Source organism: Natator depressus, chromosome 1 (assembly GCF_965152275.1).
Source record: "Natator depressus isolate rNatDep1 chromosome 1, rNatDep2.hap1, whole genome shotgun sequence".
Lineage (NCBI taxonomy): Eukaryota > Metazoa > Chordata > Testudines > Cheloniidae > Natator > Natator depressus.
The window spans coordinates 254,785,629-254,923,987 of NC_134234.1; the positions used below are offsets into that span (position 1 = coordinate 254,785,629).

Below are 138,359 nucleotides of genomic sequence, written 5' to 3' on the forward strand. Positions count from 1 at the left end.
TGATGGAAATAGTCATGGCCCTCTCTGCTCACTGTAGAAAAATACAGACTCTGCCCCCTTTATTCTGCTATCATGTTATCTTCTTTCCTCCAAGAAGGAGTCCTTTGGGTTAACTTTTAACAGAACAGGAGTTCACTTAACCAAAGATAAACTACAATGAGATTTTTTTATTAATTTCTTTCTGTGTATTACATTACTGAATGCACCATTAACTCCAGTTAGCCCCTGTTAATAGACACTATGAACATACACATGCTGCTTGTGTACTAAGCCAGGGAGACATCAGATATCCGTAGGGGTTGAACCTGCAACTTCCAGGATCCAAAACACAGGCCTTTACTGCTTGAGCTAGTGAAGAACTCCTTTAGCTATGTGTAAGTAGTAGGCTGTTATACTTGTTGGGGCCAGGCACTAATAGGAGAACATGAACCCACATGCCAATCCAGTGGATTACACTTCTATGGAGGCAGTGTGGCCTAGTGGATAGAGCATTGAACTAGAAATCAGGAGACCTGGGTTGTTTTCAGCTCTCTCATGGTCTGCTCGGGGTCCTTGAGCAAGTTACTTCACCTCCCAGTGCCTCAGTTTCTCCATCCGTAAACAGGAGATAATGATACTTGTTCCTTTGTAAAGTGCTTTGAGGTCTATTGCTAAAAAGTGCTAGATAAGAGCTAGGTATTATTATCATGGAATGCACACAACTGTTAAAACGTACAGCTCAGAATGAAAACAGTCTCAGCTTTTGCCATACCGTCGATAGTCATACAGTGTCTTCCCCATACTCGTATCAATGATCCCCTAATTTATATATGCACAATTCTTTAATCTTTGCAGCAGAATTCTGGAGGAAGGTCGCCTGTGAATATGTAACTTGACAAGGCTATAGCTGTTGACTGCCAGAGCTGCACTCCACCCTGCAAACCACCCATGTTGACTGCGTGCTTGGCTGTTTCCACTTTTATGGTGGCTTCCCCTTTTCCAGTAAGGTACAATAACGGAAGTTTAAAAGACAACACCCCCCCCCCCCCCCGCCTCCTTCACCACTCGTGGTACGCAAACCTTCAAAGCCTGATTGGATGACAGACCCTTCCAGTCTCCAGTTCGATCACAACACTGCTTAGGAGTGGTCTCAGTGACTGGTTGCTTTGAGTGTTCAGTCTTGGAATGTGTCTTCCATTTAAAGGGGTACAGCCTAATTTGCCCCCCCGCAACAAAGGGAGGTTGGTTGATCTGTTTAAGAAAAAGTGCTCCAAACCATGATGTACTGGGAGAGTCTAGATTCTCTGGTGCACAGCTCCTCTTCTCTCCCATAGCACCCTCCCTCAGGGCTAAGGCAGATAGAGCTGTAGTCAGGTTCTCCGGGGGGTTCTTAGGAGCTGAGCTTGAAGTAGGCTTCAACTGTAGAGAAGGCAAACAGAGGGTATATCAGAGCAGGGAGCTAGGCCAGCCTCAGTTCTCTCTCTTATGAGGCTGGTGGGCGGGCGCAGGAGGAGAGAAGTGAACACCATCCTGGCACTTACTTGCATACTCCTGGGGGGTCATGGGCTGTTCAATGACCTGACTAAAGGCCGCGATCCAGTCCTGCTGGTCACTCTCGGTCTCGCAGGTGAAGAGATATTCCCGGTCGGGGGTGACGATGGTGAGGCCGTACTGCCAGGAGAAGCTACCCTGAGCCCCTGCTGGCAGCCCTTGCTTGACACTGTATCCATGCTCCCTATTGCCCACGAACACCTCGCCTTTAGCAAATGCATCCTGCACAGCAAGAGGGAAAGACAGATCTGTCATGGGGAGGGATTTGCAGGCATCTAAACAGTCATGGTCCCAGCAGCGCCTGAGCTAGGGGAGTTTGTGAGACGGGGCAGAGCGGATGAGTGCAGAAGGTCTAAGTTGGGGCGGGGGGTGACAACAAACGGGATAAAGGGAACTGGAGGTTCAGAACACCAGGGGAGTTATATTCAGAGGAAGCAACTAAGAAGGGATGGGATCTGGGAAGGGGGCGCTGAGCAATGATCTCTGGAATAAGAGACCAAAGAATATGGAGGGAGGAACTGGAGGCTCTGGAAGGGCATTAAGGGGGGATTACGCAGAGGATGGCTGGATAAGAAGGGTCTCCTGTCCCCCTTTCTGCTATCTTGAGATAGCGTCACTTCCACCATGTCGCTATTTTAACCCTGTTCCCATTGCTTGCAGGACTGATGCAAGCACGGGGGCTTGGAATGACTGGGTGGGTGGGGAGAGATGTGTGTGGAATGGGGAGACCAAGCATCTGTTGATGGACATTTGGGGAGTTGTGTCTCACCTCCACCTCACTAGGGAAAGGAACCCTTTGGCTGTTCCTTGCCCCAGAGCACAGCACAATAGAGCTGGATGCAATCCAAGTTCTGACTTACCAATGGATCCTTGAAGTACATGAGTCTGCGGTGATCCAGTGTGAACCAGCGCTTCTTGAAGGCCTCTCTCTGCTGTGGAGATGAAGAGGGGACATTTGTAGGAGGAGAGTGCCCTCTGCGGGGGAGAGAGGGGAATTGCTACTGCATTTCATTTAAATCTGGGGCTGCATCTAGACACACAAACTGGGCTCAAAATCCCTGCCCTGGAGGGAGCCCAATTCTGCTGAGGTGAGAAGGGGATTCAGTACCCATGTTCTTTCAATCCTGTGAGTGTCTTCACCAACATACAGACTTCTCACTCAAAGTGCCCCTGAGCTCAGGTGACAGGGAAGTTCAGTCTCCAAGGTCCACATGCACACATGTACACACACTTAATAAACCCACTCTTGTGGGATGAGTGAGGAATTCAGCCTCCATGTTCATCTAATTTTGCATCTCCTCATTGCCACCCTCACTGCTCCCCGATGAGACCCCAGCTGTGCCCTAGCTGAGGCACAGAGCAGCATTGCCGTGGATCTTAGAGAAGTCTGGGGATATGAAGACAAACATGAGGATGCTGAAATGAACCCAGGCAGGTCAGGAACCCTAGTTTCTCTGTGGCAACTCCCCCTCTGTTAGATTTCTTGTGCCATCCCATCTTACCCTGGGGCCAGTCTTCTCCATGTATCCCTCCTTCAGGAATTTCTGCATTAGTCGGCTTTTGATCTACATAAAAGGAGAATGGTATATCCCAGCACATCTTTCACTTTAGCTGGTTCTTCTTGTTCACTCCCTCCCTCTCAGCCTGCCCTCAGCGCTCCAACTCCTCTCTTCTCTATCCTTCTCTAAATTCCATCTGCTAATGTCACCTTCCCTGCTTTGTCAGGGGAGAGGGCTATCTCCGTGGGATATGTCAGAGAGCAGCTCTTCTCTGCCCATCTCAGGCCCCTCTAACCGCACCACTGTTAGGATGCCAGAGCCTGCACCCTGAGCCAGAGCCCTTACCTCCCCCCTGCACTCCAATCTTCTACCCTAGCCCTGAGTCCTCTCCTGCACCCCAAACCCCTCATCCCTGGCCCCATATAGAGCCTGCATCCCCAGCCAGAGCCCTCACCACCCTCACACGCTCCAACCCCCTGCCCCAGCTCTGAGCCCCCTCCCACACTCTGAACTCCTTGGCCCCACTCCCACCACACATCACTTCCGTATTGGTGCACATAGCAAAATTAATTCCGCACATGGATGTAAAAAATTTGAGGGAACATTAGCCAAGCCACAGTAGTGACTCCTTCCCCAGAGGACTCAGAGAACAGAGAAGTTCCTCTATCTGGGTGGCTTTAGATACCAGCAGGAGGGCTGGTTATTACTCTCAGGTGATTTCTTACCTCATTGTCACTGGCCACGGGAAATGCCACCTTCAGGTAATGAACCTGCACTGCGCGTATGGCATTGAACCAGTCCACTATCTCCTGCGGAGGGAAGCAGGACAGAGAACTTCAGAGTGACCAGTGCCGAACCACCCAACCCACCCCTCCAGACAGCTCCCTGGGAATATGTATGAGCTCCTTCTGTGGCCCACACTCTTACAGCATTCCTCGGTTTCCTCCCAAAAGCCTATATACCAGTCTCTACAGTGGCTCCTAAATTATACCCTTGAACAGTGGTTCTCAAACTTTTGTACTGGTGACCGCTTTCACACAGCAAGCCTCTGAGTGTGACTCCCCTTATAAATTAAAAACACTTTTTTATATATTTAACACCATTATAAATGCTGGAGGCAAAGCGGGGTTTGGGGTGGAGGCTGAAGCTTGCAACCCCCCATGTAATAACCTCGTGACCTCCTGAGGAGTCCCGACCCCCAGTTTGAGAACCCCTGCCCAAGAACAACTCATCCCCAAGCCAGTCCTCCAGCCCCTTTCCCTCCAGTGACACACACACACACATGCAGCATTCCCACAACATTTAATACAGTGATTCTGCCAGCATTTTCCTACACCATTCACTCCAGCACTTGCTACTGCTAAAGGCTGGGATTGCTGTCTGGGGCTAGGACAGCCCCCTGTACCTTTCCATCCTTGTGGTAAAGGAAGATATTGCGGGTCTTGTTGTCCTTGAGGTAGCTGATCTGCAGGCCATTGGGGTTCCCGATCTTCACTGGCTGGAATGTGGCATTGATGGTGTCAATTTTAATATTTATTTTGGGCTCTTTTGCCTGAGAAAGGAAATGGAATTGGTGAGATCTGGCCCTAAAGATGCAGATGGGATAGAAATCATTGGCTAGAGACTGAGGGGCACTGACAAGGCAAGCAGAGAGGAGTCCTCAGGGCAGAGAGAGTGGAAAGGCTTTCCTAGCACCAGCAGAGGGAGTATGTCTGTGGTTTGGGTGCATTGACTGTGAAGGGGAGAAGAGTAATGTCTCCATGGCACGAGGTAGGGGCTCTCTCCCCAGGTTGGGCTGTGCTGGCAGCACCAAGGGAGAATCCCTCTGGGAATGTAGAGAATGGAAATTATCTCCCTTTTACCAGTAAGGGGCACTGTGTCCCAGCGTGGGGGACTCTGAAGGTGCAAGGGGAGTCCTCCGGACTGTGTAGGGAGAATATAAATGACTCCCTGGCACCAGCAGGGGACACTCTCCCCAGGTTGGGGTGCACTGAGAGGCAGGAGCTGCCCCCTAAGCAGACCATACTCACATCCGGTTTGGAGAAGTACTTGAGACACCCATCTCTCTCAGACAAGAGAAACTTGCGGAGTAAGAACTGCCCGTTATCCCGGCCCCGTTTCCAAAGGATCCCTTCCTTCAGTCCTAGGAACAGAGAGGCCAGTCTGAGAAGGTACCCTATTGGCCACAGTGGGCACTAGAGAGCTGCAATCAGCCAGTGTTTGCAGACTGTGTGTGTGGTGGAATGCCATGCAGAGTATCTCCAGTGGAAAGCTCTGTCTGAGGGATGGGGCCCTGTGCCAGGCTCTCTTGTGCCTGGCTACAGAGGGGAGAGGGAGAGAAAGTGTGAGGGGAAGGATGGGGGACAAGGACTTTAACCTCTCCATGGGTAGTGCTCCTCGGTTTGTCTCCCAGCTCCCTGGCAGACACCTCGCAATGGAGCACATGTTCACCAGCATTCCCCTCACTCCTCCTTGCCTACTGGGAGCCTGCCTAGCTGCGAGTGACGGGGTGTGTGAGAGAGCTCGCTCTCCGCATGTATGCCTCAACCTCCCAGCCCAACACACATAGGCACTTGGCACTGACCCAGAGCTCTGCCTGCTTCGTTCTGCATGCCCTTGGGTGCAGGAGTTTGCTTTGCTGCATGGACAGGAGAACTTCAAATATGACCACTGTGGTCGTTGGGAGTGGGGTGGAGGAAGACACTGGGGCCCTGGCCAGACCAGCACTGTGAACTCCATCACATTGGTGCCCCATCAGTGCCATCTGGGACACTAGTGCTGTGAGCTTCCTTGTGGCAGTGCCCAGCCAAGATGCCAGCACCATGAGCTTCCTCAAAATAATGCCCTGTAAGTACAACCCAGAATGTGAGCTCCTTCACAGTAGCACTGACAGGGCCAGCGGAGATGTCAGTGCTGTGAGCTTTCTCATGACAGTGCCCTGTCAACACACAGCCAGAGCTTGGGCAGTATAAATGTGAGGGATAAATCCATGCCGTGCTCTTACCGTCGGAATACGGCAGATGTCTCCCTTGCTCGGTGAATTCCTTGCGCTCGTACTTGGCCCGTATCCACTGCTCCCTCAGGACTCTGTGGGGTGACAAAATGTGGGGCTTAGTGACAGACTGAAGGATCCCAGAAGTGACCACTCTCTCTTAAATAATCACTCTTACTGGCAGTCGGCGTGAGTCGGCTGGTAATAGTAAATGGGGATGTGAGTCTCGTACGTGGATTTAGCCACCACATTCCCATGCTGCTCCAGGAACTGCAAAATAAGACAAGAGAGTCAGCGCCTTCCCTTTGATGCAAATTGCACTGTGGGCCTTTCCCACCCCCCACATGCAGGGTGTAGCCATCTAAGCAGATCCCCTTCCCCATCCACTGAAATGTCCCTGGATGAGTGACTACACAAGGGTTGGTGTCTATCAAGTCTCAGAGGCCTTGTCTGAGTTAGAGACTTACATCGATTGTACTGAACCCAATGTAATTATCCCCAAAGTGGTTAACGTGGGGGCAGTGCACACGCACTTGGCGTGTGTACATTTGTTTAGTGCTCTTGAGGTTCCATCCCATGTATTGTGGCAGCAGCAAAGCCTTTTGGGAACATATCCCAGAGTTGCCAGCTCCTTTCCAAAGAGTGGTGCTATACGGATGATTTTGTATGGCTGTCTGGAAGACCTGGTGAATGCCCAGGGGAACAGTGGGCGGAGAAGTGAAGCGCCCATAGATCCCAATTGATCCAGCACTATTTGGAAGCTTTTCCCAGAGCCTTCCAAGGTGGAGGTGGAAGGGGTGCCATGCTTAGACTATTGAGTCCTGCATAAGACCTAGGGCCTGGTCTCCATGGTGTTTACTGGTGGGGAATCAGCTGTATGCAGCCAAGGGGACCCTGGGTCTTGGCAGGGTATGTTTCAAGCAGACTTCCACCCTAGTCATAAAAAAACATGACGTAGGAATAATGCAGAGCCAGTGGTGAGCTGGAGCCAGTTCGCAACGGTTCGCTAGAACTGGTTGTTAAATTTAGAAGCCCTTTTAGAACCGGTTGTTCCACGAGGGACAACCGGTTCTAAAAGGGCTTCTAAATTTAACCAGCCAAAACTGGCGTCTTAGGCGCCGACTCCATGGGTGCTCCAGCCCTGGAGCACCCAAGGGGAAAATTTGGTGGGTGCAGAGCACCCACCAGCAGCTCTCCGCCCCAGCCCCAGCCCACCTCCGCTCCACCTCCGCCTCCTCCCCTGAATGTGCTGCCCTGCCCTGCTTCTCCGCTCCTGCAGGCTTCCCGCAAATCAGCTGTTCGCACGGGAAGCCGGGGCAGGCTGAGAAGCAGGCGGTGGCTTCCCGCTCAGGCCCAGGGAGGCGGAGGTAAGCTGGGGCGGGGGAGCGCGAGGAGGGCCGCCCGCGCCGCAGCAGGTAACCCGGGGGGGGGGGCGCACAGGGAAACCGCTCCCCGCCCCAGCTCACCTTTGCCACCCTCAGCCTGAGCGGGAAGCCGCCGCCTGCTTCTCAGCCTGCCCCGGCTTCCCGCCGAACAGCTGATTTGCGGGAAGCCGGGGCGGGGGGAGGGGGCAGAGAAGCAGAGCTGGGCAGCGCGTTCAGCGGAGGAGGCGGAGCAGAGGTGAGCTGGGGTCGGGTGCGGGGTGGGGAGCTGCTGGTGGGTGCTCAGCACCCACCAAATTTTCCCCGTGGGTGCTCCAGCCCCGGAGCACCCAGGGAGTCAGCACCTAAGGTGCCACTTTTGATGTGATCAGTGGGGGAACGGCTCCTCCCCCTGCTCCCTCCCAGCTATGCTCCCCCACCCCTAGGAGCCAGAGGGACCTGCCGGATGCTTCGGTAAGTACCTCCGGGACTCCCCACCTCGCCCCCCGGCAGGTGCCTCTGGCTTTTAAGGGTGGGCACCCACTATGGTGGGCCACGAGACCTTCCTGCCCGGTTCTGGGGGCAGTTAGGGGACAGGGGAGGGGGTTGGATGGGGCAGGGGTCCTGGGGGTGGGCATCAAGGAATGTGGGAGGGTTGGATGGGGCAGGAGTCCCAGGGGGCGGGGGTGGGCAACGACCCCCTCATGGCGTGAGGAGGGAACCCGTTGTTAAGATTTTGGCAGCTCATCACTGTTCAGTGCCATTGCTTTCACTCTGCCCACCAAAGGGTAAGTGCATCGTCCATCAAGTTGCGGGAGGGATGGGTTGGGGCGAATCATCTCCACTGGGGTATTAAAACCCTACTACTAGCAAAGAGGCTAGTTATGAAATCAAAATGAATGTCCAACAGCATGACTCAAAAGGCCTGATCACGTAGTTTCACTTTCACAGGACCCAAGAAATTGAGTGTTATGAACAAAGAACCCCGACTTGAGTTGCACTGCAGCAGGGATGCAGATAGGAAGACTCTCACCTGCACCTGGGCCTCATCCCAGTGGTCCATCCTCAAGGATTTAACTTTGCTAATGTTAGGGATACTGCGGTGGATCCCTGAGCAGCTCACGCAGATAAAGACACCCAAAGTATAAGATGCCCAGTCAGGATCTGAGGGTAAATAAAAAGGGGATCAGTAGCAGGTACTCAAGGGAGATATGCCATGACTGAGAAATGTGCTGTCAAGACTCCCAGGGAAATAGATGCAGAGGGCTGTATAACCTCAATGTCATGTGAGCTGAGTTAGTCACCTGCTGGGGAATAGATACCAGCTAATAAAATACATCACTATCATTCCATCCTTCCTGCTGCTCCAAGCTGTAGGATATTGATCTTATATCTATATTGTGCCTTTTATTTTGAAGGATCCCAAAAAACTTTACAGACTCTCTCTTTTTCTCTCGCTCTCTCTGAGAATCATTCACCCAATACAGAAATGCAGCCACCTCTGGGGTGGAATATGGCAGCTATTTAACAATGCACAGCAATACACATCACTGTTCAACACAGGAAGTGAAGAACAACACTGAATCCAGTTGAAACAAGTAGGAATTTAGGAAAGTAAAATGTGATTAATTACCAAAATTGAATTTGGGGCTTAGACCCTCATTTTGCTGAAAGTGCCATGGGGACTTTTAACGTTCCTCCAGGATTAGGACCTTGGATTTCTATTCCTTTCAAAAGATGGCACTTCCAGTAGAAAAATATCTCCATGGCAGGACATTGGTTCAGTGCTGACTCCGAGGAGAGGATGGCTTTCTGAATCACTCACCACTTTTTGCAGCATCTGCAATTTCTTCAGAAACTTCTCTGTCAAATCCTGACTGGGCCTGACCCCAAGTAATTACTCAACTCTGACATGACAGCAGCCCAAGGTGATGTGGTTGCACATCTTTCTGCACTTCAAGCAGTGGGATGACCCTGTTCTTCCTCCACTGCGCACAGTAGGATCTCTTCGACCCAGGTACCATCTCCACACACAAGAAAACAAATCCCTACACCTAGTGTCCAGCTAGGCCAATGACTCTCCCACCATACCTTCCCCATCCATGGAGGAGAAACTCCTCCAAACAGCCCATATCAAACCACCACAACCTGACACACTGCTCCCCCCGCCCCCAGGCTAGACAGTTTCTGACACCTACTCCTCAGCTTCCTCCCCAAAGCTGGCTACTCTGGCTGCCCCTCCCGTGGAACTCTCTCCCCAACATCAAGCCCCACTTTGGACCCATCTCTGCTAACTGTCCCCTTCTCTCCGCTGCAGCCTCTTCCCCCACCCACGTTACTGAGACCCCAGAGACTCACCTGGCTTCCCACAGTCTGCGCACAAGGCATTCTCAGCTCTCCTCCACACCTCCTTTAGGGCTTTCATATTCTTGTCACCCTTTTCAGCCATTGTCTCCAATAGCTGCCCTTGGGCAGGGCAGGGCAGGGCCAGGAAGGCAGCTACCTGTGATCTCTACCTGTGATCAAGCCCACTGGCTCACCCAAGGGAGAAGGGGCTTGGGGCAGGGGATCAGTAGCGTTAATAAAATCGGAGAGCAAACCCTATTGGATTGACAGAGCACAGCAGAGGGAAAGAGACAGAGGTGTGTGCAAGCTGAGGAGGAGGAGAAGGCCGATAGTGTGGGCGTGAAGGGAAGTGCAGCAATTAACCACAGAACTGGTTTTTCCGCATTTCTGCTGGTAAAAGGACAAGCCCCAGGAAAAAAACCCAAGCAGCAGGCAAGTTGCTAAAAGCAACACAGTCATGGCTCAGAGGCGACACCCAGTGTCAGGAGTAGGACTAATGGCCACCAGGCTGCCCCATAATTAATAATGTGCTAGGTGTTCATCAGAAGATCTCAAAGCACTTTATAAGCATTCCTGAAGCCTCGCAAGCTCCCTGTAAAGTACAGATGAGGAAATTAAGTGGCTTGCCTGAGGTCACACAACAAGTCAGTGGCAATGGTGGGAGTCCTAATGCCCACTCCCTTGCTGTTACCACTAGACCACACTGTCTACATAGTGATTGGATATTTCAGGGGGCGCTGCAGCTTGTGTCTTGAGGCACACTGACATGGCTGAAAACAACCACAGCACCCACCCTGTAACTAACAGAACAGCCTGTGTCCTGCTCCCACCAACATGGACTAAACTGCCGCTCCTTTAAAGGAAGTCTGGAGATTTGTCATATGGAAGAGAAGCAGTAAGAACGTGTGACTTGATCTGCAGCTGTGAGTGAGGGGGAGACAGCTAGTTCATGTGACCCGATCTCTGTGGGGACAGAAGAGAGGGATGCGGGACTTGACTGCCAGAGGGGGTCATAAGATATCATATTATACACATCTGGGGCCCTGCACACCAGCAGCCGCTTTTAAACACCACAGTAGAAAATGACCTTCAGCCTGAGCTGGAGGCAGGGAGATTGTGAGAAAGTCCCACCCCTGCCTGAACCTGATTGGGAGGGAGAGGCTCCAATCAGGAACCTGGAATCTTGAAGTCAAAAGGTTCCACAAGGTTCTGTGGCAGTTGAGGTTTGGCAGTTGGCCTTTAGCCCCACCCCCAGCCTGAGGAAGCTGACTGGAGTAGAGGCGAGAGTGACAGAAGATTTCAGCCAATGGGGCTTTGGGTCGGGAAAACGAGTGCTGTGGGGAATGGAGTTCCTGGGATGATTGCCCTGCGGGTCCCCACTATAGAGGTGCCTTGGGCTTAGGTGCTAGAACTAGGGATGGGAGGTGCTGCGTCTGCTGCACCCCCAGGTTTGAAGTGCTTTCCATCCTATCCAGGGTTTACAGTTTGGTTCAATGGCTCTCAGCACACCCCCCCACTCTACAAATTGTTCCGGCGCCCCTGCTGGGGCACATACGCGCAGCACGTTCTGGAGGGCCGTGTCTGCTGGGGCTGCGTATGCACCCTGCCTGTTCCTCATGCCCCCCGCCCCCCTGCCCCTGAGAGCGTAAAAGGAGGTGCTGATCCAACAACCACCCCGTTCCTTCAAACCACTGTAGGCACCGAGTCGGCACTGACAGGGCACGCCGCTTCCCTTTTGATCCTCGCTTCTCCCCTTGGGAGAATTTGCTCTTTTTCTGTAAGCAGCTGCTCGTTTTAAATAGAGTTAGAGATAGAGTCTGTGTTAGATTCCTGATCCACTGGGCACTTAGCATCCTCCTTAGCCTCCATCAAGCGTTCCCAGTGCTGACGTGCACACCCTTTCAATGGTCTAAGCCAAGACAACTGACTTCAACCCTGTCTTTTGTTCGGTAGTTCAACGTCCATCACAGATACCACATGAGATCCCTCTTCCATTAAGGAAAAGAGCATGTCCTGGCTGGGGCCCAATTTGTAAATCCTTTAGTACCCAGACTGTCAAGCCCTAGTTACCTGCCTCAATTACATCTTTTACAGAGAATCATAAAGGCAACATCCTCAAGGGCAGAAATACTAGAGAAAGCCACACTGAGATCTCCGTCTCACATGGCTGAATCAGGATGCAGGATCAGTGATTCCCCAATGGGCAAGGACACACACCCCCAGTCTCCAAGCCCCTGGAATCCATGCCAAGGATATTGTGAAATCATCCTTTCAGAGACAATCAACCTGACTGTCCTCTTCTCCAAAGCCAAGTGTCATGGGCAATAAGGAATCAGCTCCTTCTACAAGCACTACCTCTACTTCTGTGTCCAGCAGTTGTAGCAGGCCCACAGACTGCTTCCCATTACAGTATCAGGGTTCTCCCTCACTGGTGAAGACAAAAATGTAAAGAAGCCCCAGGCATATTCCTCTTTCCATTTTACTCTAGCCATACGTCAGCCATGTCCTTGGCGCAGAGCAGCCCATCCCTCCTCAGTGCCAAGTGCTGCAGCCTCTTCTACCTTGGCTACTTCAGCATCAGGACCTTCTGCATCGACTGTTGCGTCTGTGTCTTCCTGGGACCTTTCAGCACTGAGGAGGTCCACACCTCCCTTCAGCTTGGCCCTTACTACTACTTCCTCAGCACAAAATAAAGAAGCCTCCACTTGCCCCTTTCTGTTGTCCCTGACATGCTATCTATGTGCAGCAGGTTTTTGAGCCAGAGCACCCCAGAGTTAACCTCGTTGTTGTCAGGAACAGGACCACGGTCCATCCTTGGATCTCTCAGTTCCAGCATCTTCATTTTGGTGAGGCTCCTTTTACCTCTTGGATGCCTCCTGCTTCCTGGGTTCCTCCTGGCGTATCACCTCCATAGCCTTATGGCTCATGTGGGTTCCATTGCCTGTACCTGAAAGGGGTTGAACATCCAAGAAGGCAGAAAAGAGGCCAGGATGGTTACACTTTCTTTTCCTGTGAGAGCTCCAAAGCATCTCCCTCAGCAATTCTGCCTTGAAGAATGGGAGGGTGAAAAGACTCGTGTGTATCCTGCCACAGGACCTCCTCATCCCTTCTATTCATCCCCAGATGACACTGTGGTTCCTCCAGCAACTTCTCCTAATGACTACAAAAATCGTTATGGGGAGAACTGCTGAAATGCTAGACCTGGAGCTGGCAGCTGAGCAGAGAAAGTCTCAGTTTTGAGCCACATATTACAGGCCCTAGTAGGGTAGCTATTCCTGTAAATGAAGGCGTTCTGGAACCCTGAAAGGATCTGTGGCTCACACCAACTTCCCTTCCTGCAAAAGAGCTGACTGAAGATACCAAGTTCCCTGAGGTTTGAATGCTTTTGCAACCACCCAGCCCGCAAGAAAAAAACAATAATCTGATTCTCCTTGTTCAACACCTAGGGAGAGAAATCCAAAGAGGTTAAATCTTCTGTGGGAAAAGGCATACTCCTCAGCCTCCCTCCAGATGAGGATATCCAGCTACCAGGCAGTGTTAGCTAAATACTGCTTCCTCACCTGCATGGGAACTAGGAGTGCAGGGGGTGCTCCAGCACCCCCAGGTTTTACACAGAGCTCTGCTCCCAGCCCCACATGCAGGCTCCCAGCCCCGTGCCTGGGGCTCCACTGCCAGCCCTGCGCCCAGGGTCCCGGCACCGCGCCCAGGGTCCTGGCTGCTAGCCGTGTGCCTGCCCCAAGCTGTTATCCTCCAGGAGGTCCCCCCTCCCAGAGACCCAGCCCTGCTCCCAGCCCCAGCTCAGGGGGCAGGGGCACAGACAGGGGTAAGGGGGCTGGCTTTCAGGACCCCCACTATTAAAACTGTTCCAGTGCCACTGCTCACGTGGGATAAACTGTCTCACCAGGATCAGCTTCCTGAGGCTGTTAAGAAGGAAACTAAGTCAGGGATAGCAGAGGGTCATCAAGTGACAAAACATGCCTTCTAAGCAGCTTTTGATGCAGGTGATAGCAGCTAGAGCAGTGGCCATACCTGTGATGATGCATTGATATTCCTTGGTCCAGTCTTTAGGTTTGCCTGAGAGGTCCAAAGAACCATTGAGTACCTCCCTTTTGAGGGGCCCTGTAGGATAAGTATAAAATTAAAGAACTAAAGTTAACTTAAGTTTGGTTAAGAAAATACATATGTGTTGTAAAGAAAGGCCATGACGAGCAAGTAGAAGGAAGGCTTTGGAAATAATGAGTTATAAGGCCAAAAAGAATAAAGTAGGGAGGATGTCTGGTTCAAAGAATAATTAATAAGATAAGGGAAATTTTCTAAAAAGAAGGCCTCTGATCAATAGGGGTAACTGCAGATGGCTTTAAATCACATAGAGAATCTGTCTTACAGTGAGCCGACATGGCCCTTCCCCAACCCACACACCAGTGTTAAAGCCTATGTGAACCCAGGTGCAATGGGAAGACTGTTCCACACCAAGAAGGAGGGGAGGAAAGGCCTTGGGAAGAAAGGAGATTGTAAATCTTATCTGGATTAAGAGTGGAAAGAAGGGTGAACTGTCTCCAATTGTTTTTTAGCTGAAGTCAGTAATTGGCAGTGACATCACTTGTTTGTTAAAAGGTATAAAAAGTAAACTCTTAAGGGGTTCATTGCTAATACCTGCCTGACCATGTTGGAGCTGACTGATATGAGTCTCAGTACCCCTCGGTTTAGCCCAGTTGTAAGTATCTTGATCAAATGCTTCTAAATGTTTTGTTACTGTTTGGATGTAGTAAATTGCGTATTAGTTAGGCTTTTTAGGCATGTTTAGAGCAATTGTATAAGTACCATTTGGCTTTTTGATTCGATAAAAGAATTAATGGTTAAATTAGTGTTTGGTGATTTCCCATATCAACATTAATAATTTCAAATATTATTAATAATTCCAACAGGCCTACTCTGTTTAGCAACAAAACTAATGATTCCCTGCATTCTCTATTAAAGATTCAAGAGCAATGCTGAGGTCTCTAGAACGGTTATCCTCCATCTGCAAAGAAGTGAACTCCTTAGTTTAGATTTCAGTCTCCATGGTTACACAGGTAACACACTAACAAAAGGCCTTTGCACAAGTCCAGAGAGTTACTTATGAGATAGACACATTTTCACAGAGATCAGCATCTGCAACTGCTAACTGGATGACCATGTCATCTGCTGCAAGGTCTTATATCTGACAGTCCAGTCAAGAATCTTGGACCAGCCTTCTCTGTGGAAACTGTTCCCCTCCTCCTGCTCCTTTGGCAACTGTCTTTCTTATTTCCTTGTTGCATGGAGTAGTATTGCCTCAGATCAATTGTTCTTAAAAATCATTTCAAAGGGAAACTTTACCCAATTTCACTCCATGCTGCCTGTATCCCTTTTCCACATCCCTTTCAGGGATCCCTAGCATAAGATAGTGCCAAAGGAAGAAATGTTATCCCTTCTCCACTTGGGTACTGTAGAGAGGTTCACTCAGCATTAGAGCTGGGTGGAGAAATGTAATTCTGTTTCATGGAGGATGTTAATATTTCAAAATGTGGTTTAATTCCAAATTCAAAATTCTCCATGAAAAGGAATGGAGCCCCATCTCTGGAGCAGTGTCCTTTAAGTGCTGCCCAGAGCCGAGGACCCCGGAAGCCTGGGGTTCCCAGCAGCCCATCAGGTGGGCTACTGAGGAGCCAGACAGGCAAGGTGGGAGGAAAACAACTGACAGGCAGGGTTCCATGGGAACTTCAATGAAATTGCACCATCTCTGCAAAATATTTTGAATTGGCAAATTTGGAACTTTTCCCACCAGCTCAACAGTGGAAATAAAATAACAGTGGAAATAAAATAACAAAATAACAGTACAGTGGAAATAAAATAACAAAAATAAGCAATGGAAATGTTTAAAGCACTGTACAGGTATTAACTTAATAACACCTACCATTTCCTAATGCCCTCTACCAGTTGCCTGCAAGAGAATCCACATAGGCAATGCCTGAAGAAAAAGTTATTTACCACAGTAACTGTAGTGATCCACATTCTTCTCTAGTATTTCAGTTTTGTGATAGATTCTTGAAACAGTAGAAGGGAATGACAATATGGGCCCTCCAGAAAGTCATAAGCTTGTGCCTGCAAGGAGCCTGCATTTCACCTACAAGTGGGATCCCTGCAGGCAAATCATCTCAAACAATAACCGTTATGGTAAGTAACCATTTTGTAAGTTGTGCCCTTCTGTAAAGAGTGGGCACACCACTCCCGAGCTATGAGAGGGAAGAGTGGATGCGCTACTTCCAGGACCTCTGATAGTATGGTGATGAGCACTGTATAAGCTAGATAAGGCCACGTCTACACTACAAAATTATCTCAACCTAACTTATGTCAGTATACAGCCCCCACAGTTATTAAATCGCTTGTGTGTGCACACTTGGCTCCTTGTGTCGGTGGTGTGTGTCCTCTCCAGGAGTGCTTGTATCGATTGTATTGTCAGTGTGGGGCATTGTAGAATGGCTCCCGAAAGCCAGTAACGGTCAATGTAAGCAATGCAGTGTCTACACCGACATTGCGTTGACCTACTTACATCGACTGACTCTACACTGCTCGGGAAGGTGGTGTTACTAAATTGGCGTAGAGAGGCACTAATGTAAGTGGGCGCCAAATAAGTGGAGACATTCCACAGGCAGGTCAATGCAAGGCAGCTTAGTAACCGTGTCTTTTAGACTAGGCCTAAATAAATACGATAGAGAGGGGAAGATAATGGAGCTAGTCCAGATATGCTCCCTTAAGTGCAGTTGCTAGACAAATGCATTCACACTCTTGGTGCCCTGCAGTGCATTAGTCCAGCAACTACATTGAGGGGAACATCTCCAGGCTAGTAAAGAACATGCCCTCAGTCCCCAGTGGCAACACCTTCGATGAGTTAAAAGAACAGAGATAAAGGGCCACTTTCATCCCTCATGTACACCCAGTGCCATTTTATTCAGTGGGGTTATATGGTTGTAACTGAGGGCAGAATTTGACCTACTAAGAAGAGAACAGGTAATTGACAGGAGGTGGGTACAGAAAAGCTGCAAACTGAAGAAGAATAAAGTTCAGATCAGGAAACTAGAGGAGAGGCAGCAAGGCTGTGAATTCATTCTGACTGTATTCCCTTGGTTGTTAGTAGATAAGGTGTCAGTGCCTCAGAGAAGGACCCCCACAGAACAGCCAACCTAAGCATTCAAAAATCACAAGTCAGTCTCTCCGCCTCTGCTCCACCCCAACCTAGGCTCCCAGGATTGGGAACTTCCAGCTATTGTTATTACTAATGTACAGAGACTGTTCTGGGAATGGCCTTAGGCATTGAGGGGTGGGAGAAAGGGGAGATGTGCCCCACGAGAGCAGGGACACAGCGTAGGCGGGTATGAAACTCCCGGAGGAGCTCAGCCCTGCCCAAACCTGAGCCAGGGTGTAAAGGGTGAGCGAACTAGGGCTTGCGTTGTGCATACTGTCGGTCACACTTGTTGAAGCTGAGGGCCACCTGGCCAAGGCCTCTCCCACGCCCCAGCCCGAATCCTTCCCGGATGGGGCGTAGGGAAGGGACATCCCTTCACCCCCGGCCTGCCAGCTCAGGCTGTATCGCTCCCCTCCCCGGCCAGCGGAGCAACGGAGCCGATCTGCTGGGGGCGGTGCGGAGACGCAGCGGGCGAGCCGCCGAGCGGAAGGGGCCGGGCGGAGCTTGTCCCGGCCGCGCTGGGAGGAGCCCGGCGGGCGGCTGTTTCCCGGAAGGAGCAGCGCTGCCGGGCCGGGGCCGGGGCCGGGGCCGGGGATGGGCCGCAAGAAGAAGGGGGGTAGTGGCGCGAGGCTCCGGCGGGCGGTGATCTTCGATGAGGACAGTCGGCGGTGAGTGAGCGAGCGGGGCTCCGAGCCGCGCTCCATGGGCCGCAGCTGCCTGGTGTCACGAGGGTCCGACGGCAGAGACGCCGCCGGCGTCCCCACGTGTGTGAGAGGGGCAGCTTCAGAGTCGCCTCCTCACGTGTGCGTGTCAGGGGAAAAGGCAGCTGGACCCCCACTTCTTCCAGAGGTGCCTCCCCACTCCCCAAGTGTGGGTGGGGGGGAGTAGCTGGACTGCACCCCAGGTGCCTTCCACCACGTGGGAAGCAGACACACACTCACACCCACAACAGGGATGTTTCTTCTCTCCCTGTCCCTTTCTTTGAATGCTGAGTGAGGAGGGCCTCTTGAACTGGTAGGAAAAAGGTGGGCTGTGGGCCTCAGCTTTGGGAACGCTTTATGCTGGTCCTCCTCCTCCTCCTCTACTCTGTGGAGAGCTGCAGGCCACGCCAGATTGCTGGTTTTCTTCCTCTCATTCCCCACCCCTCTCTCTGGGGGCGGGAGGGGCTTCTGCAAGGGTCAGGGCTTCTCTTCTGTGCAGGATGGCTGTAACCTGCCCCGTGTACACTGCAGGGAGTTCCTGACTGGGTTCCACAAGCGGAAAGTGGAGAGGCGGAAAGTGGCCGTGGAGGAGATCAAGCGAAAATTGAAAGAGGAGCAAAGGAAGATGAAAGAGGAGGTACTTTCCCCTAGGTGATCTATGTGGTTAGCTGGTTAGAGGTGTTTAGTTCATGGTAGTATGTTGTGGCAAGGGGCCATACAGTAGTTGTGGAATAGCTGGAGTGTTTCAGGGCATGGGTAAGGTGGATTGGCAAGACAGGGTGCTGAGAGGGGAAGAAGGACTGGAATAGCTGGAGGTTCTGCAGCATTTGGATGGAGCAGCAGAGCTGCATGGTAGCTCCAGGACTATAATAATGGGATGCATTAGTAGGGTAGAATTGATGTGCACTGGCACAGCTGTGTATGGAGGAAGATTACACCACCTGTTCTCACACTGGCTCTAGCCAGTGCTGTATATGCAGGACAACTTGACACTCGAAATTTATTTTGCAGCCCAGTTGTGGAGGAAGGGTGGGGGCATGCTTTGGGCAAGGGTTGGAGATTGTGCCATGGGTGACAGCTGGTAAGACTGGACTTGACTGGTTTCTTTTTTAGCGGCACAAGGAGTACCTGAAAATGCTGACAGAGAGAGAAGAGGCCCTAGGTGAGTGTTGTCTCCTGTGGTGGATCTGTACCCTATAATGACCAACAACTCAGTTGATGTGGAAAAAACCCCAAAATGGCTGGGTGCTGAAGCTACAAGGAGGGGTTTTTAACTGAGGGCCAACCTGATGCCTTAAAGTTTTATCCCCTGCTGTTAGGAGACACGTGTCCAATCTCTCCTTCATTGGTGTGGTATGAGTTGGGAGTGAAGCAGAGGCAGCCCACTTAACCCAGCGATGATTTTATTGCCCCCTGTGTCTGACTGAGAAGCAGTGTTGATGGGCTATAGAGAGGAATCCCTCAGCCACCATCTTTCCAGGCAGAGATTGTATATGGTGGGGGTGGGAGGTGTAGAAAGCAGCAATTGGGAGGTGATCTGTAAGGCTTTGCCAAGATGTGAGATCCCCTGTATAGAGAGAGAGAATGTTTGTTCTGATTGACTCCACTCTCTGCCTCTGTGGCTTCAGAGTGCCGGCTTCTCAGTCCCGTAATGCTTGATGCAGCAATTGAGGCATCTACCCATATAGAGTAGGAACTGGTCAGGGTGAGTTTGGCCTGGGAAGCCCATTTGCTTTGTGTTTGTGTTGTTCACACCTTTCCTGCATGGTGTGTTTTGTTGACTCTGCAGATGAGGCTGATGAGTTGGAACATTTGGTGACATCCCGAACAGAATCTGTGAGCATTGATCACCCAAACCACACTGTAACAGTGACTACCGTCAGTGACCTGGACCTCTCAGGAGCACGCCAGCTAGGACTCGGCTCTTCTGAGGTATGACTCTCTGCTGTGTCTCTGTCCAGTCCCCATTGTCTCAGCCTCAAAAATCTCCAAAGCTGGTTGGATGGGACCAACATTCCCTAAATATGACAGTCCTTTGAGTCTACTGGGGCCCCCAGTAGGAGGAAGGATGGGAAAGGAGACTAGCAACTTTTACACTCTTCATCAGTTGGCATTGTTGGTTCTTGAGAGGGTGGTAAACTTTCATGAAAGGCAGCTTCATACCCAAAATTAAGTTCTCATATTCCATAGAAACTTAGTGTTGGTGAAAGGTGGTGAATTGATAGTCCTGGTGGCTGCTGTATCCCCAGAGCAGGTATGACATGATTGGCAAGTGTACAGACTTTCCTACATGGCCTGACCACTTGGCTTGAGTCCTGTCTTGAAGAGATCATCTCTATGGTGAGAGGGAATTTGTCTCCATGACCCACTTAGTCCTTGGTCTCTCTGCTGAGACTGCAAATGAGGAATCCAGTTAGTTCCAGCTGTGGTGGCTTTTTGATGTATGGAAACCCCAGAACTGAACTGAGACCTCAAACTCATTTCCCAAGGGCCTTCAGGCAGTAATTGGTTGGAAACGCCTTGTTTTTTCCCTATTGTTACTCATACCTTCTTGTTAACTGTTGGAAATGGGCCATCCTGATTATCACTACACAAGTTTTTTTTTTCTTCTGCTGATAATAGCCAACCTTAATTAATTAGTCTTGTTACAGTTGGTATGGCAACACCCATTTTTTCACATTCTCTGTGTATATATATCTTCCTACTGTATTTTCCACTGCATGCATCCAGTGAAGTGGGTTTTAGCCCACGAAAGCTTATGCTCAAATAAATTTGTTAGTCTCTAAGGTGCCACAAGTACTCCTCGTTCTTCTTGTGATCACTGTGATCCTATGGATTTGAACTAGTAACATAGACACAAAAGGTTCCCTGTGTGATCCCTGGGGATCTGTAGGATTCCCTCTACATCTGCCCATCCAGAAATCCACCCTGATGTCTTTCAAAAATGAAACCCTCTGATTCATCATGAAACTCAATTCTGTGTCCCTTTAGACCTTAATTACAAGTTGGGTCTTGGAATGGAACAGAATAGTGGTCCCCTGTTGGTCTGTGGAGCCCTTCCTTATGGTTTACTGAGACATTGGGAACCAGGCAGTGGAGGATTTGAAGAGTTGGAGAAACAGGTGGTCTATGGGAGGATCTTTCTTTCACAAAGTTGTTGTCAGAATGAGAAAGCTGTGGAACCACCTAACGCTGCTCAGACTGACATGTTGTGTTTTGTTAGGGAGGAGGTAGTGGATCAGAAGAAAAGGAGATGTCGAGTGGATTCACAAGTACGTTGCCCAAGAAGTCTGGAGATCCCTTCCTGTCCCAGAGGTGGGTATAAAACTACTCGTCTCTCTCCTCCCACCCCCAACAATTGTGTAGCATTCTACCACCCTCTAACTTAGATATCTGGAGTATTCATGTGGGGAGACAACATAGGGTTTTGATGTCCATCCTGGGCTTGCTGTGGTGTTTTGTTAAGCTGATGCCATGCTCATCAGCTACCAGCAGAGGGCACCTGCAGAACACAAGCATAGATGGGCCATGGTGCTCCAAAGCTGGGTTTGAGGGGTGTTTTGCACTGATGGGTAATGAGTGTTCAGTAATGTTAATCCCTGTTGGTAGCAGCAGAAGGGTGTTGGTGCAGTCTGGGTGGAGTCCCACCCCCTCCTCAACAGATTTGCAAAAGGAGATGGTTTGCCAATCAGGTGACTTTAAAGCTTAAAACTGTGGCATTCTCAACATTTTCTAGTGTCCAGGATTCAAAGCTGCTTTGGTGGCCTTATGGGGCGGTATTTAATGCTAAAGTGTCTGGGCTATGCTCCATTTTCAAAGGGATTAAAACTTTACTCAGCATACTTAGACTGCAAGTTCTTTGGCACAGGGGTCATCTTTTTGTTCTGTTTGTACAGGCCAAGCATAATGGGGTCCTGATCCATGATTGGGGCTCCTAGGTGCTAGTGCAATACAAATATTAATAGCACGGTGCCATGCATCACCACAAGCAGGCAAACTGCCTTTGTGGCAGAGGCTGTAATCCCCTTCTGTTTAGGCACCCCTCCATCCCAGCTAGGTCTCAGGGCTTGTCTACACTGTAGTGCTTAGAGAAGATGCTACCTATGCCAATGGGAGAGCTTAATCCACCTCCCTGACAGGTGGTAGCGATATCAACGGGAGAAGCTCTCCCATCAACATAGTGCTGTCTACACAGGGAGTTAGTTATATCAACCTAAATCTGTAATGTAGACCAAGCCGCAGACTTTCTCTCTCTCTTTCCTCTACAGGATCTCTTCACTCACTGCCTCACTGCATGCACGCAGCCGGAAGAAGCCCAAGGGAAAGCAGCTCAGACGTGGTCAGGACTCTCACAAGAAAACCCAGAAACCTAGTGCTGGACGAACCAGCAAGTCCCAGCGCCGGAAACTGACTGGCAAAAGAGGGCGCAACCAAGACTAATAGACAAACTGAAGTGGAAATTATCTGCAAGGCCAGGCTCTGCATTTGGCAACAGTCTCTGCCTGATGTGAATGCCCAGTTTGTTGTGGATGGGACCTTGTTTGGATTCTTGTTCGACAAGCTGTACAGCCAAGCCCATCTATTTCTTCTCCTGGTTGGGGCCAGTAAATGCTGGGCCAATCATTTTTCACTGTAATTGCATGCAGTGGAAGGTCTGTTCCAGTCTCTGTTGGGGGGCTGAGAATCAAGCCTGGACCTGCCTTTTCTGCATAGGTCCCCCATTCCCTGGAATTTCCTCTTCCCGTGGGAGCAGAGGAAAGCTAGTTTCTTCCCTTACAGAAATGGAAGAGTTGGGTTTGGAGTGAATGACATCCAGAGGGTTTACAAGAGGAGGGAGGGCTCCACTTCCACCCATGCTCTACTGCATTGACTGTGCATCCCTCCTTGCTCAAGAAAGCTGGCACCACTCTGAGTGTCTCATGCTCTTTGTACAAAGCCACATGCCTGTATACAGGTAACCAGGGTGAGATTGGTAACTTCCCTGGTGTAAATCTTTATAAATATCACTTTGTAAGAGCGCAAATGTGTGTGCACTTTATTGCAGGTGGAATAGATAGTAGACTAAGCCCAGTTCCAGCTGGGAGGAGAAGGATGAGGAAGGCCTTGAATTCTCCAGCACCTAGCTCCTCAGGGAGGGGAACGCATTTGGAGATGTTTTAGTGGCAGTACTGAGATAGGCATGGCAGGAGCAAATTGCTCCATTGGTCACTGAAGGTTGCTATACTACATCTGACAGTGTGACAGTTTAGAAGAGTAAGAAATCCAGTGCACTGGCCCAGCTGTGCTGTTGTGCCCATGGTGATGGCAGAGATCTCCCCAGGCCTTTGCAGTGGTCGACCTCTGACCTCTTGAATGTTTGTGCCAGAAGGGAACTGTTTGTTCTCCCATGGCTTGACTAGAAGATTTTTGGCTAGTCCAGGGGTTCTCAAACTGGGGGTTGGCACCCTTCAGGGAGTCACAAGGTTCCTACATGGGGGGGTCGTGAGCTGTCAGCCTCCACTCCAAATCCCGCTTTGCCTCCAGCATTTATAATGGTGTTAAATATACTAAATATATATATAATATATATATATTTTTATTAAATATATTAAATATAAATATATTTTTAATTTGTAAGGGGGGTCGCACTCAGAGGCTTCCTGTGTGAAAGGGGTCACCAGTACAAAGTTTGAGAACCACTGGGCTAGTTTATGCTGCAAGGGCTTTGCTGTATAGCTGTATCAACAGAGCCCCCTAGTGGAGACTCCGCATATAGCTGCAAACGTCTAATTTCACCATGTAGTTAAACCACCTCTCTACATGACCTAAACTGTACGACTGAAGGACTCTAAGATATGTCTACATAGGGGGGGGTTGCTGGCATAGCTCTGTTGGTCAGGGATGTGCTATTTTTTCACACCCCTAAGCAACATAGCTAAGCTGGCAAACTTTGTAGCATAGGCCCATCCTGTGTCTATAGGAGTTGGTGACCCCTGATTATGGAATTTGGAGAGCACCCACTAAAAGAAAATTAAAAGGGGAGGGAGCTGCCCAGAAAGATCATTTTGACCTGGCAAAATGTTCTCTCTGCCCCATGACTGCTCTTCACCCAAAGTTCTTATCCATCCCTCCAAGAAAGCAGCACCATGACTCTAGCTCTGCAAGCCCTCTGGGCATTGAAATGACTATCACCCTTAAGATAAGTTCTATATGGTGACTTTAATGTACCAAATCATTTCTTCCCCATTCCACCCCTGAAAAAATTCTGCCAGAGTGAAGGAGAAAAGGGCTAAATGTGGGGGTAGTGTCACCATTTCTTTTCTAGCTGCCATGCTAGAAAATTAACCTCTCTGTGGCAGGATCTATGAAACCTCACTAGGTGATCCTGTGCTGGAAGAGTTCTGATCTGCATAAAAAGCCTGTGTGGGGAAGAAGCACTTGAGTTGTTTTACAGTTTTCTCCTCTTCACAACAGAATTGTAGTCTGATGGAGACAAGGTAAGTTAAACAAAGGGGGAGGTGTGTTCCATTCGTGTGCTATATGGAACACACAGGAGTGGGAGAGCAGAAGTGTGGCTTTATGGTTAAAGGTCTGGTCTAGGAATCATGCAGAGTGAGCTTAATTCTAGCTCAGTCACAGACTCCCTGGGTGACTGACGAGACACTTAACCTCTGTCTCACTTCCCCATGGGTAAAAAGAGGGTGATAATCCTTCCTTTCCTCTCACCCATTGTCTGGCTTGTCTGTTTAGATTGTAAACGCTTTAGAGTGGGGATTGTTTGCACTGGGTTTGTACGGTGTCTGCCACACTGGAGACCTGATCTCAATAAGGGCTTCTAGATGCCACTCTAGTACAAATAAATAACGAGGAGCTGCCAGTCCCAGAGGCAGTCTAAAGACAGAAGTGTAGTTGTAAAACACTAGGTGATAAAACCTATTGCAGTGCAGGTAATAACTTTGGAGAATAACTAATGGCACTTCTGTAAAAACTAGAACAAGATAAACAGGGCACACATTAAATGGATTAAAAGCTGCCTAACTGATAGGTCTCAAAATGGAATTGTAAATGAGGAATCATCATCAAGCAGGTGTGTTTCTAGTGGTGTCCTCTAAGAATCAGTTTTTGGCCCTATACTTTTTAATATTTTTATCAGTGACCTGGAAGGAAACATAAAATTGTCACTGATAAAGTTTGCAGATGATGCAAAAATTGGAGGAGTGGTAAATAATGAGGACAGGTCACTGAGATACAGCCATCTGGATCATGTCGTAAACTGGGCCCAAGCAAACAATATGTGTTTTAATGTGGCTAAATGTATTCATCCTAGGGACAAAGTGTAGGCCATACCTACGGAAGAAGGGACTCAAAAAGATTTGGGGTTCGTGGTGGATAATCAGCTGAACAGGAGCTCCCACTGTGGCAGTGTTGCTAAAAGTGCTAATGTGATCATTGGATGCATGAACAGGGGAATCTTGGGTAGGATTAGAGAGGTTACTTTACCTCTGTTTGGCACTGGCAGGACTGCTGCTTGAAATACTGTTAATGAGTTCTGGTGTCTGCTAGTCCAGAAGGACACTTATAAATTGGAGAGGGTTCAAAGAGGAGCCATGAGAATGATTAAAGGATTAGAAAACATACTTTATAATTATACTCAAGCAGCTCAATCTACTTTGCTTAACAAAGAGAAAGTTATGGGGTGATTTGATTACAGTCTGTAAGTACCTACAGGGGGAACAAATATTTAATAACGGGCTGTTTAATCTAGTGGAAGAATGTATAGCACAAGCCAGTGGTTGGAAGTTGAAACTACACAAATTCCGACTGGAATTAAGGTGTAAATTATTACCAAGGGGGTGTGTGGATTCTCCATCAATGACAATTTTAAAATCAAGATTGGATGTTGTTCTACAAGATCTGCTGTAGGAATTATTTTGGGGCAGTTCTCTGGCCTGCATTATACAAAAGGTCAGATTAGATTATCGCAATGGCCCCTTTTGGCCTTGGAATCTATATAGGTGGGAGTGGTAGCCACTCAAGTTTCATAAAATGAGCTTTCATTTTAACACAACTGAATTTGTAGGCCCTAAAGTTGTGAAGAAAATCTTAAAAGCATGAATGAAGTGCAAACTGGTCTCAGTGTTTTCTTCCTGAGTCTGCAGCCAGCCTGAAACAATAGGTCTGAGAGCTGTGAACTACCCCACTTGTCTCAATAGGATGTTTACACTGAACCCAACAATGGCCATTTAAGTGTAAAAGTTGACTATTTCATGACCAATCATTTCAGTAGTAACACCCCACTCCTGTGTTTATTTAATATCTCTAAAATGCCTTCCCAAAAATTGCCCAAAACTCCAGCTCTCGCTACTGACAATTTCTTTGCTACAGTTTTGTGTTGTCCACAGAAAAATCCATGGTATGTGGAAACAATGTAAATGTGGGGATTCAATGTATTTATAGAGCTGACTGTTAAAATCACTAGTACAGGTGTACTATACGAAATGTTACTCATTTTCATATTTAATTCATTAAACACCACCCCTATTTTGTAATGTAAATTGTCACTGCATGGTCCCCAGTCTGTTGCATCAGTCATACAAAATCCAGGGACCTTGGAGCAGGATTTGGAATCAGACTGCCCAAGAGTAAATAGGTCAGGTCTTGGGTGTGAGTGGTTAAGGACGGCCAAGTGCCAAGTACTGGCCATATGTATCATGCAGGCATCATTTGTCTGTAACTAAATTTTTCCAGAGGTTAGTCAGAGCCTCCCTCAAGTGTAGGAGTATTGGTTTTCTTTCAGTCATTTATAAATACATTTCAGCTCTTAAGGAGAAAATGCCTTCAAAATCTAACACCACCTGTAGAAATTAACATGCCAGTCTAGCTCCTCATCTAAAGAGGAAATGTGATCATCCTTCCCCTTATTCACATGCATGCAAACTGATGTTCATGTGTGCATTTGCATACATGGTTATATATACATATGCATGCATGTTAGCTATACATGAGGGTGCAAGCATGCACCCAGGTTATGCACTCTTGTGCACACAGGCTTATACATGTGGACACACATGCAGTGGACTTTTGCATCTCTTCTGCTACGCTTGGGTTTATTTACATCCACACTTATGCACAGGTTTGCAGATGGGCCGGCAAGATTTTCACACTTGCATGCTGTTGTGGAGGGAGAATTCTGTTGAGAGGATATGCAGAAACTTGCATTGCCACTGCTCTGCAGTGACTTACCTCAAGCACATCACGTTGTTTTATGTCCTACTCTTGGCTTAGATTAAAACCAGGCTGAGGGGAAAAAAGAGGGGAGGTGGGGGCCAGCTGAACCAATGAAATACAGGAGACAAGGGCCCCCTGAATCTGGAGACTTGATGAATTGAAAAGGGAGGCAGTTTTAAATAAGAAGGAAAATGGACCTCTGCATTGCTTTGTCACTTTCCCATCCAGCCTGATCGTTAGCCGAGCTGGAAACCGGACTCCCCATATTGCAAAGCGAGGGGGGGCAGCCAAAACAACCCACCAAGAATCACGCGATGCCCAGTGTTGCTGCAGCGTGGGTTACAAAACCCGGGCACAGAACAGAAGTCAACTCCTTCCCACCCCAAGTTATAACAGCAGCGAAGTGGAGGGGGGTTGCACCCCCAAATCTTCCCTCCCCCGCCCTTTTGCAGGGAGCCACTAAGGGAGCCGTATCCAAATGAGCTGCCTCCCGGCAGCCAAACAAAAAGGGGCTTCTGGGCGTGGCCTTCCTCTACTTCCCAGGGAAAGTTTACATGCTTTGTTTTTTAAAAAAAGGCAGCGGCCGATGAGCTGGAGCCGGGCCTGAGCTGGTGCAAGGTAAGTGAAGTGCCGAGGGGGTGTGGGCAGGGGAAGGTTGGGTTGGACTAGATCCCACTCCTATAGGGTGAGTGTGTTACGCCGTTATGAAGTGATTGTTTCTATTTTCTGCATGAATAATCACAGCCCTTATCTTGAGCTATTTTTGCTAGTGATCTGCAAGTGCTTCACAAAGGGTGGGTATCACCCCCCATTTACAGATGGGCAGCCTCAGGCCCAGAGAGATGATTCGTCCCAATCAGCAAAACTCCAGGAAAAAAAAAAAAGTGTTACCCATGGCCTGGAACTGGGAGTGAATGCAAGTGCTTTTCTCTTATTGCCCTTCCAAACAAACCCTCTCTGCATGGCAATTCTAAAGACAAGGCAGGGTGATTAAACAAGCTGAAAAACATGTCGCGCGAGTTTGGGGAGTCAGCCTGTGGGGCCAAGAAGTGGCTATTGTGTGTGATTTACCTGGCACCTGCAGTGAATTAGTGCAACAGTTACCCTAAGAAAACCAGGTTTCAGAGTAACAGCCGTGTTAGTCTGTATTCATAAAAAGAAAAAAGAAAAGGAGTACTTGTGGCACCTTAGAGACTAACCAGTTTATTTGAGCATGAGCTTTCGTGAGCTACAGCTCACTTCATCGGATGCATCCGATGAAGTGAGCTGTAGCTCACGAAAGCTCATGCTCAAATAAACTGGTTAGTCTCTAAGGTGCCACAAGTACTCCTTTTCTTTTTTCTTCCTAAGAAAACCATGTCTGATTTTAGTTTGGGTGCTTGGGAGAGAAAATTAAACCTCTGGTCAGCAGCACTGCTCTAAGTTCTGATGATGAGCGGAGAAGCTGCATGATAGCCCCAGGGATCTTCCTCAGCTGGCTGTCTTTGACAGACAGTTTTTGCAGATTTCAGAGTAACAGCTGTGTTAGTCTGTATTCGCAAAAAGAAAAGGAGTACTTGTGGCACCTTAGAGACTAACCAATTTATTTGAGCATAAGCTTTCGTGAGCTACAGCTCACTTCATTGGATGCAGTTTTTGCAGAGTGGCAACTGGGTAAGCTGCTCTACAGGAAGAGAGAGTACCCCTGAAGGGGAGGATATATGGCAGCTCTAGTATCCCAGCCCATGCTGAGCTAGGCGGCCTTTGGGAGTAAGGCTCCTAGGATCAGCTTTGGAATTGCACTTTTGGTGCATTGTAGCTAGTAAATATCCCACTGATCTGAATAGATTAGCTCAGGGAAAGGCTAAGCAGGTTTCTAAAGCTCCTAAAGCACTTGCAATAGTCCTTACGAGCACATGATCACTAAGATCCCTCTTTTGTCTTCTGCAGGAGCCCCAGATCAGGACATCTGCTGGAAGGTATTAATATATTCCATCCCTTTTAAAGAAGACTCAAATCAGGTCAGTCTGCCAGGAATCACTGAGGTGGTGATGTAGTTTTCCCTCCTAAAAGAGCTCCAGATAAGAACATTCCCTGCCTGCCAACACTGGCATTATTGATGGTATTTCTCCTTCTAAGGAACCCAAGATCAAAACATTCCCTACTGGGGCCGTGAACACCAGGCTGTTAATAAAGTTCCTCCTTCTAAATGAGCCCCAGACCTGAATACTTAAGTATTGAAGTGTCTTGTCTCTTGAGCCTTTATTGCTTCTTTTCTTTGCAGTTCCCTCCCTAAGGCAGCACACCTGAGGAAACGTCTTTCCCCTGGCATGGGCTATGTCAGACTTTGTAGAGCATGCCCCTTGTGAGAACTTTGAGGCCAATGTGTTTGCCAAGAGCCGATGCCAGAATTGTTTTCGGGCAGTTGGTGCTCACCACCAGCCCAGCAACCAGGTGAGCTTTTCATGTGACCTGGAGGGCTATGAATATTTCATGAGAGGCTCCATTGTTTTGGGCTGTGACTGCCTGAGTTGAGTGGATGCAAATTCTCAACACTGCCGCCCAATGAGGCTTTTTGGATTTCACTGGGGGGGGGGGGGGCTGCAATTTCCTCTGTGCACAGAATCCATCATTTAATTACTCCCTAGTGCTCTGATGAATTCTGAGCCCTGATCAAAGAGGGGACTAGTGCTGTACTACCCGGGAGGGAGGGCTGGAAGTTAGGATTGAGATGCATTCATTGGCTGTTCTGTGTGGGAAGTCTCAGGGCTGGAATAGCAAGGGGGGGTGGCAGGTCAGGACTGAGAGGCATCGGTGAATAGTGAGTATGGGGGAAAGGTGGGACTGGAATAGCAGAGCCGATACAGATCAGGATGGAGTTGTAGGCTTAAAGCTATACGTGTGTAATAGTGGGGGGTGCTGCCGTATGTTTAAAATTTTCCTTTTGAGGAAAGCCATTGGTGCAGGATGGGGAAAGGATACAGAGCCTTTCACCTTGTCACTGCTTGAAGCAGCCCGAGTTAGTAGAGACTGAAGGTCTGATGGCCTCTGGCACCCACATCACAACTGACCCTGATTGGTCCCCTTGCTGATAGTCTCAGCAGAGAAGCCAAGGTCTGAACAGACCATGGAGACCAAACTCTCCTTCATCCCCAGGGCAGGGCGAGGTGCATTAGTGAGGACTGGTGCCAGTGAGGCTCACACTGCAGCTGTCCCTGCTATACATGTCTGAGGGACAGAAGATTTTGGTCTCCCAGGCTGTTGATCAGACACATTTCATCAGTGCCAAACTCACTTAAGAAATGCACTGTGGGCCAGGTGTGTCACCTGTCGGCTCCCTGCCCTGCTGCTAGTGGGAGAGTGTGATGCCCCATCCCAGCGTGGGGTGCCAGCTGGTTTCATGTTCACAGAGGGCTTCGTGTTGTTCATTGTTCTCTGGGAGTGATCAGCCCAGGATTATGAAATAGTAATGAGGCTCCTATGCTCTCTGGCTCTGGGCCTCTAGAGTTACCGCTCCCTTGCCTGTGATCTGCTCAGAGTTGTCTCCTCTGAGCGAATCCCAGCGAGGGCGACACAATGGAGGGAAAGCTGCGCTGACAGCCAGGCTGCTAGGAACCTTCCCCCTCGCTGCTCCTATGCTGGGAAGGTAACTGGGCTTGGGAGAAGGGGGAGGCCAGCACCCTGGGGAAATGCCAGAGCCCTTATAGAGCCGGAGAGGGAGGGGCTTTGGCTCCAGTCCTCCCTTCGGACTACACCTTCCTCCCCCTGGAAAGCCTTTGCCCTGCACTATGACACATGGAGCCTTGGCAAAAATCCTCCAGAGGCTGGGGAATGCAGGTGAACAGCTCCCACCAGTTGGGGCATCAGTTCTCGTGTGATGGGCAGTGTCTGACCTCCTGAGCAAAGCCAGACTCTGGCATTTCCCACTTGTTTGGTGAGCCTGGCAGGTGACAGCTGTAACAGAGGGCACTTATCTGATCAAGCTAAGTCCTGGGGCTCTCCTGGGAAGGTTCCCCCTTCCTCCCCTTAACTTGACACCCCAGATATCCCTCTCCTCCACCATGTCCTTCAAGTGTTTGCTTGGATTCAGTGCCCCATCCCTCTTTTCCCTCACTCGATCTCTGACTTGGGGTGACTGCAGCCCTGGGAGATGAAGGTAACTGCTCCAGCATCCAACAGGGCCTTGCTAGGCCTCTCTCTGGACTGCTGAGGAAGGAGAAGAATAGCTTGAATGTGAGAGATCACGGAACAGTGAGGGGATCCAGCAGTCCTGGAGGCAGGCTGGTGTTAGGGAGATGCCCTGAGAGACAGGGTAGGAAAGAAAGGAAGGAGGATGAGACTGATAAGAAAGGCAACCTCCCCACTAGCCCTTGGAACGGTGGAGTCACCAGTACCTCCCCTTGCTCCCTGCAGGTGCCAGAGGAACATACTGTGGAGGCCCCACACAGTGGTGCCACCAGTGGGCCAGACCCAGGTGGACTTTGGGACCCCCTGTGCATCTTAGCTCCCCAGTGTGAGTTGTATGTGTGTGCGGGCTTCGACGAGGGGACTGAGGGGTGAGTATTGCACCGTGGGAGGGGAAGCACTTCGCTGACAGGGATCCCTGCTAGGTAAATAATATGGGGAGGGGAGGGGTAGATGTTATCCCATGATAGGAGAAGGTAGGTAGGTGTCTTACCATTGATCCCTGCTTGTCGTGCAAGGGGCAGATGGGGCAAACTCTGAAAACCCACCGTCACCAGTGGCACTAGCCAGGCTCCTCACTGGCAGGCTCAGTAGAGGCCAAGGGCTGAATGGGCCATGGAGACTGGACTCCCCTCTTCCTCAGCCTCTCCAGAGCCGGTCTGAGGCCCACTGGCAGAGTGCGACATGTGGGGAGCCCTCACTGGCACTGTCCAGCCTGGCCCGCTCTGGGGATTGAGGAGTTGGGTCTCTAGGGCTGTTTAATCTGGGCCGTTCCGGCAGAGCCGCACTCACGCAGCTTTCCATGCCTGCCCGCGGTAACATATTCAGCTGTACAGTCACCACCAGCTGTTTGTGTTTCCCTGTCTCACAGCTGGCAGGAGAGCTTGGTGTACACCCAACTCAGCAGCCGAGCCCAGGACAAGCACAGAGAAACCAGCACCAGTACTGATATCTGCACCGACACCGGTACCGGAACCAGCGCCACACTCTCTGGGGTGAGATGGGGTCGTCTTGTCTTTTGGATTGGGCTGTTTAATTCCCCTTATGCCTTAACCCCTCAGACCACTTTCCCTGGGCTCCTGAGATGAGCAGAACCCAAAAGATAAAGGGTAAATAGGCCCGTATTGAGATATTCTGGGGAACTGCAGAGTGCTGGGTAATTGGGTGTAGGGAGGGATAGATGTTGATGTCATAGGCACAATCCCAAGGGACCTTTAATACCCACAAAGTAAACTCCCCTAAAGAGCACATCAGCTAATGCTGGGAGTCCACATTTATTCTAAGTGCTCAGACCATTCCCCACAGCACCCCCTATTGGCTAAGGCTGAGACAGGAATAACTGATTGTTCCCCCAAGCCAGTATTGCTACATCATTCCCTATCATGCTTGCTGAAGATAGAGGTTGGCCGTGGAGTAACGATGCACTCGCAATAGCTAGCATGTCTGTACTACTCCCTGCAGTGCCTCCTACTGGAAGAGCCTGGGACTGAAGTGGCTGTGAGCTCCACACAGCACATGTAGCTGCATCATTCCCCATAGCACCTCCAGCCAGAAGAGTCTGGGACAGTAGCTTTCTGCATCCTTTGTACCGACGTGGTCTGTTTCATTCCTCAGGACTGTGAAATGACCAGGCTGCTGGACAGCATTTTGGGATTGGACAAACAAGACATGATGAACTACGCTGGCCAGAGGAAAGAGGTGCAGATTGGAGCCCTGCAGTCAGACAGACCCAGGTGGGGTCAGACCATATCCTGTGGATCCTGGAGGAGAACAGAGTCCCAGAGCTTCACGAAAGAAATCTCCCCTTGGAAAGCAGGTTTGGTTTTCTCCTGCCATAGACCATAGTTCAGGGTATAGGTGGCTCGTTCTCCATGTGGGGTTGGTTTTGGAGTCTCTGGATCAAGGCTCTATTTAGATTGTAACCTCTTTGGGGCAGGGATTGTCTCTTACTCTGTACAATGCCTGGCAGAATGGGGTCCAGTCTCAGCTGGTCCTTAGGCACTACTGTATTAAACGTGATAAATAGTAATAATAGAGCCCAGGGTCTGTGCAGTTTTGCTCCAGTGTCCCTGTGCTTCTCAGCCTCGCCTGCAGTTCTCAACCCAATGTCTGTGCAGTTCTGGTTTTGAAGTCTTTGTGGTTCTTGGTGTCCAAGTGCTCCTAGCCTGGCACCTGCAGTTCTGAACGCAGTGTCTGCAGGGTACTAGGTCTTGTCCATGTTGTTCTGGATTGTCTCTGGCTCTTATCTCAATATCCACTTTGTATCAGATCTGACCCACTGCTGGTTTTGGCCACGCTGCTCCTGTGTGAGGGAGGGGATGTATCTGCCTCTTGGAGATTCCCTAACCTCAATCTTCTGTTTCCCTCCCAGAATCCAGTCCTGTGAGGCAGAGCGCTGGAGATGGCTGGGGAAAGCATCAGATGGAGAGCGGTTATTTTTCTCTGGAACGCCGGAAATCTGACCCCACCTGGGTCTCCTCCCCGCCACGAGCCAGCCACAGCGCTTTGCCCATGCTCCGTGACCCGATAAGGACTGGCAGGCGTCTCACTTCCTCCGTCAGCTCATTGGACTCTGACCTACCTGGGTACACGAGGGGCGGTGGCGAGGAGCGACATGGCCTGGTGCGGCAGGAATACACGGTGTTGGCTGATCTGCCCAAGCCCAAGCGGATCAGTCACAGGGAGGCATTTGACCAGGAACGCAGCAGCTCCCGCACTCGGAGCCCAGGCCAGGCAGAGGTGGAGCGGATCTTTGGATACGAGCGCAGGTGAAACATGGAGCGGGGGTGTGTGTGTGTGTGTTGTGTGTGTTTTTAACAACAGGTGAGCTGTCCCAGGGTTGGTATCACCGAAAGCCTGATTTTTGGAGGTACGTGAGCGCCCACTGCTCTGCTGAGTGCCTGCAAGTCAGCCCCTCCCGTTGGTGCTCACATTGAGTTTAAACATGGCTCTCTAACTCAGTTTAAAGACTAGTGTAGACGGGGCTGGAGGCAGGGCCTCCATCCCTCTGTGTGGGGCCTCCTGGGAACTTCCAAATCTGAGTGTTAAAGTTATAGTGTCCATAGCTGGCGGGGTGAGGATGTGGGGAGAGGAAATGGAGGGAAGAGCAAGTCTAAGGTGTTAGAGTTTAGATGGGGAGGAGAGATGACGGTGGATACAGAGCACGAGTGGAAGTAAAAACAGAGTCGGCAGTCTCGTGGTTGGGGTGGGAAATAGGAGGGGTAGATGGGGTGTGGAAAGCTTTATTGGGGTGCAGAACATGAGGGGGAAAGGAGTCATGAGGGGGAGTGGAGAGCATGCCTAGGGATCATTGGGAAGATAGGGAGTGTATTGGGTCTGAGGAGATGTGGGTAATTGAGGAGTGCAGAGCATGTGGGGGATGGTTGATGTAGAAGAGAGCTCAGAATGGGAGGCAGACATGGGCACAGACAGAGCAGTTCATGTTAGACTCTGATGAAGCTGGGAACCCAAACTCAGAAATATGGTATCACACTCTCTGTCCTACTGTGGCTTGTGAAGGCTAGGGCTGGTGAGGACTCTTGAAGCCCAGACAGAAGAGCACCTGTGATTGTCTTTGTGTGTGGTTGTTAGGAAGTCTGAGACGCTGGAGGCGTTCCAGGCCCTGGAGGAGGGCCTCCTGGACCGGCTAGATGGCAAGACCCCACTGCTGGCCAAAGAAGGCCGATTAGGCAGGAGGCAGTCCAGCCCCAGCCTGTACAGAGAGGTGAGTTGCTGGACTCATCATCAGCCCCTTCCTTAGCCAGATAGCAGTAGACACAGCCCAGCCCTGGCTTCCTTTCAGCAAACATCTTCTCAAGCTGTGTCTTGTCCCCATCACCTTTTCTGTTCTCTCTCTGTGCCACACAACTCTGTCTTCTTCTCTTAGTATCACCTCCACTCCTCCCTTTCCACTTGATTCCCAGATCCTTCTCTCTCCCCATCCCCTTTCTCTGTGTGTGCCCCACTTCTGCCCCTATTGCAAAATTAGACCACTGCTCCTTCACTGGTTGGGTGAGAGGGGCCACTTCTTTACGCATGGGAGAGGCTGCTCTGCTTGTGTGCAGATGCATGTGCACTCCACTGCCCCCTATTGGAGCATAAGACATGTTGATGTTTGAAAATTCTCTCTGCGGGCGGAGCTAAGTGCTGCAGGTAGGTCTGTGCATTACTGCCCCCTACTGTAATACAAAAACAACGAGGACTCCGGTGGCACCTTTAAGACTAACAGATTTATTTGGGCATAAGCTTTCATGTGTAAAAAACCTACTTCTTCAGATGCATGGAGTGACAATTACAGATACAGGCATAAATATATATTGGCACATGAAGAGAAGGGAGTTACCTTACAAGTGGAGAACCAATGATGAAGCCCAATTCAGTCAGGGTGGGAGGGATAGCTCAGTGGTTTGAGCATTGGCCTGCTAAACCCAGGGTTGTGAGTTTGATCCTTGAGGGGGCCATTTAGGGATCTGAGGCAGAAATTGGGGCTTGGTCCTGCTTCAAGCAGGGGGTTGGACTAGATGACCTCCCGAGGTCCCTTCCAATCCTAACCTTCTATGATCTATGATCAGGGTGGATGTGGTCCACTCCCAGTAATTGAGGAGGAGGTGTCAATACCAATAGAGGGAAAATTGCTTTTGTAGTGAGCCAGCCACTCCCAGTCCCTATTCAAGCCCAAATTGATGGTGGTAAGTTTGCAAATGAATTGTAGCTCTGCAGTTTCTCTTTGAAGTCTGTTTTTTGAAGTTTTTTTTTCTTGAAGAATGGCTACTTTTAAATCTGGTATTGAATGTCCAGGGAGATTGAAGTGTTCTCCTACTGGCTTTTGTATGTTACCATTCCTGATGTCTGATTTGTGTCCATGTATCCTTTTACGTAGCAAAAAGTATAATACAATACTGTAATACAATGTACTGTAATACAATGGCCCTGCTGACGTACAGTAGTGCCCCTTCCTTTGTAGGCCATCAGTAACAAGATCCAAGGGCTGGAAGTTGAAGGTAGACAAATTCAGACTGGAAATAGCATGTAAATTTTTAACAGTGAAGGTAATTAAGCACTGGGATAATTTGCCATGGGCTGTGGTGGATTCTCCATCACTGGCAATTTTAAAATCAAGATTGGATGTTTTTCTACATGATCTGCTCTAGTTCATACAGGAATCCTTTGGGGAAGAACTGTGGCCCATGTTGTGCAGGAGGTCAGACTAGGTTATTATATAGTGGTTCCTTATAACCTTGGAATCTATGAACCGAATGGTCTCCATGTGCTAATTGCCTCTTTCTCCGAATGTGCATGAGGGATGTGGACAAGCTCGTTAGAGAACTCACTCCTTTATCCATCCTCTGATCTCATCCCTAGGGGAACAAGAGGCTCCTACAGCAGCTGGAGCAGCCCGACAGAGGCCGAGGAGAAGCCCTGCGCTCAGTGAGCCCGGCTTGGCGATCAGAGAGAGACTGGAGGAGCCGAGTGGAATCCATGTGCCACATGAGTACAGATAAGTGCCTGGACAGAGAAAGGGTGCCTCTTCAGCCCTCAAATCCTGAAAAACACACAGACAGTAACTGGAAAAACCAGAGGGATTCCCTGCACCCCACAAACTCCGGGAAGAGCTCAGATAACAGTTGGATTGGCCGAGGGGGGCACCTGTGCTTCGTGAGTCCTGGGAAGCACACAGAGAGCAAATGGAAGAGCCCAAGAGAGACCCACCCTGTGAGTCCAGTGACGAGGACTGAGAGAAAGTGGAAAGGTGCAAAAGAGCCCCTGCACCCTATGAGTGCTGGAAAACACATGAGTGAACGACAGAGCCTAGAGAAGAAACGCCACCCTGTGAGTCCGGGGAAATGCACAGAGCATGATCAGAAGGGCCACGGCAAATCACTGCGCCCCGTGAGTCCAGCCGGGAAGCCAGAGAGAGACTGGAGGAGCCAGGCAGAGACCCTGCGTCCCAGGAGTCCAGCCAGGAAGCCGGAGAGGGACTGGAGGAGCCGGGCAGAGACCCTGCCCCCCAGGAGCCCAGCCAGGAAGCCAGAGAGGGACTGGAGGAGCCAGGAAGAGGCTCTGTACTCCAGGAGTCAAACTCAAAGATCAGAAAACAACTGGAAGACCCAAGAGGAGTGTTTGTGCCACATGAATCCAATGCAACAGCTAGAAAGGGACTGGAGAAGCCAAGGAGAAGGTCTGTACTCGGTGAGCTCAGGGCACCAACCAGAGACCATGTGGAAAAGCCCTATGAGTCCAAGTCAATGGTCAGAGAGTGACTGGAAGAGCCATGAGCGGTCCCTAGGCCTAAGCTCAGAGAAGCAATTGGAGAATGACAGGGGCAAAGAGGAGACCCTCTTGCATCAAGTGAGTAGATCTATGGAGGAGTGAGAGTCCTGAGGGAACCAGTGGCTGATGGGAATCCCTCCCCCAGCAGATCCAAACCCTGGCAATCAATCCTCAGTTTCCACAGAGCTGGAGAATCCCATTCTTTACAGCCCCACCCATTGAATAGCACAGAGGTTGGCTTCTCCTCTGGTGTTCAGCTCTGTCCCATTCCTTGTGATGCCTCCTGCTGGCCAGGGCAGAAATAGAGCTCTGCCCCTGCATTTTACCCTTTCCCCTGGTGTCCCCTACTGGCCTGAATGAAGAGTGCTTTGTCCTCAGCACTCTGGGGATGAATTTCTGCAGGAGTATATTGGGAGATGGGCACATGCTTATGGAGAGCATGGGAGAGGGCAGAATCCTAGGGCTTAGATCCTGATTTCTCTCCCTGTAGTCCCAGCTAGATCGAGGCACACCCCAACCCCTCAACAATGCCAGCTCCATGGGAAGCCAAGATCTTTATTTGAACACTAACGGGCAACGCAAAAAGGTACTCCAGAAACTGGGGAGGAAGGGGGCACCAGGGCGGGGAGGGGAAGGGGGGGGAGAGAGCATGGTGTATGTGCGTGTGCATGAGGGAACCTGTCAGAAGCTCCCAGAGGGAGTAGGATGACAGGGAATTGGCTGGGCCATTCTCTGTGACAAAGGCTAGTTGGCCTCTCATGCAGGTGCTGTCTCAGCATGCAGCACCTCTCTCTCTCTCTGACACCGTGTCTGAGCGAGTCTCTGCTTGAAAGGCAGCTGTGAGGCACTGAATTGCTGTTTTTTGTGAGAGGTTGGTAAATGTATTTGCAATTGCACCTCCCCCTCCCAGTCCATTTCCCATGCTTGTTAGCACATTATACACACTAATTCTTCCAATACCTCCATGAGGCAGGAAAACATTACTCCCCCTATTTCACAGGTGGGGAAACTGAGGCCCAGAGAGGCAAAGCGATGTGCCCAAGGCCACAGTGAGTGTTGGTGGCATAACTGTGTTTAAAATGCAAGAGTTTCTGGCTCCCAGTGTTGAGCTCAGCCCAACCTCTCTCTCTCTTTGTCATATTCTATGATAAGATGTAGTGACTATTGCATATGGATAAGAGGAGGGGCTTATTTTACAAATAGAATCAAAAGTGAGTGATTGTGCCGGTGCTCTTGTGATTTAGAAATGATCTCTCAAGTGAATTTGATGCTGATGAAAGGTAGCAGCCTATCTGATAATTCTGGAGCCTGAATCTTCTGTTGAACCCAGGTCATGTGGTGTGTAGACACCCGTAGTGCCCTCTTCCTTGTCTCCCCACCCGCAGTGTGCCTTAGCCCTCCCCTGGAAAGATCTCCTCATAGAGAGGGGAGTTGTCTCCATGGCCCATTCACACTTCTGCTGAGAATGTCAAGGAGGGGGCCAATGCAGGAGCATCATGAGGGTACATTTGTTGGGGGATGTGGGCATCGCTCTGAACTGTGACTTATCAACTCATTTCCCATGAAGCATCAGACAGCTGTCAGATGGGAATGCCTTGCACTCAGTGTCCCCCAAGGATTTGAATGGGTGACCCGCATGCCATTCCCAATCTCCTGAGCCATGAAACTCTTGATCTAGAATTGAAAGACCCACCCCCCATCTCTGAACCAGCCACCCTGTACAGGGAGGTTGTGTGTGTCCCTCTTCTGAAGTTTGTATTATTTGTGCTAACAACACTGAAGTTGCTTCTGGCTTGTTTCCCCCTCCTTTGTAGGGGGCATCTTCTCAGTGCTGAGGTGTCCTGGGGCCCTGGCCATATGAGAGAACTGGCTCCAGCTAAACAGCAGCAAGGGTTCAAATCTTTCCTCCTTCCTTCACCTCCCCCACAGGGGCTATTAAAATGCTAATACTCTTGAGTATCAGGCTGTCACTTGGTGGGAGGCCCAGCACTCTCTCCTCCCCTTCCTGGAGCTCCTATTGCTTACTTGCCTCACTTCTGTGCAGCTGAAAGCAAACTGGGCCCTGAGGGAAGGTGCCCTTTTCTCCTTGGCATTTGTTCTTTCTTAGTGCCCTCCTCTCTTGGCCAGGCTGGTGAATACAGAAAGAGGGAAGTGGAGGGCCACAAGGGTTACACATCTCTAAGTGTTTTCTATAGTACCTGTCACCATAGTATCTGTGTGCTGCACCCCCATTAATGCATTTAGCCTCACAACACCTCTGTGAGCTGGGGAAAGGTTATTAGCTCCATTCTACAGATATGGCAGCTGTGGTACAGAGAGATTGAATGACCTGCAGAAAGTCCAGTAGGAAGCCTGTGATAGAGATAAGAATTTGACTCAGACTTCCTGAGGCTCAGTCCAATGCTTGCTTTAACCACAGGACTACCCTTCCTTCTTACACTTCACCCTGACCCCAACATATACCTCTCCAATTGCCTGGTCCCTTAAAGACCCACAGTCTGGTTGCAAATGGTCATAGGCAATATCATGTAGTTGTAACCGTGTCAATCCCAGGATAAGAGAGAGACAAGGTGGGTGAGGTAATGGCTTTTATTGGACCAACTTCTGCTGGTGAGAGAGACAAGCTTTTGAGAGAGCTTTTCTTCAGATGTGGCTTGAAAGCTTGTCTCTCTCACAGGACCGGCTCTAGGCACCAGCAAAGCAAGCACGTGCTTGAGGTGGCATAATTCCAGGGTCAGCATTCCGGCCATCCCTTTTTTTTTTGCTTGGACAGTTGTGCTCTGAGCTTGGGGCAGCAAAAAACCTAGAGCCGGCCCTGGTCTCTCACCAACAGAAGTTGGTCCGATAAAAGATATTACCTCACCCACCTTGTCTGGCTATAGGCAATATCCAGAGCTGTGGCCCAGTCAGAGGCTCTGCTGGGCATATGAGCCTTTCTCAGATATCTGTAGCCATGTGCCAATTTCCTGGTATCACTGAGGTTCATGGAGCCAGGTGCAGGGGGAAAAGATCAGCCAGTGTAATGGGAGATGCTGGGGATGGTGCAGAGGGAGAGGGGCTCTGCCCTGGGAGAAGATGGGGGCCACTGAAAGTGGGCAGAGGGGGGAGGGCTCATCCAGGGTTTGTATTCAGCTTGCCAGCTTCAGCCATGCTGTGGTTAGATAGGAGCACATTTTCTGACCTTATTCCCCTTGTACTGCCAGTCAGTTACAAGGAAGATGTTTCTAAAGGAATTATATTAAATGGGTTAAGGTGCGTAGTTCAGAAGCAAACAAGGTAAGAGGCAAATGTGGTCTTCTGGCAATTACAGTTCATTCAGTCCTGAGCTACTTCTGGGGGCACAGAGATCTCATGATAATAAATTGATTAGTCTCTAAGGTGCCACTAGTACTCCTTTTCTTTTTTCTCATGAGATCTCTGTAGAGAGTTGTAAGGCCGCTCTTCTGCTCACGTTTCTGTGAGGCTGAAGGCAAGAGGGCATTTTCATTCTCCTGCCCTTTCCTGTCTGACCGTCCTGCTGAAGGACAGGAAGCAGCAGTCAGAAGATCTCAGGTGCCACCAAGTGGAGGATGCCCTCTGTGGGCGCACAAGTTGTGATAGAGGAGCTCCGCCATGGGCAGTGCCTTCAGTTAGGAGCCGAGTGTGAACGTGGGGTGGGGGCTGAAGCTCTGGCCTGCCTCCAGTGGGCACCCCCCTTCCCCCTACAGCTCTTCCTGCCAGGGGTCACCTGGTGTAACACTGTTGCATCTGTGCTGCTGATCCCTTAGGCTCTCCCTCGCCCCCTTCTAACACTGCTCCCTTCCTCATTGGCTGGCCAGCTTCTCCCCGGCTCCCCCATTGGCTACCGGCCCCTCCGGCCGCGTGCACGTCCCGGCTCCGCACCCTCCCATTGGCCGGAGGGACCCTCCCAGGAAGTTTTTTAAAAAAAAAAAAAAGAAGAAGAAGAAGAAGACGACGGGGGGGGAGGGGCGGAAAAGTTTCTGGGCGGCTGGGAGCGAGCGGAGGGAAGGAGCCGACGGCGGGGCTGGCGCCGCGGGAGCGCTGAGGCCGGGCCCCTGCACGGGCTGGGCTCCCCCGGCCAGCGCTGAGCCAGGGCCGCCCGCCCGCCACCATGACGGTGAGTCGCTGAGCCCGGCCGGGGCGCTGAGAACGAGCCGCGGGTCCGGCCAGCGCCCGGTGGGTTTTACCGGGCGGGGCCGCCTCTCTCCTGGCGCGGTCGGGGGGCTGCTCGGTGCCTGCGTGAGCCGGTGTCGTGCAGCTGCGGGCCGACGTCTGCTGTGCCGCGCCCCCCCCCGGGGGCTGGGGCTCGCCCGGTCCTGAGCCGAGCTCTGGGGGTGGAGGGGACCCAGCCTCTGGCTCTTCGGCTCGGCTGCAGGGTCCTGCCGTACGCGTTCGGGAGGCGCCCGCTTCTGCAGTCGCTGGCCTCTGGGCTGCTGGTCCCCTTGCATGGATCCCCCCCCCCCCAGCCGCCAGCCTGGCCTCCCCGCCGCCACTGGCACTGCCCGGCTCTTGTGGTTTTAGTTGCCTTTTCTTATTAACAGGAAGTTAAGCAGCAGCCGTTTGCTGGGGCCCCGGGGCGGGTGGGTCTCTTGGGATGGCATGACTGCACGTGCGAGGGGCCGGTCCGCTTTGGGGTGGGGGCTAGAGGAGGCACGTGCAGAGGGGGTTGTAGGCATGATGCCATCTCTGGGGGCAGCAGGCGCCGGCATGTGAGAGGTGGGACCGCAGAACGGGGGCGGGGCGGGGCTCTCCGAGACTGGTAACAGAGGAGGGTCTGCTCCGAGGCGACTGTCGGGGGGGGGGGGGGGGGGCATTGGCTGTGCACACAGAGGGCAGGGAGGGGAGAAGGAGTGAGTGGGGGAGCAGGGTAAGGAGTTTTTTCCTCCTGCCCAGCTTGAAAAGGGAGAGAGACCCTGGTCTCAGAGAGCGGGGAGCAGAGATTGTCCGGCTGGGTCCTGTGCTGCATGGGGACCCATGGCGTGTGAGCGGGTGGGCTGGTGGCCAGGCTGGCTGGAGTCCTGCTGGAACTGGATGGGGAGGCACCAAGGGAGGCCGGAATGCGATGACCCTGAGCGCTGTCATGAGCTGTCAGCCTACGCTTCCTTACAGCATCACAACATCCTGCAGCTTTTCCTGTCCTTCCTGGTGACACCCCCTCCTTTTCCTCCTCCTCCCCCATGTGGGGGCAGGCAGAGAGGGGCTCATGGCATGGGAACTTTGCCCAGCCTGGGCGAAGGAGTGGAACTCCCTGGTGAGACACCGTGTTGTATTTCTCCTCCCTACCACCCCCCAAAGTAATACAGTGAATCTTCCCCCATCACTAACCCCTCCCTCCTTCTCCTCACTTGTCTGTGTTTTCCCTGATTTGGGGAGAGCAGATCTACTTTGGGAAACAGCCAAGTAGTGCCCATGACTGTGGTGGAATGGCTGTTATCTCTAGGGTTCCTGCCAATTAGATACCCATGACTTAACAAACGCACTGCCTAAAGCTCTCTATTTTTTTTTCCTGTTCTGCCCAGATTTGCTGATCCACGCACCCCCTGCTAATTCAACCCAGGAGGCTCTCCCCACTCACTTCATCTCAGTCCTCAGCTGCAGCACCTCTGTGTGTTGATCTCCACCTCAGATATTTCAGTCCTGGGCAGGGAGGGTGGATGTGTGAAACACGCCAACAGAAACTAAGATGCCAAACTTGCATCACTGATGACCTTGTTCAGGATTTGAACGTGGCCTTTATTTAGAAGCGAGAGGCCCTTGCACTGAACCCTGCTGTGCTGCTGTCTCCAGCACACACTGTAAAAGAGGATGTGGTTTCGGGGAGAGGCAGCGGTTGCCTCTCTCTGCTGAGGGTGGTACGGGAAGGGGACCAGCATTCCTAGGCCCTGGAGGGGGAAAGTTGCTGCACACAGCAGAATAATGGAGGTGACAGGCTGGGCTGTGCATCCTTGTGCCTGCAGGCAGTTCTCACAGGGATAGGCAGAGCACAACATCCACTTGCTTTCATAGCACGAATGAAATTGGGAGCTGTGTGGGCCCTTGATCCAGTGGGGGAGTAACTGCTTCTGTCCTGAGTCCTCTGTCACATGAATACCCTTGTATTAACAAGGTGAGGGGGAAGGGTGTTTCCCTGGAGCTGAAATGTTTCAAAAGTCACTGTGTATGACAGAGAAAATGGAGCTGGTTCTGGCCAGTGGCCCTGGGGAACGTCTGGGGAAACACAGGAGGTGGTGTCGGTCCCCAGAAGTTAGAATTGGAAAAGACCCATCAGATCACCCAGTCCCTCTCCCTCCAGCCAGGGTAGGATTGTCCCCTAAAGGATGCTTCCATAGGGTTCTAGCCAGTCTGGTTTTAAAAGTTTAAGGGATGGGACCTCCACCCCCCCCCCCCCACCCTTGACATACTACTCCATAGCCTAATAGACCTAACTGTGGGGAAGTGTCTTCTGAATGTTCCCTTTCTTTGCTTAATTCTTTATTTCTAAGCTATACCCCCTGGTACCACCCTAATTCCTTTCCTTCTTTGGTGTTTACATTCTTCAGATATTTGCAGACTGTTATCATGTCCCCCACAGTCATCACTTAGCCAGGCTAAGCATATTCAGCTCTTATTGTAAACCAGTCACTCCAGCCCCCTGAGCACTTCTTCTCCAGAGCCCTTTCAACTTGTCAATCTCTTTCTAGCAGTGTGGTGTACAGAAGTGAATGAAACGCTCTGGGTGGGGCACACCAAAGCTAAGTAGTCCTTGCACAAGGCCTCTGGACATGCAGCCTAAAACAGCATTTAAGGATGGCTGTTTTTTCTGTTTCGCTGCCATATCTGATTGCAAACTTGTCTCTAGTTTGCTGTCTGCTGTCACCCAAGGCCCCTCAACATCCCTGCTTTCCAGCTTCTCCCTCCTGCTGAATCTCCATGTTTCAGAATATTTTTCCCCAGACACATTATACCATGCTGTTCCAAATGGAATCTCCTTTTTAGCATGCTGCCCATTGGCTAGATTCCGTGCTGTGCTTCCTGGGACAGAAGGTGCAGCTTGTGTGGGAGAGGGGGCAAAGGTGGCTTTAAGCCATCTCTTGCACCTCTTGAAGTACCAGCCCCAGTGTAAGCTACCACAGCCCCAGGGCTGTCCTGAAACTTATGGCAGCCTCCCCACAGCTGCCTATAGGCTGCTCTGCAACCCCGAATATCTATAAAGAAAGTGCCACAGTCAAGAAGACCTCTCCTAACCCTGGTGCACCCCCACATATGCGGCTGCAAGGGAAGCAATACAAGGCCACATATCCTGCCCTTGTGTTTTTCCTGTGTTGGGGGAATTCTTTCTGAAGCCATCCTTTATGGTTCCTAAACTAGACATGGGGGCTGGAGTAGGGTGTCAGAATCTGGACCAGTGGTGCTAATATGTTGTTGAAGTCCTCTGGCATTGCTGTGTCCCTTCTGGGGTTTGCAGCTCCTCCCAGTGTAATATTCTCTGCTAATATCCGTTAACTTGATGATTAATGCTCTGATAGTGTAAATCACAAATAAGTTAAGACTTTGCACTGATCCTTGTGGCAACCTCACTAGACATCTGACCTCTTGCTCAGTATACTGCTGTTTTATCATTCCCCCTTTTTGGGGGGGTCATAGTCTGGTTTTAATCTTCCTGACCATGGTATTTATCCAAGGCCATTGGAACTGGTTTATCGGTTAAGATTTTGTAAAGAGACTGGATCAAATGCATTACTAAAAATCCAAGTTTGATACGTACTGTGTCCCTGTGTGTGTGTGTTTTTTTTTTTTTTATGCATTACAAAAATTAGGCTTGACTGGCCAATCATTCTTTATAAGTCCCTGCTGCTTATTAGGTTATCTATTACTCACCATGAAGTTCTGGGAAGCTGCAATGTGGACATCTGGTGGAACAGAGAATGATGCCATACTGCATCTGGGGACAAAGGGTGGGATTGGCTAACGACTGTGAGGCTGCCTTTGCTCGGTGACCTCAGGGTACCTTGGTTTAATATGTGGGAGTGTATTGTTTGCGATGCACATGTGTTTGGCAGCATGTTGGTTTTATGTTCCATTTCCCTCCCTGCCCCGCCCCCAGTTCACAGCCAGCTGTTGGGGCGCTGGATTGGAAGGGGGAGCAGCAGGAGGTGGGGAGCACCTGCTGCATAGATGCAACCACATAATGTGAGGAGCGTTGGGGGAGGCATGTGGGGTGGACAACATCAACAGGATGGTAAAAGATTGGGGGAAGGGTGTGTATCTCCCTCCATGTCCCCCACCCTCAGAGGCCGCTCTAGGCGAAGGCAAGCCAGCAGCTGCCTAGCACAGGAGATTTCTGGCAACCTAGGGTGTGAGCTCTCCCACAATAACCTGCCCTGGTGCCAGCTAGCTGTCCGGGTGGACCCCCTGCACGTTAACAGTTTCTTAATGCTATTTCAGGGCCCCAGATCAAAGGGAATTAACAAACTGTGCTCCCTGTGTGCATTAACACTCACGGAAACCTCAGCATGGGCTATGTGGCTGGAGGGCCTGTTGAGGTGGAGGCAGCTGCTGCCTGGGGGGAGCCTGCCACCTGGTTTGGCCCGTGGTGGGCTGCCTCAGGATGAGGGGCCCTCTGGGTGGGTGGCAACCAGGTAAGTGGCATTCCTGCTCCCCTCTGCCTCCCAAATCCTATGCCAGTGGTTCTCAAACTATTGTACTGGTGACCCCTTTCACACAGCAAGCCTCTGAGTGCGACCCCCTAATAAATGAAAACACTTTTTTACATATTTAACATATTATAAATGCTGGAGGCAAATCAGGGTTTGGGGTGGAGGCTGACAGCTCACGACCCCCCAAGTAATAACCTCATGACCCCCTGAGGGGTCCCAACCCCCAGTTTGAGAACCCCTGTTCTATACCCACTCCTCTTCATCCCCCCCACTTCCCTCTGTGTCTTAGCCCATCTGCCATCCAGGGTCTTGCCCCCACTCTTATCTCCCACTTCATTTGCCCCCAACCAGAGATTTGGGGGGGGGGGGGGTGAAAGGGCCATTGTCTACCCACATCCACCCCATCTCTCTCAAAAACCTGGCTGGGAGAGAGCATGCCATGGCCTGGCTGACCGGCTCCAAGGTCCCACTCTATGGTGTTCTAGCAGCTGAGCCCTCAATCTGCTGGCTGCTGCAGGGACCGATGGGTCTGTCCCCTGAGGGCCTCTGGCTCACCAGCAGGGAGGGTAAGGTTAGGAGTGTGGGGAGGCAGCGTCTTTGAGAGGGTTGGGGGAGCAATGCACGCACGCACGCACTCCTTCTGGTGCCTGTGCCCCTGACCCCCAGGGTCTGCCTCCTTCCCCAGTCATCCTGCTCCACTGTACCCTGCCCCCCCCCCCCCGCCCCAACTGTGCCTGGAGTCCTTTTCCCTATGCCGTTGGCTCCCTCTTCAAGCATCCTGCCCCTGTGTCTTATCTTCCCACCCCACCTGTCCCATGATCTTCTCCCTGCCCCGTTTTCCTAGCCCCCCATCCCATTGGTCCACCCTTGTGTCCTGGTCTCCCCCTGGTCCTAGCCCCCATCCCCACCTCAGGTCCTGACTCCAGTTCCCCTGTATTATCCCCTCCATTGTTCCACCCATCTATTTTGTGGGGCCCCTCTCCATCCTCATGTCAGGGACCCCTTTCTGGCCTGTTGCAGCTTCCAGTGTACCCTTGGGTGCCCTTCAGAGTCTCACACTGAAGGGTTTGCTCAGGATGGGGATCCAGAGTCCATCTGGGCAGGGGGGCAGCTGCAGTCCTATGTTGTGAGTCCCAGCAAATGGCACACTTGGGGATAGATCCCTAATGTAGGCCTAGGCAGGGCTGCTGGCTCCTTGGGGTGGGGGACCCCAGTGGGGATCCTTCCCGGGAAGCCTGTTTATGGAGGAGCAAGCTGCTGTATTTGCCACTCTGTCATAATGAAAGGGGAACTGACTGGAGGGGGATGTCAGAGTCACTCCTGTCTGCATGGGGCATCCCCTTTGAAATGTGGGCACTGTTGAAAAGGAGTCACTTAGGTCCCATGCACCTTTATACCAGATGATGACAGGGGGAGGTCATATACCCACCCAGGCCAGAGCTGTCTATAGCTGGGTTTAGCATCGTAGTTTGATCCAGTCCATATGGACCAGATTTTCCCTTGTATACTTATTTGAAATAAGCTTCGCCCCACAAATCCCCAAGTATAAGGGCTCTGCCCCTTACCTGCTGGGGGCTTCACCCACGTTGTTCAAACCTGGCGACCGTGTTAAGGAGTTGTTAATGTGCGCAGGGTACACGCTGGTGGTAGGAGGGGAGCGGGCAGCATACTGACCTACTCCCTAAGGTGGCATGTTTTGAGCAGCCTCTGCCCACCCTGCAGCCTTGGTGCTGGAGGTGAAGAGTGGAAGCCTGGGTCACCAGGCTCCAGTTTCCAGGTGTCTCTGCTTCCGTGTGGCATATCCTGTCCCTGCAATTGGACGCTCCCAGCCCTGGGAGACAGGGATAGGATGGGCCTACAGCTGTAATAACAGGTGGCCCGCCCCCCTTCCCCTCACCCATAGGCTGGTTGGGTTTGGGGCAGGCTGACACTCTGCTGCTGCCTGCCGTAACCTTGGGTGTAACCTAAGAGCTCAGCCCTGGGAGATGAAACGGGAGAAAGCTTCACCCAGTTGGGCCGCGAGAGATCTGGGCTTATGTAGCCAGCTGGCACCAGGTGGATGTTTCCTGAATTAATCAGAAGCTCTTGGAGTGCTAAGTACCCACCCCGTGGCGGAGCTGCTCCCCGCACCAGCCCTTTCCTGGGTGGAGCATGTGGCAGTTAGGGATACTCAGCAGCAGCCTGCCCCAGGCTGGCAGACCTGGTACAGCTGACACTCAGGTACAGCTCTAATATTTCCTCTTCCCCCTCTCGCCACTGCTGGCTGACCAAGTTTAGTTGCTGGGGCTTGAATGGGGAAGGAGGAGCATGTGTGTGGTGGAGGGAGGCGGTAAGAGAGACTGGCCTTGAGAACACAGCCACTGAGCCGAATTCATCCCTGATGTAGCTCCCCTGAAGTTCATGGTGTTCAAGGAGGGATGGGTGTGGCCCACCTGGCTTGGTAAAGCAAGGAAGAGCAGTTGCCCTGCATCAGCTGTTCCCAGTTCCAGCCCTGAAATGGGAGGAAGAACTGGTTGTGCTGCAGCAGCAGGGTGAGGTTTGGAGGGGGTGGCGGCACCTCCCCCATGGCAGTCGGTGAGCTGGAATAGTATTCACACATGGCTGCGTGCAGTGGGGAGGCTGGGGGAGCAGTCGGGGTGTTTTATGGCACAGAAACACTCCTGCATTTAAGAAAGAGAAATTAGTTTCTGGATTCTAGTACTGGCTCTGACTTGTCCTGTGGCCTTGGGCAAGTCGTTTAATATTGCGTGTTTCCCCATCTGCTCTGAAATGATATTGACTTCATGCTCAGCCAGGATGAGGGTTGATAATGTGGAGCTGTTCCTGCCTTTATTAAGTGCTCGGTGTTGGTGTCAAAGCATGGCCCCAGGCTCTGGGGGAGCGCTGGATTTGGAATGGGTTTCACTAGTTTTGTGACCAAACTCCTTTCCAAACTCAGCTGATTCAGTGGCCATGCAAGCTGTTTTTTGCGGGGCGGGGGGAGAGAATAAAAAAAATCTCTGAATAAATGTCAGCAAAGCAACTTGTGGAAACTTCCCCGGTGCATACCTACCTTTACTTCTTTAACCCCTCCTTCCCAGGCTTCCTCTTGCAGGAATACCTGCCTGTCACTGTATGGGGAGCCATCCCCTCTGCTACTTGGTCCTAAATCCATGTGGGTTTGGAGGACGGGATGCTGGACTGTCCTTGCTTGCTCACATTGTACCACGGGGCTCCATTCCAGTCACTGCTAGACCTGGAGTTGTGGAATCCATGTCATTCCTGACCACCAAACTCTGCCGAGTCTCAGTCCCAGCCCAGTTGTTAACCCCCTGCTCTGTCTGTCTCCAGCCGGATCTCCTCAATTTCAAGAAGGGATGGATGTCCATACTGGATGAGCTGGGAGAGGTAAGATGGATGGTGGGTGTGTGACACCCAGAGGTCTCTCTCCTCCCCAGTCCCTATCAAAGACCCCTGTGTACCCAGAGGCTTGCCTTCTCCATTGTGACTATATCCCTTGCTGGGGAAGGTGGAGGTAAGCTGCTGACTTAGACTCTCCCCATCGTGGCTGAACTCTGCCAAGGAGATTCCCTGGCTCAGGTGCCTAATTTGCTGTGTGCAGTCCAGTCGCCATCACACAGTTCCATCAGAGTCCTCTCGCTGGTCCGCTCCCAGCTGACTGATAGAAAGGGGGTGGGGGGAGGTATCTTTGGAGGAGGAAGGGAACAGTTGGCAGCTTCCAAGTCCTTCTGGGCAAGAGGGGTGAAAAGTCAGTAAGCAGAATACCCTCCCCTGTTCCAACACATTTCCTTGGTAATCTAGTCTGTTCATTTCTCCCTGTCTCTCCTGTTTACTTCCCCTCCCCTTCGCTGTTCTGTCGGCAGTGGAAGAAACACTGGTTTGTGCTGACGGACTCGAGCCTGAGATATTACAGGGACTCCAACGCTGAGGAGGTAAGAATGGGGAATGCACTTTGACCTGTGTGTTCTTTCCTTGGGGTAGGGTGGTGGTGGGATCCTGGAGCTGCCTTGTGCCCTTCCCAGAGGGGCGCATGCTTTGCTCCTGGTGGAAGGGGACTGCAAAGGTGGCAGAACTTATTATATAGCTTAGCTGCAACCTCTCCAGTGCCTGGGTCTGAAAAGGCATCAAAAAAATTAATGACTAGAATATGGGACCTCAGCTCCAGCAAGGATGGGAAAGATATTCTGAGTGGGCATAGACTGAATGGGAAGTGCAGAGAATCTCATGCTTCCAGCTGGGATACGGGCAGCACTGGGGAGATGGCATGAGGTTTGCTCGGGAACCCACTGGTGGTCTTGGACTTGTTTCAGGCCGATGAGCTGGATGGTGAGATCGACCTGCGCTCCTGCACAGAAGTGACGGAATATGCCGTGCAACGCAACTATGGCTTCCAGATACACGTGAGTACCTGCAGCCATGCAAACTTGTGCTGGGCTCTTGTTGGAGCTTGCGAGCTAAGCAGAGTCAGGGCCAGCCTGTTCTTGTATGGGAGCCCTCCAAGGTTACCCAGGTCTGCAGGAAGCGGCTAACGCTCACCCCTCTCCATGAACGCAGTCCTCCAGGAGAATGCAAAGAGCTGCTGTGCTACTATTGTGTGTGCCGTTTTCAGATGAGATTGCCAGCCAGGACCCTGAGCGTTTGTGGCCCATGATTCCGTGGCAATTCTGGCAAGAGCAGGAGCGTTAATCCAAGAGACCTAGGCTAATTCCAACTTGGATAACTAGATTTTTGCCTCCTTCAGCTATCCCACTGAAATTGCTTGGAGATGGGATTCTTCTTCATTCCCTTTCTGTCCTGAAGAACTGCTGGGTACTGTTGCCATGTACTGTTAACAGTACACCTGCTATCAATAGTATCAACTTGCCTCTATTGTGATCTATGTCACATCACACAAGCTGCTTATCCCACTGATTGTAATCCGCTCTGTTACCTTGTATTCTCCCCCATCCCCATATCTATCAGTTTGAGCCACCTGTTGTATCTCATAATGTACTTAGTCCCTGCCCTGAGGATCTTACAATCTATCTTGTTCTCTGTACAGCACCTGGCACAATGAGGCCAGGGCCTCTAGGAGCTGCTGTAATACCAATAATTCATTTCTGTGCGGAGGAATTGAGCTGTGCCTGTGTAGCTTGGTTCTGATGTGATCTAGGATGCTTGGGGTTATAAGGCACTACATCAGCGCAGGAGGGGGATATATTGCAGGGTAGGGGTGGATGGAGCCATGCTGGGAGTTCCAGCTGACCTTCCCTGGTAATGAAATGACTACAAGAGAACTTAGCTTAACAGCTGACTCTGCCCGGTGTTCTGTAGGGATGGCAGGGAGCAGATGGTATGGTATCTCATGGGCAAGGAGAGGGAGGGAGTCTAAGCATAGGCTCGCTGTTTTGCTGACAGGCGAACCCCAAAGGTTATTTCACCTTGCTTGTGAAATCTGTCTTAGAAAAGAGAGAGCAAACCCCAATAGCAGGAACAAACAAAACAAAAGAAAGTATTTCTTCACACAACGCACAGTCAACCTGTGGAACTCCTTGCCAGAGGATGTTGTGAAGGCCAAGATTATAACAGGGTTCAAAAAAGAACTAGATAAGTTCATGGAGGATAGGTCCATCACTGGCTATTAGCCAGGATGGGTAGATTATGTCCCTAGCCTCTGTTTGCTGGAAGCTGGGAATGGGCGACGGGCTGGATCACTCAATGATTACCTGTTCTGCCCATTCCTTCAGGGGCACCTGGCATTGGCCACGGTCAGAAGACAGGATACAGAGCTAGATGGACCTTTGGTCTGACCTAGTATGGCTGTTCTTACGTTGTACTCCACCCAGGGGACCTACCTCCCCAGCACCCCGGGAGCGCAGATGGACATACACAACCTTAACAGAGACAGAGGAGCTAGGGGGTTTCGTAGGGGAGGAGGATGTCTTGGAAGCTGACCTGTTAACTGGCACCTGTCTAGCAGTGCCCAAGTGATGAATTAACCTCCGCTTATGCCTTTTGAGGGCCTGTCTTTTGTTGGTGTGACAGGAGAGCAGAGAAGGACTGTTAAGACCCTACTGGTGGCTGTCCTCTGACTCTGGGCTATCAAAGGCAGGCTTCTCCCAGCTCTGCTTGACGGCACGCCCTGAAGTCTGGAGAGCGAGTGGGTGTTGCCCATTATCCTGCACTGTGGCAGCGGGGAGGCTGTCATTGCATGTTGTGGGCTGAGCCCCCTTTGGCGTCTCTCTTTCAGACAAAGGATGCCACCTTCACCCTGTCAGCAATGACCTCGGGGATCCGGCGGAACTGGATCGAGGCACTAAGGAAGAATGTGCGCCCAGCCAGTGCACCGGATGTCACAAAGTACGTCTGGGAACCTCCCCCCCCCCAAACACACACACACACACACACACACACAGAGCTCTGTGTCAGCACCTTGGCCACAAGCAGACAATCCTTTCTGGGACAGGAGAGGTCTCCTCATCCTCCGCTCCCACCTTGGCGTGAGAGAAGATGCTTTGCCAGTCATGCTTGCTTGCAGCAGTGATACTCGTGAGGGTATCACGGGGGTATCCAGTCTTACCATGTCAGCGGGTGAGTGTGGGAGGAAGCTCTCTGGGGCTTGTACTCAGGGTTCTGCTGGGTGACCCAAGGGCAGAAAACGTCTCCCAGGATCCTTTGAAGAGTCCAGAAGTGATGGCTAGCTGGCTGCTTTGCAGTGACCCACTCTTTTCCTCCAATCATTTCACCACCAGTCCCCTGACCAACTGCAGGTAAGCAACAGAGAGTCTGAAGGAAACCGACAACACCAAGACTGGATTTACCTTTCTCTTTACATGCAAAAGGGGAGCAGGGAGGAGTCCCACTAGGGTAAGGGGGTGGCACTAGAGCGCACAGCTGGTGGGCTCTGTTCTAGAGACTGGAGCTCAAGCTCGGATCAAAATGTTTGTCGCTGGGTCTGGTTCTCCCCACCCTACAGGAAGTCTGTTCCCACTGCAAAGCCACTGGGAGGCTGGCTGTGCTCTGGAGGTTCCTAGGACTGGAATTGCAAGGGGTGTGGCTGCAGGCTAGGCTTGCAGTGCATCGGCAGGAGTATGCATGGGCTGTTTGCACAATGCTTGCCTGCGTGACTTCCAGCGGCCTCGTCTCTCTCTCTCTCTCTCTCTCTCTCTCTCTCTCTCTCATGCCTTTGTTCTCTGATTTTCAGGCTGTCTGACTGCAATAAGGAAAACTCCTTCCGCAGCTGCGTCCCCCAGAAAGGCTCCCTCAGGTCAGAGGAGCAGTGGCCAGGCTTGGGGTCGGAGGTTATCTCCAAGGGAAGTAACCGGAAGGTGGATGGGTCTCACCACACCTTTGACTACGTGGAGCTGTCCCCCTTGCAGCAGGGCCCCTTGAATCAGGGGTCCCTGCAGCGGACAAGAGGCAGTTTGAGGGGGATCTCTGACCGAGTCACCAAGCACGAGGACCTGGAACGGGACCTGGCCCTCCGCTCTGCGGAGAGGCGGAAGTGGTTCGAGGCTCCTGACACCGGGGTCCTGCAGGGCGACGGCCCAGCAGGGGCCCTCTGCTGGAAGGCATGTGAGCAGGAGCTTCTGGGGTCCACCCTGTCGGAGGACCAGCGCAGTCGGCTGAGTGAAGAGATTGAGAAGAAATGGCTGGAGCTGGAACGGCTTCCCCTGAAGGAGTCTAAGCGCCTTCCCCTGACGGCACTGCTGAACCAGAGCAAGGGGGGCCATGGAGACACGAGGGAGGCGCTGGAGAAAGAGGTAGGAGCTGTCTGTCTTTGGGGCCCCATTTCCTCCTTCCCAGGTTGGGAGAGGGACTCTCCTTATTCCCAGGCCCCTTTGGGCCAGGGGCTCAGCAAGACTCTAGGCCAAAGTGCTGGGGTCACAGGAAGCCCTTGTTACACCATCTGCTCCCGCTGCCGGCCCTCCATGGATAGGGAAAGCAGCACCATTTGCCACCTCTGGGTCGGGAGACCTCTAACTTGCATAGCAGGTTCATAGACCCTTGCTTTGAGAAGCAGCTTGTTCATATATCGGAGACCCCAGGCCAAATTCAGCCCTAGTATAAATTGATGAAATGCCATTGACTTAAGTGGAGTTGAGCCTGTTTACACTAGGGACACCTAAACCTCTTGCCCTGCCCTTCATAACTGGGGTTTAACCCGACCAACTTAGCCCTGGCAGCAGTGAGCGTGTCACTAGTTCTGTGGGGATGGCAATGAACCCTTTACGCCAGGCACTGCCAGCCTTTCCGCCTTTAGAGGAGAGCATGGCTTACACCTAGTGTGTCTTGAGGTGGGGTGGAGTCTCTTCCTCTCCTCTTCTCACTGCTCATATGCTGGGGCCTCTTTCACTGGGTTTGTCCCATTGGGCGACCACCCCTTTCCCCGGATAAAGGACACTGGCTGTGATGCCCAGTGTCTCCTTTGATTGTCCCTCACCCCCAAACCCCTGGCTGAGACTCGTTTGGCTGAGATACACCTTGTTCATTCCAAATCGGAGCTTTTCCTCTCATGGCTGAGTCTGTCGTTCTGGTTTCCTGGTGCAGGTCCAGTCCCTGAGGGCACAGCTGGAGTCCTGGCGTGCCCGTGGCGAGAGCCTTCATGACACAGGAAAATCCCATGGAGATCGCCACATGCCCCAGGGCTTCATCTCCCAGGTGAGGGTCAGTGGTGGCAGTGGGCCAGAAACCCCACTTTGCCTTTGAGTCCACTCCAGTCCTGACAAGGATCGGGGGGAAGGTGGGAGATTCACCTACCCTGGCTGCATTGCCAGAGTGTGCATTGCATTGACTAGCATTGCCATGGCAATCCAAAGTGAGCCCAGCTGCAATCAATGTTAACTATATAGTGGCTGATGGGCACTGCCAGCCCTTAAAGGGGGTGCCCAAGTATGCATGCAAAGGATGGGTGGAATCTGATGGAGCTGTCCCTTCCCACTGAAGCAGGGTTATGTTGCTTGGAGGGTTTGGACTTGCCCACCAGAACTCCTGTTAATGCTGGGGAGATCGGCTTGGCTCAGTCATCCACCTGCCCCCTCGGGACTGAGCCCCTTCGCTGGAGAGAAGGGAAGTTAATGTGTTAGGCTTTCCATAGGTGGAAACAAGCTGATGATGGGTCCCAGGCACATTACAGATAAGTTCATGGAGGATAGGGCCATCAGTGGCCTTTAGCCAGGCTGGGCAGGGATGGTGTCCCTAGCCTCTGTTTGCCAGAAGCTGGGAATGAGCGACAGGGGATGGATCACTTGATGATTGCCTGTTCTGTTCACTCCCTCTGGGGCACCTGGCATAGGCCACTGTCGGAAGACAGGATAATGGGCAAGATGGACCTTTGGTCTGACCCAGTATGGCTGTTCTTATGTGTAGTTTGGGGCATGGTTACACCATGGAAGCCTTGGAGGACACAAGCTGAGGACTCTGCTCAAACCTAGGTTGGTCCTGTTTTAAGTTATGAGACTGTCCTGCATTTCACCTGGGACAGGAGGAACCATGTTGTAGCAGGCTCCTGCTTCGCTGAGTGTAAACAGCTCTTCAGTCTCTTTAAATAGAGCGTGGTTTGGTTCAAACACACGAATTTCTCTCCATTCTGAGCGGTAACTGTCTTTGATTTTATTTGGGCATGAACCAATATGTCGGGCTATAGCCAAGCCTAAAACCCGGTGTGCCACTCATCAGCCATATGCCCCCAGGAGCCAATCAGCAGGCTCTTGTAATTGAGGTCAGCCAGCTCAGGAACAAGGGTTGCTTATGTAAAGCAGTCAAGTCTTAACTCCAGTCGGGAAGCGTGTTGGATAACGGGTCCTTGGGGATAATCCTGATGATGCAACCGATGGAGTTGCCTCAAATCACAAAAAAAATAATGAGGCACTGAGTTGATTGCACTCCACCTTTTGATCTCTGTGGTTATGAGCAGAGCCCATTCAGTGGAAGAAAAGGGTGTAAGGGCCTAATCCTGCAAGGCTCTGAACCTCTCGTTGATTTCAGTGGGCATTAAGGGGGATAGAATCCTAGGACTGCAAGGGACCTCAAGAGGTCTAGTCCAGTCCCCTGCACTCATGTCAGAACTAAGTATTATCTAGCCCATCCCTGACAGGTGTGTGTCTAACCTGCTCTTAAAAACCTCCAGTGATGGAGATTACACAACCACCCTAGGCAATTTATTCCAGTGCTTAACTACCCCGACAGTTAGGAAGTTTTTCTAGTGTCCAGCCTAAACTGCCCTTGCTGCAATTTAAGGATAGGACAAGCAGCAATGGTCTTAGAGGTTAACGAGAACAATTTTTCTTCCTCTTCCTTGTAACAGCCCTTTATGTACTTGAAAACTGTTATCATGGCCCCTCTCAGTCTTCTCTTTTCCAGACTAAACAAACCCATTTTTTTCAATCTTCCCTCATAAATCAAGTTTTCTAGACCACTAATCCTTTTAGTTGCTCTTCTCTGGACTCTCTCCAATTTGTCCACATCTCTCCTGAAATGTGGTGCCCAGAACTGGACACAATACTCCAGCTGAGGCCTGATCAGCGCAGAGCAGAGCGGAAGAATTACGTCTCGTGTCTTGCTTACAACTCTCCTACTAATATTTCTGAGAATGATGTTTGCTTTTTTTGCAACAGCATTACACTCTTGACTCATATTTTCCTTGTGATCCACTATGACCTCCCAGATCCCTTTCCGCAGTACTCCCTTCCATTTTGTATGTGGGGAACTCACTGTTCCTTCATAAGTGGAGTACTTTGCATTTGTCCTTATTGAATTTCATCCTATTTACTTCAGACCATTTCTCCAGATCATTTTGAAATTTAATCCTGTCCTCCAAAACACTTGCAACCCCTCCCAGCTTGGAATCATCCATGAACTTTATAAGAACAGGAGTACTTGTGGCACCTTAGAGACTAACAAATTTATTTGAGCATAAGCTTTCGTGGGCTACAGCCCACTTCATCAGATGCATAGAATGGAACATATAGTAAGAAGATATATATACATACAGAGAACATGAAAAGGTGGAAGTTGCCATACCAACTCTAAGGCTAATTAATTAAGATGAGCTATTATCAGCAGGAGAAAAAAAAACTTTTGTAGTGATAATCAAGATGGCCCATTTCAAACAGTTGACAAGAAGGTGTGAGGATACTTAACATGGGGAAATAGATTCAATTTGTGTAATGACCCAGCCACTCCCAGTCTCTATTCAAGCCCAAGTTAATAGTATCTAGTTTGCAAATTAATTCTAGTTCAGCAGTTTCTCGTTGGAGTCTGTTCTTGAAGCTTTTCTGTTGCAAAATTGCCACCTTTAAGTTAGTTACTGAGTGACTAGAGAGGTTGAAGTGTTCTCCTACTGGTTTTTGAATGTTATGATTCCTGATGTCAGATTTGTGTCCATTTATTCTTTTGCGTAGAGACTGTCTGGTTTGGCCAATGTACATGGCAGAGGGGCATTGCTGGCACATGATGGCATATCTCACATTGGTAGATGTGCAGATGAACGAGCCCCTGATGGCGTGGCTGATGTGCTTAGGTCCTATGATTGTGTCACTTGAATAAATATGTGGACAGAATTGGCATCAGGCTTTGTTGCAAGGATAGGTTCCTGGGTTAGTGTTTTTGTTGTGTGGTGTGGGGTTGCTGGTGAGTATTTGTTTCGGGTTTTGGGGCTGTCTGTAAGCGAGGACTGGTCTGTCTCCCAGGATCTGTGAGAGCGAGGGATTGTCTTTCAGGATAGGTTGTAGATCTTTGATGATGCGCTGGAGAGGTTTTAGTTGGGGCTGAAGGCGACAGCTAGTGGCTTTCTGTTATTTTCTTTGTCTCTATGCCATTATCTAATTCATTAATGAAGATATTGAACAGAACCAGACCCAGAACTCATTGAGTGCTGCTCAGAATCTGGCCCTAATTTTACCATGCTAATGTGATGCCAGTTACTCATGTAAAGTAAAAGGGGAGATCCCATTGAAATGACCCAGTCACGTACCTTCTTTATTAGCAGCCAAAAAGACAAGATCTCCATGTTGCTGGATTATTGCAACTGATCTGTTATACTTGCCACAGAAAAAGCCCACACAGTGTGTGGCAACTAATACAGCAGGTTAGAAGCAGCCCTGTGAGCCTGGTCAATATTGCAAGCCACAGTTCACATGGTAAATATAGCATCTAATCCACTTCCCTCATCAGCCCTTGATGAGATATTTTGTAACTTCTGAGTCCAAACTGCCCCTTCCCTACAGGATGGCTTTCTGTCTCCTTCCCGTTAACCTGTCAATGTTTGATAGCCAATTTCTGGGCAAATCACAGGGCACCCACATTTTACCCCACTGAGGATTATGTTGATAATTTCCCTGGAGTCAATGTGTTGCATTAACTCAAAGTGGCTCAAAGAGCAGCTGCCCTTGTTCTAGTACCAGCTCCAGACTACAGGTCCCAGGATGCAGCGCTCTATCTTGGTGTGAGGAGCGTTTCCCAAAGTGTGGTATGTGTGCTTCTTTGGGTTTAGGGAGTGGAGGAGGCAGCAGGCGAAGGGCTATGGAGGAGAAGCAGGCTGGCCTCTTGACTGTCAGCTGAGTCTCTGAAGGACTCTTCTGAAAGAAATTCTCTAGTTATGGTTTAAAAGAAAACCTTCAAAAATGGCCATGCTGCGCTGATGCAGCAACTCTGCTTGAATTTGCAGAGAGCCTGCAACAGTAGCTCAGAGGCGTGAACTTAATTTCAGTGAGTGCCAACTCCTGTGCCAGTGAGGATATTTTAAAGTCTGTGTTAAGTCCCCCTGCACATCAGACTTGTAAAAGACGGAAGATCATATCGTGAATGTCTGCTCATCTGCTTTGAGGATCCACTCTCTTTGGGGAGGGACTTTAACAGCACATGGCCGTGTTGAAGCGGGGGTGCGGTTGGTTTCATTTTCCTTAAGAGGCAGCTCAGCTTTCAATAGTTAGCTTTATCCCTGCCCTAAAGCCAGGCACTTTGCTGCATCAGGCAGTGTGGCCTACTGCATAGAGCACTGGACTGAGACTTGGGAGACCTGGGCTTTATTCCCTGCTCTGCCACTCATCTGCTGGGTGACCGTGGGCAAGTCACTTCCCCTGTCTGTGCCTCAGTTTCCCCATATGAGAAATGGGGGATGATGATACTTTAGTCAAGCACTTCGAGATCTAAGGATGAAAAGCTGTATTTAACATCTTTATCCTCTTAATAAGACACTTTCCTCCTTCTTGAGGGTATTTTATCCTGGCAGGTATTCACCTCCCCTCTCTGATTCAGTGTTGGTGGCGGGCCTGAGTGGAGTTCACACCTGTAGTGCACAGCAAATGCCAGCCCAGTCGTATGGTATCTTACTGAATCTCTCCGTCCCACTCCCCTTCACCTGTTTTTCTTTCTCCCCTCTTCTACGTGGCAGGAGGCATGTGAGCGCAGCTTGGCAGAGATGGAATCTCTTCACCAGCAGGTCATGACTGAGCTCCAGCGGCACCATCAGCGGGAGCTGGAACGGCTGCGGCTGGAGAAGGAGCGGCTCCTGGCTGAGGAGGCTGCGGCCACAGCTGCAGGTAGCAGCAAGAATCCGAGTGCCTCTAGACGTTGGGTAGATGGCTACCTGCTGCCCCTTGTCCCCTTCTCCTCTTTCAAACTTTCCTTGGAGTCCGCTTGCCACCTCCCCTGGAATCCCTCATCGCTCCCTTCCCTGGAATGTCTCTTGGGTCTCTCTAAACTAAGATGTGTCCCAGAAGGGTGAGCCTCCAAGGTGCTGAGCACCCTCGGCTCCTGCTGGCCTCAGTAGGTGGCAGCCTCTCTGGGCCAGGCCATGTCTGTAAAGCACAAGATCAGGCGGTGGGGCTGCAGGGAAGCAGTGTGGTCCAGGAGCTAAGACGTTGCTCTGAGAGTCAAGAGACTTGGATTCTAATCGCAGCTCTGCCGGTGACCTTGGGCAAGTCACTTCCTCTCCCAGGTTTTGGTCCTCCCCTGACCTTTATAACCTCTTTGAGGCAGGGGCTCTCTCTGTGTATGTACAGCACCTAGCACAATAGGGCCCTGATCTTGGCTGGGGCCTCTGTGTTACTGTAGCAGTCGTTTCTGCTTCTTGATGCAGCCGTTCCCCTTTAGGCTGTGCAGTGGGATGGTCGCTGGCTGAGATCCAAATCTGAGCTAACGAGATTTCTTTGAAAAGACAGATGGGTCAAACACACTGGGACTAACTGCCCTCTCCTTGTCTGTCGTGTTCTCTGTGGCCTCCTTGGCCCTGAAACTCCAAGGAGCCTATGCTGTGTATGTAGCCCCATGCTGCTAACTATCTCTGTATGAACAGGATCATGAGCGGCTGCCCTCCCTTTAATGTCCTCAGAAGTAAGACTGGAAAACCCCCTCCCCATACCCTCCTCCTTGGATAAGGGAGGTGGCGAGTGAGCAGCTCCACTAGCTGAGGCTGTCAAGACTGTGTCCATCTCCTCCCCCACCCTGCTGTTGGCCAAATAGATGTCCATGTGGCTGAGTGCCCCATGCACACTGGATTTCTCTCCCTATGCCCTTAACCCCTGTCCCCTGGGTATGAGATGGGATTCATAGAATATCAGGGTTGGAAGGGACCTCAGTCATCTAGTCCAACCCCCTGCTCAAAGCAGGACCAATCCCCAATTTTTGCCCCAGATCCCTAAATGGCCCCCTCAGGGCCTGGGTTTAGCAGGCCAATGCTCAAACCACTGAGCTGTCCCTCCGCCACTGAGCGATTCCCTTTTTAACAAGCAAGACCTGACCCGGAAGCCCCTTTCTTCCCCACCCCCTGTGTGTCCATGTTGGGAATTGGCCTTACTACAGCTAAGAGAGGGGAGTCTTTGCACTGACCCTGCAGCAGGAAGCTTCAGACGGTCGCATCGCCCATGAGCAGTGCTTGGGGCTGCCTGCTGTGGCTTGGCATGGTAGGAGTTAGCCCCGGGGAAGATGTCCGGGACAGAGTGGAGGCAGAGGGAAATTCTGAGCCATTCCTGGAGCTGGGGTTTCTGGTGGTAGATGGGAGGGAGTCCTCAGGAACTCCCCTTGTTCAGTTCCCGCTGCCCCCCTCTGCCAAGCTGGCGAGCGGCCGAGTCTCCCGGGACACTTAACTCCCCGTCTCCTTGTCTCCTCCTCCCAAGCAATTGAAGCGCTGAAGAAGGTGCACAAGGAGGAGCTGGGCAGGACACGCAGTTTCCAGCAGAGCGGGTCAGGCTCGGAGGCCCTCCGGAGACAGCACCAGTAAGGAGTCTCTGCACAGTCCCTTCCGCCCTGTCCCCTGCCCAGGCCAGGCTCCGGGCTTGCTAGGTCACTTTTCGGTAGCTCTCGCCCAGTGGGGCGAGTTGGAGGGGTGCCTCTTGGCCTTCCAGAGAGCCAGCATTAGCTTCCAGCCTGCCTCCTAGCACTGCTTCCAGGGAAGGGTAGGGGGGATGCGATGGCCTGAGATGCTAACCGTGTATGTGAGAGCAGGATATCCCATCTCCACTAGACCTGAAAAGGCTACCGTGCTCCCTGCTTTCTCCCATTAGATTCTTCGCTTCTTTCCTCTCCCAGCTTCAGTGGGTTCCCATCCTCTGATTACCAGCTGCTCAGGGGAGGGGACCCTTCTGAGTAACGGCAGTGGCCGTGGGTGATGGCCATGGGAGTGTGGGCAGGGGCAGAGAGTGGTGTCCACAGCCAGGGTGGAGAGCAGTGTTTGTGCAAGAGTGGGCCCTGGGAGGGGGACAGGGGCACCCCGCTTCTCTGAAGTAATGTTCTGAGTGGCTGTGGCAGGTCGGACGTGGACTCTCTGAAGCGGGAGCTGCAGGTTCTCTCCGAGCAATACTCCCAGAAGTGCCTGGAAATCGGCAACCTCACAGAGAAAGCAGAAGAGCGGGAGCAGATGCTGCAGCGCTGCCAGCAGGAGGGGAAGGAGCTGCTCCGGCAGAACCAGGCAAGAGAGACGCTTGCCCAGAAGGCTGAGCCTTCTGCATGGCACGCTGGAAGGTCCCAGGGGCATGTTCCCTCCAGAGCCAGAAAACCCTTAACAAATGAGCTGTGCTGTCCAAAGCGAATCAGGAGATGAAGCCCTTTAAGCTGGGGTTGAGGGAGGGGGAGAGTATCTGAGGAGGGAGCAGTATGGGCCTGGCTGGCTCTCACCTGCCTGTGGACTCTGGTTTGTGGGTGCATGCGCACTCCCCTGATGAATCTGCTCTGGTCTGCAGGAGCTGCAGACGTGCCTGTCGGAGGAGATCCAGAGGTTACGGACCTTCATCACCGCGCAGGGCACAGGGGACGGGGCCTTGCACAACGGCGAGAGGAGCTCCTGTGAGCTCGAGGTAAAGAGGCCTGCTGGTGCTATGTGCTGCTGACCCGCTTCTGCAGCAGGCGTGGCTGTCAATGGGGTGCACTGGACGCCTGACGTTCAACCCCACTGCCTACCCTGCAGTGCTGGCTCTGTGGAACTATGAGAGAAGAGCAGCAAGGTGTGCAGTGGACTCATGCCAGTCTGACACCTTCAGGGGGCACAAACTCCCATGAAGCAGAGGAGCTGATGGCACAAGCTGCAGTGCAGGAAGTTGCTACACAAGCTTCCCCTGCACAGCTCTGCCACTGCGTCTCGCTCTAGATCTGCAGCACTTCCTGGCCTTGTGCTCCTGGCTCTTCCTTCCCCACCCCCTCCAACACACCCTTCTGCCCTGCACTGGTGCCATATCTCTCAGCTTGGTCCCTGGAGTCTCTCTTCTCCTTCTCCTCCTCCTCACAGGTGCTGCTTCGAGTGAAGGAGAATGAACTCCGGTACCTGAAGAAAGAGGTTCAGTGTCTTAAGGATGAGCTCCAGATGATGCAAAAGGTACCATTTCCTGGGAGCTATTCTCTCCTTCCCGGGGGCTCATTTATCAAGGAGTGGGATGTGAAGATCTCACTTAAGTTGGAGGCAGGAAAATGATGAGGGAAAGCAAGGACCTGGGAAATCATACAGAGGATGAATGTTGAGCAGGAGTGGTTTGGGTCTCCTATTTCTATTGGATTCACTTTGGTTTCCTGCCGCTTTTGGTCATTAACCCCCAGAGCAGTGGGAGGGGCTGGGGGAGCATGCACCCAGTGTTGGGAGCCCTTCGAGGTGGGGGAAAAAAACAGTGAAATCTGGATAGAACTCCAATTTGTTTGCCTTCCTTCCGCCTCCTTGACTGTATGTCGGCCCACCCATGTCCAGGCCTCCTCACCAGTATTCTCCCCATCTCCCTCAACACAGTGTTCCCATTAGAGAAGGGCGACCTCTACTGAGGGTCCTAATGCTCCTTCCCCTGGCCAGGGTGGGCTTGCTACATGCAGTATATTTGCCATTGCTCTGTCGGCTTCTGTTCTAAATGGCCCAAGCGAGGTCGCTTCCACCACTTCCTGCCTTAGGAGACTTTCACAACTGACTGGCTCTTGCCATTAGGGGAACCTTCCCGAGATCCAGCAAATTTCCCGTTGCTCTTAGTCACACACCCCTGCGGAGGCTCCTCTTCCTGGTGGCCACAGACAGCTGTCTACGCCCCTAGCCCCCAACTCTTAATCCACCTGTCGCTGAATAGCTTCCAGAAACCAGCCCTACTGGTCCTCAATGACTTGTTGCTCTATAGCCGCCCGACCTCTTGTTCCCCTCCACCTGTCTTGGAACAGCCAGTCAGAACTGATCTCTGTGGATGCCACGCCTGTCCCCTCTTGTGCGAGTCTCTACTGGGCTCCCACTGCTTTCCTGGCTGAGGCTCAGATTGACACCTAGGTCTTGCTCTCCCTGGCTTTCCTCCTGGTGGGGGCTGCCCGCCCCGGGATGAATACCAGAAGCTGGGTGGTGACTCCTCGCCTTCCTCTGCAGGATAAGAGATTTGCTTCAGGGAAGTACCAGGACGTCTATGCAGAGCTGAACCACATCAAGCTGCGCTCGGAACGGGAAATGGAGCAGCTCAAGGAACACCTGCGCCTGGCCATGGCAGCACTGCAGGAGAAGGAGACGCTGCGCAATAGCATCAGCGAGTAGAGGTGAGCAGCCAAGGGCCGCGAGCTGCACTGTGGGGTTAGCACAAGCCCGCCCACAGCAGGGATGAGGGCAGCTTATGGGGCCAGAGCACAGAGGGAGTTGCAGTTCCTCCAGTACTCTAGGGCACTCTAGGGCGAGGAAGGACTGGCCTTGTAGTGGGACCCCAGGCATGGGCTCTGTTGTTGCTCGAGCCCTTTAAGTCTGGCCAGAGTTGTTCCCACTCAGCCAAATGCTCGCCCTGCACTGAGGTGCTCTGGGCCTCTCCTGACAAGGGCACTGTAAAGAGGGGGGCGGGAGGCAGGTGAAAGCAGAGGAGGGGGAGTGGATGTGGGGGCCTGCTCTGCTTGCTGGGTCATGTCGGCTCGGCTGTGAGTCAGGATCGCCTGTTTGATGCTCGCTGGATCCAATCCAGTGGAAATTTTTCCCTCTTTGTGGTTTCTCTTCCTGCTCATGCCTCCCTTGTGGAGGCTGAGACCTCTCAGCACCGGGGAACCCTGCTGTCTAGGCCTGCTCCCGCTTATTTGTGGGTGATGTGGGGCGTGAGGAGAGGGTGCAGTAACCCCTGAGTGGTTGTCACCCCTCCTGTGGTCGGGGGAGTGTTGCCTGCATGGCCGCTGCACAGAGAGAGGGACCAAATGCACATGTGGGAGGAGTCCCTGACCTATCCGTGCCCAACAGGGGATCTGAATTGATCTGGGCCCGCACAGCCGCAGTACAAGCAGTGTCACTAGCTGGCATCTCCGGGTACAAACGACCTTCTCCTGGATTTGGGGAAGCCCCAGAGTTCTGGGGCCCAGCAACTCTGAAGTCTTTTAAGCCATTTGCCGTGACTCTTTATTTCCTCCTTAGGTTTGTTTTGCTCGATTCCTCACTTGTGGGGAGCGGGTGGCTGCATCCCATCCATTAACACCCCCTCAAGGAAACCAGCTCCCATGTCTTTCACCAATCCCCATCCCATGCGCCTGCGTATCTGAGCACATCGTTTGGACTGGCTCCTACGTGCACCTTCTTCAGGATTTTATATGTGAAAAGATATATTTTATAGATACTTCACTTTTTTTGTTTTGTGGGTGGGGAACATTTTAAATCTACAGTATCTTTTTAACCAGCAGCTGAAGACAGAAGAAACACAGCTGTTGCTCCTGCCTCAAGTGCTCCTTGTGGGGTGCATCTATGGGGTCGCGAGTGGCCTTCTCCCCTCTTATCTCCCTGCTCCTCCAGCCTGCTTGGATGTGCTGGAAGGACCATGCACCATGAGACAGACTGTGGCTAGCCATACAAGAAAACCAATGTCCTGCACACGTTCCCCTGGACGAGGAGATGTTGGACGGAGCGTGCTCAAGCTGTTGGGGACTGTGCTCTCACTCTGTGGACTGTATCGAAGGCAGGTTTCGGTACCCATGGGCCATGTGTCTGTCCCAGGGCAAGGCCAGTCCCCTGGAGGTTTTGGAAGAGCCTGCCTCCTGCTAACACACTCCTGAGGAGAAGCAGGGGGACTCCACACGCACCACTGCTGCATTCGCCGGAGCCAAACAATGAAGGCGGCAACTGCCCTTCTGCACCGTTAATAGTTTAACTTAATAAAATCTTCAGCTATCAGAGGGGAATCTATTATAATTATTGGATTGGAGGTTGTGTCTTCATGGAGCAGGACTATCCCTCTCCGCAGCACCCTTTAACCTTCGCGGGGGGCCTCCATCCTTACCAGGTGAAGTGGGAGGCTGGGTTGCAGATCATGCCTGACAAGTGGGACTCTCTTCTAGTATACCTAGATCTGGCAGGTGGTGACTAGATTGTGAGCCAGCTGCTGGGCGGGGGGGTGTGCGCGTGTTTGTTGGCTTGACTCCTTGCCCAACTCTGCTCCTCCGCTGCTGGCCCCCTCACCTACTTAATATCATCTAAAGCCTCTTCAAAGCTATAACGTGCTGTACACATGCCTACATGCATCCCAAGTCTTAGCACAGCTACACAGGAACAGGCATCACCGTTGGCCCATGGGGCAGCCATGCCTCAATGGAGGAAGCCCTTTGTGAGTGCGAGTTATTGCTCTGCTTCTTGCTGTTTAACCCATTCAGCTCTACCTTCCTGCCTTGTTAAACGCTGCAGCCAGAAGGCGATGGAGGGCAGGGGGCCAGGTGGATTTGGACTCCCTAGGACCAGCTGGTGGAAGAACCAGTTTTCACTTTCTTGCAGACATTTCTCCTGAGTCCTTCTATGACAGCCCCTGTGCTGGCTGCAAGAACAAAACCAGGTAAGAATTGAACTTGGAGATCCGCTGTGGGGGCCCTGAATACAGAGAGGCGTGGAAATGGTCTCATGTTCCAGAATGTGCAGTTCTCCCTCCCTTTCCTGAGTTGTCTGAAATGCCATTGTCCCATGCCCCATGAGACGCTCTGACAGGCATCTGTGTAGTAAAATCAGCACTGTCAACTCTCCATCATTCAGTGGCGGTCACCTCCAACATGCCCTTACAGTTCTCGTTCAGTCAGATCTGCCTTTGAACCTACATTTGTCTCCGGGGGGAGGGGGGGATATTTTACGGCTGGCCTGGGAGTCTTGAGCCCTGCTGGTGTGAGCAGGAGGTTCTGCTTGCTCGGGGCTTTCCTACACTTGGCTGCAGAGCGGGAATGCTGAACAGCAGCTCTGCTCCACTAGCCTTGAGCTTGTGGATGGAGTGAAGGAGATCATTTCATACCCCTGCCCCAGAAAAATCCCCAGTCTGGTTGTCCAAGGAGGTGAGGATCCCCCTCTGTCCAGCCTGAGAAGACGATAGATATCTTTCCCCACACAAGTGTGGCAAGGAGAAGATCTATCCCACTGATTCCTTAAAAACAGAAAACCCCATGCCCACTTTCTCCCTCCTCCCCATACAGGTAAGAGTATTTTGGCTAGATTAAGTGTCTCCAAACTTTGCCTGTTTAGTTAAACTGCTGCTGGATTTATTTTTTTTATTTTTGGTCACAATCAATTAGCACAATAACAAAAAGCGGGGAATGGGCAGTTCAAAGGACTGGTGATGGGGAAGGGGTAGAGGAGTGAAGGATGCAAACCTGAAATATGTAATTCCTCTCTCTTCTCCCCATCCCATACCACTTTGGATGCTACAGATCACTTATTGGTGTGAAAAGCTGATGGGTAGATCTGATAAGGAGATGGGTGAAACCTACCGGTAACTGCTCCTCACACTTTCAGCCCACTCCCCTGTTGACTAGCAGGTGACCACTTGAGCTTTTGTTCAGAAAACAGTCTCTGGAGCTGTGGAAAAGCAGCACCTCAGTGTCCAGGCCTGCCCTGGCACTTGGACCCAGTGATGAGCTGCCAAAATCTTAACAACCAGTTCGCTCCTAACCCCACGAGGGGGTCGTGGCCCACCCCTGCCCCTGGGACTCTTGCCCCATCCAACCCGCCTCGTTCCTTGACTCTCCCCTCCCCCCCGGGACCCCTGCCCCATCCACCCCCTCCCCGTCCCCTGACTGCCCCCAGCACTGGGCAGGAGGGTCTCGTGGGCCACCGTAGTGGGTGCCTACCCCACCCCTAAGCCAGAGGGACCTGCCGGGGGGGCGAGGTGGGGAGTCCTGATGGTGCTTACCTGGGGCAGCTCCCAGGAAGCATCCGGCAGGTCCCTCTGGCTCCTAGGGGCGGGGTAGAGTAGCTAGGAGGGAAGCAGGGGGAGTGGCCACTCCCCCCACTGATCACATCAAAAGTGGCACCTTAGGCACCGACTCCGTGAGTGCTCCGGAGCTGGAGCACCCACAGGGAAAATTTGGTGGGTGCAGAGCACCCATGGAGTCAGCACCTAAGGCGCCACTTGCCAGTTGTTAAATTTAGAAGCCCTTTTCGAACCGGTTGTCCTGTGAGGGAGAACAGGTTCTAAAAGGGCTTCTAAATTTAACAACCAATTCCAGCGAACTGGTGCAAACCGGCTCCAGCTCACCACTGCTTGGACCCCATGTAAGACTCCATATATCAATTGCAGGGGAGGGGTGCCACATGCTGGAACTGTGCTTCGGAATGGAACATAAAGCATTAACAATTGGAGGTAGAGGGGACATCAGTCCATGCTGGAAGAGTTGAGGCACTAACCAGCTAAATAGGTATCCAGGCCCAGATATCTCGGTTCCTGACATCCATTGAAATCAGTGGGGCTCAAATATGGTGGAGCAGGGCACAAACCTGATGCCACAATTCCCCTTACCCAACTCTAGTGCTCGGCTTGCTAAAAGGGTAGGGTGGAGTAGCATGGACTGGATGAGATGAAAATCTAGTGCTCTCACTCAGTGGATGTGTTGCTTCGTTATAGAATGAGTAGGGGTGTATCTGTGCGAGGCTTCCTCCCCCCGCTGGGTGCAGGGCTGCCCTAATCCAGATACCTTTTGCAGCTTGGTTGTCTGTGTGTTTATCCCACTAATGTTAGTGTCATCTGCTAATTTAATTATAGGTGAATTCACCCTAAGGGTGTCAGGTAGGTGTGCAGGGAGCAGCAAGGGAAAGTTATGCACATGTTTACTTGAATTGGTCAAAGTCTGTGGCACCTTAATTGATTCTTGGACTATGGAAACTGACCCGTGTCTAAAGATTGTGATAAGCTTTTTGTGGGCCCCAGCTCAAATACAACAGGGTTAGCTAAAGACTTCCTTTTTTGCCTGTAAAGACATCCATGCAATAGAAATCAGTGATGCAAGAGGAAGGCTGCTGAGCTGCATCCTCTTCCTCATTTGAGAGGCTTAAAGGTAGGTCTGGATTCTGCCTGTTCTCACACCTTTGCATACGGGACTAGATCTTGTTCATATATTAGCCCTGCACTGCTCTCATAAACCAGCCTCTGGTCTTCGGAGCAGCCATCTGAAGTTCCTCTCCTGTTTTAGCTTGGCCTCCTGTGGCTGACTCCTTCTTCTCTAACAGCAGCAGCCCTCTGTTTTTGGCCAGCGCTCGCTGCAGGCTCCTCGAGAAGAATGAAAGCTCTTTAGTCACAGAAGCAGTGTCCAAAATCACCCTTGGCTCATCTTGCTCCAGCTGCAGCCAACCCTCCACCTCCTTCCACTGCCCCCACCCAGCTCTCTTTTCCTGCCACTAGGTTTTATATAGCAGGAGTGGGACAGAGCAGGGGAGATCTGTTTCAGACAGAGCTAGGTCTAGCGGATGCCAGGGAACTTTTGTACCTTGAGCTTGTGCCTTATCTTCCTGGCTGGAGGGGGCTGGCCCTATTAAGTGCAGTAAAAACAAACAGCTGGCTGATCCAAGGTCCATCCTGTTGGGACTCTCAACTCCTCTTCCCCCCTCTTAGAGCTCCCACAGCAAAGTCAACAAACAAAACACCATATCGGCCGGAGGCCATGCACTGACATCCTAAGCGGGACTGGTCATTCCTGAAGAATGTTGGCATGTTAAATAAGGAGATCCTAAGTGGGTTTTTAATGTAACTGATGATGTTCTCTGCTGCTATCTGCTGTGTTCAGAGAAACTCTGGGAGGCCTGGAGTGGTTGGGATAGCAGAGAGTTTTCTCAAAGTCCAATAGATTCAGCCTTGAGGAGACCATTCTGATCATCTAGTCTGTCACAGGCCTTAGAACTACCCAGTTCCTGCTGTGAGCCCGATAACTTGTGATGGAACTCCATGATATCTTCTAGAAACGCATCACCTCTGGGAACCAAGCTGAGGAAGAATCCACCAGATCTCTTAGTAAGGTGTTCTTGTAAAAGTTAAAATTCAGACTGATTTAAGGAATCATGCACCTCTTCCCAAAAAAGAAAAAAAAAAGTCCTAAAAATGACGTGTCCTAATTGCTCTATCCCACCACTACCCACTATTAAAGGTGCAGCTCTTGTTCCCTATTTAGGAACAGTATTTTTGTTTGTTTGTTTGTTTTTTTTATATTAAGGGACAAGTGTGGGTGGCATGGGCCTAAACAACCTGAGCTCTCTGTACTCAAAACCCTGAACCACATTGAACTGTTTAGGGTGGGACATTGACAGATCATGTTAACGTAATTGATTCTCTAGGCCACCAGCTCTCAGCCTTTCCAGATGACTGTGCCCCTTTCAGGAGTCTGATTTGTCTTGCGTACCCACAGGTTTCACCTCACTTAAACTACTTGCTTGCAAAATCAGACATAAAAATACAAAAGCGTCACAACCACTGTTACAGACAAATTGCTTATGTTCTCATTTTTACCATATAATTATAAAATCAATTGGAATATGAATATTGTACTTACATTTCAGTATATAGTAGATAGAGCAGTATAAACAAGTCATTGTCCGTATGAAATTTTAGTTCGTACTGATGGCGCTAGTGCTTGTTATGTAGCCTGTTGTAAAGCTAGGCACCTATCTAGATGAGTTGATGTACCCCCTGGAAGACCTCTGTGCATCCCCAGAGGTAAACAGACCCCTGGTTGAAAACCACTGCTCTAGGTCCACTTATTCCATCAAAATTAACACAGCAGTAACCAACTATACAGTTATGCCAAATTGGCTGCATGATCCCAAATGTCATTGGTCAGTGGCATTCTTCCATTGAAAAGGCCTGTTTGGCATTGTCCAAACTCAATTTTTAAGTAAAACAATGTAGAAAAAAGCACTTAGGTGCCACACACACACCACACACACACACACGTAAGTAAGAGGGAGATGCGTACTCACTACTTCTGGGGAAATAATTCCTTCAATGAGTTAGAATCCTAGCAAAAGAAAAAAGCCCATCCCTCAAAGAAATGGACGTTAATAATGAGCCTGCCCTTTCCTCCCCTTAATTCACTCACAGACACTAACAAGTGACCTTTTGAATTTCTTTATCTCAAAAGGCATCAGCTACTAGCTGCTGCATCTTCTGCAGCCTTCTTGTAGCACGATTAGTATGCAGTTATTTAAGAATGCAAAGTCCCTTACCTGAAGTACTTAATCTGAGGCAGTATAGTCAAAATGGGTGTGGGGAAGGAGAGGAATGTAACTCATGTCACTTGGATTAATTAGAGAGCTGTCTACCAGAGGGTTTTGGCTGAAGAATGTCTGACTTCTCAACCACTGCTGATTAGCACCAGCAACACTTGAAATCCTCACATGTGGGGCTGCACGTTTAGATCACATAATTCTTCCTCATCTCCGAGATGATGGCATTGCACACCTAGGTCCTGTGCTACCATGATCTGACAGTTCACTGACACCAAGAGACCAAAGTCCAATGCAGCCCACACAGAAACAGTAGATGCAAATTTCCTTGATGCTAAAACACCTGATATGTCCAGGCTCTTGCCATCAAGGAAGTTTCAGGTATTGAATTACTGAAGCACCAGATCCATCAGTGTCGAGAGGTGGCATGAGACACATACCACCCTCTCTTCTTCCTCCTTGTGCTCCAAGGAATGAGCACAATCCCACCAACTGAGCTGATCCCTGTAATTACATACTGCTGCATGGTAGAGATTGCAGCTGAGAAATCAGAGTTCCTTTGGGCTGGCTGAGTTTGACCCTGCGTCTAAGCCTACCGTATGGGAGATGAGATAAAGTTCTCAGGCATGGGCCTTCTGCTGGACATGCAGCCCACCTGGCTGCTGATGCCTGACTTGTTAGACTGGAAGGCTGGTTCCTCTGGATGGTCAGTACTGGGGGCAGTACCCTCACGATATCTCCAATAAGGGGCAATAGAACTGCCTTTATGTAGGCAATTGATGAAAGGCTAGTTGGGAATGTGCCCCTAATGAACATGCTCATCTATTACAGGCCTAGGGTGACCAGATAGCAAGTGTGAAAAATCGGGACGGGGATGGGGGGTAATAGGAGCCTATCTAAGAAAAAGACACAAAAATCGGGACTGTCCCTATAAAATAGGGACATCTGGTCACCTTGCTTCTCTTCTGATGCCACTGTTGGGAGCTAGTAGATCTGGTCTTCGTCATGGGTCAAAAGACACATCATGATGCCGAAGATGCTCAACACAGTAAGAGGGGTTGAGAGGGAGGGCAGAAGTACTCCATGGGGCCAAATCTCCATGGCAGATTCCTAATGCTGATTATCCTAAAACTTTAGTATCCGCATTTTTTCTTATTTATCTTGAATATCCCTGAAAGGGGCTGAGGAGGGAGCACCTGATGCCTTTCAGCTGCCGCTTGCTCCTTCCTGCTGGCTTTATACAGCCTGGTGTTGAACGCATGAAGATACAGGGGCTGAGTGCTTGCTAGCCCTGATGGATGCTGCTCCTCGCAAGCCACAGCTAGATGCACTTGACCTGCAGTAAGGTTCTGCCAAGCCCCATGGTCTCAACTCATTCAGTGGAGATGGCAAAGTTCCATTGTTAACTGAATTTCAGACTGCGCACTGTTCACCAGCTGTACCACAACTCCCCCTGCTGGCAATGGGAGGTTTACACAAAGACCAAAGGTTAGATATGGCTGTTAGCTAGTATCTAAACTTTATTTATTTGATGCCTTCTTGTCATTCAGCATCACTCAGTGGGAAAGTAGTGGCATTTTGAAGAGCACTGCTGTTTTAAGCCCTTTTGTCTTTGTGGCTCTCCCTGACTGTTTGTGCAGCTCCCAGGTGCTTCCCTGTACCACCCCCGCCAACGTTCCATCCATTATACTGATCAATATTGGCATAGGTAATGTCAACATTAAGTGTTTTCATTAGCCTTTGGCATTGACTGTCCATGGAGATTAGTAAGGGGCTGGGCTGTTATTTCAGGCTGCCTGCAGACTGAGGAAAGCAAGTAAGTTACACTCGGCTCCCATTTTTAAATGTTTTCTTTGCAACCCTGAGAGCTAGAAACGTAGAAAAACTCAGATTGTACATCATCTGAATATGTCACGTGGACTGTTAATACATGAAGCAGGCTCTGCATTTAGCCAAGGCTTGAAAATAAGCATTCCTCCAAGATCAAAAGACTATGCATTCAAACAGAAAATAGAAATCTGTAAGAGCACCACCTACTACTGTCCCTTCCAGTAGGGTAGAGAACTCCCTGCTATTGTTAATTTTGTCTTGAATGAAATATTCATGATTCTAAGGCAAAGAAGATTTGAACAGAGAGTTCAGTACAACTGAGGGTGCAATGGTAGGAAGGGAGAAGTAGTATTGTTAGATTTATTTAAAAAGAAGGGAGGGGGAGATCCTATTCAAGATGCTAGGTGTTGTCCCTGCCATGAACTACATAAACAAAATTAGATTGTGTATAAAACACCCAACTCTTCTCTCTCCCACCCATCTGATGAATCTCAAAGGCCCACCTCCATAGCAGCTCACACAAATAGTCATGTCTTGCAGTATATTCAGAAGTTCAATAATTCTGGGCTATTTTAGATGGGAGAGGAAGCCTGTGTCAGCACAGAGGCTGCTCACAGAAACCACCACCACCAGCCACTGCTCTTTTAAATCAAGGAGGATCCCACACAAATGCCTTCACTGATTGCAGTTGTGGCAGTGTGGCACAGAGAGAGAGAGTCTCTCTAGCAGCAATATCCCAGCCCATTTAGGGCTTTATAGATCAAAACCTGCAGTTTAAATTCAGTCTAAAAAACAACAGCTAGCAATGCTGATCATAAATCACCAGTGACACATGCTGCCAACAGGAAGCCCCGCTTTTATATATGGCTGCTGCTTAATTTCTGTACCATTTTAAATTTCCAGCTAGATCTACTGCTATGTGATCATCCAACAAGACAACAGCTTGGGATCCAATACAACCCCCGCTTTGCGAACACAGGTAATGTGATGGGGGCATAGTCTCAGTCAAAGGGAGGTAGGATTACTTATTGCGTTCTTGCATTTTTCATAAATGGGCATGCCAGCTTTGCGTCACAGGTGCCTTATGTACTATAACTCTGTTCCATAAGCTACAACAAATGGCCATGCATTTGATCACAAAAGTATTGCCTGAAACCACACAAGGACAGTAGGTACTGTGTGTGTATATGTAAAAAGAAAAGGAGGACTTGTGGCACCTTTAGAGACTAACAAATTTATTTGAGCATAAGCTTTCGTGAGCTACAGCTCACTTCATCGGATGCATTCAGTGGAAAATACAGTGGGGAGATTTATATACATAGAGAACATGAAACAATGGGTGTTACCATACACACTGTAAGGAGAGTGATCAGGTAAGGTGAGCTATTACCAGCAAGGCGGGGGGGGGGACCTTTTGCAGTGATAATCAAGGTGGGTCATTTCCAGCAGTTGACAAGAACATCTGAGAAACAGTGGGGGGTAGGAATAAACCAGGGGAAATAGTTTTACTTTGTGTAATGACCCATCCACTCCCAGTCTCTAGTCAAGCCTAAATTAATTGTATCCAGTTTGCAAATTAATTCCAATTCAGCAGTCTCTCCTTGGAGTCTGGTTTTGAAGTTTTTTTGTGGAAGAATTGCCACTTTTAGGTCTGTAATCGAGTGACCAGAGAGATTGAAGTGTTCTCCGACTGGTTTATACAGATATATATCTCTGTATCCTAAACATGACACTGTGGCGCGGTATTAATCAGAAATAACGCTTAGCTTCTATTTTTCATACAGTAGCCTTCAACAGCCTTGAAAGGTCACCCTAAGCAGCAGCATAGCCACAGGATTGGTTGCTTAGCAAGAGAACACGTTGAGGAGGATACTACGTTTCCCATAGTGCATTGCTTGGGCATCCTACGGTGGCCTGTAGTTAAACTCAGGAATCCTTTATCTATCCGCCTCTTTAAATGTTAATCAGCTGACTGAAATACTTCAAAGCAGCTATGGCTACCTTCCACCAGGATTGTTAATGGGTTAGCGTCGGTGATTTTAAATTTAAAAGATTAGAGAGAGCAATGTATTGTTCCCCGAGTGCATAACACAGAACGATATCAAAGTATATTTAAGTTTAGTTTTTTATTTAAGCCTTGAAAATCTATTTAAAATCTCCCCCCCCCCACACTGAAATCATTCCTGTTGTATCCACAGCCAACACGACTAAATACATAAATAAATATGGGGAAAATACTGTATAAATTGATCTCCCCTCCCAGAAGTTTGCCCACCTCAATGTTTAGCAAATGCCCTTTTTGTTGTTGTTTTGCAATGCACTTGATATATCTTTTTGCATGGCTCTTGCATAAAAATGGGATTTTTCCATCCCTCTCCACCGTTTATTTCCCTGTTGCGCTTCAGGACTTTGCAAATAATTTAATGCATTACTTTTTCACCCCGTACTACTTTGCTGTTTGCTGCTGCGGTTCTATCTAAATTTTCGTTCTAGCAAAGCATGTTAATAGACTCATTTGCATGAGCCACTCCAAGATGAATGCTGGGGTTTTTTGTTGTTTTTATTAATTTTTTTTAAACCTGCTGGTTTCGTTATGCATCCACGTCTTTAAAAAAATCCCCTCGTGTTTAATAAGCTGTCACATACACGTTAAACTGCTGCTAAAGTACACGAGGCACTCGATGCAAATGTAGCTGCTGAATGAAGCAACAGCGTGCTGCGTCTAAGCCCTGCGTGCCTATTGGTAAAGAAATTGATCCACAATTTGGATCAAAATATGTTAGGAGGTCAGATCCTACCCCCTCCTCACCTAATAATCTCACTTTTGCCTAGAGCTCACTGAATAACTCCCCCCCCTTAAACTATCGAGCTGCACCTATTAGATTGTCTCTTTCTCTGCTTCGTGTATTTATTTATTTTTAAATCGTGTGTTCACTTCTCCCCTTCCCCCGCAGTTAAAATAAACACCCATCTGAATCAAAAAGGAGAAAGCTATTAGACGGGGTGGACAAGCACACAGAGAGGGGGCTGGAGAGAAACAGATATGGAAATTTCAAGGACAAACGGTTGATTATTTAAATCCTGTATTTAAATAAAATAATTCTGCCCGTGCATGGTTTATAAACTGACAAACTATTTGTATGCTTGTTCCCTATGTCATACCCTGTAATTGAGCTGGGAAGAGTGAGTGGGTACCGATCTGTGGGTCCATGTATGTCGATATATTTGTTTGGTGGTGGTTTTCGTGTTGTTAGGATTCCAGGTTATTTTATGGCTATTAAAAAGTGTTTCAGAGGCATTTTAACTTTCTCCACCTGAAGTGACTCGGTACCATAAGGTCTCAGATTTCAGTCCCGCACCTCAATGTTTGCATCCCCGATGTTGTTATATTCATATTTGTTATAAAAAATAAATGGAAAAGGGGGAAGAAAAACAACCTATCCTTCCAGCAAAATGGCGATGGCACGTACATTTAATCTCCTAATAGCAATTAAACACTTTCCCGGGATATGTATGTAAATTACGGTTACACTAGTGATAATCTGCCCCTCTCCCAGTCCCAGGCTCCCCCTCCCCTGGTCCCCTCAAACAGGGTGGAAATCCGTTTTGAAACGCTAAAATCGATTCCTCACTAAAAAATGCAGGAGGAAATAAAACAGCTCAGGATTGCCCCTGTGCAAGTCCCCAAAGCAGTTTGTGGGGGGCAAACGGGGTGGGGAGGGGGCAGGTGCAGCCCCGAGGGTACCTGGCTGGGTGTGTGCGGAGGGCTGGGGTAAGGTATGAGGCGGGTGGGGTGTCTGTGTCCCCCAATTTCTTCTCCATGGCAGTTGAGCTTGTTATTGTTTAGGAATCTCTCAGCCCAGTGCGGTAGTTTTTTGGGAAGAGGGGTGATGGAGGGAACCCCCCTCCCTGCCCCCGGTGCCCCCCCTACAGCTTAGGCAGGGCTGGGCCGTGCCCCCTGCCCGTGTGCCCCCAGCCCCAGGCAGGGGGCAGCCAGGGGGACTCTGGGGGAGGGGGATGCTGCAAACTTCCCATCTAATACCAAAGAAAGTTTTGCAGAGCAGGAGTTTGGGGAGCGGGCAGGAGTGGGGGTCCCGGGGCTGGGGGCGGGAGGTTCCCCCCTGGGGACCCTCCCCAGGCTTGGGGGAGCCACCCCTCCCCCCCTCCTCAGCCAGGTCGGGCTGCGCCTCGCCCGGCTCGGGGCTCCCTGTGTTAGTTGGGGTCTGTTCCCGGGACCCCCTCGGGGGTCCCGGGGCCCGCAGCGGGCCGGGATCGGGGTCCCCCGGTGGCCCAGACCTGGCCCTTGCCCCCGGTGGCTCGGCCCGGGCCGGGGCCCCCCCGGCCGCCCGGCTAGGGGGGCGCAAAGGGGAAATGTGGCGGGGCCCCGGCGGCACCCGGCGCCGTTTGGGGCGGCCTGAGCGGGCGGGGGGCGGCGGCGGCGGGAGCGGGGCCCGGCGGCGGGGAGCCCAGGGACCCGAGCAGCCGGGGGCGGCGGCGGGGGGGCGCGGGGCCGCCCGGGGAGGGGGAAAAGGGCCGCTTGGGGCGGCGGAAGAAACACAGATGTCGGCGGCGCGGCGCCATTCGGGGCCCTGAGCAGGCAGCCAGCAGCCCTGTCCTCACCGCGGTCCGCGCCGCGGCGCTAAATACCCGGATGCGCCGGCTGCTGCCTGGAGAGCCAGACAAGGCGCGGGAGGCGGAGAGGGAGGCAGAGCCGAGCCTGCCGGGGGGGACCGAGACCCGAGGACGGGGGGGGAGGGGCGGCCACTCACAGCCTGACAAGGGGACCCCAGGCCCTGACTGACAGACACCGAGGCGCAGACCAGGCCCACAAGGGACCAAGCCACGGAGAGGCACCCGCCACCGCCAGGAGGGGACGCCAGTTGCGAGGGGGCCAACCCGTCTGCCCGTTGCCAGGAGAAGCCCGGCGCCCGTCTCGCAGGCCGGCCTTCCGCGCAGCCGCTGGGACGAAGTATTGCACGTGGCGAGAGTGTGTGGGAGCCAGCGGGCAGCGAGGCGGCTTGAGGACCCCGTGCACAGGGCTCTTCCGATTCTCTTGGCACGGAGGGAAAGCAAAAGATGACGGAGAATTCTGCCTCGGCTCCTGCGGCCAAGCCCAAACGGGCCAAGACGGCCAAGAAGTCAACGGACCACCCCAAGTATTCTGACATGATAGTGGCCGCCATCCAGGCTGAAAAGAGCCGGGCCGGCTCCTCTCGCCAGTCCATCCAGAAATACATTAAGAGCCACTACAAAGTGGGGGAGAACGCTGACTTCCAAATCAAGTTGGCCATCAGGAGGCTGGTCACCACTGGTGTCCTCAAGCAGACCAAAGGGGTCGGCGCGTCTGGCTCTTTCCGCCTGGCCAAGGCCGATGAACCTAAGAAGCCACCTCCAGCCAAGAAAGCCAAGAAGGAAGTCAAGAAGGCCACGACGCCCAGGAAAGCAGCTAAATCCAAGAAAGCTGCCACCAAGTCCCCAGCCAAGAAGCCCAAAGCTGCCGCCAAGAGAGCCAAAAAGAAGCCAGCGGCTGCTCCAAAGAAAGCCAAGAAGCCAAAGACTGTCAAGGCCAAGCCAGTGAAGGCATTGAAGCCCAAAAAGGCAAAGGCATCGAAACCCAAAGCAAAGTCCAGTGCGAAGAAATCAGCCAAGAAGAAGTGAAGTGCAAGTCTGGGATCTTTCTTGGACGTTCTTCTTCACCTCTACTTCTGTAAATAGTTTTCTTCTTTATTCTCTTCTCTCTTTCTATTGCAACTTTATAAAAGACTGGACTGTTATTTCCCTGAAATAGTTAAAATAATTCAATTACTAAAAAAAACAACAACGCAGTGCTGAGACTTGTCTTACAAGTGTTATTGGTTTGTTTTTTCTTCTGTTGTAATCTTAGAGCTCTCTATTTTTTTTAATGTATGAAATACTTATTTGTGTTTTGGGAGCAGGGGGGAATCCATGTTGGATAAAAGGGAATTGAGTTCCCCAGTCTCCTACCAGCTCCAGGGTATCATACAGGTAAATTGGCTGTGCATGGAACTTGCCCATGCCAGAGTGTGGGGACAAAGACCTCTAAATGAAGGGGGTCTGAGAAAAATAACTGTGCTGGAAGATCTTGATCACATGGGATTAATTGCTGTAGCATAAATTACATTTTCTTTAACCTCAGTCTGATGGTTCAGCATTTCCCATATATATATATATACACACACACACACTAATGACAGGGAGACCAGCTCATGATGCATGTGATGTGTGTTCCCCACCCCAGTGAGAGGAATGGGCTGGAGTTGGTAATCTGTCCACCTACTTTGCTCTTGTGGGAGGAGGTTGCCTTTTAACCGAGAGGCTTCAAAACGGGGATCAGTGGAGATTTCCTGGTGGGATTTGCAAAGTGGATTTTTCCTAAAAAGGCTGGATTTGCAGAAAATCATGGTTGATGGCATTGAAGTGGAAACGGAGGTGAGGTCTAATTCCCCCACCCCCTCAAAAGAAATGAGAGAAAAAAGAGGTTCTGCTTCCAACTGCATGAGAAGCATCATCCTAATCCCTCCAGAGTCTGTAATATCTTGTGGGTTAAGAGAAGGGGTTAAGAAAACCATCTCTTCACCACTGACTGTTATGCTGGGTTCTCTGAGTGCTTTCCAACTCTGCAGCGCCCACTTCCTGATCCATAGCTTTGGTATGTAGCCATACATCTACAATAGAAAGGGCACAAGACCAACAGTTTCTTTAGGCGTGGATTTTTTTGATTGGTGGGGGGGGGAGTGGGGAAAAAAGAAATGTAACCGATACTGAATCTGTCAAAAGTTGCTTTATGGAACTGGAGCTGTGTACTGTTATTGCTTAAGGTTTGGGGGGGTGGGGGTGGGGGGAGGGGTGGTTGGGAGGGCAGTGTGGAGGGGATATTTCCAATATTCCAGTAAAAAACAAAAAAGTATATTTGGTGGGTTTGCTGTTTAAAACCAAGTGAAAATCTCATAGGATTGACGCTTGTTCATTTTATTTTGTAAATGTAATTTGTGCAGGAAATAATTTGCTGTCTTTGTAATTTTAGAGTTTAAAACAACAACAGCAAATAAACAAATAGAGGAAGGTTGAAATTTTCCTCATTCACTGTCTTTTGTATTCTTTAGTATTTAAAAATACACAAGATGGGGAGGGGGACATGGGAAGAAAGGGAACACAGGGAGAAGGGGTTGTGCATGTGTGCACACACGGTTGGGTGGTAAGGTGTTATTCCTCTTCCAACTTGAAAAGACACTGATAGCTCTCTGGTTTGTAAGAAGATGCTGAAGGGATAAGGAAAGTTTGCTGGTTCCTGAACTATGGATAAACCCTAGACCTAGAGCATGGGGTATTGCACAGCGTCGGAACAATTGAAAGAGATTGGGGGATTATCCAAAGAGATTATCCTCCAATAAAAGGCAGTGGTGACAAGGGGCATTTCACCAGCATAATGCCACTTGGCTTCTAGGTTGACAGACTGGGGTATCCAAGCCAGAATACCCTGAGCACAGAAAGTGCCCAAATCACCTTCCATCTTTTCTGATTTGTCAGTTGCACTCTGCCACTGAAATATTGTCAGTGTACTGAAAGAATCTTTTACTGCATCCCAGCTGGCTGTGGAAAAGCAGATTCTGAGGCCACTGCTCAGGCATTCTGTTTCTGGGGACCATTTGTACAATTTTGCCGATGCTTTTCTGTCCTGACCCGTGCTAGCCTTTGCTATGCCAAATCCTGGCTAGAGTGGCAGATTTAACAGTAAGAAGGGTCAGCAAATGCTGACTGCCTACCCACTCCTCCGAGTCTGGGTCCCCCATCTCCCTCTCCCATCTGCCAGTGGCAGAGGAACAAAAAGATGGCCCGCGGTCCAGGTTTAGATTGTGGTACCCCACATGCCATCACATATCCCACATTCATTAAAATAAACTCCCTTCCCCCACCCCTGCAGTCATCTCTGCCTCTGCTCCCCCGTTCCCCTCCTCCCCAGCTCCAGGCTCTGCCATCTGCTCCCTCTGGCCCGGGCTGTGTACCAGTGCTGCTGCTGCCTCCTACGGCGAGGACCACTGCTCCCACCAAAGCCAGAACTGCTGTCGTAGGAGCCAGAGCCTTGAATCGCTGCTGCTACCAGAATTGGAGTCAGAGCCGCAAGGAAGAGCAGCCTTGCTGGTAGCCCACATTTGAATTTGCCTGGTCAGCTGGAGGGGAGGAGGGGCCTCCGATCATTGGTGGTACCCGCTAATCAGAATTCATGGCAGAGCCACCATTTTGGAGGCCTCCCTCCCCAGGCAAACTCAAAAGTGAGCAGTGGGGACCAGCACATTGCTCTTCCTACAGGTTCCAGCAGGCTGCAAACAATGGCAGCAGCCTGGGTCAGGTGTATGTTGTGTGGCTGAGCAGCGCTGAGCCTGCAGGGGTCCTGCAAGTGCATATGTAACCCATACAGTACACCTTCTGGGTGTGGTGTTCTGTCCCAACTGGGGGCACCAAGACCACTTACAGAGTTAAAATGAGTCTGCTCTACAGTCTTAGCTAAGAGCCAGCTGGCTTTTAGCTCATGCAGTAGCGGCTCATGCACTAAGCTCCAGAGGCCCCAGGTTTGATCCCGCCCGCTGATGACCGGGGTCTGTCGTTGTTACACATGGACCCCTGAGCAGCTGCACCACCTGTTCCTCTGCCATCTGCCCCCTCCCACTCGATTCTAGGGTCCCACTCTCACAAGTAACTGAGTCAGTCACCATGGTAAGGGGGCAGGGGTCATCCTGCTGCTTCAGGGCAACTGAATGGGTTGCATGTGTCTACACTCTAACATCTCGACTGGCCATCAGCCCCAGGGTTCCACCCACCGACCTGTCCTGCTCTGCTTTTGCAAACTTCCCACAGCATTTGAGCATGCCCAGCAGTGGCTGGGAGTCGAAGGAATTCCTACCCTATCCAGCAGGGGTTGCAGCCACTGGGCATGCTCCAGTACTGGAGTATGCAGCAAGAGGAGGTTATGGAAACAAACTACGTTTCTCAGCAGCAGCCTGGGAACTGTAGTTTGTTTCCATAACCTCCTCTTGCTGTGGGACACTGAGGGGCGTGTGCGGCACTGTTGCCCTGCAAGAGATCTGGTCCTCACAGAAATCTACTGAGCTTTGCTCATCCGCAAGCTGCCCTTCCAGTGCCTGGTGCATGAAATCGCCCAGGACTTCCAAACTGACTTGTGCTTTCAGAGCTCGACTGTTGTGGCCCTGCAGGAGGTGAGCAAAGCCTACTTGGTGGGGCTCTTTGAGGACACCAACCTTTGTGCTATTCACAGCAAGAGAGTCACCATCATGCTTAAGGACATCCAGTTAGCCCGGCGTATCCAGGGTGAGCGGGCTTAAAGGCTGCACCCCTGCATTCTGACTACTTGAATACTCCAAACGTTCCAGCCACTCCCACAGCACTCTCTGCACCCATTCCCCACTCTGGTTCTGCCTGTCACTGCTAAATTCTGCAGAGACAATCAACATTTTTTTAGGACTACCCTCACAACTGAAGGATAAATTAAGAAGCACAAAAATACATTCTATTTAGACCTAGACTTCCAACTTAGTTATTTTCACACTGGAAGATGTCTGAAAATGAAAAACCATAAATACACATACAAGTCTGGTTTTGGAAAGCAAAAAGACATTTATTACAAACTGCCTCCAGAGATCCTAAGCAGGAGAAACTATCATTCTTCTTCAAGTACTTGCTCATGTCGATTCCATGTTAGCTGTGTGTGTGCCGTGTGCCCTACTGCCAAAGATTTCCCTGCTAGTTGTATCCATAGGGCTGACTCTAGTATCCCCTGGTGGCCTGCACTCATGCACCAGTATAAGGGGTGCTGCCGGCCCCGCACTCCTCCGGTTCCTTCTTACTGCCCATGACGGCTGCTGGAACAGTCCTCTTCTCTTGCTTCGGCAAGCCTCCCCTAGTGGTTTACAGATCTCTTCTTGTAAATAGTTAGTAGTTGTCAGTTCTAGTTCTTGTTAGTTAGCTAGTCCCCTTAAGGGACATTGCTCCAGGGACAGGATATGCCCTGATCCTCGGGCTTCAAACCATGTGCACCCTATGCTAAACCCATGCCAGTGCCGGTGAGCAACCCCCATTCCAGCTGCCAAAAATGCTTGGGGGAGGCTCAAGTCCAAGATAAGTGCAGGATCTGCAGGGGCTTAGAATCATAGAATATCAGGGTTGGAAGGGACCTCAGGAGGTCATCTAGTCCAACCCCCGGCTCAAAGCAGGACCGATCCCCGACTAAATCATCCCAGCCAGGACTTTGTCAAGCCTGACCTTAAAAATTTCTAGGGAAGGAGATTCCACCACCTCCCTAGGTAACGCATTCCAGTGTTTCACCACCCTCACAGTGAAAAAGTTTTTCCTAATATCCAACCTAAATCTCCCCCACTGCAACTTGAGACCATTACTCCTTGTTCTGTCATCTGCTACCACTGAGAACAGTCTAGAGCCATCCTCTTTGGAACCCCCTTTCAGATAGTTGAAAGCAGTTATCAAATCCCCCCTCATTCTTCTCTTCCGTAGACTAAACATCCCCAGTTCCCTCAGCTTCTCCTCATAAGTCATTTGTTCCAGTCCCCTAATCATTTTTGTTGCCCTCCGCTGGACTCTTTCCAATTTTTCCACATCCTTCTTGTAGTGTGGGGCCCAAAACTGGACACAGTACTCCAGATGAGGCCTCACCAATGTCGAATAGAGGGAAACGATCACTTCCCTCGATCTGCTAGCAATGCCCCTACTTATACATCCCAAAATGCCATTGGCCTTCTTGGCAACAAGAGCACACTGTTGACTCATATCCAGCTTCTCGTCCACTGTAACCCCTAATTCCTTTTCTGCAGAACTGCTGCCGAGCCATTCGGTCGCTAGTCTGTAGCGGTGCATGGGATTCTTCCGTCCTAAGTGCAGGACTCTGCACTTGTCCTTGTTGAACCTCATCAGATTTCTTTTCGCCCAATCCTCCAATTTGTCTAGGTCCCTCTGTATCCTATCCCTACCCTCCAGCGTATTTACCACTCCTCCCAGTTTAGTGTCATCTGCAAACTTGCTGAGGGTGCAATCCACACCATCCTCCAGATCATTTATGAAGATATTGAACAAAACCGGCCCCAGGACCGACCCCTGGGGCACTCCACTTGATACCGGCTGCCAACTAGACGTGGAGCCATTGATCACTAACCGTTGAGCCCGACAATCTAGCCAGCTTTCTATCCACCTTATAGTCCATTCATCCAGCACAAACTTCTTTAACTTGCTGGCAAGAATACTGTGGGAGACCGTGTCAAAAGCTTTGCTAAAGTCAAGGAACAACACGTCCACTGCTTTCCCTTCATCCACAGAGCCAGTTATCTTGTCATAGAAGGCAATTAGATTAGTCGGGCATGACTTACCCTTGGTGAATCCATGCTGACTGTTCCTGATCACTTTCCTCTCCTCTAAGTGCTTCAGAATTGATTCCTCGAGGACGTGCTCCATGATTTTTCCAGGGACTGATGAGAGGCTGACTGGCCTGTAGTTCCCAGGATCCTCCTTCTACCCTTTTTTAAAGATGGGCACTACATTAGCCTTTTTCCAGTCGTCCGGGACCTCCCCCGATCGCCATGAGTTTTCAAAGATAATGGCCAATGGCTCTGCAATCACATCCGCCAACTCCTTTAGCACTCTCGGATGCAACGCATCTGGCCCCATGGACTTGTGCTCGTCCAGCTTTTCTAAATAGTCCCGAACCACTTCTTTCTCCACAGAGGGCTGGTCACCTTCTCCCCATGCTGTGCTGCCCAGTGCAGTAGTCTGGGAGCTGACCTTGTTCGTGAAGACAGAGGCAAAAAAAGCATTGAGTACATTAGCTTTTTCCACATCCTCTGTCACTAGGTTGCCTCCCACATTCAGTAAGGGGCCCACACTTTCCTTGACTTTCTTCTTGTTGCTAACATACCTGAAGAAACCCTTCTTGTTACTCTTAACGTCTCTTGCTAGCTGCAACTCCAGGTGTGATTTGGCCTTCCTGATTTCACTCCTGCAAGCCCGAGCAATATTTTTATACTCATCCCTGGTCATTTGTCCAATCTTCCACTTCTTGTAAGCTTCTTTTTTGTATTTAAGAGCAGCAAGGATTTAACTGTTAAGCCAAGCTGGTTGCCTGCCATATTTACTATTCTTTCTACACATCTGGATGATTTGTCCCTGTAACCTCAATAAGGATTCTTTAAAATACAGCCAGCTCTCCTGGACTCCTTTCCCCCTCATGTTATTCTCCCACGGGATCTTGCCCATCAGTTCCCTGAGGGAGTCAAAATCTGCTTTTCTGAAGTCCAGGGTCTTTATTCTGCTGCTCTCCTTTCTTCCTTGTGTTAGGATCCTGAACTCGACCATTTCATGGTCACTGCCTCCGAAGTTCCCATCCACTTTTGCTTCCCCTTTTTGCTTCTGGCCACGTACCCAAAAATACGGTTTTCTTCAAAGATAAGGACTGGCTGCTTCCCCACCCAGCCTTTCTATCCAACATAATGTTGCAATTTCACATCAGTCAAGACATCTTTCTGCTGGTCTTCTTCCCCAAACCTCACAAGACAGAAGAAGAACAGCATTGCATTATCTGGACATTAGAAGGGCCTTAGCCTTTTATATTGATAGGACGAGACCCTTGCGCAAATCGATGCAGCTTTTTGTTGTGGTAGCAGACAGAATGAAAGGGCTCCAGGTGTCAGCCCAAAGGAACTCGTCCTGGATCACGGCCTGTACCTGGGTCTGCTGTGAGCAAGTGGGAACCCCGCCTCCGGCCATCATAAGGGCCCACTCAACAAGGGCACAAGCATCTTCAGCGGCTTTCCTGCCACAAATACCAATACAGGACATTATCAGGGCCATGACATGGTCATCCGTGCACATGTTTGCATCTCACTATGCCGCTACCCAACAGGCCAGAGACAATGCCAGTTTCAGAAGAGCTGTGTCCCTGGACTCCTAGCCCACCTCCAGAGATGCTGCTGGTGAGTCACCTAAAAGGGAATTGACATGAGCAAGCACTCGAAGAAGAAAAAATGGCTACCTATCTTTCGTAACTGTTCTTCGAGATGTGTTGCTCATGTCAATTCCATGACCCACTCTCCTTCCCCACTGTCTGAGTGGACAGCGAGAAGAAACTGGAGGGGTGTGGGGCATAGGCGCTGACTTCTACTGGCGCCGGTGGGTGCTCGACTCCCTTCTGCCCGGCCCTGCCCCGACTCCACCCCTGCCCCGCCCCCATTCCAACCCCTTCCCCAAAGTCCCCGCCCCAACTCCGCCCCCTCCCTGCCCCTATTCTGACTCCTTTCCCAAATTCCCTCCCTGGCCCCACCTCTTCCCCGCCTCCTCCCTTGAGCGGGCCACATTCCTGCTCCTCCCCCCTCCCTCCCAGAGCTTGCTACAGCTGTTTGGTGGTGGCGAGCGCTGGGAGGTAGGTGGAGGAGCAGGGACGCGGCGTGCTCAGAGGAGGAGGCGGAGGAGGAGATGAGGCGGGGCGGGAAGGGGAACTTGGCTGCTGGTGGGTGCAGAGCACCCAGCCCCGGAGCACCCACGGAGTCGGCGCCTATGGTGCGGGGCCAGCGGCGCCCCTTATACTGGTGCATGAGCGCAGGGCTTTAGGGAACACTAGAGCCAGCCCTACGAATACCACTAGGGGAAAAATCTCCGGCAGCGATGCATGCGGCACACACACACCTAACATGGCATTGACATGAGCAGCACATCTAGAAGAACAACAGATATGAAAGGTAGGTGACTGTTTTTTTATACGCTTCCTGATCAACCCCCGCAGTCTGAAGTAGAAAGTCAAGAACTGCATATCAATTCAGCAAGTATGAATCTGTCATTGTGGCAAGGTTTAAGTCAAGAAAACGAGTAGTGCGGTACCACTGAAGTTGCACCTGTAGTTATAAGCAGCTGATGATATTTCCAGAGACACTCTGCTTGGAACCAGCGCAACTGAAGATCCTGTAAGATGAGCTACAAACCAATAAAGCCAAAGATGCCACAGATTATCTTAAAACAAAAAAACCAAAACAAAGATCATGTAGATGAGCATGTCAGCAATGAAGCAGGTCAAAGCTGTCTTCCTGCTGAAATAGGTTTGAAGTTCCCATCCGATAAAGGTCACTTTCCAGATTCAGTATTATCACCTGCCCTATTGTGTATGCTTTATGTATTGATTCTTGCCAGTCCACTGAAAGTGATATACCAACTGGACAGTTTCCATTTTTCCCGACAAACTACCATTGTTCCTTTTCATTTTACGGAATGAAAAATGCACAGCATGTAGATTTGCATGCCAACTGCCTAACATACCCATATCTTTCCGATTATGCATACTGTCACATTTGTTGGTTGTCCAGGGATACAGACACTCACAAATCAATGTGGGTAATAGATTTTCAATGATGGGAAGAATATGTTAACATCAACGTCTCTTAATGGGAGGAGCAAACAACATAAGCAGTCATATAGCAGCTCTACAGTTCACAAAGGGTCATCATATCAATGCTTGTTTTCATAAACAAGCAGCTGAAAATATTAGGAAATGGCAAGAAATACTAAAAATATTGCTTGACACGGTCAAAATTTTAGCTAGTTTACATCTCTCCTTCCACAGTCACTGTGAAGTGTTGGAGAGCAACAGTTGTGATATGTACTTGAGCATAATTAAGCTACTTGCCAGACATAATACAGCTTTTGCCCAACATATCAGTGACACCAAGAGAACCAAATACAGTACTTGAGCAAGACAATTACTGATGAACTTATGAGTCTTTTGGCATCAGAAACCAGGAGGTGCATGTTTAATAGCTACAAATAAGCTAAGTTTTTGTTACTGTCACTGCAGATGCAACTACAGATATTAGCCATTTTGATCAAATAACCATTTTGCTTCGTTGTGTTGGTATTGAGCATACCAAAGGAAAAGTAGCTATAAAATATCACTTTGTTAGTTTTGTGGCAATGAGACAGATGCTGCATCCTTGTGTGACCAGTTAACTAACGTTTTATTCTGCATTTATGGATTACAACCCAAATATATGTCTGGACAGTGATATGATGGGACCAATGTTATGGCTGGGGATCATGGAGGATTGCAAGCAAAAATGAGAGAATAGCTTTCAGGAAAGGGAGACAACGTGTATGCACCATACATCCATTGTCCAGCACATCAAATTAACCTAGTTTTGGTGCATGCTGCTGAAGTTAAAGCCAGTCTGGCCCTGAAGGTTTTCACAACTTTGCAGGAAATATATAAATGTTTTGCGAACTCTAATCATTGATTGGAAAAACTAAAGATTAAGTCTAAAAATAATCTGTATCTTCAAACTCTTGCTTGAGAGAGTACAGTTTTGCAAAGAGAAGAGGAATTTGATGGTGCACTGAAGAAGTTGGAAGGATTGATGCAACAGATGAAATTGGACAGGCTTCTGAAGAACAAAGGAGCCCTTTAAATTTAAAGGTACTCTGCAAGACTAGATGGGCAGTGTGAATGAAAGCCACTGAGGCAATGATAGTAAATTTTCAGAGTATAATTGAATGCCTAGAAGATGGAATCGTTATTGAATGCAAGAGTTGTGAGACATATGTTGAGCAAAAAGCAACCTGTCTTTGATAGGTTGGATGTTCTACCTCAATCTGTTATAGTGGCCTAGGATCTTACTCAGGGTGGCTGCAGTCTCTGGAGTCCTTTCTTTGGTCAAAGAAAATTGATCTGTTTCAAGTGCTCTGGATATTTGAGAGCACAGTGAATGAGCTATGCAAATTCAGATCTGAAGAAAAGTATGAGGAAATTATAAAAGAATCTCACAACAGGTAAGAAGCAATAGGTTTTGAAAAGTGCAAACTATTCAAGTCACAGGAAGAGACATGTACACCGCCGGGATGATGAATTTGCACATGATTCTGTGTTAGAAGCAAAAGATAACTATCAAAGGAAATATTTGACGTCTTTGACAATATGATCGGGGAACTAAAATCTCGGTGTGAGAGATATGAAGAGGTCGTTATTCTATCTGGTTTCCTCCATCTCAGACAACTTCAGAATAACTTTAGAAAAGTCAAAGGAGGAGGTTCTTAAACTCAGGGGAAAATACCCATATTTTTCTTTAAACTTGGTTCACAAGATTATGTCTTTCAAGAGGTATTATTTTACAAAAGACACAGAGGTGTTCAATTTGTCAGTTGGAGTCCAGAGCTACTTGAATTTCATAGTGTCAAGTTCTCTTGATGATGTTTTACCTTACCAGAAATGGAAATGTGTTGAATCTTTCTCACCCTACCAAGTGGCTGGTGATGAATGTGCAAAAAGCACATTAGAATGTGTCAAAAACTATATGTGTTCAACACTATTACAGACACGGTGGCGTGACCTTGCTCTCCTTAAAACAGAGAAAGATGAGATCGCAAGGTTGGAGCTGGACAGAATCATAGAGCACTTTGCCAAGGAAACATGTTGCTGTGGTGGGAGGTTCCAATACATGGAAACGCAAGCCAACACAGTTAGAGTCCACTTTTGTTTAGGCCTGTGATTTTTGATTGGGGTGTTTGTGTGTGTGTTTTGTTTTTGTACTCTTCATGTTTAAATAAGCCTAAGGCGATGTGACCATTGAACCCCAGGCAGCGGGTTGGCTGACCAAACTCTGACTCTTAAACCTGCCCCTGCCTGGACTTCAGTCATGACCGGCAGCAGCCCCGGCTTTCCCATTCCCCTTGGACAGCCCCATCCCTCTGTCCCTACGTACTGCTCTTGGCCTGTGGTCCCAACTGCCCTGTTCCAGTCCTGGGGTCCCCCATGTACCTCAATCCTCCCCTGTAGTACCCACTTGTTCTTCCAGTTACGAGACCCAGGCAGGGCTGGGTCAGTGCCCCTCAACCCTAGGGCTGGGGTCGCTGGGCTCGGGCTCGGGCTCGGGCTCGGGCTCCGGCTTCCCCCACACCCCTACTCTAGGCTGTTAGCCCTGGCCCCTTAAATAAACTCCGCCGCTGGCTGGTGCGCCTTCTGATTGGCTGGTTCGGGTTCCGCCTCCGCCGCATGTTTCCTTCCCAGGCTCTTTGCCGCTTGCCTTGTCTCGGTGTCGCGGAGCTGGGGGCATGTGGGGCCGCCGTCTCCTGAGCTCCCCCCTCTCCCCGGGGCAGTGCAGGGCCTACAGGGCGAGGGCTACCCTGGCCCAACTCAGCCACGTCCTGGAGGCTGAGCTGGAGAGCATCCGAGGCGCTGGTACCTGGAAGAGTGAGAGGGTTATAACATCGAAACAAGGGCCACATATCCACGTAGAAGGCAGCAGAGGAGGTGGGTATTGCATCAACGAAATGTAACCCGTCTCCGGTGCTGGCTAGGCAGTGGGAGAGGGGAGACCCACAGGGCAGAGGATTATAAGAAACTCCAGACGAATTTAAGACTATATAGGGGAGAGTGCAGCACTGTGGCCGATGAAATTCAGCTTTGATATTCATCAGATAATGAATATAAACCAAAACAGCCTGACTCACCCATGTGCTAATGATCGGGGAGGGGGGAGAGAACTGGAGAGAGAACCCTGTACGCACGTGCAGTAAAAACATAAAAATTATTATTGTGCTTTATAAAAGACATGGAAAATGCAGTATTATTTCAGGAAACCCCCGCTTTGGAGCAGTGTGTTTTCAGATTACAAAAGGGGTAGCTGAGATTATTGAATCAAGGGCAATGAAGATCGATAGGTCCTGGGTAGAAATTACATACACCAAAAGATTACAGAATGAAGGATTGTTTAATTTAGGTGGGAGAAGCGTTTGAGAAGATTTAAGCATTGTCAGGCTAAAATAATATTTTTTTTAAAATGTAAAACAAGGACTATTGAACATCCAGTTTAATGGACATTGTTTATACACTGTTTATTTTTTGCATTTCTCTCACCTTGGACAATGATGTTATATTAGCCAATTTCAGTTTTGTTTCTAGTCAATGTGCTTGTGCAGAACCCAAGAGATATAATGTGGCAAGGCAGTTTGTGAAGATAGTATGGGGCTTTTCATTTGTTTTTGTGTTTTTATTTGAAAACTTTCTCTTTGAATTAAAAAACTAAACCCAATTCTGTGGGCGTCAGTTTTTCGAAAACATCATTTTATTTTTGTTTGTTTGTAAACAAATACATTTTGGGCCTAATTTGACCTGCCTCTGTGCCTATAACTGACAGATTTATTATTATGAGGACTATAGTGAAAGATGGTCGGATCCTTCCCTCTTATGCAGTCCCATAATATGAGAACAAGGGATCACTTGATTAAGTTAATGGCAAGTAAATTTAAAGCCAGTCAAAGGAAATACTACTTCTTGCTGTGTGTTATCCAGCCTGTGGAATACTTGCTGCAGGAGGTCACGGAGTCAAATACTGCAACTGGAGTATTTAAAAAAGAGCTGGATGATTTTATGACCAATAATAATGTTTGTGTTTATGCCAGCTAAAATAAGGCAATCAAAACTCACTTCAAGAAGCAGAGTGATCACTGCAGCGCTTAGGAATGAATTTGTTCCTTCTTTTTAAGGTTTTTTGGATGACAAATGCAAGGCAGTAGTATTTATGAGCACTGGACTGGGACTTGGAAGATGAGTTCTTCACTCTTCAGCAGATTTCTTGCATGACCTCAGGCAAGTCACTTGTGCTATGTCTACACTGGCAATTGAACGACAAAACTTTTGTCTTTCAGAGGTGTTACCACACCCCCTCAATCCCCCCCAAAAGACAAAAGTTTTGCCAACGACAAGCGCCAGTGTGAACAGCGCGCTCCTGCTGACAACGCAAATGCCGCTCATTGGGGGTGGAAGTTTTTTGTTGGCAGGAGAGACAACAAACAGCGGCTACGCTGCGCGACTTTTAGTGGCACGGCTGTAGCGACACAGCCATGTTGTTAAAAGCCGTGTCGTTAAAAGCCTAAGGCTGTGTCTACACTAGAGACCTTACAACGGCACAGTTCTCCCGTCGGTATAATTAAACCACCCCCCGCGAGTGGCAGTAGCTATGTCTTCTGCTGGCATAGGACTGTCTACACTCGCGCTTCTGTCAGTGTAACTTATCTCACTCAGAGATAATGGGTTTTTTTTTCACACCCCTGACAGACAAAAGTTTTTCCAACAAAAGTACTAGTGTAGACATAGCCTGACTCTCTGTCTTTTCAGACTTGAAATAAGGTGGAGACCAGGTGGGTGAGGTCATAGCTTTTATTGGACCAACTTCGGTTGGGGAGAGAGACGAGCTTTCAAGTCCCACAGAGCTCTTCAGGGCTGGGAAAGGTACTCTGAGCATCACAGCTAAGGGCAGGTCTAAACCTGCAGTGAAGCAGCTGCACTGCTGTAGGGTGAAGACGCTCTAAGGGCTAGTCTACACTGGCAACGCAGCGCTTGTGTGGTCGTGGCGCGGCACTGGGAGAGAGTGAAAAGTGTTCACCCACAGGCGATAGGCTATTTTTGTCTTTTATCATTTTCCTGTGTGAGTTCATTTGAAACCGTAATGATTGTCTGGTTTCACACACATCGTTGTTACTGGGGAATTTAGTGCGCTGAGTGAGGTACGCCACATGTGATAGGCATGTGTAGGATGTATGGTTTTCGAAAGGTGTGTTGTTGGGGGTGTTGATCATTATAGCAGTGGAGATATGTCTGCAGGTTTGCATTTGTTGTTCTGGCAGGGTCCGGTGCTGCTGTGAGTTGGTGTATTCTGATTTGTGGGAAGCTTGCTTCTGATGATGAGCTTGGGGAGGCTGTTTGAAGGCCAGAAGTGAGGGATCAGGAAAGATTTTTTTTTTTTCAGGATGAGGTCTCCACTCCGTATGGATTGTAGTTGTTTGATGAAACCCCATATGGGTTCCAGCATGGGGTGAAGGGGATTTATTTCTGTATCAAAGCAGGTTCTCTTGGGGTATTTTGGTGGCCCATTCCATGAAGCGATCTACTTCTCTGGAGTGTCCTTGTTTGGTGAAGTTGGTTTTGAGTGTGTTAATATGTATATCTCAGATTTTCTCCTCGGAGCATATTCTGTGGTACCTGAGTGCCTGCCTATAGATAACAGATTTCTTGGTGTGTTAGGGGTGGTTATTGGATCTGTGAAGATAGGTGTGGCGATCCGTCGGTTTCTTGTATATGGTTGTCTGTAGGGTTCCATTGCTGAAACTGATTGGGTGTCCAGGAAGTTGATGCTACTGTGGGAGTGTTCCAGAGAGAGTTTAATGGACAGATAGTGGTTTTTGAAGTTGTGGTGGAAATCTGTGAGGGAGTTTAAGCCTTCTGTCCAGAGGATGAAAATATCAATGTATCTCAGATATATAATTGGTTTTGTGGTGCGCTTGTCCAGAAATTCTTCAAGGTAGCCCACAAAGAGGTTGGCATATTGGGGAGCCATCCTAGTAACCAGGGCTGTTCCCATGGTTTAGACAAAGTTTTTTGTTGTTGAATGTAAAATTGTTTTGGGTGAGGATGTAATGGATGAGTTGGGAGAGCGTTTGGGGTGGATAACTGAGGTTTGTCCGTTGTCTTGTAAATATTTGAGGCAGGCAGCCATGTCGTCATTGTTAGGGATGTTGTTATATGGGGAATTGACATGCATGGTGGTGAGGATGGTGTTCCAAGGGAGGTTGTTAATGTTACAGAGCTTGTGGAGGAAGTCGGTTGTGTCCTGGAGGAAATTGGGCCTTTGTGCGGTGAGTGGTTTGACGATGGTTTCTATGAGTCCCAATATTCCTTCAGTAAGAGTGCTGTGGTCAGATATGATGGGTTGGCCTGTGTTTCTTTGTTTGTGTAGCTTGGGAAGCATGTAGAAGGTGCCTGGCATGGGTTCATGGGGGATGAGTTTATAGAGTTTCTCTTGGAGTTGTTTGGAGAAGGATTTGATAATATTCTTAAATTCCTGGGTAAATTGTGGTGTGGGGTCTTTTTTGAGTTCTTTATAGTAGGTGGTGTCAGAGAGTTGTCAGTCGGCCTCATTAACATAGTCATCATAGTTGAGGACTACAGTGGCGCTCCCTTTGACTTTGGTTTGATCACTGTCTGGTGGTTAGATTTCAGGACTGTATGGCTGTCCTCTCGGTGGTGGATAGATTATGGTGGATGTGATGTTTGTTAAGGATTTCTCAGTCAATGTTTTCCCCTGAAGCAATCAATGTAATCATGGGTGTGGTTTCATCCACTCTGTGGTATCCAATCTGAGGATTCTTTTTTCTTATGATTGCTGGCGGGGACGTGGTAATTGTGAGTGGTGTCATTATTGTGAAATAATTCTTTGGGGCGGAGACAGTGGAAGAATTGTTCTAGTTTTCCACATGTTAGTACGGCATCAGGTTCTGTGGTGGGACAGAAGCTTAGCTCCTTGGAGAGTACAGATAATTCATCTCCAGTGAGGAGTAGTCTTGATAAATTGATGACATTTGGGTGTCGTGTAATGTCCATGTGGTAGGTACTGGTGCCATGGTTTCTCCCGGAGGTGTTCTGGGTCACTGTTGTTCTGTGGGTTGTGGGTAGTTGTAGTTGGTTCCACTTTTTGTTTTTGTGTTGGGTGGCTGTCCTCAGGTTTTTTTCTGATAGTTGTTTTGGATTTCTTGCATCATTTCCAAATAACTTTCTGTTTGTTTTTTCCTTCCAGTATGTGGTGCACCTTTTTAACAGTGGGGGTAATTAATAATGGGAACAAATTACCAAAGGTAATGGTGGATTCTCCATCACTAGAAATTTTAAAATCAAGATTGGATTTTTTTTTTCTATAAAACATGCTCTAATCTAAATTGGAATTAATTTAGGGAAGTCCTGTGTTATGCAGGAGGTCAGATAGACGATTACAATGGTCCCTTCTGGCCTCAACATTGTGAATCTCTACCTCAGTTTCCCAATCTGTCAAATGGGAATAATAATAATGTTGCCTTTCCCCCACGCTTTCTCTGTCTCTTGCTATGTTTTGTTATGATGCCCAGCACAGTGGAGCCCCAGTCACAGTTGGGGCACTATTGTAATACAAATAATAAAAATTGGCCTGGTACATTGAGAGTCAGAGCTTTAGTTTTCCGACAAAACCCATGGAGAAAACACAGAATTTCTACCCCACTGTATATAAATTTCAAAACCCACTTAAAAAAGCTAAGCCACTCACATGGCCAACCACCACCTTACAACCAAACAGCACATGGATCACTCTGGGAGATATTCTAGAAATGTAATATTCCTATTCTGTAAAAAGCTTAATCCACACCTGGGTGTTGATGATTTGTGTCTCTGACTGCGTATCCCTGTCTAGACAAGTACCGATCTCTGGCAGTATTTCGGCCCATTCATACTAAATCACAACAGAAAAACCAAACAAACAGAACTGGGGAAGCTGGCTTCCTGATGCCCCCGATATGGTTAATACATAGGTAAGGACCTTTCTACAAGAGAGAACCAACTTTTGTGTCTTGAGATAGCATATGACACCGAGGCTTTTGTAGTGTATTTTAGGCCCTTAGGCTCTAACTCTGTTCTTCAAACAGAATTAAGAAACTGTGTTTAAACATGCTTGTTGCTAACCTGTTTTTTAGGGGCCTAGGATGACCCTGATCCTGCAAACATATGCAGATGCTTTAATTTAAGCATGCGAGTGATCTCATTGGGTTCAATGGGATTACTCATGTGAGTAAGGATAAGCATGTGCATAAATATTTGCAGGATATGGGGTCATGGTTTGGCAAACCAGTGTGGTCAGGGCCTAATTTTGCTAGATTTCTACAGATTTCAAACAAACAAACACCCTTTCTTGTAATTTAATGAACATGAAAGGTGGTTTTTTTGTTTTTTAAAGATGGTTTGATCCCGTCTGCATTGACTGGCCATAATTATGGTTTATTTGAATGGAAAGCTCTTTGGGCCAGGACTGTGTGTGTGTGTGTGTGTGTGTGTGTGTGTGTGTGTACAGCACCTACCCAGCTACTGACTGAGGCCCTTGGCTTCTACCATAGTATAAATGTTAAACAGAAATAATAAGCATTGGTCCTTACTTTGTGGCTGGGAGCTCCCTGATAGTGATGGTTGAACGGGGGTTGTCAGTGTCAGTTTCAGAATCCCATTCTGGTTTTGTGAACACCTGTTGTATTTCAACCTTCATTTCAAATGTAATCTTCAGTATGGCTTGGAGCAGTCAGCCTCTAGCAGGAACTCGACCCCATGTCCAGAAACTGTCTGAAAAGCTGGGACGGAGCACAGCAATGCACTCCTGGCGCAACAGGGGTTCTACTGGCAGGTCCAATACTGTTGACTGACTCCCTGCTTGAAAGCTGGTGGTGGGTGTTGGACAAGTCCCCAGAGGAAGAGCAGGCACAGAAAAGGTGTCAGAGGCTCTCTTAAGACATGCCGTCTGAGTCATTGCCAGGAACAGCGGGAAGGAGTGGAGACAGGAGGAGCTTAGCTTCCCCTAAAGGACTTGAACCAAACCCAGGACTCACCAGGGGGAGAGGACGCTGAGGAGGCTGTGTCCGAAGTTTGTTGTTTTCCATATGTCTGTAACGCTCTTGAGCTTTTTAAGAATAAAGTGTGTGTGAGAAATTCCAACTAAGCTGTCTTAGTGATGGGTCATTGTGAAGCAATTGGACTTATCTACTTTTGCCCAGTAATCAGCCTAGGGGGGCAGACTGGGAATGTGTGACACAGGAATGTTTCCATGGTTCCGGGCACATACCTGGCTGCTTTTGGTGTGTTCGCTTCACTCCTGCTATTGGCTGAGGTTTTCTCTATTGTCTGTTCAGTCCACTGCATGCATCCAATGAAGTGAGCTGTAGCTCACGAAAGCTTATGCTCAAATAAATTGTTCAGTCTCTAAGGTGCCACAAGTCCTCCTGTTCTTTATGCGGATACAGACTAACATGGCTGCTACTCTGAAACCTATTGTCTTACTGCATCAGTGGGTGGGTAGGAATTGCTCACTCCTTCCTGCCCTCCTCCTCTTTGCAGGGATCCTGAATTTCTGTGCCAATAACTACCTAGGGCTCTCCAGCCACCCTGAGGTGATCCGCTCTGGACTAGAGGCCCTGGAGAAGTTTGGAGCTGGCCTCAGCTCTGTCCGTTTCATCTGTGGGACGCAGGTATGGGTGGGGCCGTGATCCGGAGTGGAGTAGTCACCTTTTCCTTGGGCTAAAACCCAAACATCTGTTGTGCTGCCTGCCACCAAGCCGCTCTGCTCCCAGGTGGAACCAAGTAGGGTGCTTTAGGTCTGTCGTGTGGGCTGGCCTCTCCTGGCTGGCTGGCTTCTCTGTTCTAGCCCCTCTTTTTCTCTCCTCTTCCTTCCCTTCTCCCCTACTTGTTTCTCCTTTCCTCCTCCATCTGATCTCTCTCTCCTCCTGTCCTGCTCCCCATGAATGTTCTGCCCCTCCCACCCCGCCCCGGTCTGTGTGAGCCTGACCCTTCCACAAATAGCCAGGTCTCCACATGAGCTCCTGGGAGAAGGCAAAGCCCTCACTTCCACTCTCTCTTGCATATTAGTTAGCTGCCATTCTCCACAATCTCTTCCCAGGATCTTGATTTTTTTCCCCCAAACCAATCCTATATCCACCACTGAGGAAAGAAGCCTTTAGCTTTGCCTCCATAGTTACCTATAACAACAGTGCAGGCAGGTGCTCTTGTGCTTCCCTTTCTCTAAACACTTATCGGCACGTGCATGTCCACACAGACACAGCTCTGCATGCTTATCCGTACACATGGTCACACAGACACGCCCCTACATGCACTCAGTGTAAGGGTATAGAGTAGGCTTTTGCGTTAAACCAATAAAAACCCCCAAGACTGTGTAAATAAATAAAAAATAAAATAAAAAAAAAAACCCTGAGGATCTCTAGTTTTAAAATAAACACCCCAAATTTCCCAGGGCCAGACCTGCAGCTACAATAACTTGAGGTCGCTTCCATGGCATCAGTGAAGCAACCCCAGTTTACATCCGCTGAGGATCTGGGCCCTTTGTGTGGCACTTAAACATCTTGGGGCAACGCCCCAGTTAAAAATGGGGAAGTGCCTCAGCGCACGTCACCTGTCCGTGTTGGTTTGGAGTCTTGTGGTTGCAGTGATTGGTTTGGGGGACCAAAAATTATAACCACAATGTAGGTTCCTTGGTGAGAAAACTCATCTGGGGAAAAATAGGCACCCCAGACAGAAAACCATGGCAAGCAGGGAACTCTAGCTGGACCAATGGTCATGTTAATTGAAACCCCTCATTCTCTGTCTTGGTTCTCTCTAGAATATACACAAGAACCTGGAGGAGAAGATCTCTCGTTTCCACCAGAGAGAAGACGCCATCCTCTATGCCAGCTGCTTTGATGCCAATGCTGGTATCTTTGAGGTTCATAGTGCATGTGTTGTGCTTTGTTTAGGGGGCAGCAAGGGCAAGGATCACATAGGCAACAAGTCACGCTCCCAAAGCGGTTGCTTCTGCTGATGATCTAATTTCCCTCAGCGGGTTGCAGGCTGAAGTTAAGGGAGATGAGATAGGGACAGAGAGGAGGCCTAATGGCTCTGTGTGCTGCTGGGGCGGGGGGCTGAGTGCATCATGGAGGTGCTCTCAGACAGGGAAGAGGTGGCATGGAGGTGCCATGGAGCTTTCTAGTCAGCCTTCATCTCCTCCTTCCTAGTAGGGGTGACCATCACAACGAATCCTAGGTTTTGGGTAGGCCTCTGCAGTGGAACCCATCCAGCTGTCTCCTTGGAGGGACCCATCACTGTTGGCCACCTTCTGCAAGCCCCCAACATCCCCAACCTGAGCTCTCTGCACCCGCTCATATGAGAATTCAAAACGGGTGCAGCCACTCCACCTAAAAAGTAGGGGAAGCGGTTCATGCATACTGGCAAGGGTGGGTGAGGCCTGCAGGGGAGGATGGGTAGCCCCTTGTGGGCGTATGGTGATGGCGAGGATCCCAAAAGTGTGGGGCAAGGGGCAACTGTCCCCAACTTAGGCCCAGCCCTGGAAGAGGAAGTCAGCACATCCTGTAGGGTTGGTGGAGATGTGGCTTATGGAACAAACCACACAAAGAATGCAAAGGGAGAGGAACCCCATGGCGGGGAAAAGGAGCTGAGAGATAGAAGTCTTAGTGATGTATCGCATGACATGAGGAGAGACATGGTGCCCTGGCCCTACCCCATGAGTGGCCTGACCACCAATAGGATGCAGAGGATTCTGGTGGTCGGCTAGTGATGCTGCCAAGCCAGGAGTTCTGTGATGACACAGAATTTTGCCCATGTATCCAGCAAGGACGCTGCCCCCGTAACCCACCGCGGCCCATTGTTTTGCCGTCCTCAGGCACTGCTGACCCCAGAAGACGCGGTGCTGTCAGATGAGCTGAATCACGCCTCCATAATCGACGGGATCCGCCTGTGCAAGGCCAATAAATACCGCTACAAGCACATGGACATGCAGGACCTAGAGGCCAAGCTGCAGGACGCACAGGTACAAAGACGTGCTCTGCCCTGGGAGTACACTCAGTCTGTGACCCACTTCCAGTCTAGGAGCAAGGTGTCCATCCCCCAGAGAATAACCTTGCATCTTCTAGAGAAGTAACCCCCTTTGGCCAGCACTCGAAGCAGCCTTGCTAGACTCTAGCAAGAATCCAATCCTTTGCTCGTTGGCGGGAGGAAGCCTGCCACAATGTGAGCTCAAGAATGGATGGAGGGGAGATGGTGGATGGGAGCCATATATTCATGTACCGGGAGTACTAGACCCCAGTCTCCATTTCCTCCCACTTCCCAAAGAGATTTGCTCAAGCAGTTGTCTTTACCCACAATCCCTTGCAACCTGCCACACACTCTTCCACAGAAACACCGCCTGAGGCTGGTGGCTACCGATGGTGCCTTTTCCATGGATGGTGACATCGCTCCATTGAAGGAGATCTGCAGCCTGGCCCAGAAATACCAGGCCCTCGTCTTCATCGATGAATGCCATGCCACTGGCTTCCTTGGGCCCAATGGGCGGTACGAGACCAGGCCTTCCTGCTAGTCCCATGTCTTACTCTCAGGGGCTAGACCAGCCACTGGTGTGAATATGGGGTTTCTTCCTTGTGGGGCTGTGGATTCTTAGAGCCACTAGTCCTTGAAGGGATCCCCACCTGGCCACTGATCCTCCCCCGCCTTACGAGATGGTAGCACCTTCCTTTCTCCACCTGTCTTTGTGTCAGGGAGTGGCATAACCGGGGTGGGCTCAGATTTTGGGGGTAGCGTTCTCAGTCTTGGGGTGTAGGTGGGCGGGGTTTGTTTGGAGCATACTCAGGGGCCGCATCGCTGCTCTGACTTATGAAACCCCTGGTTTGCCGTGTGCAGGAAGTAAGAGCAGCCTGCCCTGGGGAGAGATGAGGATCCTACCCTCCAAGCCCCCAGTGCTGCCTTTGCTAACAGGGCTGGCTCCCTCCTGCAGGAGGCGACCTCATCCCATCTGGAGAGAGAACTCCCCTGAGGAGGCCAGCCAGGCTGGCTCAGCATGCTTCCCTGGCCTGCGCCCTGCTGCTTTATGCTACTGCTGGATGGACAAGGCCTTCCCCTCCCACACACAGCACATTAGGATTTCACAGCCTGCACCCATAGCTACTGTCCTGGTTCTGCGTATCCTTCGTTTTAGCACAAAGCTGGCAGTGGGGATGCAAATGGGTAGCGATGCCCATTGGGTTAACCTGCCACTGATGGCGTGGCTACTCCATCAGGACTAGGAAACACCAGAGCCACGCTGGAGAGAAAGTGGCAATGAACTGGTGCCAGGCCACAGCCGCCACGACCCAGTCCCCCGGGTCGGAGCAGCCAGGGCTGATGGGGTCGTGTTCTCTCCTCGCAGGGGTACTGATGAACTGCTGGGAGTAATGGACCAAGTGGACATTGTCAACTCAACGCTGGGGAAGGCACTTGGAGGAGCAGCAGGTTCAGATATTCCCCTTTCTGGGGCGTTGGCTTTTCTACGTGGCCCTGTACCCGGGAGCTCCCCAAAACCCTTCTGCCCCCCTCCCTTTAACAGTACAAAAATGATGGAGAGCACCAAGATGTGGACAGGAGCCGAAGGACCTGGACCCAACGAGGGTCACTACAGCAAGGGTGAAGGGGGGGCCTAGCAAGCCCTGCCATGTGCACCCTCTTCTGACCTTCCTTTGGAGACGTCACACCTGGGCACCCAAGAGGGAACCCATTAGTGAAACTAACCAGCTGGGATCCCAGGCTCTGCTGCCTGTGTTACCGGGGGGAGAGGGGGGGAATTTCCCAGGGTCCTGTTGTTGGCTCTTCCTCCCCCTGTCCCCAATGACACTCTGTTTCTGTCTCCTCCCCCTGCAGGTGGCTACACGACCGGTCCCAAGGCCCTTATCGACCTGCTGCGCCAGCGCTCCCGTCCATACCTCTTCTCCAACAGCCTGCCTCCCGCCGTCGTGGGCTGCGCCTCCAAGGCCCTGGACCTGCTCATGGAGAGCAATGCTATTGCGCAGTCCATGGTGGCCAAGACCAGGCGGTGAGGACTGAGGACCTGGGATCCTGTCTCAGGGGGAGAGCCCCAACAAGCCCCTTCTCCATGCAGTCACTTCCCTGCCCATCTCACCCCCTTGGCCAGTAGACTCCTTTCTGCTCAGGAGTGAGTTGTCTCTGGTTCTTTATCTGTCCTCCGCTGATAGCACCACCCGTGGTTTCCATGGAGATGGCTGTGATATCACAGCCGTGGGATTACCTAGTCCGAGCTCCAGCATGACCCCACATGCCAGGCACCTGTCTGGGTGCAGAAGGCACCATGATAGCCAGAGTGGCACAGCGGAGCCTGCCACGGGGCCTTTGAGGTGGGCAGAAAATAGGAGGGGATCTCAGAAGAACGGCCCCTTCCTCACGCAGGTTGGGTGGTGTGGCATTTGATCCTGGCCATGAGGAGCCAGGACGGTGCAGAGCCACACAGGTGCCAGAGCAGTGGGCTGATGGCTGAGGGGAAGGGCTTCCCCGAGCAGGGATGATGTGCTCTTCTTCCCTCCCCTGCCCCCCCTGCAGGTTCCGAAGCAAGATGGCTGCAGCTGGATTTAGCATCTCAGGGAATGATCACCCCATCTGCCCTGTGATGCTGGGTGAGGCCCGGCTAGCATCGGTGATGGCTGATGACATGCTGGAGAGAGGTAAACCTGGAGGGGGCTGGGGCTGTCAGGTGGTGGCGTCATGTGCAGATGAAGGGATGGCCTCTGATCCTCTTTCCCTGTAGCTATCTTACTCCATGTCTGGTAGCCGTATGGGATTTTCTGTACCTCCTCAGCCCCTCCAGCAATAGGGAAGTGCCCCGCTCTAGTTATTCCCTGCCACATTGCCTCTGCTTTGCTATGGGGCTTTGGAGAAGAAATTTTCCCCACCCTGCCACTCTGCTTGGCAGCACATACACCATTTGCCCTTCCCATTGCTTCCCTTGCAACTCTGTAGGGGGTGCCTCTCCAGTACCAGCATGGAGTTGTGTGCTGCAGTGTCTGATCCCTGCTTACGGGGGGATGGGGGGGAGAGAGAAAAGGAGCTAAAACCCCTGAAGACCCCCTCCCACCAGTAAAGGAGCCCCAGTATTAATGTTTGCCTCCCCCTTGCACATGACTCATCACCAGGCATTTACGTCATCGGCTTCAGCTACCCTGTGGTCCCCAAGGGGAAGGCACGGATCCGGGTGCAGATCTCAGCCGTCCACAGCGAGGACGACATCGACCGCTGCGTGGAGGCTTTCACAGAGGTGGGGCGTAAACATGGAGCGTTGCCCTGAATAGCCAGCAGGCACAGGGGATGTGATGGGGCCTTTCCCAGCCTTTCCACAAGCAAGACTGTGCCTAACCTGGGGAAGAACCATAACCAGAGTGATGCACAGAAGATAGTAGGATGTTGAAGATAAATGGATCCTGGCCTCTAGGAGGCATTAGCTACCGTAGCGTTCACAGTGGTGGGGGGCGATGGTTTGGGGGTGGCTCTTCATGTTACAACACACATTAAAGATTCAACCAAGACATAAAATCTGCACAATCAAGCATCTTGGTGTGATTCTCCCATCCCAGGCCTGCAGTCTGTTCTTCCCTTCCTTCCGGCTGCTGCGGGCCATGGTGGGGAGCTTGGAGGGGGGGAAATGGTGGTGTCCCCTGAGGACAGTTGTGGGGGGTTAGAGCCTGCTGTTAGTAATCATTGTACACTTAAAGGGCATGGTTCATCTTAGCCCCTCTAAACAGCTCCAGTGGCATAAAGGGGCTGGAAAGCCGGCAGATCTGGCCCCCAGGGAGTTCCCCCAGTGCAGAGGGGAGCTGGCATAACAGCTCTATGCCATGCCCGTTGGCACATCACCTCACTCTAACTGCTGTAAAGGGCCCATTAGCCCTGACTGGGATGTTGGTGCCACTGTAGCTAGGGGCTTGGGGCCACTCTCCCCTCTCTGGTAATAATTTCCATGCCGCATTGGCCATTTCAAGCCCTTATGCTTAAGTTGCTGTCCTGGTCTCAGAACACTTCAGCTCCTGTGTCTGTCTCGCCTGCTCCGTCTGTAGGAGGCAGAGGAAATGCAGCTCAGTAGGTAGACCAGCAGCATTGTACCCCGTGGCCTTCTGGGGTCTCGTCAGGACTAGGCCACCGGTAAAATGGGCTGGGTTGGTTCTCGGTACCGTTCTTACGCGGTCTACAAACAACAATCACCATCCAGTAGAGGGCGCTGCTGCCCAACGTCTCTTCATAGAAGAAGGCTGGGGAGGGAGGGAGTGGAGTTCACAGAGGCTGTGTTGTCTCCAGGGGTTGAGGAGATGATCGCATTTGATGACAGTAACCTATAATTTGGATCCATTTGTTGCAATTATAACATGCCAGAAAACATGGAGCGAGGCCGGGCGCTGGGACTTGTTCGTTCAAGCTCTTTGTGAGCAATTCACTTTGCAGGAGCCAGAAGTGAACCCGAGACACCATGCAGGAGAATTTTTGGCATCGTCTTTGCTCTAAATCAGAAACCTCCCGCTTGTGTGCATGCATGCGGGTACCCTGTGTTGGCACCGCTCTGCAGGGCAAGGCAGCGCTAACATTAGCTGGTAGCTAATCCTCCCTGCGTCCCTGGGAGCTGTGGTGGGAAGTGTTACTGCCCCTCTAGAGAGCAAGAGGTAGCCCCCAAGTTAAAGAGGTGCTGGCCTACACAAGGCCTGTAAGATTTGCCCCAGCCCCTTGAACTGTATCCAGTAGCAAACAGGGAGATATCTGAGGCCAGATGGTGCACGCTCAAGGCAGCCCACCTCGCTTAGGAGATGAGCAGCTGTATTTTGTCCCCTGTGAAGCTTCTAGATGGTCTTTTTTTTACAAGTGAGAGCTCAGGCATCTCTCTTGGTAGTTCTTTAGTCAGTGATGCGGCTTGAAAATGAGTTGGCTCTGCTTGTCGAACTGCCACCAAGACACCTGTAAAAAGCGGCTGGAACAGGGAGGCAGAACTAGCCTGGTTGGTCTCCCCTGGTAGCTGCTGGCCCACAAGAGGCACCAGGAGAAAGCACCTGGGCAGCAGAGCCACCGCAGGGCCAGGTAGTCATTTCTTTCCAGTTACTTTTCCACATAAGCAATCACCGCAGTTGCCACATGGCCACTGGGCACTTGGGGGTGGGATGAGAGGTGGTTGGGGGCCTGGGAAGGGAGCTATCCAGAAGGCAATCTCTGTTCAGACTTGGTCTCCACCACGAAAACAAATGGGAGTTGCCCTGTTTTAAAATGACAGAGGGCTAAAATGATCAGGAGAACGTTTGCTCTGGTTCCCAAAGGGCTCCTGTGTGCATGCTTCCCATCTGGTAAGCTCCAGCCTTGTGAAAACTCTCCAGTCATCAGAGCCTGCTGGCACCGGCGCTAGCCGACTCAGAGCAAAACCCCTGCCCAGGGGCACCCCTAGGTGAGAGGGGGATAGCCGTGTCGGTGCCAGCATACGCAGAACAAGCCAGCTCTGTCTCATGGCCACAGAAAATTATAGGAAGCTGCCTGCCACTCAGGGGCCCCATTGTACCATGAAACCAGCAGGGAGGGGCTAAGCCTCAGGGTGGGGGAGGTGCTTTAAGCCCCCAAGCAAAGCTTCCACCGTTTTAGTTATCTAAGCCACTTTTATCTTCTTGCTGCCTGTATTTCCTTGTGCCCTTTTCTCCGCACTAGGGGTAATACACCTAGCCCTGGCCTAGTCCCTGCATCTGGCGCACTGTAGCGAACCTGCAGCAACTCTTCTGTTCCAGTCCTGGGTTCCTACACAGCTCTACCAAATACTAATGTGCCCCATTCTTGGTCTGTAGCCCCCTGCTACTCCAGACCTGCTCTCCCAGTGCCCCTGAGTCCTGGTCTGCAGCTGTCCCTGCTATCCTAATCCAGCACCCATGTCAGCCAGGAGTATTGCTGAGCCAGTGCACACAGGTTGATGGTAGAAAGAGAAAGCAGACGGGAGAGGAGAGAGGCAGTGCCCCTTTTGCTGCTGCCATACTCTCCCCTAGTAACAAGATCCCTGTGCCTCCTTCCTCAAGTGGCCCAGTTTAGCCTCTTCCCCCTCAACTGCCAAATCCCTCTCCAAGGAGCCAGCTCCCCCAGCCCCACTCCACCCAGCTGCCAGACCTGCCCAAACCTCCCCACTCCCTCTGCCACAGCTGCCTCCTCTGTCCCCTCCATCCTCCTGCTCCCCTTTAGCTGCCAAACCCTTTGTCTCCATCCAGGTCTTCCCCAACAGCGGCTCTGGTTCAAGACCCAGCTGTGCAGTTTCTGCAGCAGCGTGAACAAAATGGGGAGATCTTGAGCAAGCAAGGGTTTGGAGAAATGAAATATTGCGAACAAATAATGCCCCATCGATTGTGGGATTTGAGTTAACATTTAATTCACTCCAAAACTCTGGTTCTCACCGTTTCCTGGTGTATGTCACAGTGCTGCAGATGATGCAGCTTCTCACAGTGTGCCCCACAGAAATCAGAGGGTGCTTGCTGCTCGGCAGACTACACAAGGCCAAGGCCATGCATCCCCTGCTATTCTAGTCTAGGGCTCTCCCCAGCTCTGCTGATGCACCTCAGTCCTGATCTGCCGCTCCCTCCCTCCTATGCAGTCCAGGCCCTCACAACCCACGCAGCGACACCGGTACATCTTGAGCCTGACCTGCAGCGACTATATGCCTGACCTGCCACTGGTTGCAATGCGCACAGCCCTATCTCAAGCCGAATCTGCAGCTCCCCCTCATCCAATTCTGCGCAGAGGAAAAGACGTCTGTTAGCAGCGCATTGGTGCTCTGCACTGGGCTGAGATCCACCGAGCTCATTTCATTACTGATGCCAAGGCAGCAGTTGAACCCAGTCCTCCAGAGCCCCGTTAACTCTGCTCTACGCAGAGAAGTCCTCAGCTGCAGGCAAGTGTTTCACTGTAATTGGTATAGGTCAGGACGGAGACACAGACCAAGCCCTAGGGGAGAGCAGGGCTTGAATCAAGGTAGCCACGGAGGCTGCTGCAGGCCCAGAGATGAGAGGCACAGGGCTGCTTTGGGTTCATTTGTTTGGGCTGTGGCGGGAAACGGAGCCGACCCTGTCCCCAGTCCTTCACAGCAGATAAATCGCTCAAACAACAGGCAAGCACAAGGACTCCCTGTGTAAACAGCTAACCACTGCCCTTCCTGCTTCTGGCTGTCTCTCTTCTCGCTCCCAGGTAAGGAATAGGGGACAGAGGGAGCAGAAGTGACCCCACTTCCGAGAGTCCACGCCAGTGCCCGGTAACCTTCATGGGAAGGCTCCCACGATTGGTTCCCATGAGTGCAGTGGGCTCTGGTTCAGGCCCATAGTACAGAACCCACCTCCTCCCAATGCAGCACTGCCCTGCTCTGCCACCACAGGGAACCCTCCAGTTTAACCGAGCAGCACAGCACCCACTTCCCTTTGGGATTAGCCTTGCTGTGGTAGCACTGGGGACAAGCCGATGTCCTGAAGTGGGGATTCGAACCTATGACCCATAAGCAAAGGCCTAGCAGGCTGTGCCACTTAGCCAAGCAGCTGTGGATAGCAAAGGGATCAGTTTGGCTCCAGTTATGTATTAAATGCCACAGACTCCTACAAGTTCTTATTCTGAATCTTTATTGCTCCACACACACAGCAGGGCTTCCTTTTGGTAGTAATCGTAGCCAGCATTTCTGTAGCACCTTACCCCCATGGATCCCAAAGCCTTAGTATTATGAATCTAAACCTGAGATGACTATTGGTGCCTCCAGTTCCCATGGCACTCTGTTCCTGGCTTCATTCTCTTGGATATGGGAGGGGAGCCCAAGTTCTGGCTTCCCAATCTTCTGTAAATTTCTAGGGATCCCCAGCTTTCCACAGCCTCAGAATTTCCTCCAGGAGGATGCTGGATCCCGGCTGTAGTGGATGGAGAGATTAGAGGAGTATCTCTCCGTGATTTCTTGCTGGTCCAGGTGGAGATGAGAACATCTGGAGAGGACGCCCAGCTCTATCTGCAGTAAGAAACGTGGGTGGGGTTAAGGCCATCCTTCGCTCAGCCTCTCACGCCCTGGCTGCGCAGGCGATTTCAAACTGCTGCAACATGATAGCAAACCCCTGAAGGAGCACCGAGGTGGCAATGCACCCATGACCTCACCCCTCCAGTGGGGGAAGAGCCCCCTGCCCCTCACTGTCCTATTACCGACAGGAGCACTTGCAAGCAGACACTACTGGGTAGGGAATCTGCCTCCAGGTGCATTGCTGGAGAGTCCTGCCCGTATCTATGGCTGGGTCCTTGCTCATCCAGCAGTGCCAGACCAGGAGCTTGATGTGGGTGAACTGGGCAGGACGGCAGGTCATGCCAGGAGGCCAGGAGCAGCCAGTGTGGGAGGTGTCACACTCTGTGTGGCGGACCCAACGTGGCCAGAAGACAGGCCCCAGATCCACCCAGGATGAGGTCAGGTGGCAGGTGGCGCTGTCCACCAGCCACCGACGGAGGCGGTGGGCAACAGCTTGGCTTAGGTTGCTGGCAATCCTCTCCTCCGGGGGCAGCAGGACAGGGAGCTCCACGTTTTCAGCCTCTTGCAGCAGCTTCTTCCGGTAACGGCTGGTGCCATCGGCCAGGTCCTGGCTCAGGGTGCCCAGCTGCTCCAGGCTGGTGTTGCGGCTTCGTGGATCCTGTGAGGACATCCAGAAGGGGTCGTATGAGGGGCCCAGCAGCTTCAACAACCGAGGGGCCCTGAGATGCTTGGGCTTGGGGGCGTAGTGGTAGTCATTGGGAGAGCGGGACAGGCTATACGGCCTCACGTGGGCAGATGGCTTGCTCCGGATGAGGTGGACATCAGGATTGGGTGGGGTGGTCTCACTGATCTTCTCAGGCTGCAGAAGGTCCTCACTTAGGGGAAGGTCTCCCTCCTGGGAGAGGAGAGAGGCTCCAGAGGGAAGAGGCCCCTGGCCCCAGCTCCCCAGCAGCAGCAGGCAAATGAGACCTGCTCTGGCCACCTCCATGATGGGTGCAGCTCCTTCGGGGCTCCCCTTGCTTGTGTCTTGCTGCAGGCTGGCACTCCGAGTTCCCTCCCTCTACCTCTCTGGTTATCAGTGGATCCCTTTGGCTGAGAGAAATCCGTCCCCTTTCCCCTCATTACAGAGTCTGACACCAGACACTGCTGCAGCTCACAGAGACACAACCAGCGAATCACAGGGACACTTCCCCCCACCCCCCGGCTGGCTGGGTGTAGAGGCAGTGGGTGATGCCAAGTGCAGCAGGTGCAGCTACGGGAGTATGGGTGGTGCCCAGTGGTAGGATTAGAGTGAGTTTTGCAGACTGTAGAGCTACAGTAAGCACTGCTGGGGTATTGTGGGTGCTGCTGGGTCCCACAGGTGCTGCTGGCGGTGTCGGGAAGCTGCTTGGTGGAGGGGGGGTAAGTGGGGATGTAAAGATGTTCCTGCGTGTTGGGGTGCAACAGGTCCTGCTTGGCAAGGAGGGACGGTGGGTGTTGCTGGGGAAGTGGGGCTATGGCAGGGTATGGCTGAGGTTGAAGACGTGCTGCTGATTGTAGAGGTGCGATGGGTGCTGCTGAGGCTGTAGGTCCAGCAGTTGATGCTGGAGGTGCTGCTGGAAGCACCATCCGTTGCTGGGTGTCGGGGGAAATCTCACGGCTAAGCCCTGTTGAGCAGAGTTGCCAGAGCAGGCAGCACCAAGGGGAGTGGGAGTGTGAGACCACTCGCCATGCAGAGTGAATTTGAATGGCTGCTTGCCTCGGTGCATCCCAGCAGCGCTTAATTTGTAATGAAAGAGGTGCCCGGGCTTAAGCAATTAGGTGCTGGGGATCAAGCACTTTTTAAATTTTAATAAGTGACGCTGTAAGCCCAAATAAAGAACTGCATCCCAGCCACCTGGGAAAGCTCCCTCCTGTATGAAGCGGTGCTGCATCCATTAGCCCAACATGGGACTGGGCCCTTGGAGAAGGGAGAGAAGTGGATGGCAGGGGCGGAAGGGTTAGTTGCTCACCCTCCCCAGCGCGTGCCTCTCCCGGCAGCGATTGTGTGTTCCCCAGAGGGATGGGGAGAAGCCACAATTGAGAGACTTGGGAGCCGTCTCATCTAAAATCCCTTGGGGAGCAGGGGAATGAGAGGAGACAGGAACTCCCTTCTTGACCTGCGCCTTGACAAGGCCACATGCCTCCAAGCCGCCCGTTCTCATAGCCACAAGAGTCCTGGGGTCAGGCAGACACACAGCCTCTGAGGCCCTTCATCGCCCTCCCTGGCTGCTTCAGAGTTTAACCCTGTGTGTTTAACTAGCCTACCCAGCCACGGGCCCCGGGGGGGCTGGAGTCCTTGCACACCCCATGCTCTCTGAGGGGTTACTGCCATGGCTGAGCTGGGCTCATGATACCCTTGGCGCTCTGGCCTGTGTGTTAGTGTCACCGCAGGGCCCACAAGCGGCTCTGCCTGCGACCCCTCGAGTCCCACCCCACACACCTCCCCTCCCCAGGCGTCCCAGCAACTCCTGCTGGCGAAAGTGCCACCCCTCCTCCAACAAGCCACTCTAGCCCCTGTGTGTCTGGCTGCCTGCAGGGTGTCCCCCCGCCCCATTGCCCCATGCCCACAGGGGACCCCCGGGACCCTCTGCTGGGGAAGCTGAGCCGCTGGGGGGACACGTGCGGCAGCTCTGTCCTCCCCTGGGTGCCGGCCTGGCTCATGACGAGCCTGGGGGCGCTGAGGCTCTGTACCCCAGCGGGCGGGGGGGCAGGGCCCGGCGGCAGATCGGCTGAGCCGGGCCACCCTTTACTTCCCATGGGGGCTGGGCCGGGCCGGGCCAGCGGGTCTCCGCGGAGCTGCGGGCTTTTGGGGAGTTTCTGCCCGTGTGAGCCACCAGCCTGCTGTGCCGCGCGGGGAGGGGGCGCTGGACCCCGGGCGGGGCCGGGCGCGGGGGCGTGAACGCCGGCGCCGGCCTCCCGGAGCGGGGAGCAGCGCGGCCGGCGGGCGGCGCCTGGAAGGAGGGAGCCGGGGGGGCCGCGCCACGTGCGGGAGGCGCAGCTCAGGCAAACTCCGCGTCCCCGCTGGCCCGTGCGGAGGGAGCAGGATCGCAGCGCCCCGGCCCCGCGGGGCTGCCCCGGCGCGAGGCGCAGGTGAGTGGGCGGGGCCGGGCCGGGCCGGGCTGGCGGAGGCAGCGCGCTCGCTCTTCCCTTGCTCCGAGTCCTGCCCCGCCCGCGGGGCCCGGGGGGAGCGAGCGCCCCGCTGCCAGCGCCCGCGACTCGACGGGGAGAGCGACAGAGCCCGCCCGCTGCTGCCGTGCGGCTCCGGGCTGGGGGGCAGGGGTCCGTGTGGGGCAGAGGGGATGCTGGGGGAGGGGGAGAACTGGGGGGACCGGGGTCCGTGTGGGGCAGAGGGGATGCTGGGGGAGGGGGAGAGCTGGGGGGACAGGGGTCCGTGTGGGGCAGAGGGGATTCTGGGGGAGGGGGAGAGCTGGGGGGACAGGGGTCCGTGTGGGGCAGAGGGGTTGCTGGGGGAGGGGGAGAGCTGGGGGGGACAGGGGTCCGTGTGGGGCAGAGGGGATGCTGGGGGAGGGGGAGAGCTGGGGGGACAGGGGTCCGTGTGGGGCAGAGGGGATGCTGGGGGAGGGGGAGAGCTGGGGGGACAGGGGTCCGTGTGGGGCAGAGGGGATCCTGAGGGAGTGGGAGAGCTGGGGGGACAGGTGTCCGTGTGGGGCAGAGGGGATGCTGGGGGAGGGGGAGAGCTGGGGTGACAGGTGTCCGTGTGGGGCAGAGGGGATGCTGGGGGAGAGCTGGGGGGACAGGGGTCCGTGTGGGGCAGAGGGGATGCTGGGGGAGGGGGAGAGCTGCGGGGACAGGTGTCCGTGTGGGGCAGAGGGGATGCTGGGGGAGAGCTGGGGGGACAGGGGTCCGTGTGCGGCAGAGGGGATGCTGGGGGAGGGGGAGAGCTGGGGGGACCGGGGTCCGTGTGCGGCAGAGGGGATGCTGGGGGAGGGGGAGAGCTGGGGGGACCGGGGTCCGTGTGGGGCAGAGGGGATGCTGGGGGACGGGGAGAGCTGGGGGGACAGGGGTCCGTGTGGGGCAGAGGGGATGCTGGGGGACGGGGAGAGCTGGGGGGACAGGGGTCCGTGTGGGGCAGAGGGGATGCTGGGGGAGGGGGAGAGCTGGGGGGACAGGGGTCCGTGTGGGGCAGAGGGGATGCTGGGGGAGGGGGAGAGCTGGGGGGACAGATGTCTGTGTGGGGCAGAGGGGATGCTGTGGGGGAGCTATGGAGACAGGTCTCTCTCTGAGCAGGGGCGCTGGAACAATTTGTAGAGTGGGGCGGTGCTGAGAGCCATTGAACCAAACTGTAAACCCTGGATAGGATGGAAACCGCTTTACGGCAGGGGTGCGGCAGCCCCCATAGTTCCAGCACCTATGGCTGTGTGAGGCAGAGCAGGCTCTGGAGTGAGAGCTATGGGGACGGGTCTCTCTATGTTGAGCACAGGGGACTCGGGGTGGGCAGGGAATCTGTGAGGACAGGTCTCTCCTTATGGGGTAGAGAGGATGCTGGGGGGAAGATCTACAGGGACAGGTCTCTCTGTGTGGGGCAGAGGGGATTCTGGGAGGGAAAGCTGTGGAGACAGGTTTCTGCATGTGGGGCAGAGGGGATTCTGAGAGCTGTGGGGACTGGTCTCTCTGTTTGGGGCAGAGGGGATTCTGGGGAGGAAGACCTCTGGGGAGATGCTCACTCCATGTGGGGCAGAGGGGACTCTGGGGTCAGGGGCAGGGATCTATGGGCATAGGGGATAGAGGGGATTCTGAAAAGCTATGGGGACAGATCTCTCTGTGTGGGGGAGAGAAGATGCTGGGGTGGGGGAGATGTATGGGGACAAGTCTCTCTATGTGGTGCAAAGTTTACTCAGGGATGAGAGCTCTGGGGACAGGCCTCCCCCCTGTGTGGAGCAGAGGGGATTCTGGGGGGTGAGAGGTGTGGGGGGAAGAGAGGACGCTGGGCGGGAGAGCTGTGGGAACAGGCCTCCCCCAGTGTGGGCCAGAGGTACAGAGTCAGCCCCTCGAGAGCCAGGAGTGCGGAGACAACCTACTGGAGTGATAGAGAGGGTTTTACGAATGAGAGGGAAAGCTCTGGTCCTGGCTGGAGTAACACAGAAGAAACTCTGGGGGCTCGTGGCACCCATAAAAAGTTGATCAGATGTTGCTTGGTAACAGTGTCCTTCCCTCATAATTACTGATCAACCAATGACAATTTATTCTGCTGCTGTAATAATAATAATAATAATAAGAAGAAGATCATCTGATATAGGGTACGATGCTTGTGCCTCATTGGTGACGTGCACTGTCACGCAATGCTCTGCTTGAGGCCATTGTGTGCGCGAAGTCCTGGAATTAACCAGACTACTCCAGTTTCCTGCTCATGTAATTGAACTTAGCTTCTTAATGATTATTACTTTGTCTTACGGTAGTGCCTAGAGGAGCCAGCCGAGACCATTCTGCTAGGTGCTATATAAACACATAGAGAGAGATAGTCCCTTCCTCAGAGAGCTCACAATCTAAATTGACAGGCCAGATGAAGGGTGGGAGGAAGGGAAACGGGTGCAAAGTGGGACAGTGACTTGCTCGAGGTCACAGAGACAGGAGTAGAATCCAGGTCTCCTGATGCCCAGGTCTGGGCTGTGTCCACTGAACAAAACTGCCTCTGCTCATACAAAACTGGTCATTTTTCTAATTCATCCCTGGATCTCTGATTATTTCAAACATGGCAAGAGGCAGCCATCCCCTGGTGTGGGACACCGAGTGATCTCTAGATGCTGGCCCCTCCCCTGTATAGAACAGTGGGGACGCTGGGTTGAAGGAGAGAGTGCTAACCCCTCTTTGGTGTGGGACAGAGCAGAGGGAGCTGGGCTGGAGGGTGCTGGGGCCATGCATGGTGGTTTGCTCTTGTAAGGTAGGGCTGATTGTGTCCCTCCTAACTTAGATGGTAGAACCCCTCAGCCTAGGAGACCTCCCTGCTATCAGAGCTGGTTAGATGATGCTGTGGGGATAGAAGGTGCAGCGTCCCTTTCCCCGCCCTCAAGGGCTCCCACCTTCTTCCCTGGGGGCCTCTGCTGAGCCCCTGTCAAAGGAAAGCTGAGATTAAAACTCACTAAAACAAGAAATCCCAAGAGGTTTAACGGCTTTGGGAATGTAATAGAGTAAAGGGGGTCAAGTGGTGCCTGGCAGAGTCTCCCCCCACCAGCGGCCGGTGTCACCGTTGGTACTTGCATCCTTGCAGTGTTGGCTGGTGCAGGAGGAGGTCTTGGATTCAGCACAGCTAGGGTCCCTGTGGTGACCTAAAGCCAAGCAAATCCTGACTGGCTGATCCCAGTAGAAGTCCAGCCAATTACGTCACAGTGGATGAAAGGACTTGGCATCTCTTGATGTCATCATTAAATCAGCTTATCGGATGCTGACGTCTAATGGGAGATGGGACCTCAGGGGCCACAAGGGAGCGAAAGGCCTTGTTCTGAGTTTAGCAGGGTGTCAAAGGCTATGACCCTCCGCTGTGCTCTGATGTGACAGCAGGCCAGGGTTCGACTCCTAGTCACCAGCAAACATACTGCAGTCTCACCCCAAACGCCACTGCACCTCAGTCACCTCACTGGGGTGTCCCTGTGCATGTGTTTGCTCTGGCCAGAACTGGCCCTTGGTTTTGTGGGGCTCTATGTGAAGTGACAACTCCTGCCCCACTCAGGTTCAAGCCTCACCTCCCTGTATCCGCAACTCTGCCAGTCTCCTCCTCCCTGCCTGTGACCCCCTCAGGCTGTAGCAAATCCCTCTCAGCTCTGAGTGAGGCTCTGTGGCTCCTGGGGACCCTTCCTCATACGGGCCAGGAGATGGAGCCAAAGTGCAGTTTTCTAAGCGGGGGTAGGAAGAGCTGTTATGAAATTCACCCCCTGCCACTGCCCTTGGGCCCCAGACTCAAACGGGACCACGGACAGGGGCCCAGGGATGGGGCCCAGTATGATGGGTCGGTGGGAGTGTGAAGTGAGACCCGGGAAAGGCAGGGGTCTATGCAGCTGCATGGGCCTAAAGCCACCACCGCTCCTTTACAGTAGCATAGCCAAAATGCACACTAGGGCCTCTCACTGGGAGGCTCATGGGTTCGCCTTGCTGAGACACCACAGAGGGGTGTTCGCTCCAGCTAGGCGGAGTCAATAGGAGCAGGGCTGACAGTAGCTGCTGTGTTCTCCACTGAGAGGTGTTCTTGTGCTGCTGGCACCCAGCAGACGCTGGAGATGCACAGTGGACACAGTGGACCTGCTGTTTTTCTCTCTTCCCTCCCTTGCCAGGCCCACTGTCTGATGGGGAGATGCCAGAGAGCTGGAATGCCTCCTCCGACAGCCTGGAGGTGCGAGCTGCAGGCATCATCGTGCCGGTGGCCTTCTCCCTCATCTTCCTCCTGGGCACAGTGGGGAATGGGCTGGTGCTGGCTGTGCTGCTGCGTAATGGCCAGGTGAAGTACAACACCACCAACCTGTTCATCCTCAACCTGACCATGGCGGACCTCTGCTTCATCATCTGCTGCGTCCCCTTCCAAGCCACCATCTACACACTGGACGGGTGGCTCTTCGGCCCCTTCGCCTGCAAGGCTGTGCACTTCCTCATCTACCTCACCATGTATGCCAGCAGCTTCACCCTGGCAGCCGTCTCTGTCGACAGGTGAGCAATGTTCCCTCTAATTTCTGACAGGCCGTGTGCGCAAAAAATTTCTTCTGTGCAAATTGTTGTGCTTCTGTGCAAATTTTTGTGCGCGCGGTGTTTTGCCGTGTGTGCGGGGTTTACGATCTGTGTGCGCGCACACAGCTTAGAGGGTACAGTGCAGGTGAGCCTCCTCCACCCTTCCCCAGTCGCGCTTTGGGTCTCTTGCTTCAGTTCAAGAGACTGGATTGGCATGGCAAGGTAAGTGTAGGAGAAAAGCAGAGCCCACCCATGTCTGTCAGGAGCGGGCACAACCCACCCAGGACAGGGTCACTCACTGTGTCTGGGGTTTGATCCCCAGTGGCCACTTGTCACTGCTGTCCATTTCTGACCCAGTGGCAGGCCGTTGCACAGGGCCATGCATGTGCTCTTACCCTCAACCACAATCCTAGCAGATCTACCCTGACCCATTCCACAGAGCTCCCTCACCTTCCACCTCCATCCCCTCCCTTCACTCATTCCACAAGTCTCCCTTCTCTGCCAACCCACAGATCTCTCCTCCCAGCTCCCTCCATTCTCCCTTCCCCCCATAAACCTCTCTCGTTATCCCTCTCCCCCATTTCCCTTTCCTCTCTCCTGCCCTTCTCTGTTGCTCCTCACCTCCTGCTCCTCCTCTCTCTCAGCACCCAAAACAAGCTCTCCCACAGTCTGCTTACCCAGCCCTTTCTCTTCCTTGCTGGGGAGAGGTTGGTTTGTTCTTCCAGACAGGAGTGGATTGAGGCTGGATTTCTGCTCTCCAAACCCATCAGTCCCCCAGGCCCAATGCAGCAGGGTGCTAGTGCGGAAACTAGAGTCTCTCCCATGGCTGACTGAGGAGGATCAAAGAGTCCATTGAGTGGAGGAGGGATTGGGGGGAAGAATGCTTGGGTGGTAGAAGAAAGAAAGATCAAATTGACCAGGGGGTTCTGCTTAATCCTCCCTTCCAAGGGATGGAGGAGGGAAGATGAGAGGCCCCACTGGAGACAGCACCTGAAAGGGGGCTGCATGGAACAGCAGGACAGTGACCGTGAAGTTCCTTTGCTGACTCATTTGTTTTGCTGTTTAAACCCCACCTCACCCCATCCCACCCTGCAGGTACCTGGCCATTCGCTACCCGCTGAAATCCCGAGATCTCCGGACCTCCCGGAATGCAGCGGTTGCTATCATAGTGATCTGGACCCTGTCACTGCTCTTCGCAGGGCCCTACCTCAGCTACTACCAGATTGTCCACTACCACGGGGTGCCCATCTGTGTCCCCATCTGGGAGGACCAGCACCGGAAGATCCTGGACATCCTCACCTTTGTGTTTGGGTACCTCCTGCCCGTGGCTGTCGTGAGCTTGGCTTATGCGAGGACCATCAAGTTCCTGTGGACCTCAGTAGACCCTGTCGAGAGAATCTCAGAGTCCCGTAAGGCCAAGCGCAAGGTCACCAAGATGATCGTGGCTGTGGCCATACTCTTCTGCCTCTGCTGGCTGCCCCACCACCTGGTCATCCTATGCTTTTGGTTTGGCTACTTCCCCTTCAACCGAGTCACCTATGCCTGCCGCCTGGCCTCCCACTGCCTGTCATATGCCAACTCCTGCCTCAACCCCATTGTCTATGCCCTCATCTCTAAGCATTTCCGCAAGAAGTTCAAGCTGGTCTTCACTTGCCTCCTCTTCCAGAACAAGAGCAGGAAGAAGAAGAGAGCTGGCAATAAAGTCCAAGTGACCAATGTGGCCAACAATGCTGTAGGTGTGTATGGAGGGAACACCGAGGTCACCCAGATCCAGGAGGAGAATGCCAGGTGCTGCCAGGGCCTGCTGCGGAAAGATGCTGAAGACACCCATCTCCCTGAGGCATGGACTCATCAGCTACAGGACACCACTGTCTCTGCTCAGAGAGGACTGCTGGCTGAAGAAAGTTCTGTAACAACTGGCAACCCACTGGCTGTGACCTCACCAGGAAGATCTCCGGGCCTGCTGACCCTCCACTGATAATATAAACCAAGAGGAGAAATGCATAATCCAGTGGGGGAGTCACCCTTCCACCCCTGTGTATGCAAGCAGATTGAAGGATGTAGCCATTGGGAAATTGCACTGCAGTGATGGCTAATCTTAACCGTGTCAGCTGTGGCTTTTTTATGATCGTTCCACCCTTATCCACTTCCCTGTACCATTCTTGTGGGAGCAATGGAATCCATCAATGGAAATTCAGAAAGTAGGAGCATGCTAACAAGAGACATGGAGAACTAGACACAGCATGATCCCTGGGGAAAGGACTGGACTCCCATTGCCCTGGGCATGATATTGAAAATATGTGGCGAGGAGAAGGGGAAGGAGTTTTACCACCATATGCGATATGACACAACGCAATTAACGGTGTGATCCAGTGTAAGGCACTGCCCACATATTGGGGTTCAAAGATCTGAACTTCCCTCTTGAGATTAATTAGCCCCTCGATAAGCCCTGTGTGGGTGTCTGTTGCTCACAGTCACCCAGGGGGTATTCCCCCTACACATTTAGGCCTACGTTTTCAACAGTGCCCACTAATTTTGCATCTTGGGTACTGGAAAATTGAGACGAGCAAAATTAACGTACCCTGTTTGAAACCACATGCTGTGGTGTGGGTATCAGAATGCTGGGGGGCGCGGTTGGAAGAATATGTGTGTGTGGCTATGTGTGAAGAGAGTTAGTCATTTTGTTTGGGCTAGGGATGGGAATAGGATCTCTGTGTGTGTCTGTGAGAATGGAGCAGTTCAAAACCTCCGTCACTGGAAAAACTGGGGCAATGTGTCTAACGTCCCAAGCAGTGGAATTCTGTTCCCCGCCTGGGTGTCTTCTCCTCTCTAGTAATTCCCAGCAGGTTTAGGCAGTTCTCCAATGCGAATCCTCCTCCCCCAGCTACTCCACTCTGTATCACAGAGGGCCTTGTTTGCAATCCTAGCCAAAAACCCCAATTGCAAGGAAGTCAGCAGCTCATATCAATATCTTCTTATACTAATTCTACCACCATCACTGTTATTAAAATGATTTATTATATAGCAAGTAAAAAATGGAAAACCTGGTATTATTACATCTCAGTGTCCCCTCCCATGCATGCTGATAGACTCATAGAAGCTTGAGATGGAAAAGCTCTGTTAGTTTATTAAGTCGGTCTCTTCCCTCCACCCTGGCAAAGCAGGATGATTCCCTACAGAACACTTCCTAGTGTTTTGTCCACTCTAGCTTTACATGTCCTCACGACTGTCCTAATGCTCCTTTGGGTATGTCTACACTACAAAATTAGGTTGAATTTATAGAAGTCGGTTTTGTAGAAAGCAGTTTTATACAGTTGATTGTGTGTGTCCCCACACAAGTGCTCTAAGTGCATGTAGTCGGTGGAGTGTGTCCACAGTACCGAGGCAACTGTCGACTTCCGGAGCGTTGCACTGTGGGTGGCTATCCCACAGTTCCCGCAGTCTCCGCCGCCCATTTGAATTCTGGGTAGAAATCCCAGTGCCTTATAGGGCTAAAACATTGTCGCGGGTGGTTCTGGTTCATATCGTCAGGCCCCCGTTCCCTCCCTCCTTCCGTGAAGGCAAGGGCAGACAATCGTTTTGCACCTTTTTTCTTGAATTACCTGTGCAGACGCCATACCACAGCAAGCATGGAGCCCGCTCAGCTAACTGTCTCCGTATGTCTCCTGGGTGCTGGCAGACGTGGTACTGCATTGCTACACAGCAGCAGCAACCCATTGCCTTTTGGCAGCAGACGGTGCAGTATGACTGGTAGCCGTTGTCGACGTAGTCCTGGGTGCTCTTTTCAGCGGGCGCCTGGGCAAACATGGGAGTGACTCAGCCAGGTCATTTCCCTTGTTTCGTCTCGGGGTGATTCAGTCCTACCCGCAGTGCGCTGTCTTTTAACCTCCAGCCAGCAGAAGATGATGGCTAGTCGTCATACTGCACCGTCTTCTGCCGAGCACCCAGCAGATGACGATGGCTAGCGATCGTACTTCATAGTCTGCTGCCAGCAAGATGTATAAAGATAGATGAAGTGGCTCAAAACAAGAAATAGACCAGATTTGTTTTGTATTCATTTTCTCCTCCCTCCCTCTGTGAAATCAACGGCCTGCTAAACCCAGTTTTGAGTTCTATCCTTGAGGTTTTGAGTTCTATCCTTGAGGGGGCCATTCAGTTTCTCGCAAAGCCACCCCCTTTGTTGATTTTAATTCCCTGTAAGTCAACCCTGTAAGCCATGTCGTCAGTCGCCCCTCCCTCCGTCAGGGCAATGGCAGACAATTGTTCCGCGCCTTTTTTCTGTGCAGACGCCATACCACGGCAAGCATGGAGCCCGCTCAGATCACTTTGGCAATTAGGAGCACATTAAACACCACGCGCATTATCCAGCAGTATATGCAGCACCAGAACCTGGCAAAGCGATACCAGGCGAGTAGGCGACGTCAGCGCGGTGACGTGAGTGATGAGGACATGGACACAGACTTCTCTCAAAGCAGGGGCCCTGGCAATATGGGCATCATGGTGCTAATGGGGCAGGTTCATGCGGTGGAACGCTGATTCTGGGCTCGGGAAACAAGCACAGACTGGTGGGACCGCATAGTGTTGCAGGTCTGGGACGATTCCCAGTGGTTGCGAAACTTTCGCATGCGTAAGGGCACTTTCATGGAACTTGGTGATTTGCTTTCCCCTGCCCTGAGGTGCAAGAATACCAAGATGAGAGCAGCCCTCACAGTTGAGAAGCGAGTGGCGATAGCCCTGTGGAAGCTTGCAACGCCAGACAACTACCGGTCAGTTGGGAATCAATTTGGAGTGGGCAAATCTACTGTGGGGGCTGCTGTGATGCAAGTAGCCAATGCAATCAAAGATCTGCTGCTATCAAGGGTAGTGACCCTGGGAAATGTGCAGGTCATAGTGGTTGGCTTTGCTGCAATGGGATTCCCTAACTGTGGTGGGGCCATAGACAGAACCCATATCCCTATCTTGGCACCGGAGCACCAAGCCGGCAAGTACATAAACCGCAAGGGGTACTTTTCAATAGTGCTGAAAGCACTGGTGGATCACAAGGGATGTTTCACCAACATCAACGTGGGATGGCCGGGAAAGGTACATGACGCTCACATCTTCAGGAACTCTGGTCTGTTTCAAAAGCTGCGAGAAGGGACTTTATTCCCAGACCAGAAAATAACCGTTGGGGACAATGAAATGCCTATATGTATCCTTGGGGACCCAGCCTACCCCTTAATGCCATGGCTCATGAAGCCATACACAGGCAGCCTGGACAGAAGTCAGGAGCTGTTCAACTACAGGCTGAGCAAGTGCAGAATGGTGGTAGAATGTGCATTTGGACATTTAAAAGCGCGCTGGCGCAGTTTACTGACTCGGTTAGACCTCAGCGAAACCAATATTCCCACTGTTATTTCTGCTTGCTGTGCGCTCCACAATATCTGTGAGAGTAAGGGGAAGATGTTTATGGCAGGGTGGGAGGTTGAGGAAAATCGCCTGGCTGCTGGTTTCGCACAGCCAGACACCAGAGCGGTTAGAAGAGCACAGGAGGGTGCGGTGCACATCAGAGAAGCTTTGAAAACCGGTTTCATGACTGGACAGGCTACGGTGTGAAAGTTCTGTTTGTTTCTGCTTGATGAAACCTGCCGCCCCTTGGTTCACTCTACTTCCCTGTAAGCTAACCACTCTCTCCTCCTCCCTTCGATCACTGCTTGCAGAGGCAATAAAGTCATTGTTGCTTCACATTCATGCATTCTTTATTAATTCATCACACAAATAGGGGGATAACTACCAAGGTAGCCCAGGAGGGGTGGTGGAGGAGAGAAGCGCCAGGAGGCGTGGTGGAGGAGGGAAGGACAAGGTCACACAGCACTTTAAAAGTTTAAAACTTTAAAACTTATTGAATGCCAGCTTTCTGTTGCTTGGGCAATCCTCTGGGGTGGAGTGGCCAGGTGGCCGGAGGCCCCCCCACCGCGTTCTTGGGCATCTGGGTGAGGAGGCTATGGAACTTGGGGAGGAGGGTGGTTGGTTACACAGGGGCTGTAGCGGCGGTCTGTGCTCCTGCTGCCTTTCCTGCAGCTCAGCCAAACGCTGGAGCATGTTGGTTTGATCCTCCAGCAGCCTCAGCATTGAATCCTGCCTCCTCTCATCACGCTGCCGCCACCTTTCAGCGTCAGCCCTCTCTTCAGCCCGCCACTTACTCTCTTCAGCCCACCACCTCTCCTCCCGGTCATATTGTGCTTTCCTGCACTCTGACATTGTCTGCCTCCACGCATTCATCTGTGCTATGTCAGTGTGGGAGGACAGCATGAGCTCAGAGAACATTTCATCACGAGTGCATTTTTTTTGCCTTCTAATCTTCACTAGCCTCTGGGAAGGAGAAGATCCTGTGATCCTTGAAACACATGCAGCTGGTGGAGAAAAAAAAAAGAGGCAGTGGTATTTAAAAAGACACATTTTCTAGAACAATGGCTACACTCTTTCACGGTAAACCTTGCTGTTAACATTACATACATAGCACATGTGCTTTCGTTCCAAGGTCGCATTTTGCCTCCCCCCACCGTGTGGCTAGCTCCTCACCCCCCCCATGGCTAACAGCGGGGAACATTTCTGTTCAGCCACAGGCAAACAGCCCAGCAGGAACGGGCACCTCTGAATGACCCCTTAAGAAAAGCACCCTGTTTCAACCAGGTGACCATGAATGATATCACTCTCCTGAGGATAACACAGAGAGATGAAGAACGGATGTTGTTTGAATGCCAGCAAACATACACTGCAATGTTTTTTTCTACAGTGATTCCCGAGTACGTGCTACTGGCCTGGTGTGGTAAAGTGTCCTACCATGGTGGACGGAATAAGGCTGCCCTCCACAGAAACCTTTTGCAAAGGCTTTGGGAGTACATCCAGGATGTACATCCAGCCGCAAATGTCAGGGCAAATTAATCATTAAACATGCTTGCTTTTAAACCATGTATTGTATTTTAACAGGTACACTCACCAGAGGTCCCTTCTCCACCTGGCGGGTCCGGGAGGCAGCCTTGGGTGGTTCGGGGGGGACTGTCTCCAGGTCCAGGGTGAAAGAAACTTCCTGGCTGTCGGGAAAACCGGTTTCTCTGCTTGCTTGCTGTGAGCTATCTACAACTTCATCATCATCATCTTCCTCGTCCCCAAAATCTGCTTCTATGTTGCCTCCATCTCCATTGAAGGAGTCAAACAACACGGCTGGGGTAGTGGTGGCTGAACCCCCTAAAATGGCATGCAGCTCATCATAGAAGCGGCATGTTTGGGGCTCTGACCCAGAGCGGCCGTTTGCCTCTCTGGCTTTCTGGTAGGCTTGCCTCAGCTCCTTGAGTTTCACACGGCATTGCTTCGGGTCCCTGTTATGGCCTCTGTCCTTCGTGCCCTGGGAGATTTTGACAAATGTTTTGGCATTTCAAAAACTGGAACGGAGTTCTGATAACACGGATTCCTCTCCCCATACAGCAATCAGATCCCGTACCTCCCATTCGGTCCATGCTAGAGCTCTTTTGCAATTCTGGGACTCCATGATGGTCACCTCTGCTGATGAGCTCTGGCCAGTGTGGCAAGCTGCAGGTGACCATGCAAACAGGAAATTGAAATTCAAAAGTTTGCGGGCCTTTCCCTGTCTACCTGGCCAGTGCATCTGAGTTGAGAGTGCTGTCCAGAGCGGTCACAATAGAGCACTCTGGGATAGCTCCCGGAGGCCAATACCATCTAATTGCGTCCAGAGTACCCCAAATTCGACCCGGCAAGGCCGATTTAAGTGGTAATCCCCTTGTCGGGGGTGGAGTAAGGAAATCGATTTTAAGAGCCCTTTAAGTCGAAAAAAAGGGCTTCATCGTGTGGAGGGATACAGGTTTACATCGATTTAACGCTGCTAAATTCGACCTAAACTCCTAGTGTAGACCAGGGCTCAGTCTTCATGGAAATCTCGAATGGCTGCAAGGCAGGTATGGGAACAGGATTGGTTAGTGGAGTGGAATCATGGGGAAGATCTGGCTTAAGAAATGGGCCCCTCTGTTTGATAACCACTGGCACTGTATCCAAAGTTAAAGAGCTGTTCCTTTGCATGAGCCCCCTGGCCTCAGTGCAGTCACATTGGAACCCTCCCTTGTTCCTGCAGCTGTTCCCCTGCATTCCCACCTGGCACTGCAGTCCCACTGGAATGTTTCATTGTTAAGGCAGCTGGACCACTCAGATTTATACAACACCGCCTAGCCCCTGACAAGAGAGTGGCTGACATCCCCCAGTGCTGACCCAATGGGGGAGAACACAGTGGGGTGGGATGTAACCTGCAGGGTTTGGGGCAAAGGGGATTATTGCTTATGAGGAACTGCTGGGATTTCTCTCCCGTGTGAGATTAATAAACCTTGGTGAATTTCTTTGCCTAGTCTGTGTTCTTCTTTATTCTCCGTGCTCCAGCCACACTCACTTAACACAGTGGGGATTATTTCCCTATTTGGGACTGGGGAAAGGAGCAATCAGGGATTATGTGAGCTCCCTGACCTGCTTTCTGATGAGACTTGATTACTAACTACTAAAAAATTGACCCAACACATACTGCATAATTATATGTAGGGGACAGGTCCGAAAATTTCAGGAAGGAGCTGAAAGCATCATTGGAATTCAATAGAGAGTCATGGGAAAGATAAAGTCATAGATTCCAAGGCCAGAGGGGACCATTGTAATCATCTAGTTGATCTCCTGTATCATGCAGTCCACAGAACTTCCCCAGAATAATTCCTCTAGAGCAGATCTTTTAGAAAAACAGCCACTTAAAAATTGTCACTGATGGAGAATCCTCCATGAGGTAAATTGTGCCAATGATTAATTACTCTCACCATTAAAAAATTATACCTTATTTCCAGTCTGAATTTGTCTAGCTTCAACTTCCAGCCATTGGATCATGTTACACCTTTCTCTGCTTGACTGAAGAGCCCGTTATCAAATATTTATTCCCCAGGTAGATATATAGAGACTGACATCAAATCACCCCTTAACCTTCTCTTTGTTAAGCTAAATAGATTGAGCTCCTTGAGTCTATCACTATAAGGCATGTTTTCTAATCCTTTCATTATTCTTGTGGCTCTTTTCTGAACCCTCTCCAATGATCAACATCCTTCTTGAATTGTGGGCACCAGAACTGGATGCAGTATTCCAGCAGCAGTCACATATGTGCCAAATACAGAGGTAAAATAACCTCTCTACTCTAACTCAAAAATCCCCTGTTTACACATCCCAGGTTCGCATTAGCCCTCTTGGCCACAGCGTCACATGGGGAGCTCATGTTCAGCTGTTTATCCAGCAAAATCCCCAACTCTTTTTCAGTCACTTCTTCCCAGGCTAGAGCCCCCCATCCTGTAAGTGTGGCCTGCATTCTTTGTTCCTAATTGTATACATTTAGCCGTATTAAAATACTTCTTGTTTGCTTGTGCCCAGATGCAAGAGGAGAAAAGGAGAGGTGAGGGAAGGTGAAATAAATCATTTGATGCAGTTCCTAGGCAAAGCAACAAAGAGACTAGAAGATGGGGGAGTTTGCTTTAATTCACACCGACAAGCGACGGGATGCACTGAGAGAGGAAGCAGAGCCGGCTAGGGAGTGGAGGAGAAAATCAGAGTTAGGAGAAACCCTGCACACAGAAAGCTGTACATTCTGACAGGAGTCTTAGTCCCACCCGCACCCCTTCACATGGGGTCATGCTCTTGCAAAGGCCTTTCAAATGGCTAAGGCCCCAGGAGCACCCTGCCCTAAGCCAGCTTTCTGTGATGTTTCAGGCCGCAGATCAGCAGAACTGGCATTTTTGATCAGCACAGCAGAGAACTCTGAGGCCAGAAAATTTCCCAGAGTAAGAGAGCCTTTGATCAAAGGCCTGCGAGTGAAATCAGTGAACACTCTCAGCTAACAGCAGGGGTCTTTTCCCGCAGAGAGCACCTGTCCCTGGGGCACAGCAGGAGGGCACAGCGAAGGAATTCTAACAGAGGTTACACACAATATTCACTCCACAATATTGAGTGATTTCTACAGTGCTTGCTCTCTGAGGCTCCCAAAGCACCCTGCTGGCTTTACAGAGTACTGATCTGTAGCGAACGCTTTGTAACTCAGAAATGCAACCATTTCTGGGGTGAAGGCTGTTCCAAAGTATACAGGAACATTACACAACAGAGCAGGAAGAGGGGAATCCCATACTCAATTGAAAATGAAACGTTATGGACAGAATGTAATGAGCAGAATTGAAATTAGGCTAGAGAACACTGGGGCTAACTCCCTGGTAGGCCAGAGGGACATGGGGGCATGCTGGGAAGTGGGCCAGCTGTATAGAAGCACTCTTTCCCCAGTCCAGTGAGGGGAAATGGTTGTGACTTTCTCCTGCTCCTAGGCAGGGGCAACTGGCGGGTTTCTTTAGCCAGAAAAAGAAGGTCTGGGCAGGGAGGCTTAGGATCTGTTGGCCTAGCAAGGAGTCTAGGAGGTAGCGGCTGAAAAAGCCAGGGAAAGAACTGGGTAGCTCAAGAAGAAGGGGGAGAGAGTGGTGGTGTTTTAAACTTGTTTAGGAATCCCCGAGATAGCAAGGGCTGCAGGGTACACATGCTAGGGGAGCAGCCCTGCCCTCAAAACTGGGAAAGGGGCAAGACTTGCTGGGCATCTCTATGAAAACAGACAGACACACACACGGAAAGCATCTGACTCTCAGAGTGCAAGGCCCTGGGAGACCCTGAGGGAGCTTTTGAAGAAACAGTGGACTGGGTCCAGGAAGAAACCATAAAAAAAGCCACCCAGCCAACAAACCCTAAGGAGGGGATTGCGCTTTCCCTGGAGAGGCAAGGCCCGAGGAGGGAAATTAAGGGCTCGTGGGGAAGCAGTGATGGTAGCGTTGTGGTAGGAGGAGTTGGGAGAGTCTTTGGCTAGGCTTGACACCTCCCCAGGGCTAGTGCCTTTGAGCTTCCCTCTGACTCTGACTGCAATTAAAAACCTGCGGCTGGCCTGGTCCAGCCGGGGGATGGGGGGCTGTTTAATTGTAGCATAGATGTCCGGGCTTGGCCTGCAGCCTGGGTTCTAGGCCCCTGTGAGGTGGGAGGGTCCCAGAGCTCACACTGCGGTCTGAGCTGGAATGTCTACACTGCAATTAAACAGCAGCATAATTTGAGTCAGCTGGCACGGCCAGGCGCAGGTGCCTAATTGCAGGGTACATACCCTAGGCCAAGGGCTCAGTACTGTAGCCAGGCACGATTTGTCAGGCTCTCACAGGAGCATTTTGAGCCAGGGAAAAGACTAAGTTATGGTTTTGGCTTTAGGTTGGACCTCTTGTTTGGCCTTTCATTTGTCCACATGGGGGTATGTGCATTTTGGCTTAGCTGGAGGGCTAAACTAACCAACAACAGGGAAACGGCCGCAACAGTTGCAGTCTCACAGCAAAAGGGCTGCAAAGCATCAGGCTGCAGGGATTTAGCAGAGAGCTGGCACTGCACCGCCAGCCCCACTCCACACTGCTGTCTTCCCCAAAAACGCTTTATAGACCTCATTTAAAAGCAAGGATCCCGTGGCTACTTTAGAGGGAAACACAGCCCTCAAGAGAAAAAATGAAAACTCAGTGCTCTGTGTAGTGTGTGAAATCCCTTTGACTTCCATGGAGCTGCACCAGGGCTGAATTTGTCCCAGGCAGAGAGCGCTAAGAAGTAAAGGATATTGTAGAAAGAAGGGGAAAGTGAGTTTGTATAAGAGCAAAGGTGCAGAACTCTAACAAATCATCAATTTAAAATCTGGGTTTGGTTCCAGCTCTCCCACACATTTCCTGTGTGACCTTGAGCAGGGCACGTCATTCCCCCATGTGCCTCCGTTCCCCATCTGTGTGTGTGTGTGTGGGGGTGATAATACTTCCTTTCTCCCACTCTCTGTCTTGTCTGTTTAGGCCCCAATCCTGTGACCAGCAAAGCAGGTGCTCAATTTCACGGAGATCAATGTGATTACTCATGCATGTAAAGATCAGCACATATTTTTCAGGATTGGGACTCTTTGGGACTCATGGATGTAGATAGAGCCTTGTACAATGGGACCCTGATCTCAGTTGGGGCCTCTGGGCATTATTATAATAAAAATTAAAACAAAAACCCAACTGGCCCCATTGTCCACCCAGAGATTCATGTGCACCTGCATCAAGGGGAAGCTGTGTGCACAGAGATGTGATCAGGCCCCATAATTGTTTTTCAAACTCTCCCAACTTGTCCTGCAACCCCCCTACGACATACCCCTTTGTCTGATCCAGAACAGACTCCGTATGCTCCCTGACAAGCTTGTCCTAAATTCTGTAGCCAGACCCCTGGATTCTGTGGCAATCCAGCACAGCAGATTCTGCTGCAGGTTCAGATACATGTTTGCATTAAAGTTAATCTGAAAATGGTTATTGCACTCAGCATGATAGTCTCCCTCTTGTTTAATTAGCTATTGAACTTAATTAGTTTTACACTGCCCTAAAATGTTTAATTTTTTAGCAGGCTGCAGATTTTTTGCACTGGCAATGCATAAATGAATTCTAGATGTTCTCAGGTTGGAAGTAGGAGGTTTTGGCAGCTTGGCAGGGGGCGGTTAGGAGGACTGTAGGCTCCCTGGAAGGCATGGGGAGCAATTGGATACTGTGGGTTAAAGATATCAGCTAGATGTTTCTGCTAAAATGATCTATTGATTGTTACTGTTCCAGGCTGTACGCAGCACGCACTACCCTGCTTTACACTCAGTGCATATTTGGCTGGTTTTCTTTCCTCCCATAAGGCCTGGAGACTGAATCTATTTGAAACAAAGGCTTAAATTCCAGAGCAAACGGTGGATTCTGCAGTGAATTGCACAGCTGCAGAATTGCAGAGTATAGACTGTCTTGTCTCATTTGGTCAACGTGACCCTGGAGCACAGGTAAACAAACAGGCTGGTCCTGGTGTCATGCAAAGCAGTGTGGCATGGCAGATGGCAGACTGCCAATCTAGTGGGAAGGGGCAGCGTGTTCACATGAGCATTAGTCCACACTAACTCAATACGTGATGAGCTTAATATGCTGTCAAAGTAATTATGGAATAGGTGTTACCTGGCCAGTTAGTATACTCTGAAGCATGGCATGATGCATCATGGGGATGGAGGTCATTTGACTACATACTAATTCAAATTAACGCAGTTGAAACCCTCTATGTAGACAACACCTAAACGAAACACTAATGGGTTAGCTACTTAACTCTGATAAGCACCTTTCAGAGGAAAAAAGCATTAGCATCAAGCACGCTGGAGTGGATCCTGCAGAAGCAGACGTCGGAGGAACAGAGCACTGGACTGGCACTCAGGAGACCGCTTCTATTCCAAGCCCTGCACTGATCCGCTTGAGCTTTCTGTGCCTCGAATTCCCCGCCTATAAAAGGGAAACACTGATACCTCCCCACCTGCATAAAGCCCTTTAAGATCTTTGGAAGAGAAGCAATTTGCAAATGCTGAATATTATTAGTAGCAATTGTGGTGTTGGATCATATTAAAGAAGTTCTGTATTAAAATCACAAATGAGTTTGATTCCCCATAGTTTAAATTCCAGGGTATTACTAATTAAGAGGTCTCTTGGTTTTTGGTACTGTTTCTCTCCCTCTGTATGTGAAACTTGCAAGCTGCTAATTGCGTTAGTACATTCTAAGACAGAGTCTGTTCTCAAAGCAATTCACAGAGAGAGACTCAAAGCAATACTCTAACAACAGACACAGCACCCAGAGACTCCCCGCCCTTTTGTTGTATTAACAACTGTGATTAAAATAGAGATAGAGGATGTATGTGGATGGATGCTTGGTGTGGATAAGAACTGAATGATCAGGGAGGTGCCAGCCTAAGAATCCAGTGTCCATCGGCTGAAGAAGGCGTCAAGTGGAAATAACCAGAGGACCCCGGAGGGCAGACTGGAATCCACCCAACAGCCTCAAGAATGGGAGAACCAAAGAACAAGATAACATCTAGCAGCACGGAGCCGTCAGGAATGTGCTATCTGCTGATTGATTCAGCAACAGCATGATGAAGCAATTCCCATAGACTGGCATAGGAAGAAATTCCTATAAAAATAGACTCTAAAAAGTGAGAACTTTGGGGTCTGATTCTGCAAACCAACTTCCAGGAGCATCAGATGAGCATCTGACAAGGCCCTGCTCCCTCCTCATGTCCAGGCCACCTGGCCAGTGGCTTGGCATGAGCAACTCTAAGGCTGGTAACTATGATGACAACCTTGCAGAACCTCTGTGTGTGTGTGTGTGTGTGTGTGAATGTGTGAATAAATATGAGATTGAATGGAATGTTATAGCTATAACTAACTGCTTACTATGATAACAACCTTGCAGAACCTGTGTGTGTGTGTGTGTGTGTTTGTATGAATGAATGAGTGAATAAAGATGAGATTGAATGGAATGTTACAGCTGTAACTAACTGCTTACTATGATTCTTTCTGTATTCACAATAAATGTGGTATTTTGCCTTTTTCCCTTTAATAAGATCCTGCTGGTTTTTAATTTATTGGTACAACAGTGGCTGGGAGTGAGCAGGAGCCAGACAGACACAGAGATGAACAACGTTAGAACGAGAAGAGCGAGAAAAGCAAATGAGGGAAATTGGTTAATGATGCATGGGCACCACCGGTTCGGGGATCATTCCACCTGACCTCATCATCGTGGGTCCGTGTGAACAAGCAAAGGGGGCAATTGGAAAGAGATTCCCTGGGGAAGCTGGAGTGAGCGGCTCCCCAGGCAGAATGCCATCTACAAGGAGCTGTAAGAGAATCATCAGCGGCTGGCCAAAAAGGAACCAGGGTGGGTCTGAGATAAGCTCTCACAGTCTGCGTGTTACAGAGGGGTGTAACTCTTGTGTTGTCCCAGCAAATCACTCCCACTGTGCTAGGTGCAGGATCTAAGGGGGGTGGGGAGTAGGAGTGGCACACTGGGAGTAGCTATGCTGAGGTTTGTGCTGCTTTGAGTTACCAACATCAAGTCACTCCTTAGAGGGGGTGTGTTTAGATGCTAGCTCTGGTGAGGATGGGCTGCAGGCTGAGCCAGTTCATAGTAGTCATGGAAATCCAGGGCTGGCTCTTCCCAGAGGTTGCAGCCAGCTTCCCTTATAGGGGCACAGAGATCCGGCTCCATCTCTGCAACAGTAAATGAGAATAGCTTCAGAGTGTGCTGCAATATTAACCTCTTGGGTGCCTCTCTGGGATGGGGTAAGGATTGTTATCTCCATTGCACAGATAGGGACTAAGGCACAAAGCCCTTATCCAAGCCCACTGAAAGAAGGAAGGGCAGCAATGGGACTAAAACATGGGTCCTCGTGGTTACTAACACTGTGGTCAGTCCATTGAACCACATGACTTACCCTTTGAGGAGGGCACAAAAATAGCTTGGACCTTTCCTGCTGGGCTTCACTCTGAAGAAGCGTCCATTTTTTCTAAGCTACAACAGACACAACCGTGATGCTAGATCATGACACTGGGGTAGAAAAGACCACATGAGCACTGATGGTCCTGATCTCCAGTCCTCTGTCCTCTCCCACTAGAGCTGTGCCTGGGAGTTCCTTATGATAAAGTGCCTGGCTTGCTCCTCCCAAATCCCAGACCCACCCAGCTGGGTACTGTTAAAGACACCCTACCACTACCACCCCCACCGTCCTCTTGCTGGACAAACAGCTTAACATGCAGGGAAGAGCTCAACAGCTAGTAGAGGGCCAGGAACCCTTTCCTGCTGCCTCTCCAATCCCAGCTGAGCTGAGGGACCAGAGGTGGTCTATGGTTCCCCCTTATCAAGGTGAAACTGCCCATTAAATTCAGGAAAGTCGGGGGAAGTTATCTTTGGTGATTGAAATATGCTGTGGTACCTTCCAGGAGAAAGAAGGAGAGTTCGTGACCTGCCTGCCATTCCAGCTATTCACATGTAAGTTAATGAAGGGGCTCTGAAGAGCATATAGTCAGTCCAGTAGTTACCCAGGGGGAGAAGGACTGGCCTAGTCTCTATTAACAACTAACAGAACTGGCAGGACAAAGCTAAAAAGGAAACTATGCAGTCCATCCCTCATCTCTGACTTGTGCATTGTTGTCCTGACTGCACGTTTGCTCATGCTTTTTCCTGCCTGATCTTAAAACTCCCAAATGATGAGGTGTTCATAACCCCTTGCGGGCTCTTCCACAGCCTAGTAGAACTGTCTTAGAAAGCTCTCCCCCTCGTTTCCAGCCAACCAAACGAATGGCTGTGTTTGGGATTATTTTTTCACTTGGATGTTTTATCGTGCACTTTTCTCCTGACCTTATGCCTCTGTTTCTGATCTCTGGAGGTCTCTTGGTATTATTCCTCTGTCCTCACTAAGGTCTGCAGCTCTTCTGAATTGAGTAACCTCTGTAAATGTCATTAACACACTGCTTATACCCTCCCTCTGCTCACTAACAGAGATGGGATGCAGTCTCAAACTCCATCCAGTTTGCGATTTATTCCCATTATCCTTTGTTCAGGGCTCCTTAGACAGTCATCAGTGCATGTAGTCACGGTGATCTCCAAAGTAACTTGAATGAATTCTGAGTAAGGACCTGATGACCATGTGGGGGATCAAGTTATAATGTCCCAACAATATTATAGCATAATAATACCTAGTTCTCATACGTAGAGCCCTTCAAAACCATTTTTGTGGATCGGATGTGGATCCAAACTTTGTATCCGCTCAGGGCTCTACTTATACAGCACCTAGATCTCACAGCATTTTACAAAGGCGTTCAGAATCATCATCCCCGTTTTACAAATGGGGAAACTGAGGCACAGAGGCAATGTGACTTTCCCAAGATGACCCAGCAGGTCAGTGGCAGAGCTGGGAATAGAACTCAGGTCTCCTGAGTCCCAGCCCAGTGGCTTGTTCATTCTTGCTTGTGTGTACAAGGCCAGCCTGTGTTTTAACCATGTTTCTGATCTGTGATACAAACCTGCAAAGATTACTGTAAAGTGACTGTATTCTTGTTTGGCTGGATCCCTGTTTTCAACTTGGAGTGCAGGGGTGGGTTTTCTAGCAGTCCTTTACAGCCTCACGGAAAGACAAGTGAAATGCACTGGCAGAGCTGTTTGTGTTAGGAGACCCCCAGGTTTGGATTACAAAGCAGTGCTGCAGGTCAACAGGGAAAGCTGTGGGGGACAAGGAGAAACCAGGACTGGAATGGCAGGGGGTGCTGAAGATTGGAAGGTTCCACCCACCCCTGGTCCTGTCCTCTAGCTCTGGCCAGCTGTACTCTGCCATCATGAACACTTGATTAAGAAAAGCAGGGAGGTTGGATGTTACATCCCTGTAGAAAGCAACAGGTGCCCCAAATCTGGGGGATACAAAATGGTTGTGCATCTGCAACTAGTTTCTGAGCAGCATGGAAAATTCATACACTCCTAGGAACAGCAATAATAAAAGATCAGCTTGGTGAAACAAGAAAACACTGGAGCTGGACAGGGGAGACCATGTCACTGAGGCACAGCAGGGTTTCATTTGAGTAGAGTGAGACTGATTGCCACAAAACCAACTTTCCAATATATTTGGTGCAGTCTCTCTGCAAAGTCCAGCCTCCGCTACAAACAGGTGTAATGTTCTTATATCTCTGCTCCCATCTGCTCATTGTAATTAAAAATCAGCTTGCTCTTTCCCTTTGGTCACTCCCTTGCATTTGTTCTGATTACCCCTTGGAAAGCTGGCTTGACTGGGTGACTTTGGCATCAGGTACAGAGGGGAGCTCTGTATTTTCCACTGCCTGCAGCCGATGAAGTGAGCTGTAGGCCACGAAAGCTTACGCTCACATCAATGTGTTAGTCTCTAAGGTGCCACAAGTCCTCCTGTTCTTTTTTTAAGAGGGGAGCTAGAATAGGTTTTGCAGGCAAGATCAGAAGCTGGGTGGGGAGGGCGTGTCAGGGTTGTGGTGCTGAGGAATCCAGACTGGGCTGGCTCTGAGAGGGGGTGGAGGTGGTTACAGGTGGGTTAACACAGGAAGTGGGGATGGGACGCTTGGCCGGGGAGTTAGCAGCTGCTGACTTGTTTGGGTGGGGAGGAGGGTTAGGCCCCTGTGAGGGGTGGATACAGTTCACATAGACTTGGCTGCAGTGCATTTAAGGGGAGGGCGATGTAGTCAGCTGGCATGTTCCAAGAATTAAAGGGGCAGTCGCTGGTTTTGCAGAGTTTGAATAAGCCCTGAAAATTCAGCCAATATCATTTGAAGGGCCGGATGGCCTGGAGTCTGTGTGGGCAGGCAGAGAGAGAAACTCTCCCCCCACCCACCCCCAATCTTCCTGTTGTTGAAAGGTGCCGAAGTCCCCTGTGTGTTCCCAGAAGGGGTCGTGCACAGGTGGCAACTTCACAAGCTCTCTCACACCCTGCAAGAAGGTGCCTCTGCCCAGCTCAGGGAGTGGGAGGCACTATCTGTAGGGGAAGAGGGGAGTTACACCTCCATGACCCACTTCTTCCTTGCCACCTTTGCTGGTACTGCCATCAAGCGGGGAGAAGGGTGTTTGCACCACAGTAACAAAGTTTTTATTAGATGAGCACGTCATGTAGGAAGTAGACTGGGACCTCTCTCACCCCACAACTGGTAGGGCTGCCAACTTTCTAATTGCAGAAAACCAAACACCTTTGCTGCATCCCCTGCCCTGCTCCTTCTCCAAGGCCCTGCCCCTGCTCACTCTATCCCCCCTCCCTCCATCGCTTGCTCTCCCCCACACTCGCTCATTTTCACTGGGCTGGGGCAGGGCTTGGGGTTGAGGTACCGGAGGGGGTGTGGGCTCTGGGGTGGAGCTGGGGAAGAGGAGATTTGGGGTGCAGGAGGGGGCTCTGGGCTGGGGCTGTGGGTTGGGGTGCAGTAGGGGGTGAGGGCTCCAGCTAGGGGTGCAGGCTCTGGGGTGGGGCAAGGGATAAGAGGTTTGGGGTGTGGGAGGGAGCTGTGGGGTGGGGCTAATGGGTTTGGAGTTTGGGAGGGGGCTCTTGGCAGGTGTTTGGAGTGCAGGAGGGGGCTTCAGGCTGGGGTAGGGGGTTGGGTACAGGAGGAGATAGGGGCTCTGGCTAGGGGTACAGGCTTTGGGGTGGGGCTGGGGATGAGGGATTTGGAGTGCGGGAAAGGGTTCAGGGCTGGTGGTTGGAGTGTGTGGGGGGGTGAGGACTCCGGCTGGGGGTGCAGGCTCTTGGGTGGGGTCGGGGATGAGGGTTTTGGAGTGTGGGAAGGGGCTGGGGGATGCAGCTCTAGGCAGGGGGTTAGGGTGAGGGATCCGGCTGGGGATCCGGGCTCTGGTGTGGGACTGGGGATGAAGGGTGTGGGCTCCAGGAGGGGGTTCCAAGCTGGGGCAGGGGGTTGGGATGCAGCAGGGAGTTTGGGTGTGAGAGGGGGCTCAGGGTTGGGGCAAGGGGTTGGTGTGCGGGAGGAGTTAGGGGTGCGGGCTCCAGGCAGCGCTTACCTCAGATGGCTCCTGGAAGCGGCCAGCATGTCCCCCTTATAGGTTGAAAGGCCAGGGAACTCTGTGTGCTGCCCTCGCCCACAGGCACCACCTCCGCAGCTCCCATTGGCTTCAGTGGAGCCGGTGCTTGGGGCAGGGGCAGCACGTGGAGCACCCATGGCCACCCCTGCACCTTGGAGCCGGATGTGCCGGACACTTTTGGGAGCCACGCGGAGCCAGGGCAGGCAGAGAGCCTGCCTTAGCCCTGCTGCGCCACGGACCAGACTTTTAGGTGCCCGGTCAATGGTGCTGTCCGGAGCTACCAGGGTCCCTTTTTGACTGGGTGTTCCGGTCTAAAACCAGACACCTGGCAACCCTAGCTGGTGGAAGTACAGGCTAGTGATCACAGCAGGCAACTGGGAGGTGGTTTCCTAGGTTTTATTCCCAGCTCTACCATCTTATTATTTGTATTATGGTAACACCTAGAGCAGTGGTTCTCACCCAGGAGTACGTGTACCCTGGGGGTAGTTAGAGATCTTCCAGGGGGTATATCAGCTCATCTAGATAGTTGCCTACTTTTACAACAGGCTACATAAAAAGCACTAGCAAAGTCAGTACAAACTAAAATTTCATACAGACAATGACTTGTTTATACTGCTCTATCTGCTGTACACTGAAATGTAAGCAGGGCCATCCCTGGGGGGGGGGTGTGGCCTGGGACATAGGTGCCGAGTTTCTATCTGCTGGGGGGCAGTTGCTCCCCACCAGCTCTGCTCAAGCCCTGCCCTCACTCCACCCCTTCCCCAAGGCCCCACCCCACCTCTTCCCACCCCCACCCAGTTCTGCCCCCCTCCCCCGAGCGCTCTCTGCCCTCACCCCCAGCGCCTCCAGACACCGCGAAACAGCTGATCAGTATTTTTGTCTGATTTTAGTAAGCAAGTAGATTTTAAGTGAGGTGAAACTTGGGGTACGCAAGACAAATCAGACTCCTTAAAGGGGTACAGTCGTCTAGAAAGGTTGAAAGCTCCTGACCTAGAGCCCCAGATGAGAGCCGCATCCCACTAGTTTGTACTGCAGGGCCCATGGTAAGAGCCCTGACCCCAAACTGCTTACAATCGAAATAGACAAGATGAAGAAAGATCCCCATTTTACAGCTGGGGAGCCAAGACACAGAATGGCAGTGCCTTGCCCCGGGCTATACCAGCAGTCTGCGAGCTGAACTCGGATCTTCTGTGGCCTAGTTCAGCATTGTAACCCCAAGACCAACCTTTCTAATATCGCTTCCTCTCGTCTACTGACATACTGTGACCATGGGCAAGCCACGCTCTCTCTGCCTCCGCTTACTGTCTATAAATGGGGGTAGCATTGCCCTACCATGTGTGTTTGAGAGGCACCGACTGTAAAGTGCTTTGCTTTGAGGTCCCTGGATGGAAAGTACTATAAAGTACTGGTTTGCGCAGAGGCCGAGCGTTGTCTACATGAGAAAGTTATACCATATAAGCGAAGGGGTGGATATAAACCTACGTCGTTATACCAGTGTCACTCCCGATGGGAACACACAGTCCAACATGAGTGCCTTTTTTGACTATCAGCCTAAAACTTAGGGATTCCCCCTTCTCTAGCCTCTTGGCGGAGCAAAGTTGGGATTTCTTGTTGGGCTGTGTCATAACCATAGGGGTAGCCTAAATTCCTCCTTACCTGTAAGGGGTTAAGAAGCTCAAGTAACCTGGTTCGCACCTGACCAAAGGAACCAATGGGGACAAAAGATACTTTCACATCTGGGGGTGGGGAGAGGTTTTGTTTTGGGTTCTTTGTTTTTCTGTGGCCATTCACTCTTGGGACTAAGAGGGACCAGACATCAATCCATGTTCTCCAAATCTTCCTGAAGTCTCTCATATTTCAAACTTGTAAGTAACAGCCAGGCAAGGCATATTAGTTTACCTCTGTTTTCTCAACTTGTGAATTTTCCCTTTGCTAGAGGGAGGTTTGTCCCTGATTTGTTGTAACTTTGAAACTAAGGCTAGAGGGGGTTCCTCTGTGCTCTCTTAATTTTCTGCTACTCTGTAAGGTTAACTACCAGCCTACGTTCACAGAGGTGATTCTTTTACCTTTTTCTCTTTAAATAGAATCCTTCTTTTTAAGAACTTGACTGATTTTTCCATTGTTCCAAGACCCAGGGGTTTGGGTCTTTGATTATTTTGTAACCAATTGGTTAGGATATTATTCTCAAGCCTCCCCCCGAGAGGGGGTGTATAGGCTTGGGGGAATAGGACTCCAAGTGGTCCTTTCCCTGATTGTTTGTTAGATCACTTGGTGGTGGCAGCGATCCCAAGGCAAGAAGGGAATCTGTGCCTTGGGGAAGTTTTAACCTAAGCTGGTAAGAATAAGCTTAGGGGGTCTTTCATGCGGGTCCCCATATCTGTACCGCAGAGTTCAGAGTGGGGAAGGAACCCTGACAGGCTGTAATGAAGCGGACCTGCCATATTAATAAATGAACTACAGCACCACAGCTGCTGCCCACTCACTGGAAGGGAGATAACAATCTCCGCTCCAGCTGATCACAGGAATCATGCTGGTTGTTGCCAGGGACAGTGTGATTGTACAGAAACATGCCTTGCCAGCCCCACCTTGCTATTGTACAAGTGCTCAGTCATTTGAATAAATTTCAGGCCTCGGGACATGTCCAAGAGGGAGCCAGCAGTGTGTCTGGTGGGGGGATGGCATAAATGTCTGCATCTAGTGAAAAAGAACAAGCACACCAAGGAAGAGAGGGACTTGTATTTATTCTGGGAGAAGTTCAAGAGTAACCCAGCCTCTGCAGGGGAAAGGATAGCTGCACTGCCTGCTCCGTCAAGGGCAGGGGAGTCACAAAGGTTTGTGTGGGGTGGATTTTAATGTTCATGAAAGGAAAGTCCAATAGCTACGGACTAGACCCAGGAATAATGCAAGCTTAACTCTGCTACTCTCTGCTGATGCACCTCAGTTCTGTACCACCCTGCGCACATGCGTGCGCGCACACCCACCAGGTTTTTGTATAGCTGTTCCCAACCCTAGTTCTATTTCCTGCTTGGTTCAAATTATTTTAGACCCCGGCAATGTGTACGAGTAGTCCCAATTGCTCTACGCAGTCTGCATGGCTTTGCACTTGTCTACATTATTACCTGCTGTCGCCTAGCTCTGTCAGGTCCTTGTGGTGGCGTTCCTCTGTCTTCTCTAGCCTGGCCTAACCTAATTAATTTTGTGTCCTCTGCAAATGTTGCCCCCTCCTCACCTTTCACCTCTTTTGGGATCACTGCTGAAAGGTGCTAATGGCTGCCAGCAGGTGGGTACTGGAATCCAAGACCCATTCATAGGCCTCCTTAAGCCAGTGTCAAGCACTCTTTCAACAGAAACAGCAACAAAGCCCTTTTATGTAGTAAAAACAGCTGGAGGCTTTGGGGCTACAACCTGGGGAACTAGGCTGCATGGCAAGTCAGAGCTAAGTGCGTGGCCTGAGGGGTGGCCCTGGTTGCAAACGCAGGGACTAGAATATGGGTTGCAGGCTGCGTGTGTTGGAGGCAAAATGCTGGGAGAAGCTGATTTGAGCATGATCCTGAGAGGAAGCAGGAAGACCAGGCTTCTTGGGCACAGAGCCTGTTGGAGGGTTAGATCTGGGGATTTCTGAGCAATGAAATTGTCTGTTGTTGTTTGCTTCCACTATGTTCCGGGAAACAGGACTTTGTGTACATATTTTTGTAACCAGGAATATACTTGACTCATAATGAATTTCCCATCCTAACAGAAACAATTCTGCAAGGGCCTGAATACTGGCTAACTGCTTGGGCTGAAGGGGCAACCATATTTAAATACTGAAGCTTTGGGACACCCTATTGTTAACCGTAAGCCACAATGAAAATTGGCCTAAATTCCTAGCCTTTATTTTCCGTCTCTTAACCAGTTCCTGATCCATGATCATGCTTTGTATCTCAGTTGCCTACTTTATTTTTTAATAACCTCCTGTTAGGGACACTCTCAGTCTATTTGGATTTGTCTGAAAGCTTCTATCTGCCCGTTCTCCTTTATCCGCTTGCTAATCAAACTCTGGCTCCTCACTGATTCACCAGTGGGTTCAGGGCTGCTCTCCCACGCTGGCCTGGCTCTGTGAAGGAAAATGATGCTTGTTCTGCAGGGATCTTTCGGTAGCAAGGAGGATAAAAGATCAGAGGCA

The 138,359-nt window shown here is 50.9% G+C and overlaps 7 protein-coding genes across 10 annotated transcripts; 5 read left to right on the forward strand and 2 right to left on the reverse strand.

The window, feature by feature from the left end:
* Positions 1 to 1,077: 1,077 nt before the first annotated feature.
* LOC141985906 (arf-GAP with dual PH domain-containing protein 1-like) lies at positions 1,078 to 10,360 on the reverse strand. Of its 2 annotated transcripts, XM_074950084.1 has the most exons (11): positions 9,741 to 10,360; positions 8,416 to 8,546; positions 6,200 to 6,291; positions 6,034 to 6,116; positions 5,060 to 5,172; positions 4,435 to 4,581; positions 3,755 to 3,838; positions 3,033 to 3,095; positions 2,391 to 2,462; positions 1,521 to 1,752; positions 1,078 to 1,398 (listed from the first exon to the last, which is right to left on the reverse strand). In XM_074950084.1, exons 1-11 carry the CDS (start codon positions 9,829 to 9,831, stop codon positions 1,370 to 1,372), a joined length of 1,137 nt encoding a protein of 378 aa, XP_074806185.1. In that variant the 5' UTR covers positions 9,832 to 10,360; the 3' UTR covers positions 1,078 to 1,369. The 2 variants fall into 2 exon arrangements, with proteins under 2 accessions (XP_074806185.1, XP_074806191.1); XM_074950090.1 differs by lacking the exon at positions 3,033 to 3,095 and having other exon boundaries at positions 1,079 to 1,398.
* Positions 10,361 to 17,433: 7,073 nt separating this feature from the next.
* NOL12 (nucleolar protein 12) lies at positions 17,434 to 22,648 on the forward strand. Its single transcript, XM_074941541.1, has 6 exons — positions 17,434 to 17,600; positions 18,165 to 18,270; positions 18,747 to 18,795; positions 19,423 to 19,565; positions 20,857 to 20,948; positions 21,902 to 22,648. The coding sequence occupies exons 1-6, from the start codon at positions 17,527 to 17,529 to the stop codon at positions 22,071 to 22,073; spliced, it is 636 nt and encodes a 211-aa protein (XP_074797642.1). The 5' UTR covers positions 17,434 to 17,526; the 3' UTR covers positions 22,074 to 22,648.
* Positions 22,649 to 29,206: 6,558 nt separating this feature from the next.
* TRIOBP (TRIO and F-actin binding protein) lies at positions 29,207 to 65,487 on the forward strand. 3 transcript variants are annotated; one of them, XM_074941537.1, is made up of 21 exons: positions 29,207 to 29,273; positions 31,233 to 31,332; positions 31,876 to 31,999; positions 32,619 to 32,820; positions 33,376 to 33,772; positions 34,596 to 34,728; positions 36,366 to 37,352; positions 37,765 to 37,860; positions 49,241 to 49,297; positions 49,774 to 49,842; positions 50,221 to 50,310; positions 52,140 to 52,249; positions 53,094 to 53,652; positions 54,440 to 54,550; positions 59,283 to 59,430; positions 61,006 to 61,105; positions 61,637 to 61,796; positions 62,068 to 62,181; positions 62,610 to 62,696; positions 63,708 to 63,871; positions 64,719 to 65,487. In XM_074941537.1, exons 1-20 carry the CDS (start codon positions 29,222 to 29,224, stop codon positions 63,867 to 63,869), a joined length of 3,858 nt encoding a protein of 1,285 aa, XP_074797638.1. In that variant the 5' UTR covers positions 29,207 to 29,221; the 3' UTR covers positions 63,870 to 63,871; positions 64,719 to 65,487. The 3 variants fall into 3 exon arrangements, with proteins under 3 accessions (XP_074797638.1, XP_074797640.1, XP_074797639.1); XM_074941539.1 differs by lacking the exons at positions 29,207 to 29,273; positions 31,233 to 31,332; positions 31,876 to 31,999; ... (3 more) ...; positions 36,366 to 37,352; positions 37,765 to 37,860 and adding an exon at positions 41,260 to 41,391 and having other exon boundaries at positions 64,719 to 65,481; XM_074941538.1 differs by lacking the exons at positions 29,207 to 29,273; positions 31,233 to 31,332; positions 31,876 to 31,999; ... (3 more) ...; positions 36,366 to 37,352; positions 37,765 to 37,860 and adding an exon at positions 47,855 to 48,130 and having other exon boundaries at positions 64,719 to 65,481.
* Positions 65,488 to 77,365: 11,878 nt separating this feature from the next.
* Positions 77,366 to 79,335, forward strand: H1-0 (H1.0 linker histone). The gene has a single exon (XM_074950099.1). It carries the CDS (start codon positions 77,664 to 77,666, stop codon positions 78,243 to 78,245), a length of 582 nt encoding a protein of 193 aa, XP_074806200.1. The 5' UTR covers positions 77,366 to 77,663; the 3' UTR covers positions 78,246 to 79,335.
* Positions 79,336 to 89,649: 10,314 nt separating this feature from the next.
* Positions 89,650 to 102,538, forward strand: GCAT (glycine C-acetyltransferase). Its single transcript, XM_074941542.1, has 9 exons — positions 89,650 to 89,910; positions 96,562 to 96,692; positions 97,838 to 97,939; positions 98,894 to 99,040; positions 99,407 to 99,561; positions 100,412 to 100,494; positions 100,900 to 101,071; positions 101,593 to 101,714; positions 102,183 to 102,538. Exons 1-9 carry the CDS (start codon positions 89,712 to 89,714, stop codon positions 102,332 to 102,334), a joined length of 1,263 nt encoding a protein of 420 aa, XP_074797643.1. The 5' UTR covers positions 89,650 to 89,711; the 3' UTR covers positions 102,335 to 102,538.
* Positions 102,539 to 107,213: 4,675 nt separating this feature from the next.
* On the reverse strand, positions 107,214 to 108,023 carry LOC141985932 (noggin-like). The gene has a single exon (XM_074950109.1). The coding sequence runs from the start codon at positions 108,021 to 108,023 to the stop codon at positions 107,214 to 107,216; it is 810 nt and encodes a 269-aa protein (XP_074806210.1).
* Positions 108,024 to 110,050: 2,027 nt separating this feature from the next.
* GALR3 (galanin receptor 3) lies at positions 110,051 to 116,705 on the forward strand. Its single transcript, XM_074950119.1, has 3 exons — positions 110,051 to 110,146; positions 114,340 to 114,709; positions 115,823 to 116,705. Exons 2-3 carry the CDS (start codon positions 114,360 to 114,362, stop codon positions 116,703 to 116,705), a joined length of 1,233 nt encoding a protein of 410 aa, XP_074806220.1. The 5' UTR covers positions 110,051 to 110,146; positions 114,340 to 114,359.
* The last annotated feature ends 21,654 nt before the right edge of the window (positions 116,706 to 138,359 follow it).

Excerpts from the sequence above, each read along its gene's own strand:
- LOC141985906 (XM_074950084.1), bottom strand. The coding sequence starts at position 9,831 with ATGGCTGAAAAGGGTGACAAGAATATGAAAGCCCTAAAGGAGGTGTGG. Across the intron at positions 6,292-8,415 it reads GGGATGAGGCCCAGGTGCAG|TTCCTGGAGCAGCATGGGAA; the intron begins GTGAGAGTCTTC and ends CTTATTTTGCAG. Across the intron at positions 1,399-1,520 it reads GACCCCCCAGGAGTATGCAA|TTGAAGCCTACTTCAAGCTC; the intron begins GTAAGTGCCAGG and ends CCTTCTCTACAG.
- NOL12 (XM_074941541.1), top strand. The coding sequence starts at position 17,527 with ATGGGCCGCAAGAAGAAGGGGGGTAGTGGCGCGAGGCTCCGGCGGGCG. Across the intron at positions 18,271-18,746 it reads AAAGGAAGATGAAAGAGGAG|CGGCACAAGGAGTACCTGAA; the intron begins GTACTTTCCCCT and ends TTTCTTTTTTAG. Across the intron at positions 19,566-20,856 it reads TAGGACTCGGCTCTTCTGAG|GGAGGAGGTAGTGGATCAGA; the intron begins GTATGACTCTCT and ends GTGTTTTGTTAG.
- TRIOBP (XM_074941537.1), top strand. The coding sequence starts at position 29,222 with ATGCCAGAATTGTTTTCGGGCAGTTGGTGCTCACCACCAGCCCAGCAA. Across the intron at positions 54,551-59,282 it reads CCCAGGGCTTCATCTCCCAG|GAGGCATGTGAGCGCAGCTT; the intron begins GTGAGGGTCAGT and ends TCTACGTGGCAG. Across the intron at positions 61,797-62,067 it reads AGCTGCTCCGGCAGAACCAG|GAGCTGCAGACGTGCCTGTC; the intron begins GCAAGAGAGACG and ends TCTGGTCTGCAG.
- H1-0 (XM_074950099.1), top strand. The coding sequence starts at position 77,664 with ATGACGGAGAATTCTGCCTCGGCTCCTGCGGCCAAGCCCAAACGGGCC.
- GCAT (XM_074941542.1), top strand. The coding sequence starts at position 89,712 with ATGTGGGGCCGCCGTCTCCTGAGCTCCCCCCTCTCCCCGGGGCAGTGC. Across the intron at positions 99,041-99,406 it reads CCAAGCTGCAGGACGCACAG|AAACACCGCCTGAGGCTGGT; the intron begins GTACAAAGACGT and ends ACTCTTCCACAG. Across the intron at positions 101,715-102,182 it reads TGATGACATGCTGGAGAGAG|GCATTTACGTCATCGGCTTC; the intron begins GTAAACCTGGAG and ends ACTCATCACCAG.
- LOC141985932 (XM_074950109.1), bottom strand. The coding sequence starts at position 108,023 with ATGGAGGTGGCCAGAGCAGGTCTCATTTGCCTGCTGCTGCTGGGGAGC.
- GALR3 (XM_074950119.1), top strand. The coding sequence starts at position 114,360 with ATGCCAGAGAGCTGGAATGCCTCCTCCGACAGCCTGGAGGTGCGAGCT. Across the intron at positions 114,710-115,822 it reads GCAGCCGTCTCTGTCGACAG|GTACCTGGCCATTCGCTACC; the intron begins GTGAGCAATGTT and ends CCCACCCTGCAG.